The sequence below is a fragment of the Mirounga leonina genome, unplaced genomic scaffold (genome assembly GCF_011800145.1).
Source record: "Mirounga leonina isolate KUSES-001 unplaced genomic scaffold, KU_Mleo_1.0 Mir_115, whole genome shotgun sequence".
In the NCBI taxonomy this organism is placed as follows: domain Eukaryota; kingdom Metazoa; phylum Chordata; class Mammalia; order Carnivora; family Phocidae; genus Mirounga; species Mirounga leonina.
The window spans coordinates 69,879,529-70,023,707 of NW_023270268.1; the positions used below are offsets into that span (position 1 = coordinate 69,879,529).

General features: G+C 37.6%; 2 protein-coding genes, 1 long non-coding RNA gene and 1 other non-coding gene across 4 annotated transcripts in view; 2 read left to right on the forward strand and 2 right to left on the reverse strand.

The window, feature by feature from the left end:
* Positions 1–4,547: 4,547 nt before the first annotated feature.
* PIK3CA (phosphatidylinositol-4,5-bisphosphate 3-kinase catalytic subunit alpha) lies at positions 4,548–94,410 on the forward strand. Its single transcript, XM_034999267.1, has 21 exons — positions 4,548–4,627; positions 52,143–52,570; positions 53,109–53,318; positions 54,670–54,920; positions 55,526–55,771; positions 56,489–56,574; positions 70,393–70,498; positions 71,013–71,165; positions 71,257–71,391; positions 75,286–75,410; positions 76,293–76,374; positions 76,686–76,850; positions 77,073–77,176; positions 78,582–78,753; positions 81,051–81,157; positions 81,678–81,799; positions 82,650–82,728; positions 86,329–86,499; positions 87,058–87,175; positions 87,284–87,435; positions 88,253–94,410. Exons 2-21 carry the CDS (start codon positions 52,219–52,221, stop codon positions 88,521–88,523), a joined length of 3,207 nt encoding a protein of 1,068 aa, XP_034855158.1. The 5' UTR covers positions 4,548–4,627; positions 52,143–52,218; the 3' UTR covers positions 88,524–94,410.
* On the forward strand, positions 38,876–39,071 carry LOC118007223. The gene has a single exon (XR_004678343.1). It is a non-coding gene; the product is annotated as a U2 spliceosomal RNA (small nuclear RNA).
* Positions 94,411–97,391: 2,981 nt separating the features above from the next.
* On the reverse strand, positions 97,392–103,568 carry KCNMB3 (potassium calcium-activated channel subfamily M regulatory beta subunit 3). Its single transcript, XM_034999316.1, is given in 4 exon segments — positions 97,392–97,984; positions 99,162–99,205; positions 99,208–99,359; positions 103,148–103,568. Coding segments are annotated over 4 exon segments (843 nt in total). The 5' UTR covers positions 103,396–103,568; the 3' UTR covers positions 97,392–97,585.
* Positions 103,569–128,910: 25,342 nt separating this feature from the next.
* The window catches only part of LOC118006612, a 43,667-nt gene continuing 28,398 nt past the window's right edge, over positions 128,911–144,179 (reverse strand). Inside the window, exons 2-3 of the long non-coding RNA XR_004678135.1 lie at positions 130,405–130,558; positions 128,911–129,613 (exon numbers count right to left, since the gene is read on the reverse strand). This is a non-coding gene — a long non-coding RNA (uncharacterized LOC118006612). The remainder of the gene's footprint in view (positions 129,614–130,404; positions 130,559–144,179) is intronic.

Genomic DNA, 144,179 nt, shown 5'->3' on the forward strand with positions numbered 1-144,179 from the left:
ATATGAGAGATAGATAAGATTGAAAACAATGGACAGAGCCTTAAAGACAGGTAGGACAATATCAAAATGTCTGACATTCTTGTCTTTGGATTCCCAGAAGAGGAGAAAGAAATTGGGGTAGGAAAATATTTGAAGAAATAATTGCTGAAAACTTCCCAAATTTAGCAAAATATATAAATTTTCAAATTCAAGAACTCAGCAAACCCAGGTAGAATAAACTCAGAAAAAAACACCTAGACACATCATAAATCACTGAAAGAAAAAATGTTAAATATGGAAATAATCTAGAGAAAAATGACAAATTACATATGGGGGAAAACTATTTGAACAACTGCAGGTAGAGCCAAAGGAGAGTAGAAAAGCATCTCTAAAATCATAGGGGGAAAAAACCTGTTAACCCAGAATTCTATAACCAGCTAACATATCCCTTAGGAACAAAAACAAAATAAACATATCCTCAAAGGAAGGGAAGCTAAGAGAATTTGTCACCGGTAGACCTATTCTAAGGGAAACGCTAAAGGAAGTTCTTTAGGCTAAAGGAAAATGATACCAGAAGGAAACATGGAATTTTAGGAATGAAAGAAAAGAAATAGAAATGGGTGAGTAAATATAAAAGACTGTTTTTCTGCTTAAATTCTCTAAAATATGTATAACTGTTGAAAGCAAATATTATAAAATTATCTGGAGGGGTGTCCATATATATAAATATAATTGATATACCAACTATAAAATAAAAGTCAATGATTCAGGGGAGAGGACCTATATGGCTACAAAGTATCTTTCTACAATTTACTTGAAGTGATGGAATACTAACACTCAGTAGACTGTGAAAGTTTATGTACATATATGGTAAGCCATAGAGCAAATACAAAAGAGAGAATGATGTCCAAAAAGACAACATACAAATTAAAATGTAAAATTAAAAATATTCAAATAATTCAGAAGAATGCAGCAAAGTAGAAACAGAAAAAACATAAAGAACAAACAGAAAACAAATAATAAAATGGTAGGCCAAAATCCAACCATATCAACAATTATATTAAATGTAAATCATCTAACCATAGCAATTATAAAAAGATATTTTCAGATTGGAATAAATTAAAAAAAAAAAAGCCCCAACTATGTGTTGTCTACAAGTTACCCATTTTAAATATAACAACATAGATGAATAAAAAGAGAGACCAACATATATCATGGGAACACTAATCAAAAGAAAGCTGGAGTGACTATATTAATATCAGACAAAATAGATTTCAGAACAAGGCTATTATGAGGGACAAAGAGATACAGTACATAATGTTAAAAAGAGTCAATTCATCAAAAACATAATTCTAAATGTGTGTGCACCTAACAGCAGAGCTTCAAAATATACAATATATAGCAAAAATACATAGAAGTGAAAGGAGAAATAGACAAATCCGCAATTATGGCTGGAGACATAATGGTCCTCTCCCAGAAATTGATAGAACTGGTAGAGAAAACCAGTAAGCATATAGAAGACCTAACAGCATTATAAACCAACCTGATATAATTGACATTTATAGAACATTCCACCCAACAATGCACATAAAATGATCTTTTATAAGTGCAAATGGCACATTCAGTAAGATATTTTGGGGCAAAACAAACTTAACAAACTGAAAAGAACTTAAATTTTATGTTTTCTGACCATAACTGAATCGAAAAGTGCTATACAGTAGCTCACTTTGTAATCCCTTGGTGCGTTTTCACTGTTGAACTTGGCAATTTTATACATCCAGAGTACATTGTTACACAACCAAACTGATTCTTGTTTTCAAGTGACTTCAAAGCTCAGCAATGACTTAAGCGCTGTTAGAGAATGTTTTGGTGCACTTCTGAGTATCAGTTATCTTTATTTTCAATGGAAATAAATCCAAAAGGCAAGTAGCTGTTACATTTTCTATATGTTAGAATAAAATAATTGTTTCATCTTGGACATTTCACCTTCTAACTTTGAAAAACTTAGAATGCAATTCTTAAATTCTGAAGTATTCCATTTTTGGTTTGACAGTCTGAGAATTGCTACTTCAACTTTTCCTTTAAAACATTCTTCCTACAGGGACGCCTGGGTGGCTCAATGTTAAGCGTCTGCCTTGGGCTCAGGTCATGGTCCCAGGGTTCTGGGATGGAGCCGGCATTGGGCTCCCTGCTCGGCGGGAAGCCTGCTTTCCCTCTCCCACTCCCCTTGCTTGTGTTCCCTCTCTCGCTGTGTTTCTTTCTGTCAAATCAATCAATCAATCTTTTTAAAAAAATTCTTCCTGGGCGCCTGGGTGGCTCAGTTGGTTAAGCGACTGCCTTCAGCTCAGGTCATGATCCCAGAGTCCTGGGATCGAGTTCCGCATCGGGCTCCCTGCTCTGCGGGGAGCCTGCTTCTCCCTCTCCCACTCCCCTGCTTGTGTTCCCTCTCTCGCTGTGTCTCTCTCTGTCAAATAAATAAAATCTTTAAAAAAAAAAAATTCTTCCTATAGCTACAGGACACATGAGCAATGAGTTTTGTCATATAGATGTCTAACATACCGTATACCTGAATAATAGTGCAAACACATTTGAAAGCAAGATAAAACACATGATAGATCATTGGTCACCAAATAAACCAAATGCATCAACTGAGAATCGGGCAATAAATGGTATTACTGCAAAGTGAATAATCATGCATTCAAGTACCAGGTATGGCATTTTCTGCTATGATACGATTTTGTAAGTGTCTATCATCACATAACAAAAATTATACAATGTAATTAGCATTTTCTTGTTTAAAAATAAATTTTAGAAGGAAAAATATACCTATCAAAGACTACCTATTAATATCTCACAAAACTCTGTGCCTGGAATGGAAACACAGTTTTCGAAATGCTGCCTTAAGGCTTACTTTGACTCCTGATTCAATGTTATTTTCTCCCTCTCCCCCCCTACCCCCCGCCCTTAAATTCCCTGCTCTGGAGTAAGTAACATCGTGTCCTGAAACTGCCGGAAAAAAAACAAACCCCTGTTCAAGGAAAATATTTAGAAACATAGACCCCTGGAATGTGAAATGAAAACCAGAGCTTAAGAAAAGAAAGACAACAAGAAATAGTCAAATGAAACTTTGACAATATAAAGGAATGAATCTCATTTACGATTGCGTACGGACGTGTGGTGTTCGAGCAAAAATTGCTTATTGGTCAGGTTTTTGCTCTTGGATGACAAATGACACTGTAACCTCTCTAGGGTGGATCACTTCCAAGTCCTCTACCTAAAAATTCAAGAACGGATGTTTAGGACTCGTATTGCAGACTTCCAGTCACGCTCCTGTGTCTTTTCAATACAATGAAAAACCACCAGGGGGAGAAACACTCAAAACACTGGACCCTTACTAGCCGGGATCTCAAAAGGCAACAGATCCCATTACTTTCAAAGAAAGGGGTGGAGGAGTGGGCTTCTGCGGCACGCAGCACCAAAACTTGAATCTAATCTATAGCTAAGATGGCTTTTCTGAAGTCTCCGTGCACTTCGGGCACTACACGAAAAAAGCTCTTCTTCTCAAGTCAGAATTGAATCCTACAAGCTGATTCAGATCTGAATTAAAAAGCATTGCAAAAGGTCTCCCCGGAGTGAGTCAAAGGATGGCAGAGGGCAATGGCAGTGTATTCCTCTTCCGATTTGGGCTGTAACTTAACTTTACATCGGCAGAAGGACGCGCAGCAACTATTCCTAAAATGCCTCCTTTCTAGTTCCATAACCAGTTTGCGTTAGCCACTGACAGCGGCGGTGAACCACCGGGGCCCCTTCTCTCTCCCCCAAACAAGAGGAAATCTCATTTCCTCTACGGGAGTGAAAGTGAAGCAACTCACTCGATCCCAATACTCCTATATCTCTACCCTAGCCTGCCTAGTTCCCGTGGAAACAGATACACAACACATATGCCGTCCTAGGATGACACAACAGTCTCACTGCTGCAAAAGACGGGGCATAAACCCAAGCTCCACAGAAAAGCACCCCTCCGCCACCCGAACTTCGGGCGGAAAAGCAAGGCGCAGGCGCACTGGCACACTGTTACCCGATTTGCCCACTTCCCCCTCCCGGTCTCAGCAATTTCACTTCCCCTCCTTTGGACATCTGCTTCCGGGGTATTGTAGGCTCAGCCCCTCCTCAGCTCTAACCCTCCTCTGCCCGAGGAGGGGGGGAGTCGAGGGGGTGGGGAAGAGTTCGTTGTTTGTTTACACGATGTGAGCGGAAAAAGAGACCAATAAAGTTTATTCTGGAAACAAAAGGAAAAAAAAACAGGGTGACAGAGAAAGGAGACGGGGGCGGGGGCGTGTGGCGGGGGCTAGAGAGGAGAGGGAGCTAGAAGGAGAAAGCGGCAGTTCCGGTGCCGCCGCTGCGGCCGCTGAGGTCTTGGGCTGCTGCTGCCGCGGCCGCTGGGGCTGGGGCCGCCGGCGAGGCAGGGCTCGGGCCCGGCCGGGCAGCTCCGGAGCGGCGGGGGAGAGGGGCCGGGAGGCGGGGGCCGTGCCGCCCGCTCTCCTCTCCCTCGGCGCCGCCGCCGCCGCCGCCGCCGCCGCCGCCGCCGCCGCCCGCGGGGCTGGGACCCGATGCGGTTAGAGCCGCGGAGCCTGGAGGAGCCCCGAGCGTGAGTAGAGCGCGGACCTGCCGGGAGCGGGCGCGGCCGGGATGGGAACGGGTCGGTGTGGGGGCCTCTCCGGCGCGCCCGTGGTATTGGGCGGGGGCTACCCACGGGTCGTCTCAGCGTCGGCCCGCGGCGGAGTTCGCCTGTGATCGCCGCTCCCCGTTCCCCGCCTGCCGCTGGCCTCACCCAGATGCAGAGGCGAGGGCTCGCCGCTTACTCTCCTTTCCCCCCTGGCTGCCGCCTCGCTCCAGGTTTCCTTCCTCCCTCGTTTTTTGGGATGGGGCGGCTGGAATCTGAGGAAGTGCACCCAGGGCCGCCGCCCCGGTCGCGGTAGCTCGGTCCCCCTCACCCTTGCACGCCCACCGGGCCCGCGGGTGGCGGGGCTGCCGCGAGCACCGCGGCGTGAGGGACCCTGGCGGAGCCGCGAGCTGTTCCGTAGGGGCTGTCATGCCCCAGGACTCCGGCCCCGCCAGCCCGGCGACCCTGCGTTTGCCTCACGCTGAGTTTAAATCGCCCGGCTGGGGCAGGGAAGGAAAACCGCTCTCCCCACCCCGCAGTTCCCCTCCCACCCTTCCTCTCGAGGTTGTTTTTTTCCTTTTAACCGAGACAATCAGACCTATTGGATCTTCATTCATAGACCTGAGACATTGTCTCGTGATTTGTGTCTTTACTAAGTCTATTATTGATGCCCGTTTCATAGCTCCTAAGTGGTTCAGAAAGGTAGGGTACGCCCAGGATTGGACTATGTAAACACCAGACGTTCAGCCTGTGTTTTGACCGCGGCTTGAGGGGTTTATTTTAGGATGCTAAAGGAATAGTGGTGATGGTGGCTAGTTCCCAGACTTAGGAATTGAAAGCCATTTTCTTAGATGTCAATAACTAGGGAACTGTTTACATAGCTATACGAAGGATAAGGGAGCGCAACAAGGGGGGCTTTGAGGAAAACAGCCCGCATATTCTTTAATGATAAGAGTTGTGATTTCGTTTTAGAAAAGCTTCCTCATTCCAGCGCCTTTGTGCACATTCGGTACATGGGTTTTCGAGATGATGTTTTCAATCTAGTTTGTGGGGCCTGGGAGAACCCCTCGAAAACTTGGGTAGATAAACTCCTGGTAACTCAAGTCGGATGATTTCAGTGGCCACATTTGAACCACTGCAGGCAGTATTGGTCGCATGCTTTCCTCCTTAGATAATAGATTCTCGGAGGTATTTGTTTACAAATTTGCTTTTATGCTGGATTGTGTGATGATGTTGAGAAAAGACCTGAAAAACACTTAAGATACCATGTTGCTAATTTAATTTAGATAAATCAGAATACTTTGTCTTTATTAAGAGGCCCTTGAAGCAACTGCAGTGTAAGAATTTGTTAGTATGTCTGTGTATTCAAGTTTTAAGATTTTTTAACTGAAGTGTTGAATTCTGGTTGACAGCATAGATCTCTAGCTAAACATCACATGTTATGGAAAATTTCAATTATCAGATTAACTGTTCTGCAGTGTCATCAACCAAAATTATCTGAAGAGGGCCCAGTAGAGAGAGAGAGAGAGAGGGAGAGAGAGAGAGAGAGTGTGTGTGTGTGTGTGTTGGTGCTTGTTTTTTAAGTTTTCTTGTCTCGTGTTTTGCGATGAAATCAAAATGTCATCCATAACTTTTTTCAAAAGTTTCTTGTGCATTTTTTATCTTTATAAAATTTCTTCACAAGATAGGTGATTGAAAGAAATGATAGCACATCATAATAGTAATAGCTCCGTGGAGGAAATAGCAAGAAAGTAAATGAATATTAACTTAATATCCAATTGACTGCAAGTATAAAGTTTGAAAGGCATTTCTGTCAGTTTTATTTGAAGAATTAAAAATGAACCACATGTAAATGCAGGACAGTGTTTTTATATAAAGTTTTTAAATTTTAAATAAATTGGATATAGCATGAAAGATGTCACTCGATACAATACTGTACTTGAACTGGAAGATTACTGCATGAATGTGTATATTCTCCTGGGGCTGGATATATGTAAAAGGGAGACTGAAAGAACAGTGACTTTGCCTGGCTCTGTGTATGGAACAGTCCTTCTGGAGGCAGAGCTTCCTTCCTGTCAGGATAAGATCCTCTCCATCCCAAATAAGTAGTCCCTTAAAAACAAAACAAAACACCTAGGTTTATAAGTAAAATACTTGCTAAGAAGATAGATCATAGTAACATTTTTCCTAAAACAGTTTGTGTGTAACTTTCCTGATTAGAGCCCTTTACTGAACAAAGAGTTTTAACATTTGTTGTTACCATTAAAGGGCATTTGCTCTGTTGATCTGTTTATTTGAAAAGAGCTAACTTAATCCCAGTTGATCTCTTTAGTAAGTAGAGTAGCATTAAAAGGATCGGTTCTCTATTTTATTATTTTAATATCTTGAATTCCAAGATAGTTGTGATTCTTTAAGTGAAATGCGTTCCTTAAGCATCATAAAAGATCTCATCTTTGGTAAAAATATTTATGATCTTTAAAATTGTGCACTTTGCAGGGAGTCTGCTTCTCCCTCTGACCCTCCCCCCTCTCATGTGCTCTCTCTCATTCTCTCTCTCTCAAATAAATAAATAAATAAAATCTATAAAAAAAATTGTGCACTTTTAGCAGCATAAATCATGGAATATTGTGGTTCATATTTTATTAGCAGTTATCAAGCTGTTTTCTTAAGTGTTGTCTTGAGTTACAGCACTCCTGTAGGCAGGCAGTATTACTATCTCTGAGAAATGACATTTTAATCTAGGGTCACAGGTGTTAGGTGACAGACTCATTGACAAAACCAGTGTTTTCTGACTCATTTTACTATATCAAGCTACCTCTAACCTGCTTCATCCTAAGGGCCAGAGAAGTTAATTACTTAAGATCACCTTTTTCTTTATTTCCAGTAATAAGTATATATTTTAAATTCCCTATATAGCTTAAACAGTAGTTTTCAATCCTGGCTACACATTAGAATCATCTAGTTAGCTTTTTTTTTTTAAATACCAATACCAGGGTCTCATTCCCAGAGATTCTGATGTAATTGGTCTGAGATAGGACCCAGACATCTGTGATTTGTTTGTTTTAAAGTTCCCCAGGTAATAGTAATAGATAAGATTATAAAGCCCTTTCTTTCAAGGACCTGTATGATTTGGTCCTTGCTTGTCTCTCTAGGTTCATTTCTCCTCCCACAACTTCCTTGGCCTTTCCCTGATGTCTTGTGCAAGTGCTCTTCCTGAAATATTTGCGCACTCCATACCTCTTCCTTAACTAGCTGACTCCTACTCGTCTTTCATACTGCCTCCTTCGAAAAGTCTAGTCTGGGTTAGGTATCCCTGCTTCCTGTTCCCATAGCATCTTGTATTCCCACTGTCATAGCATTGACTCACTGCATTGTAATTGCCTATTTATTTGTTTGTATCCTCCATCAGGATATACATTCCATGAGAAGGATAGGGAATCCTTCTATTTTATACACAGTTGTATTCTTATTGCCAAGCACAGTAGCCAGTACATAATAGGCACTTATTAACTGAATAAATAAGTATATTGGCAACAGATTTCTTTACAACATGTAATAATTTACAAATACCAATTAAGTTTTTATTCCTGCCAAATACATTTAATATCTTTGGTCACTAAAAATGTATATCTCTGAACTTGACACGCATATAATTTCATTTGGAGGGTCAAGACATTATAAATTATGTATAAATTATACCAAGCATGACTCAACCCCAAACACACACACAAGCAAAAATAAGGATCATTATTATGCACAGAACTGCACTGAAAATCAGGAGACTTGAATTCAAATCCCAGTTTCACCAGAAGCATTAGGTCCTTAGGCAAGTCTCAATCTTTTGGGGCCTCTGTTTCCTCTTCTGTAACACAGAGAGATTGTACCAGGTGCTCTACATGCTCCTCTGTGGTCTAGCCTTAAAATCTTATGAGTACTGGGGCGTCTGGGTAGCTCAGTCGTTAAGCATCTGTCTTTGGCTCAGGTCATGATCCCAGGGACCTGGGATCGAGCCCTGCATCGGGCTCCCTGCTCCGCGGGAAGCCTGCTTCTCCCTCTCCCAGTCCCCCTGCTTGTGTTCCCTCTCTTGCTGTGTCTCTCTGTGTAAAATAAATAAATAAAATCTTTAAAAAAAATAAATCTTATAAGTACTAAAAATACTGGCTTTGGAATCTGAAGCTCCTTGGTTCAGTACCTGGCTCTTACAGTTACTGGCAGGATTACTTTGGACAGATTTCCTAATCTGCATAATGGGAGTAATTACTATCAGTAGAGTTGTTCTTGTTGAATTAAATGAAATCTAGATCCAAGAGAGTTTTTGTCCTGTATTACTTAATAAATGTTCATTTCCTTTCCCCTTAGGAGGTGTTAGATCTCATGAGTGGACTTACCTGAGATAACAGAAAGGCATAGTTAATGTAATCCTGTTTGCCACTTTGCTAACTGCTAGCATCACACACAGGTGTAACTAGGGACCAAAACCACACTGGCTTTTCGTTTCATTTTTTTAGAACCCCATTGCACTGTCAAACACCAGGTGTTAGCCTACTTGGGAAGTAACTGTGCCTAGAAGTTTCAACCATGACAGAATATCAAGTGCCAAGCTATCAGTACATCTATAGTAAATAAAATGAAGGAGGAGAGAGTCTGGAAACCTTATACCATCTCCAAAGATAAGTGAAATCAGACCTGACCATTCCAAAAGGAGACAAATTAAAACTAAGGGTGATTTATAAAAGAAGACCCAGAAATTTTGGTGAACTCTCTGTTCACCAAAGCTTAAAATTCAGGGATCATTATTTAGTAATTTCTAGGAGATACAGAAAATATACCTCTGGTCAGGACCAAATCCATAAGATAAAATTGCTCTTGATGTCAGATAGCAATTTCAGATATCAACAGACTGAAATTATTGATATTTTTCTCTATTTGGAAGCCATGTTTTTAAATATGTAGTTATCTTAGCCTTTATTTAGTAATAGAGAGTAACCTTACATGCAGTGTAATAATACCTCTTTGCTGAAGTTTCTTTTTTTTTTTTTTTAAGATTTTATTTATTTATTTGACAATGAGAGAGGGAACACAAGCAGGGGGAGTGGGAGAGGGAAAGCAGGTTTCCCGCTGAGCAGGGAGCCTCATGCGGGGCTTGATCCCAGGACCCTAGGATCATGACCTGAGCCCAAGGCAGACGCTTAACGACCAAGCCACCCAGGCGCCCCTCTTTGCTGAAGTTTCTTTCTTTTTTTTTTTTTTTTAAGATTTTATTTATTTATTTGAGAGAGAGAGCATGAGACGGGGGAGGGTCAGAGGGAGAAGCAGACTCCCTGCTGAGCAGGGAGCCTGATGCGGGACTCGATCCCAGGACTCCGGGATCATGACCTGAGCCGAAGGCAGTCGCCTAACCAACTGAGCCACCCAGGCGCCCTTTGCTGAAGTTTCTTGATACCAGTTTTATTTTTATATAAATCAAATTGGTGTGCCTGAGTTTTCCCTTAAGTTTATGTTTAAAGTGAATTTTAAGGCACCTGGGTAGCTCAGTCAGTTAAGCGTCTGCCTTCGGCTTAGGTCATGATCCCAGGATCCTGGGATTGAGTCCCACATGGGGTTCCCTGCTCAACGGGGAGTCTGCTTCTCTCTCTCCCTTTGCCCCTCCCCCTTCCTCATGCTCTCTCTCTCTCAAAGAAATAAATAAAATCTTTAAAAAATTAAAAAAATAAAGTGAATTTTATTACCAACTATACTGGGGAAAAATACTATGATAAAAATTAAAAATTGGAGAGGAGAAACTAAAATGTTAGGGCATAAAAAAGAAATACTAATACTTAATACTTCACAGAGTGAAGTCTGAGGATTCGACTTGAAGGCTTGAGATTTCCATCACTGGGAAAGGTTATTAAACCTTAGATATATCAATAATGTTTTATAGCTCTATCTTATTCACATTTAATACTTTATTAAGTATTACTGTGAACTGATTGATCCTTGTTAAGGAATTTTTAGGTGCTCTTTCTCCCTCTCCCCAAATACATAGTTTGGGGAGTTTAAAGTTAAAATGTGCCAATAAAGAATTTGTAAGTTTATAATAAATATGGTAGCTTAGAGCTTTTTCAAGTTTAATATTTCTTAAGGTGAAGCTGTTTTTAGTGTAAATTATAGACCTCTGATATAGAGGGCTAAGGGACTAAATTCCAGTCCCAAACTGCTACTTTGTGTTTGTGTATGGGGAAGAAGAGGCAGATATATCAAATTTTTGCCTCTTTTCTCTTCATTGATAGGATAGGAATTGTATTATGTTGCTTGCTAAGTAACTTATATAATTAATGAGATAATTTAAGTGATCCCAAATTACATAAAATTAATAAGGAAGAATGTATTCATACTAATCATTATTCTAAGTTTATATCTACTGCAAGAATAACATATTTCATATTTAGCCTAACAATTACTCATTTCTTCTAGATTATTTTAGTAGCTACCTTGATAATTTATCAAAATTGTCATTTATTAGAAATTTTTAGTAACTCTTACCATATACTTGGAATTGTTACGAAGGAGTCTTTGTATCAAAGCCAGCATTACCATTTGAAATAAAGGTGGGATTTAAAAAAATAGAATTCTTACAGATCCTACCTAACTGGTACAGTTCAGATTTTATTTTATTTTATTTTATTTATTTATTTGACAGAGAGAGAGACAGCGAGAGAGGGAACACAAGCAGGGGGAGTGGGAGAAGGAGAAGCAGGCTTCCTGCCGAGCAGGGAGCCCAATGCAGGGCTCCATCCAGGACCCTGGGATCATGGCCTAAGCTGAAGGCAGACGCTTAACAACTGAGCCACCCAGGCGCCCCCAGATTTTAAATATTTGTGTAGTGGAAGTCAAAAATGTCAGTGTTGTGATTTGAAAAAAAGCTGCAACAGGATAGAGTCATATAATCTGATCATAATTTCTCTTGCCAAACTCAATACTAACTCAGGAGTTAGTAAGACTCAATGGAGAGATGCATCTTACAAAGTTCTATAGAAATTTAAAACAATATTATAAAGATAATTTTAAGCATAAATTTTTTAACAGGAAGAAACCATGTTCATTCTTGTTATCTTCAGTACCTAGTATAGTGCCTAAAAGTAAGTGGCCAATATGCGTTGATACTTTTGCAGTAGAACCATAATTGAGAATCAAAATAATTTTCTTATTTTTTATCAGTGTGTAGCTATATACTTTATCTGAAAAGCAAGTAAATTGCTCTGGGCCAATCTTAGTTGATCATTTATTGAGTACAGACCTGAAGTATATCAGAAACACTTTTCTGTAAGTTGTTAACTTGTTAACTAGTTGCATATTTCTATTGCTATTTGGAGATATTTTTAACAAAGATTAATAGGTTAAGGAGAGGCTGTGTGCTATGGTGAAAAGAACATTGGATTAGAAATCTAAAATCTGAATTCCACATTAAACTATTAATTGTTTGGTTTTAGATCTTGACCTTTTAGCACTTGTTCCTTTTACCTACACAATTTCTAATGTTCTTTACAATTCCAAAATTCTGTGAGATTCCTAGTATTTTAAAGTCTATTTTGGGGGGTGCCTGGGTGGCTCAGTTGGTTAAGCATCTTGCCTTAGGCTCAGTAATGATTCCCAGGGTCCTGCTCAGCGGGGAGCCTGCTTCTCTCTCTCTCTCTCCCTCTGCCTCTCCCCCAGCTTGTGCACGCACTCTCTCTCACTCTCTCTCAAATAAATAAAATATAAAATCTTTAAAAAAATAAAATAAAGTCTATTTTTTATTTCAGGGAAAAGTAAGTAAGCCATTCCCTAAAAAGTGAAGACAGTCTGTATCAGTTTGTTGTATTTTCAGAAACTAAAATCTTTTTGTCTGCCTGTTTATAAATTTTTACATATTTGAAGTCCCTTGTGTGAAATTCTGTGGCATAGACAAGCTGCCATCAGAAAAGAATGGACTGGAAAGATTTTTTTTTTCTTTCTGAAACCATCAGTGACTTTGGAGAATCAAACTTACTGCCTGCGTGGCCATTTTGGTTACTGGCACTGAGAACAGTTGAATGACTGACAACATTCAGTGACATTCATGACAACAAGCATTGAGAGTAGGTCATCCATTTGCACACCAGTTGCCAGGGTTATGAAGGCCAGCAAACCTGTCACAGCACCCTTAATAGCCACTGGTCACCATCCTTACTTGTTAAAGACTTCTAGGAAAGTATGTTCCACAATTTCCTTTGGTGACCCATCCCACTAGATGGTTTTCAGAAAATGTGTTCTAATTTTAGGAATATAATTCCAGAGGCACAGTAAGCCTCTTTTTTTTTTTAGATCTATCCTTTTTGTGCAGACAAATATAAGGAAAGATGACAAAAATCATTGTTCTTGATTGGGAAGCATTGGTATTTATGCTACTGATTTGTTGTTTCTGTAAATATTCAAATTACTCACCTATAGGGTTTGAATATTTTTTAACCGGCAAACTGTTCAAGTTATGAGATATTAGTGTTTTGTTTTGTTTTTAAGATTTTTATTTATTTGTTAGAGCACGAGCGGGGCAGAGGGAGAGGGAAAAGCAGACTCTACGCTGGGTAGGGAGCCTGATGCGGGCTTGATCCCAGGACCCCGAGATCACGACCTGAGCCGAAGGCAGACGCTTAACTGACTGAGCCACCCAGGCGCCCCTATTTAGAGTTATTTTGAGTATGTACTCATTTTTCAACAAAGCTAAGCGCATTTCTGTGGCTTATTTTTCTTTAGAGATCGTACTTTTCCAAGTACTTTTCTGATGGACTTATTTCAGGTCTAGATCTGAAAGTACTATTGCATTTTGAAACAATTAATTGCCTCTAGCTTAAAAGTGAGTGAAGAGCGTGTGTGTGTGTTTTCTTTAGGAGGTTAGCTTCTTGGCAGGTGCAAAAATTAAAATCTTGGAGTTTTTTGCTAAGTAAGCTACTATTCTGTGAATATAGATTTGTAGAGCACATCATCAAATATAAATCATCATTAATGGGAAAAATTGTGGGGGAAAAGATTGAAAGTAGGACTACTAAAGGCCAATCTGAAATCAAACCATATATGACAGAACTGTGTTTCATACTGTCATTTTTTACTTATCATAAATATTAATAGTAACATTTTAAAGTTATTTTCCATATGAACATCTTCTTAAAATCTAATAGCTATTATTTGCATTTGAGACTCCAATAGGCAGCATCTTAATATATTTATGAAAGAGATATTTGTATTTTTTCTCTAACTATATAGCAGTTGTAAAAGTTGAACATGACTTTTCCAAAGCAGCTTCTATACTTGATAATTATAATGGTAGTAACACTCAAAGTAGTTTGGAATATTAGTAATATAGTAACACTATAAAATTAGTGTGGAGACTGGTTGGTTGTTTTCTCTTCACTAAAAATGACCAAATTTCAAGTTTCTTAGTGGTATTATGGGGCTCCAGATTTCTTCAAAATCACTTTGAATAATTTTGACTAATTCTTTGCAATAAAAGGCAGCATTTTTTACAGCCATGCTATGTTCACAGGCACTATTAATGTGTAGCTAAATGTATCTACTAATGTACAACTACTAAAGCACAGCTGTGGTCTTTTTTGTTGAGTATAACAATCAGGCATATAAATTAGTACATTTCTCTTGCAAATAATCTTTTTCCCAACCAAAATGAGGGTAAGTAACTTGACAATAGGACAGAGTATTTGAAGTTAGGACAGTCTTAGAATATCCACAAAATATGGTCAGTGTACTTAGGCTTCTTTAATTTTCTTTTCTTTCTCCAAAATATATGTCATAATGGTTAAGAACATGTGCTATGGAGCCATACTATTGAGATTAGTAGTTTTAGGGCAAGTTATTTAACCTGTCTGGGTTAAATATTCTCTGGGTTAATACACATTTCCTTGTTTGTAAAAGAGGGATGATAACAGTACCTACATCATAACATTGTAATGAGGATTAAGTGACTAATATGTTAAAGCATTTAGAACAGTGCCTAGCATGTAGTAAGCACTCAGTAAATATTTATAGGCTCCTTGAGAGCACAAACTATGTCATATTCATCAATTTATTTGGGGGCTTTAACATTTTGTAGTGAATTGAATTTTGTCCATTCTGAGGATTTACTAATGGATCCAGTCTCTGGAGAGTGAACAGTAAGGTTGCCTTCTAACAAACTTCTTGATCACTGCTTGCTTTTTGTTCTGTTACAACTCTTAAAATTTCATTCTAGCTCTAGGAACCTGAATTCTGTTTCATACTTACTCCTAAGAGAAGTCAGCATATGGAGATTTAGCTTGAGACGAATGAGGTTTTGATAGACGGAAGCTACCAAGTAAATGGGTGTACATTTTTCACATCTAGTCTGATCTTCTTATGGATTATTTTTCCCTGTGAATTCCTGGAATCTCAGAATCCCCAGCAGGTATCTTAATAGCACTCTGCCATTGAAGCAGTACTTGTTTCAAGCTACTAGGCATTTCTTTTCCCTGTCCTCCATGTACTAAAGACCATAGTGGTGTCATATTGTCACATATTCCCTATGTTACATGGCTTTTATAGAACTCTCGTCATGTTTTAAAGCTGCTTGTATCTCACCCATTACACTTGTTATGTGTATCAAAATCTACACAAAAAGAGTAAATACTGTATGCAATATACTCTTTTGTATATGATTTTGATACCCAGTTTACACTCATTGGAAATTGTATAAAACTAGAAGTCATTTATGTGAAAATAAGGAAGGCAGCCATGTGTTTTGATTTTTCCATGAGTTCAGTCTCTAATTCTTTGCCTTTAATTACTAAGTTACCTATATAGCATCATTGATACAAGTTTTTGCAGCAGCATCTTGTTGGCACCTTACATAAATGAGACAGACTGGTAGTTCATATTTAAATTTTTGGTAAATATGTGTGTTTGTTTTCTCACCTCCTACTTTTTAGCAATTTAGACTTCTCTTGATGGTCCCGCACCATAACTTATTCTTCTCAATCTGATGACCCCATCACCTGTATCTCTCATACCATGTACTTTTTAAAACTATATATATATCATTATTATTATTAATTTATATGGAGATTGCTTTAGAAAGAATCTATAATTTGGGCACAGTTATTCAAAATTTTCATTTTTACTTTTTAAAGAATCATTAAGCATACTTCTAAACCTTTTTTATACTTGTAAAACTCTATAGAATTTAATCTTTTTTAAGGAATGGTATGTGCAATGAAAAAAACAAAAACTAAATAAAACACGGCAGTGGACTGCTCTAGTACTGACCAAGAGTTTATTGCCGTACTATGTGGTTATGATTAACCTAGGCACTGAAGTTAAGAATTAACTACTTATTTTAAAATGGTATCATGGAGAGTCATAGCTGACAACCTGTGTGAGAAAATTTCCTTGATTTTCTAAATGTATACTTTGAGTTACCTCAAACCCAAACTTTAATATCATGAATCTGGGAAAGAGGAATATTATGGGCTTTGTATATGTTATCTCCCTTAGTCCTCACAATAGCACTTCCGTACACATGTAGTCTCTCCACTACACACAGTAGGAAACTAAAGTTCCACATCTAATCAGTACAGTGGAGTCTCATCACACTTAATTTACGTGAATTCAACTATGTACACTCAGCCAAAAGTAAAATCATGACAAAAGTAATCATTTAAATATGCAGTCACATCCCACTACTGAACTTTTGTTTCAGAATAGACATGAGATTAAAGATGGGAATCTCTGTCACCTCAACTGATCTCAGTGTGTAGTGAACATCTCACAGTGTTGAGTGTGATTCTGTTAGTCATATGTAATGTTCATACAACATGGCTTCTAATGCCAGACCTGTAGTGCTTAACCAAAGAAACAGCAATTTATTCCAGTGCTGGAAGAGAAACTGCTGTTTTAGACTTGCTGAGCAATTGTGTTGATTTGCAAGATGACCTGCAGATATGGCCACCTATACCTGTGCATCCTCTCTGGTACATACATGCACATGCATAAACCCACACCCTTTTAAATACATATTTTATATATTGCACATATAATTTTATTACGTGTTCTAGATTGCTGTAAATATATTTTATCTTTATGCAAAATGTTTCTGTACAAGGTGGTATACAAAAAATGTGTCCATTGTAATTTATGGGTGATTTAAGAGATTTTTCAAGGAAAATTTTGACTCTGTACGTCCAGACTGTATATTGTTTGCCACTAAATACCCAGGGTCTAGCACACGGCTAAGCACAAGTTTATTGCATCACTGGGAAAAAATCTTTAATACTTAGCTACTTATTTTTTATATATAAATATACATGCAGTGATCATATTTTCTCAGCTCAAATTTTGAAGCTTTTGAAAAATCTGCTTCATACCCCAGATGAATTAGTCTTAAGTCATTTTAGAAAAGTATGGAAATAGAATATTAGAAATTACAGCTATCTCACAACATCTGGTCCTGATATGACCACTGGACTTAGCGTTATTTATGTTTCTTTCCTTTCTCCCATCCCTTCTTTTATATGTATATAGATGGATTTGCTAAAGGAAACTCAGCCATACTATGCAGAATTATTTTATGAAAACTCTGAGTAGGTTTCTGCTAACTCTTTTTTTTTTTTTTAAGATTTTATTTATTTATTTGAGAGAGAGAATGAGATAGAGAGAGAGAGCATGAGAGGGGGGAGGGCCAGAGGGAGAAGCAGACTCCCCGCTGAGCAGGGAGCCCGACGTGGGACTCGATCCCAGGACTCCAGGATCACGACCCGAGCCGAAGGCAGTCGCCTAACCAACTGAGCCACCCAGGCGCCCTGGTTTCTGCTAACTCTTGAGCCTAGAGAAATGGAAAAACTAAAAGATAGGACATATAAATAAGGGGACAGGTCTACATGTTACTCTAACCTCCTTATGTAATACTCATTCCCTTTGTACAGACACCCACTTTTTGAATGTCCTATCTGATCTGTGCAGGAAGGTAGAACTTCCCCTAGAGCCTTGGAAAGAGAAAAGTGTAACCTGCACTGCCATGTGCCAATCTTTCTAGCTGGCCAGAAGATAAGACTACTGGGCCAAGAAGACATGATCTCTCTCACACTGGGGGAGAAGAAAGGGTTGGCGCAGTGAAATGGGACATTTGCTTATAATTCTAGATCAGAACCAGAATATCTAACCTGCCTGCCAACCACGTGACCCTGAACAAGCCACTTAGGTTTTATGAGCCTGGAGAGTTGTCACTAGATGGCTAGTGACTAAAAGAGATATTTCCAGGGTGCTGTGTCCCAGAAGTGAGCTTGTGCAAACTTTAAGAATGTAGAACTCAAATAGCAGCTATGAATAAGATAGAAATAAAAATAATTCAACAGTACATTAAGTCTTCTTTACGATTATCAAGCATCTAAGAATGCAAAGATGGCTAAATATGAAATTTTATAATGCATAGGTCAATGAATCTGATAAGGAAAATAAACATATCAGCAAACATGGAAAAGAAATTAATAATTTCCTTTTGTCTCTTTAAAAGCCAGGAATGAAGAGAAATTTCCCTAACAAAACATATCAAACTAAAAGCTAAAATAATAATTGATGGTGAAACACTAGAGAAGCAACGACTATTAAAAACTCAGAAACCCATTATCACTACATTATTATATTAACATTTTTCAGGAAGTTCTGACCAATATAGTAAGACATGAATTAGAACAAAGAGGAATAAATACTGAAAAACTGCACAATCTCATTTTTGGTGTGGTATGATTACATTCCAGGAAAACCAAGAGTCAACTGAGAAGTTATTACAACTAATAAGAATATAGAGTAGCTAGATTTAAGGCAAATACTTTAAATTCAGTAGTTCACCTTTATAATAGCAGTAGTCATTTAGAAAGTATGGTAGAGGGGCGCCTGGGTGGCTCAGAGTCCTGGGGTCAAGTCCCGCATCAGGCTCTTTGCTCCACAGGGAGCCTGGTTCTCCCTCTGCCTGCTGCTCCCCCTGCTTGTGCTCGCTCGCTCTCTCTCTGACAAATAAATAAATAAAATCTTTTAAAAAAGAAGAAATTGAACTACTGGGGTACAGGCGGGGCGGGGGGGCGGTGCAGGGAGAAGAATATCATGTGCCTGAATGGGAAGTCCCAACTATTACAAATACCCATTTTTCTGAAGTTAACTTACAGCTTCAGCAGAATTCTGATTTTTTAAAAATGTGTTTGAGAAATTAATAAGATGATTCTTAGTTTTGTCCAAGAGACTAAAGAGGAAAAAAGTGAGATAAGTGAAAAACCAAGAACAGTGACAGAGAACTAACCACTATAGCCCTAATAGATAACAGAACATACTATAAAACTATAATAAACAAAAGAGTTGGATACTGACATAGCATTGATAGTAAAGTTGGTAAAAGGGAATCGAGATCTCAAAAATAGATATGCTAAATATAATAAAGGAATCCTCGGAAATTAGTAGAAAAAGGAAGACATTCAGTGCATGTTTTTGAGGGTGTTAAATAGTGTTCAAAATAAGTTTGAATCTTTATGTCATCTTATATACCAAAATAAATTCCAGGTAAATTGAAGAGTTAAATGAAATAGAGTAAATATCCTTATGCTAGTCTCATAAGATACTTATGTGGATGGGGGAATACCTTCCAAACTTTAAAGAACTGCCTGCCGCATGAAGGACTCAGGAAGGGAAGTTGATTACATTTGACTCAGAACATTGACATTTATTATGTCCTTTTCTCCCACCCCCCTTCCCCCAGTACTAATGAACAAACTGAAGATGTGCAGAGCAGGATTAGAAATTTGTAAATATGTAGCAGAGAGGTTTTCTCTAGTTTATTTATTTGGATCAAACCATTTTATTGGGGGGCTTCAGGGAAGGAAAGGTTGAAGGGCTGGGAGACCAATGAGATCCCATGCACTGGGCCAGGCTGAGATCTCCCCAGCTTCACAGTTGCAGAAAGCGAAATGTTTATCTTTAAATTTTAAGGTCTTTCTACAAATGCTTTCAAAAGCACCAAGTCATTGTACATGAATGAGCAAAGAACTTGAGAAAACAGGTTCATTTACTAAAGTGAAAATAAAGGCAAATGGGAAAATGTTTCTCCCTGACAGATAATCAAAGAAGGGAAACTTTTAGAAGTAGTGATATATTTTTACTTTTTGAGTTAGCAAGAAATTTTTTCTAATGGTTTTGTTGCTGATCAAGGTACCATGAAATGTGCTTGTTCATATATTTCTGTTGGCAGTCTAAACTGATAGAACCCTTTTGGAAAGCAAGTCAGGAATTTTTGTGCCTTTAAAATTAACATACCTTGTGATCCCATAATTTCATTTGCAGCATTATATATAACAATGAAAAATTTAAAACAGCTTAAGTATTCTATAAGTAAACTGCTATATCTCCCATAGAAATAGGTGGTATAGAACACTATTGTTTATGAAGAATTTACAGTAGTTTGAGGAAATGTTTCTGAAGTGAAAGCAAGATAAAAATCATTATACTATAGGGGCGCCTGGGTGGCTCAGTCATTAAGCATCCTGGGATCGAGCCCCACATCAAGCTCTCTGCTCCGTGGGAAGCCTGCTTCTCCTTCTCCCACTCCCTCTGCTTGTGTTCCCTCTCTCGCTGTGTCTCTCTGTCAAATAAATAAATAAAATCTTTTAAAAAAAAATCATTATACTATATGAGCAAAACTATATAAACCAAAGAAACAAACTAAAATATTCGTAGAAAAAAAGCCGTAAGAGAGAACATCATAAAGGGTAGTAATGGTTGTCTCAGATGCGTTTTTCACTGTTTTGTTTTCTTTGTTCATCCATACACTGTTGCATTTTAAGTAGGCACAGAGCACAGTCCTGGATCTTAATAGACACTTCAGTCAGTATTTAAGTGAATGAATTTCTATAATAAGCATGAGTTACTTTTACATTAAAAGAAATATGAAAACAATCCACATCTAAGTTAAGAAAAGGAGAAGTGTGGGAAGTGCTCTAGAAAGGAACCTGATTAATAATATCTTACACTTAGATTTCCAGTTTTCAAAATGTTTTCACAATTCTATTTCATATGATCCTTTTAATAATATCATTACTTGCTAAGTTAGAAATTTCTGTTAACCTTTATTCTATCCTGCCTGAACTACCAAATCCGACTAATCACCAAATCTTGGGTATTTCTTTATTGGAGAAATGTCTTTTGATTTCATTTTCACCTCTTCTCATAGTCACTGCCTTATTTTAGTTCTTTCGTGTTTCACTGAAGTACCCTGACTAGTCTCTCCACTTTTCTTTTACTTTCCACACTGCTGCCAGAATTATCAGACATGTAAATAACTAGCAGAATTTCATGAATGTGCTATAATAAATAGATTCTGTGGAAGAGAACAGGGGAGAGATTGACACTGCTTCCACACTGTTGCCAAAATATCACTCATCCTAAAATACAAAATTGATCTGCTTAAAGCTTGGTAATTCCTTGTGGCCTACATTGCTGCTTCTCAAGCTTTGGGTGTCATCAGGGGGATTTGTTACAATGTAAATTATCTCAGACTCTAAAAAATCTGATTCAGTGCATTTGTGGGCCTGGGAACATGCATTTTAACAAGGCTTCCTACTCTTGGTCCTTTACATGTGATCCCAGGACAGAATTTTGAGGAACAATGATCTTGGAATAAAGTGCAATCTCATTAATTTACAATCATTATCACAGTTTGGCACCAGCCTACTTTCCTGTATGGAGTTTCTATACTTTCCCTCACTGAACACCTTGCAATCTAGCCATTGTGAACTGCCTCAAACTCACCTAGGCCTTTCTGAACTTCTGTGCTCACCATGCTTGTGCTGTTTCTGCTGCTCAGAGCCCCTATCGCGGTGGCTGCTCCTACCCAATAACTTCGTGACCTGACCCACTGTCTTGAGCTTCTGTGTAATCTGCATTAAGTATTCCTGGACCCACTCTCCTAAACCAGAGTCAATCTCTCCCTCCTCTGTTTTTCATAGCCTCTGTTTCTTACAGCACATACACACTGTACTAAGTTTTTCTTGCTTATTTGCACATCTGTCTTCCTTCATAGGTTATAAGCCTTTTGAAGTCAGGGATGTCATTTTATTTATCTTGTACCTCTAGCATAAGCCTGGTCCATAATAACTGCTTAATAAATGTGTGTCATATAATTAACAATCCAATGAAGAAGACAGGGAAGGAGTGATTAGTCCCATTTTTCAGTGAGGAAAATGAGGTCTTAAAAAGTTAAGTGTTTGCTTACTGTTACCCAGCTTGTAAGTATAGACTTGAGATTCACACACCCAAGATACCTGGCTTCTTTTCTGTTTTGGTCCTTACCGTTAAGGTAGACTGTCACAGTAAAGTTACACACAAACACACCCCCTTTTTAGCTCCCTCCACTCGTTTATCAGTTGATTATGTTTGGGGCAGAAGGCGTTTTAATAAACTTTCTTATCATATTCATTCTTTATAAAATAAAACCTATTCCTCCAGAGCAAGAACTGATTACTAGATATTAAACTGTTTGTCTTTCAGTTTCACATCCAACCTCCTGTGCTCTACTTTGTGATGCTTACTTGTATCCCTTGCAGAAACCATATTATAGTACCTAATGGGGTTTCCACAAATGCTGGTTTAATTAAATTCAGCTGACATTTATGCAGGTAACATTTTATTCTGCAACAGTTAAGACAAAAAGCTATATATGTCTAAGTATTCAAGTAGGTTTCCACCATATTTTTTAAAGCTCCATTTTCATAGTTTAAATGTGTTTAGCCTTACTATAGACTTCAGCCTTAAGGTGTTGATGGAAATCAACCACCAGCTGCAAAGTTCAGATCCAGTATGCCATAGAATACATGTATCTATGGCTTGAACCAAATGTTAGCAATGAAATACTTAGTAGCAACTGTTCTTTTAAAAGAAACATTTTAGATAATTAGAGTCATCTTGTAATATCCTTATACCCAGCTGTCAGCTTTTTACTCTTTCTGCCAATATTTCTGGAACTGAAATCAAGAAAATGGAAATTAGGGTATCATACTTTGAAATACATTAAACACTTCAAAAACTGTTATATCTTATAAAGATTTCCAAATAGAGTTCCTCAGTCAGTGTCTCAAAGATATTTATAAAAAACAAATATCTATAATAACCCCAGTATTAAGCTGAAATATGCATTGGTAAATAATAGCATTTGAGAATTGAAAAATTCCCTCTATGAATAGCCACTGGACTTGAAGATTATTAAAGTAAATTTGAGCATTTTAATTTCACTTTGAAATTTTGTTGTTTCTTAATTTTGTTACCATGTTTAATCAGCATCACACTGTCCTTCCATTCTCCCTTTCTTTAGCTTTTGTCTTTGAACAAAAGTCTTTCTACTTTGAACATACTCAAATCTCCATTTTCTATCACATCAACTTTCAGTAATAGTCCTGATTCCACACAATGTTAGACAATGATACTACTCCATTTTTCCTTTCAAGTCTTCTACCCTTTCACCACATACTATGTAATTTTTACATTGTCAAGTAATGGTAACATTTACATTCTGTATTATAACCATACTTTAACCTGCTTATGTTTTGACTATAGGTAGATTTTAATAGTTGAAACATACTATTTACATGAATATGATTATGTAAAAATGTTTTATTCCACAACTAAGTAGAACACTAGGATTAGATTTCTTTCTCTGTGTTCAACATCATGAACCATACAAAGAATATTTTTAGCATTTCAGTCACATGGTTCCTCTTTTCATACGCTCTACAAATTGCTCAAAATTGTGCTGTTTTGTTTCACATTTTGAGCACGATTTTATTGTATATTTGGGGGGCTTTTCCCTAAAGTTTCCAGTTGCCTTTTTTTCTATTGTGAAAATAATCATATACATTCTTCATATATGTGTCTTTAAGACTACGTAACTTCTCAATTCCTTTATCTGCTGCTTAGAGCCAGTTGTATTCTTTGTCCTGAATATTTTTTACTTGGGCCATATAGATTTCATCTGCTAGCTGGGGTTTATTACTTACAATTGATAAAACTTTACTCTAGAATTGCTTTTTCTTATTATTTATATTGTTTGATCACCGGGTCAGTTCCACCATTTCTGTATAGGATATTTTCCTCTTTCTTGACCTCCATCTTTGGTTGGCTAGAGTAATAAATCAGGTGCCTCGGGATCAGTTCATGGAAGTAAAACCCATGGAAATACCTTTATTTTTTCTTTACACATGATATTTGCTGAGTATAGAAATCCTGGTCAAATTATTTTCCAACAGACTTTAATTACTGCAGAGTTTTTCACTACTGATTATTTTTTAGTTTAATTCCAGTGTAGTTAACATGCAGTGTTATATTAGTTTGAGGTGTACAGTATTCACTACTGTTATTATTGATGAGAAGAGTGTTGCCAGTTCCTTTACATATTACCTATTTTCCCCTGTGAATGCTTTTAGGCTTTTATCTTTATCTTTTTTGTCTAGTATGGAGGGTTTTGGTTGGGGTTTTTTTTGGTTTTTTTTTTTACATTAATCCGCTCAGTTGTCTCTTTTAATCTAAACATGAAAGTCTCTCCAGCTCAGATGCTTTTTATTTCTTTAATTTTCTTTCTCCATTTTTCTCTTATTTCTTCTGGAATAATAAATGTTTGGTTGTTGGACCTCTGACTCATCTTATATATCTGTTTAATTTTCAATATATTTCTTTTTGCTCTGTGTTTTAGCAGTTTTTTTTTTTAGTTAAAATCCGGTAGGTGAAATATATCACTTAATTTACCTTTTATTATGAATAAAGATGTGTAATTATCATATGTTTTTTGGTCACTTATATTTCTTTTTCTATGAACTCTCAGTTCATATGCTTTTGTCCGTTTTTTATTGGGTTGTTCCTATTTATACTGTAGGGATTTCTCCCATCGTCAGTTATATGAGTAGCAGATAATTTTTACTAGTTTATCTTTTGTCTTTGCCTATGGTAGTTTTCCCCTACATGAAGTAATTTTTGTTTCTTGTGTAGTTGGATTTATTCATCTTTTTATGGCATCTTAATTTCACTTAGGAAAGACTTCCTCACATATATGAAAAAAGATCATCTCATGTTTTCTTATAGTACTTTTATGTTTTATCCTTACATTGTGATTATTATTCTAAGGAGAATTTCTTTCAATGTAAGGTGTAAATAGGGAACCCACTCTTTTCTTTAAGTGTCCAGCCAGTTGTTCCAAATGGTCTTTTCCCTATTGATTTGGAATGACACCCTTATTATATAATACATTCTGTGCCTATTTTTAAATTTTCTGTTCTATTGGTGTGACCTGTTATGAGCTATATCTTACTATTGTAATTATTGTGCTTTTATAATATATTTTAATATCTAGTAGGACTAGACCCTTTTCTCTCCTTTCTTTTTCCCCCTCCCCTAATTTCTCCTGGATTTTCTGCTGTTATTTCTGTTTTTATTTTTGAACATTAGAGTCAGCATGATAAATTCTGCACACACAAATCATACTAGTATTAATTGATATCATGTTAAATGTATAAATTATTTAAGGGAGAATGGACATCTTTATGAACTTAAGTCTTCCTATACAAGAATATGATATGTTTTTCCATTCCTTCAAGTTGTTTATGTTATACAGGAACATTTTAAAGTTTTCTTTATCTCAAAGCAGTAAAAATTAAACTTTTCCCCCCCTCCAAGTGGCTAGTCACTTCTACCAGGATCATCTATTAAAGAATACATCCTATTACTTTACTTAGAGATTCTGGTTTTTTTCCCATACAAAATTGCAGCAACTACTTGAGTTCATTTCTGTAGTCAGTTCTGTTCCCTGGATCTGCATCAGCCAATATTATATATACTGTTTTTTGGCTTTAATGTCTGTTAAGGCTAGTGTCCCCTCATTATTCTTCTTTTAAACATTCAGTATATTAAAAGCTATTATGGGGCGCCTGGGTGGCTCAGTCGTTAAGCGTCTGCCTTCAGCTCGGGTCATGATCCCAGGTCCTGGGATCGAGCCCCACATTGGGCTCCCTGCTCGGCAGGAGGCCTGCTTCTCCCTCTCCCACTCCCTCTGCTTGTGTTCCCTCTCTCGCTGTATCTCTCTCTGTCAAATAAAATCTTTAAAAAAAAAAAGCTATTATAAAACTTCTTACACTATATTAAAGGCTCTATCTCATACACACACAAAGAAAACTACAGAACTGCCTCACTTCAGGTATTATTTATCTTAAAGTATTAGCTAATGGATTCAGTAGTTCGTGAAAACATACACATGCACACTCCACAATCAAATGGCATTTATGCTAGAAATACAGTGGATCATTTTAACTTTAGGATTATCAGTAACACACATATACACACACATTCTCTCCCACAAAAACACACAACCTTAGTAAAATATGAATAGAAAGCTATTCCTTGGCATACTAAATAATATATATCCCAAACCAGAAACTTCAGTCGGGCTTAATAATCAAAGATTCACACTCCATTCATGTTATGAATAACAAGGAACAATCAGTAACTCTTCTCATTTGTGTTGGTGTACAATACTAATGGAGTTAAACAAGGGAAAGAAAATGAGTATAATAAAGGAGGAGACAAATCATTATTTGCAAATTTCGGTTTCCATTTTGTATATCCATTTCCATCTCCTAACTTCCCAATCATATCCTACACTCCAAAGTACAGCCAGTGTTAAGAGCATGTGACTAATTCTAGGGGGGGAAATAGAAGAGGATAAAGGAAAGTATATTTACATATATTTTTAATCCATATTTTTATTAGTATAGAATTATAATCAACATTTTCTTTTTAAAAATATATTCTGAGTCTACCATTATATTCCCTTTTTAAATTTGTATTTAATTTTCATCATTAAAATAATTGGATCTTCCATTAATGACAGCATGATGAGGTTGGGTGATTCTCCTCCATAGAAAACAGGCATAAGAATGTTAGAGTGACTATAATAATATCCATGAAGATATATTGTAAAACAAAGAGTGATACTAGACACACAGAAGGACATTTCATAATTATAAAGAAATGAATACAGCAGGAAAGTATAAAAATTCTCTAAGTATAGGGCGCCTGGGTGGCTCAGTTGGTTAAGCGACTGCCTTCAGCTCAGGTCATGATCCTGGAGTCCCGGGATTGAGTCCTGCATCGGGCTCCCTGTTCGGCAGGGAGCCTGCTTCTGCCTCTGACCCTCCCCCCTCTCATGTGCTCTCTCTCTCTCATTCTCTCTGTCTCAAATAAATAAATAAAATCTTTAAAAAAAAAAAAATTCTAAGTATATATAAATGTAAGAGAAACACAAAATACACGAAGCAAAAGCTAACAAAAACTGAAAGGAGCAATAGATAATTCTACATTTAGAGTTGGAGATTTTAGTAACCTTCTCTCAACGGTTGATAGAATAAGTAGGCAGAAAAACAAGATAAAGAAGACTTGAGTAAGGCAAGTCAATGTAATTGACATCTACAGTAAACTATACCCAACAACACATTCAAAGTGGACTTGAAACATTCATCAAGATGAGCCATATACTGACCCACAAACAAAATGTATTAATAAATATGAGGAAATTGAAATTATGCAGTGTGTTCTGCAACCACAAGGAATTAAATTAAAAATCAATGCCAAAAAAAAATCAGGATAGAAAGAAATAAGGAAAATCCCCAAATATGTAGAAAATAAATAACATATTTCTCAGTAACCCATAGGTGAAAGAAGAATTCACAGGGCAAATCAGAAAATACTTTTACTGAATGAAAATAATACAACATGAAAATATTCAGTATATAGCTAAAACAGTGCTAAGACACAGCTTTAAAGATCTATTTCTGAGAAGAAAGGTCTAAAATCAATATCTAACGTGCTGCTTTAAGAAGCTAAAAAAGAAAAAGTAAATTAAACCCAAGGTAAATAGAAGAATGGGAATAATAAATATCATAGCAGAAATCAAGGAAATAGATAATAGAAAGAAAATCAATGAAATTAAAAGCTGGTTCTTTAAAAAATTCAATAAAATTGGTAAACCTTTAAGTAGAATGATCAGGAAAAAAGATGCAAACTAACAATATTAAAAATGAAAAAATGGATAGTATTAAAGATACTATAGATACTTAAAAATAAAAGAATATCATGAACAACTGTATGGTAACCAATATGACAACTTAGATGAAGTGGACAAATTCCGTGAAAAATACAAATGACCAAAATGGACTCAAGAAGAAATAGAAAATCTGGGGTACCTGGGTGGTGCAGTTGGTTAAGCATCCAGCTGTTGGTTTTAGCTCAGCTCGTGATCTGGGGGTCCTGGGATCCAGCCCCACATTGGGCTCTGTGCTTAGCATGGAGTCAGCTTGGGATTCTCTTCTCTCTCTGCCCCTCACTCCAACACTCACTCACATTCTCTCTCTAAAATAAATAAATAAATCTTTTTAAAAAAGAAAGGAAGGAAAAACCAAAATCTAAATAGACTTCTATAAAGAAATTCAATTAGTAATATAACACCTTCCAACAACAACAACAAATCCAGCCCCCAAAGGCATAGCTAGTAATTCTGGCAAACAATGGAGGAATTAAAAATAACAGTCCTACCCAGATTTTCAGAAAATACAGGAGTAGAAAATGTCACAACTCATTTTATGAGGCCAGTATTACCCAGATACCACAGCTAAATAAAGACATTGTGAGAAAAAAAAAAAAAAAAAACGAGCAGACAATATTCCTCATGAACATAGACACAAAAATCCTTAAAAAATATTAGCATATTAAATCTAGTAATGTATAAAAAGGATGATACATCATAGTTACGTGAGATTTATCCTAGCAATGCAAGGTTGGTTTAACTTCCAAAAATCAATTCAATGTAATATACCATGCTACTAAGATAAAGTTGAAAACCTATATGACTATCTCAGTAGATGCAGAAAAGTATTTGACAAAATTCAATACAAACTCAAAAACCCTCAGCAAAGTAGGAATTAAAGGCAATCTCCTTAACCTAATAAAGGATGCTTAAGAAAAAACAATATACTGGGGTGCCTGGGTGGCTTAGTTGGTTAAGCGTCTGACTCTTGATTTCAGGTCAGGTCATGATCTCGGGGTTGTGATATCAAGCCCCGAGTGGGGCTCTGTGCCCAGTAGGCAGCCTGCTTGAGATTCTCTTTCCCTCTGTCCCTCTGTCCCTCTCCGGCGCATGTGCACGCTCGCTTGCTCTCCCTCTAAAATAAATAAATCTTTAAAAAAAAAAAGATCCTCTCTCTCCCTCTCCCCCCCCCCCCCCCCCCCCCGTTTTTTTTCCCCCTCTCTCCCAAAAAAAAAAAAAAAAAAAAAGAAAGGAAAATACTTCATGGTGAATGATTTTATGTATTTCCATTTAAGATCAAGACCAAGGCAAGGACGTTTACTCTCACCACCTTTATTCACCATTACACTGGAGTCCTAGCTAATGCATTAAGACAAGAAAAAGAAATGAAAAGACTTACAGAATAGAAAGGATGAAGTAAAACTATTATTGTCAGGTGACATGTATATAGAAAGTTGTAAGGAATCTGCAAGAAAAATAAAAACTAATAGAACTAATGATGTGAATTTAGCAAGGCTGTAGAATACAAGATAATAAATAAGAACTAATTGTATTTCTATATACTAGAAATGAACTATCCAAAAATGAAATTAAAAAACAAAAACAAAACCACAGTAGCATTATATAATTACCTTGAAATGAATTCAACAAAAGATATGCAAAACCTGTACACTGAAAACTGCAAAGTATTGCTGACAGAAATTAAGACCTAGATTAATTGAGAGATATACCATGTTTTTGAATTGGAAGACTAAATGTTTTAAGGATGGCAATTCTCAAAAAATTTGATCTATAGAGTCAGTACAATCCCAGTCAAAATCTTGCTAGTCTTTTTCATAGAAATTGACAATATGATTCTAAAATTTATGTGGAAATGCAAAGGCATAAAGTAGCAGAAAAAAATTTTAAGCACAAAATCTGAGGACTTACAGTACCTGATGTATAGACTTCCTGTGAAGCGACAGTAGTCAAAATGGTTCAGTATTAGCCTAAGGAGAGACATATAGATGAATGGAAGAAATTTGGAGTCTAGAAATAGAACCATACTTAATAGGATAATTGATTTTTTACAAAGATGCTAATGTAATTCAAGGGGGAAAGAATCTTGTCAAAAAATGGTTCTAGAATGACTAGATGTCCATTTGGAGGAATTTAAAAAAAGATCCTTAACAAGGTCTTCACACCAAACCCCAAAATTGATTCAAAATGGATCCAGACCTAAATATAAATGCTAAAAATGAAAACATCATGCTAAGTGAAAGAAACTAGACACAAAAGATTACATACTGAATGATTTCAGTTGTATAAAATGCCAGAATTAGAAAAATATACAGTGACAAAAACCAGATTAGTAGTTACCTAGGACCTGGGGTAAGAATGGGGATTGAGGATTGACTACAAAGGGAGAAAATTTTTAGGGATAGATAATTGACTGTTTTTAACTTGATTATGGTGTAATTTTCACAACTGTTACACACTTACCAAGACACATTGAACGGAATTTTGAATTACCTCAAATAAACTGGAATAAAAATATAATTATGTGATTTTAAATTACTACTGAAAGATTAATTTAAAAGTTTGCTACTACTCCTTCTTCCCATCCTCTCCCCTGAACTTGTCTTGCCTTATGTAATTCTTCAGGAAAACCACTTTCAACTATTTCAGCTCATATTTTCTAGCTTATAATAATGGGGTATGGCACTATCTCTTGGTCCACCAATATTTGACATTCATTTCTTCTTGTAACATGATTTTAATCCTTTTTATGCCTTATTTTGCCTTATCTCACATCCTAATATATTTAGTTATTACTGGTTAAATACACACTTAGTGTTTTCATTATTATGACCGTATAAATATTATTCAGTAATGAAGCAAATAGTGCATGTGGTTATATCTTTTCTGTTTTTTATTTTTATTAAATAATTACCTCATTTTAAAAAATTTTGCTTACTTACCATTGTTATCTGAGTTTCTTCCCACACACTTCAATCCATCTTTGTAATATCTTTCACCTGTGAGATAATTAGTTTGGTTATTTTCCTAAGATATCCTTCCTAGAGCCTTCAGTTTTTCTGATTTAATCTTGACTGCTCCCTAGGTCTCTTTCACAGCTGTTGTCATAAGACTTCTCTTTGCTCTCATCCTGGAAATTCCCTACACCTGCTTCCTGTGTTGGAGCCTTGATTTCCTGTGCCCCATACCTTCATGGTTTATTCCCTCATTTACAGGAGCATATCCTCTAATGGCTTCCTGAAAAGGGATAACTGAGAGGTAAATTTTTTGAGATTTTACATGCTTGAATATGTCATTTTCTATTCCTACAATTATGTGATATTTTAGGTGAGTGTAGAATTCTAGATTGAAAATCATTTTTACTCAGAATTTTTGCAGTGTTGCTCTACTGCCTTCTAACTTCCAGTTGTGCTGTTTAGTAGTCCAGTGCCATTCTGGCTCCTGACCTTTTAGTTATTTTTCTCTTTGGAAGTATTTATTATCTTCTCTTTGTGCCTAGTGTTCTGAAGTTTTAAGGTATTGTATTTTTCATTTATTGTGCTGTGCGCTAAGTAGGTCCTTGCTTTCTGCAGACTTAACATCCTTCAGTTCTTGGAAATTTTCTTGCCTTACTTTTTTGATATTTTTCTCACCTCTGTTTTCATTGTTCTTTCTGGAATTCCTACAAATCAGGTATTAAACTTCCTGGATTTCTTTTTCTATATTTTTACCTTGCCCTCCTTTTACTCATTTTTTTATTCTGCCTTCTGGAAAATTGCCTTGACTATAACTTCAAACTTTTATTGAACTTTTTTTCAGCTTTTATTGTCTAATTGTTCTTTTCTTACTGGTTCTTCATCTGGTTAGTGATAGACAATAGTTTCTCTTAGACTATTTTAGTTTCCTTGATATTTTTTTCTGTTTCTCAGCACTCCCATGATGTTTTAGTCTCTGTCCTTAATATTGGAGACTTTCCTGAAATGCATAAAAGTCCTTGACGACATGTCATTTATATTTAAACATCATTAAAAGCTGGTGGAAAGTGGAGTTTGAGGGCAGAACTCTTGTCTGTTGGTGGACTGTGCTGCAGGAAATCCCTAAATGTCATGATCTTTCTCTAGGTTAATCAGTTTTGGATCCTTTTCTGGGGAAAATTTACCACCTCCTATGTAGACCTGCTTGTGTTCTAGAGGTATACTGAAGAAAGGGGCTTTGAGTCTCATTAAACTTCATGTAATCTTCTGGTTTTAGTCACAGCTTTACCCTTATCTACTTCTGTGTCTATTTAAATCCAAAGTCGGTTGGGTTTAATTTTTCCAGAAACTACACGTTCTGATTTCTGAAGGATTGGGAAGTCATTGACTGTACTAGGTGGAGTTAGAGACCTGGAATGCTAATAGTTCCAAGTATCTCCTAGTCCCAAACCTTTCTGAGGTTCTGTGACAATTGGCTTCCTTTTTATCTATAGGCACTTAATTTAATATTCTTCATCTCATTTATCATTCTTTTTTTTTTTTTAACCCTGTCTGTATATTATGGTTTAAGGTGACAGTTTTCTAGCTTTATCAAAGAAGGTGTTTTTCTTACTCTCCTTATTTAGGAGTGAGTTGGGGCACAAAGGTCTTTACATTGATATTTTGAAATCAAAAGTCTGTTCCCTCCCTTTTTATAAACACACTGCTCTGTTGCTCTTTCTTGACTCCTTACTGTATTTTGGTGATCATTTCATATCAGTACATACAGTTCTATATCATTCATCTTAATAGCTGCATAGTATTTCATGAAATGCACTACTATAATTTACATAACCATTCCCCTGTTGATAGGTTATTTCTAACTTTTGCTTTCATGAACATTGCCTCCTTAAATATTCTTTAACCTACTTTTTGGTGAATTTTTTACAAACATAGCCATATAACAAATTCCTAGTGGTGGGATTGCCTAGTCTAAGAATACGTACATTTTAAATTTTGAATCATTTTGTCAAAATTGTCTTCTAGAAAGTTTACATTTCCACCAACTTTCTAAGAGTACTATCTTTGTAGTCATGGGTTTCATCAAGCTCCAATGTTTTTCTTTTTTTTTTTTTTTAAGATTTTATTGATTTATTTGCCAAAGAGAAAGGGGTGAGAGAGAGAGAATACAAGCAGGGGGAGCAGCAGGCAGAGGAAGAAGCAGGTCCCCTGCTGAGCAAAGAGCCCAATGTGGGACTCCATCCCTGGACCCTGGAATCATGACCTGAGCTGAAGGCAGACACTTAACACTTAATAAGCTTAATGTTTTTCAATCTGATAAGTAAAAAATGGAAATATATCATTGTTTTATTTGTATTTTTAAATTATTTTCTTAAGCTTATCCCATTTAAATTTCCTTTTCTGCAAACTGTATTTGTACTGTTTTCTTATTCATATTTTTCTAATTGACTTATCTGAGCTATTTGTAAATTACCCAAAAAAATTAGCCTTTTGTCCTATGTATTACAAATATATCATTACCAGTTTGCCAGTGGTCTTTTCATTTGGTTTGTGGTAGTTTTGCCAAACCAGATTTTTTACTTTTAGTCATATTTATCCACCTTTTCCTGTATGTCTTCTTGGTATTATAATGTTAATATATAAATAAACCATAGTTTTCCCTTATATGAACAATAACCAATTATATAATGGAAGAGAAGAACTAATTTATAAAATTAACAAAAAGATCACTTATCTAAGAGATAAACTTAGTAAGGCGTAGCAGAATTTACATGAAGAAATCTTTTAAGACTTAAGAAGGCAAAGATTTCTTGGACAAGACATAAGAAGTGCTGATCATAAAAGAAAATGAGATAAATAAAACTTTATTAAAATTAAAAATTTGTGCTCATTAAAAGACAACATTAAAATGAATAGATATGCCACAGAATGGGAAAAAATATTCTCAGTACTTATAAGTGACAAAAGAAGTTATATCCAGAATATATAAAGAACCTCTGAAGTCAACATTTAAAAAAAATCAACTACCTAATATAAAAATGTGTGAAGACTCAAACAGACATTTCACAGAAGATAAACAAATGGCCAATAAGCACATGAAAAAATTTCAACATCATTAGTCATCAGTAAATGCAAATTAAAACCATAGTGTTTTTATACACCACTACATACCCACTAGAATAGCTAAAATAGAAAAACTGATACCACTAACTAGTTATGAGGATAGAGAGCAACTGGAATTCTCATTTATTGCTGGTGGGAATGCAAAATGGGCAGTCACTTTGGAGAACTGGTAGGCAGTTTCTTACAAAGTTAAACATAACATTTACCTTATGTATTTGGGAGGTCACCAAGACCACCTCCAGGTTTGATGGTTTACTAAGAGGACTCATAGGACTCTGTGTAATCATGCTTATGACCATGGTTTATTACAGCAAAAGGATACAAACCACAGTCAGCAAAAGGAAAAGGTGCATGGGGAGAAATTCAGGGTAGATTAGGTGCAGGGTTCCAAGGGTCCTCTTGCAATGGAGTCACAAGATACACTTAATTTCCCCAGCAAGAAGTTGAGACAACATGTATGAAACATAGACAACCAGGGAAGCTTGTTAGATTTAGTACACAAATACTTGGAGGCTGATCCCTCTGCCCAGCACATACCCAAATTCCAGAAGGCAAGCAGGTATTTAACATAAAACATATTGTTTTCATAAATAATTCAGGCACAGTGAGCCACTTTTATCACATAGGGGGTGGAAAGTCTTTCAAAATCCATGATCCAAGTTCCCAGACACCAACCAGGGGCCAACCTTGCAAGCAGGCCTTCTTAAGGATAAGTAGTCAGTCTGCATACCATATAACCCAGAATTTTACTCCTAAGTATTTACCAAAAGAGATAAAAGTATAGGTCCACTGGGGCGCCTGGGTGGCTCAGTTGGTTAAGCGACTGCCTTCGGCTCAGGTCATGATCCTGGAGTCTCGGGATTGAGTCCCGCATCGGACTCCCTGCTCAGCAGGGAGTCTGCTTCTCCCTCTGATCCTCCCCCTCTCATATTCTCTCTCTCTGTCTCATTCTCTCTCTCAAATAAATAAATAAAATCTTTAAAAAAAAAAAAAAAGTATATGTCCACTAAAACAAAAACAAAAAAACTAATATAAGAATGTTCATGGACAAGGCCAAAACAACCCATATATTCAACAACTGGAGAATGGATAAACAAATTGAAATATATTTTGAACTGCTACATGGCAACTTAAAAGAATTGATTACTGATACATTAACAACGTGGATAAATCTCAGATACAATATGTTAAGCAAGAAGCCAAACACAAAAGAGTATACACTGTGATTCAATTTATATGAAGTCAAGAACCTGTAAAAGTAACCTATGATTACAGAAATCAAAATGCAGTAATCTAGGGGCAGAGAGAGAAATGAATTGGAAAAGAGCATGAGGTAATGTTCCAGGTTAATAGTATGTCCTATATCTTGTTTTGTATGGTGGTTACATGGATATAAAAAGTGCTTGTGCAGTTCACTGTATGTTAATTATAGTACAATTAAAAAGTAACTACTAAGGAACATTGAAAAACAGACTTAGATAAGTGTAAGTACATCCTTGGATAGGAAAGATAGCTTGTAAAAATGTCAGTTCTCCCTAAATTAGTACAAATCATAGTTTCTCAATCAAAATACAAACAAGCTTGCTTTGATCTTTATTTTTGAATTTCACAAAATGATTCTAAAGTTAATCTGGAATTATAAACCAAGTTTAGTGAGACTGTGAAGGGACAGAAGGGAAGGCATTGGGCTGAATTTAAAGGAAAGGTATGATTGAAATGGCAGTGAATGGGAATAGATGTAGAAGAAACATCATGGACCCTTACAAAGGCAAAGAAAACTGTAAAGGAAAAAGATTGATCTAGAAAGATTAGAGCTTGGAGTGTGGGGAAAAAGCATAAGGACAGAGCATAGTTGTAATGGTTGATGAGGCTTTGAGTTTGAAGTATATTCTAGATAACAGAAACTCACCATATTATTTTAATTGAGTAGTGATATGATTAGATACATGTTTTAGGTAGCCAGTTTTAGTGACACTGGATAGGCAATTGGGGGAGGGGATTGAATGCTGTGTTTTCAGGGCTTTTTGCCTCAGCTCTTAGTGTACACTTAACCTGCTCCTCATTTTGTGCCTATCAGAAATCCTACCAGTCATTAAGCTTCTTTCCCTTAAACAAGCACATATGTACACTTTCTCCTGTAATTACTATATTCTGCCTTGTAGATTGTAAGGTAATAAAGGTTTTCATCTTCACTTATATACACATGTGAATGGTTTTTTCCCCTCTTCACTTTGTCAGTGTCTTGTAGATAGCAGTGGCTTTACAAATGCTTGTTGAATTAGAGACCTATCATTGTTCCATATGAGAACTCTTTAGAGTTTAGTAGTGATAGAGATGCTCCCCCCAAAAGTGATGAGTTTGTGGGTGGTTTAATGGGGGAAGTGATATCATGCAAAAGGAGCTGAGATCTCCAAAGTGTCCAACCTTAGAGATTGAGAGAGTGGTGATATCATGAATAAACAAAGTAAGAGGTACCAACAAAAGAAACAATTGAAGGCGGCCAGAAAAATATCCTAGAAAGATTATTTTGACTTGTTTTTGGGAAAATTTGGGGAAAAACTTTAAATCATTTAAAACATCAATAGTTGCTTATCTTTTTTTTAAAGACTTTATTTATTAGAGACAGAGAGTGAGAGAGAGAGAGCACAAGCAGGGGGAGCAGCAGACAGAGGGAGAAGCAGACTCCCCACTGAGCAGGGAGCCCAACATGGGCTCAATCCCAGGACCACAGGACCATGACATGAGCAAAAGGCAGATGCTTAATCAACTGAGCTACCCAAGCACCCCGATAATTCCTTATCTTTTTAACTTTTACCTTTTAATTATGAAGATATTTTAAGGTGAGATATAAAATATGAACCTGAGAAGTTTCTAACATTTAACATTATGGAAATAAATATCCACTTTTAGAATGTTCTCTATATATTTTACAGTGACTTAGTAATAGATTACCCAAATAGTGAGGGAGAGGGGTGTGTGTTTGTGTGTGTGTGTCTGTGTGTCTCTGTATTTTGTCCTGGGAAGATGACATTCTGACAGGACAAAACAAAAGAGCAGTACTGAAAATAGTTAGACTAAAGGTTGTTTTTCTGTCACCACACACCAGATATGTAGAGTAGTAAAAGCAGACAGATGGACAGTTCTGCTAGTTTTGGAGTGTTCAAATAGAGAAAAGAAACATTCTGTTCCATTTATTCAGAAAAGGAATTTCTAGGCTAAATTACTGGTTTCAGTAATAAGTTTCATATTCTGACCAAAGAAACATTATTTTTTTACCCTGGGGATAATGACTCATGCTCTTCTCAGAATTTTGCTTTTGTGTAAACTAAAGTGCAGTCATAAATACAGCACTGTTATTTGGATCTTAGTGCTAATGATACCATTGTGAGTAGACTAGTGATGGGTAAGAACACTAGTATTGTAAAGCCAATTGGAACAAAGGAACCAAGCACAGGTTTTAATTAGCTGATTCCTAGAGATATGAAAGTAGATTTTTTAACCTAGTAAGCTAATTATTTTGGTTTCATTAATTATGCTATAAATATAGAACCCATACTTTTATCTTTGAAAAAAACTTTATCATTTTGAGGTCTTTGTGACAAAAGGTGAATTTCTGACTTGCAGTATTGATAGTGGGAATTCTTTAAAGAATTTTTGCTCTGCCTTTTTTTCTTATTCCCCACCAAATTGGTATGAGATTATCAGATTGTGATTCCTTAGACCATTAGGCAACTATCAAGTAATAGAAATTATTAGTATTGACTAGATGAAGCTAAAAGTTTATAGTCTAGGGGCACCTGGGTGGCTCATTCGGTTAAGCATCTGCCTTTGGCTCAGGTCATGATCCCAGGGTCCTGGGATGGAGTCCCGCATTGGGCTCCCTGCTCCCAGGGAGTCTGCTTCTCTCTCTGCCCCCCCCCCCCCCCCGCTCATGCTCACTTGCTCTCTCTTAAATAAATCAATCTTTTTAAAATAAATAAGTAAATAAAAGTTTATGGTCTAGTTTTAGTTTAACCTTAACCTTGCCATTTAAGAAATAGAGCTTTGAATGTACTCTTTATGTACCATAATAGATGCTTTCCACATTTTCACATCAGCATTCTCCATTATTGAGCACAGACTCAAAAGTCTCCATTATTGTCCTCCACAAGATCTCTCTCCAACTCCAGAGCATTCCCTTCTCTCTTCACTTTAATCTTTACATTCATTCGCTTTCTTGAGTTATTACTCCGTAGTGAAGGTTTAGAACTTTAGCTCCTTTAAGTTCTGTTTCAAACTTTCTTACATCTCACTCTGTGCCTTTATTTTAATTTCAGCAAGATTATGTAATAAACTGTAATGTATGAAGCAATTGTTGGGATAATAGTTTAATGACTTAGGTTAAATAACTGGTTTATAAGTTTTTGTCAGGTGATACATTTTTAAGGAAGCACTTTAATTTATTGAATTATTATAAGGTAATTTATTGTTTAATAATATGCCTTAAGTGGTCAACAGATGACATATTGAACATCAGTGAATAAAATAGAAATATTCTACTTACTGATAACTTATGTTGCTATTTTTACACAGTTACTCCCATTTCGATTTGTCATTCTCATTGCTGTCATTTTAAGGTATATAACCATAGCTTTTCAGATATGGTATATTACACCATGTTAAGTATAAGTGAACAGTAAATGTTTAAAGAGGCAAAGTGAAGACCATCTACTATTTCTCTCTCATCATTAAGTGGATTCTGAAGTACTGTTGCCCATATTGTAGTGGCTTACAAAAATTGATTTTGATTTTTATTTTTTTAAAGATTTTATTTTTTGACAGAGAGAGAGACAGCGAGAGAGGAAACACAAGCAGGGGGAGTGGGAGAGGAAGAAGCAGGTTTCCCACTGAGCAGGGAGCCAGACGTGGGGCTCGATCCCAGGACCCTGGGATCATGACCTGAGCTGAAGGCAGACACTTAACGACTGAGCCACCCAGGCCCCCCCAAAAAATTGATTTTTAAAATATTTGTGTTTTATCGCTTCTCGGCCTTTTGGCTAAGATCAAGTGTAGTATCTGTTCTTATCAGTTTAAAATATTTGTGTTTACATGCCTCCACATTGCTGTTGCTATCACTCATAGAACTCTCCTGTTCACATCTTAGCTAGGTGGTGCTTGTGCTGAAAATAAGCTCCTCTCTCTCTCATTGCACTTCTGGGAGATCTGTGTCCTTGGCTTGCCAAACAGCTGTTCAGCATTACTTCAGATTTTGCTTTAGTGAAGTAGCCCCTTTATCAGAGATCAAATATTGAAGGATGATAAATCACTATTAAAGTTGGTCAATAATTACTTGCATTTTTTTTCACCATTTTTTTTCACCATTACTATTAAATACTAAATATTCTGTTATTGTCAGAAAATGGAGCAGATGGCAGATTTTGAGTTTAGAATGTTGAGTTGGTCAAAAATGAAAATAATAGTCCAAAGCAAAGAGACTTTCTATGAAATATGTCTGGATTCAATTAGGTGAATCTATTGTCTGCTAGTACCGCCAGTCAAAGGTAGCTGTCTTTATGGGACTGGACTAGACTGAACATTTACTATTTTATCATTTTGGGATTCTTTTCTCTTTGTGGACACAAACTACCTATTCTGTACAAGGAAGAGAGAACAACTGGATCTACTGAGAAATCTGTAGCTAACCCAAGTTTCACTTTATAATGGCAGTAGAAGGTTGGTATACAAGACTCATTTTTTCATCATTGTGAAGAAAAACCATAAGGTTAATCAGTAGTGGAATGCAAATAAGTTTTAATGCATCTAGACACTAGAGAGCTACCACCAGAAGGAATAGTACTTGACTAGAAGCCCCGGTAGAAATTAAACTATGTCTTCATTCCATGATATAAGGAAATAAGGTAGCTGTTCATTCTTGATGAATAGAGAAAACAAAAGGGAATAGTGTGATGCAAGTGTTTTCCAGAAGTTCATCCACCCTAACCCATAGTGGCAGGAAGACTTGGAAGAAGATTGTTGAGGTATTCAAAGACATGGAAAGGCTTACAAAGGCATTTGCACTATACAAGAAAAAACATAAAGAAAAAAGAAAAAGTCATTTGATAAACTTAAGAGAAGTAAGTTCTTATTCCTGGTGGCTTATGGAAACATCTTGCCTTCAGTTTGTTACAGGTCTTTAAAAGAATAGCCAAGTGAGCTGGAAGACACATTGCTACGGTTACCTTTTTCTAGATGTTCTTATTTAAGATGTTTAATCTAGATACTCTTAAGCTTCCCAATGAATTTATCTAGCTAGGACCTGGATGATGTACTTTTTGTCTCTTCTTTCTCTATCATTAGCAGCCAGGAAATAACAATTTTACAAATCAACCAAGTCCAGGATGGTGTTAGCTTCTTTAGGGCAAGAAAGAATGAAGTTTTTTTTGGTGAAGCCCCCAGGCTTTTGAAAGAAAAACAGGGAGAGTTAGTTTTCATATTGATTTTAAGCTGGAAAGTAGATCCCTTTTATACTTTTTTTCTTAACCCATAAATCAAGAAAGAAACAATGTGTGGCTGGCACCATCTGTGCAATACCAAATAATAAATTGCTTTTGTTCCTGAAGTATATGGTACATGAGTGTCATTTGTAAAGAGAAATTACAAAGGACTATGAGCCCCATATTTTAGTTATCATCAGTAATAAGTTTGGTTATAAACTTACTTGTAAAAGGTTGAGCTTTCAGGTCCTTTTCTCTTTATGTTCCCCGGGAACTAAGATGTTTGTTTAGCAGAAAATAGTAACATTTCAAGAACCCCCTCCATATTTTGCATTTCCTTCCTTTCTTGCTGGGCTGGTCTCTTCAATGATCTCATATTGGTTAAATTTTCATGGAGACAACCAGATACATAATTGGGGTTCTATTTTCCCTGTTTTGTTGAAATATACTTTTGGCCCCTCAAGATGCAGATACAGCTGTAAAATTTAAATACTTTAGGGTTACTTCTCTCTATATATAAAAGAGAATAGTTTGTAATGATTTATAAAGAAAGTGTTTTTTTCTCTCATTAAAAAGTTACTCTCCACATTATGCCAAATTTCCTTTAAGTATTGCTTCAGTGAACCAGATAGTATATTACTTAATGTAGGAGATGAGCTGTGTTGTTGGTTTTTAGCCCCCCAAAAAATCATTCCTGCTTATTTTCAATCAAACCAAATATGATTAAAAGGCATTTATTTAATATGAAGAGAAAATCAGTGGTATGGTCTATGTAATACCCTTTCACTTCTCTCTTTTCCTAACTGGTCATTTGTTTTCAGTCCAAGAACCAAAAATATTTGTTACTATGACTTTGCATTTTTATCTCTAACATTCATTGCATTTTCCCTCTTTTTCTTTAAATAAAAAAATCAGTATAATCTCATGTGTACATGTAAAGAAGTAGATTTTGCCAATTACGTATAGCATAATTCTAAAATAAGAATTTTTGTATATATTTCTTCTGCTATTTTCTTATGTCTCGTGTTGATTTGTATTTGATTGTTTTTATGTTTTATCATTGAAATATATCAAATGTCCATTTAATGCTTATGCTCTACTGAGAGTGTATAAACTGATTTAAACAGAGACAGGCCTCAGGGGCGCCTGGGTGGCTTAGTCAGGTAAGCATCTGACTTTGGCTCAGGTCATGATCTCAGGGTCCTGGGATCAAGCCCAGAGGGCTCCACGCTCAGCCAGGAGTCTGCTTTCCCTCTCGTCTGCCCCTTCCCCTGCTCATGTGCTCGCTCTCTCTCTCAAATAAATGAATAAAATCTTAAAAAAAAAAAACAGATAAAGGTTTCATCCTTTAGGAATTTTGCAGTTCAATAAGAAGACAGAAACAAATATAAAGATGAGGACAGAGACATTTGTACAGACTTCAAAGACATAAGTAAAATATTCTGCATCAAAATATTTTTTAATAATTATAAAATAATCCTGAAACACTAAAGTTCTGGCTCCTTTCTGGACCCATGGATCTAGATAGCATGGATCCAATAGATAAGAGAGGGAACCTTTATTGACTTTCCATGCTCCAGGCACTGTATGCTAGAATTTTACATGTATTGTTTCACTTAATTCTTTTCAATCATTATGAGGTAATAACTATTTTTATTCACTTTGTGGAAATAAGGAAACTCTTGGAGAAGTCTAAAGAATTGCAGAGTTCCCGGGGCACCTGAGTGGCTCAGTTGTTAAGCGTCTGCCTTCGGCTCAAGTCATAATCCCAGGGTTCTGGGATCAAGCCCCATATTGGGCTCCCTGCTCCATGGGAAACCTTCTTCTCCTTCTCCCTCTGCCCCTGCTTGTGTTCCCTCTCTCGCTGTGTCTCTCTCTCTGTCAAATAAATAAATAAGATCTTAAAAAAAAAAAAAAAGAATTTCAGAGTTCTCTTGGGGCACCTGCATGGGGCAGTCAGGCGATGGACTCTTGCTTTCGGCTCAGGTTGTGGTCTCAGCGTTGTGAGATCCAGCCCCATGTTGGGCTCCACACTTAGGGCGGAGTTGCTTAGGACTCTTTCTCACTATCCTTATGTCCCTTCCACCCCTCACCCTGCTCTCTCTCAGATAAATAAATAAAATTAAAAAAAAAAAAAAGAATTGCAGAGTTCTCCATAGGGTCAGTAGAGCTGAAGATGATGGAGGAGTGATCTGAACAAAAGCAAAAACACTGGTTAAACCATTTCTGCTCTACCCCTAGAACTAGACTGGGTTCATATATGTTGTTTTCTTTGCTACTAAACACTGAATAATACCATAGTTGAAAAAAAATGTAGAGGTTTCTAAAATGTTTTCAGCTCCGTTGATTATTTGTTCCCGGTATTAAGATGTTAAAGCTCAAGTCACTGGTTAGATTTTCCTTATGGAATCATTAGCTTTGTCCTTTTCTTTGGGCAGAAAGAGGCACCCTTAATTCTGTCCACCTGTCTTATCAATACATGCCATCAGTCACAAGGTGGGCTGGTTAATAAGGAGGAATCAAAGAATTAGAGCAAAAGTATTCTACTACTAGAAAAGTAAGGCAAAATATTAATGTATTTTTCATTTGAAGTACTAGTCATTCTTTCAGTTCTATATTTTGAAATCATAACTTACCAAATACTGCCATCTGGATCTAAAAAATCGGGGCACCTGGGTGGCTCAGTCGTTAAGCATCTGCCTTCGGCTCAGGTCATGATCCCACGGTCCTGGGATCGAGCCCCGCATCGGGCTCCCTGCTCCGCAGGACGCCTGCTTCTCCCTCTTCCACTCCCCCTGCTTGTGTTCCCTCTCTTACTATGTCTCTCTCTGTCAAATAAATAAAATCTTTAAAATAAATAAATAAATAAATAAATAAATAAATAAATAAATAAATAAATGGCATTTCTAGAGTTGCCTAATTTACTATTGACTTTTGACTGCCTGCTGCTTGTTTTATGTGAAAATATGATAATCCTGCCTTGACTCCCTCACAAAGAGACAAGAAATATTTTCTGGAAAACTCTATGTCACTGTGGAGTCATTTGTCTTATTAAATTGTTTTATATTATGAAATATCTTTTGTTGTATTTTCTACATTGTTTAACTATGTTTGCTTTTCCTCATAATCCTGTCTATATTTCTATCACCTCTATTAATATTTAGTCTCTTTTTGAGCTTAAATTTTAAGAAATTTTATCACACACTAAAATTTGAATTTTTGAAGTTCAAATTGGGGAAATTAGTGACTACATATTTTGAGATTTGGTAAGGTTTCTTTATATCTATATAAAACATAGAATTTAAATTCATTATTTAATAATCTAAGATCAGGTATTTATTAATCTATACTTCATTAGTGACTCTTATGCTTATTTATCCCATTCAGTTCTGCTAGTCACACTGGATTCTTTTTTTTTTTTTTTTTTAATTTTATTTATTTGACATAGAGACAGAGAGAGAGAGGGAACACAAGCAGGGGGAGTAGGAGAGGGAGAAGCAGGCTTCCTGCTGAGCAGGGAGCCCGATGTGGAGCTCGATCCTAGGACCCTGGGATCATGACCTGAGCTGAAGGCAGACGCTTAACCGTCTGAGCCACCCAGGCGCCCCCACAGTGGATTCTTTTAACCCACCTCAATAAAGCCCTTGTTCACGAATTTATTGATAATCAAAAGTCCACAGGAGCACCTGGGTGGCTTAGTCAATTAAGCGTCTGCCTTCGACTCAGGTCATGATCTCAAGGTCCTGGGATCAGCCCTGCGTTGCGCTCCCTGCTCAGCCAGGAGTCTGCTTCTCCCTCTCCCTCTGCCCCCCCCCCCCCGCCACTCATGTGCGCGCGCTCTCTCTAAATACATAAATACATACATACATACATACATACATAAATAAATAAATAAATAAATAAATAAAGTCAGTCTTTTAAAAAAAAGTCTACATTGACATAGGCATTACTGACTTAGACCTTGTTTGTCATTTTTTTAAAAATTCAGTAGCACAGACCCTTCCTAAGCTCATCTATGGACCTCATATTTGGGAACCCTTGTTTTAAATAAATCATTAAATCTCTGAAATGTATTTTTAAATCTCTGAAGTGTATTTCACAGCACTGTGAATTTAATAGTGAAAATAAATTATATCCCCTTCTAAAGGAATTTTAATTTTCTACATACCAGTCATGAGAACTTGATTTTCCACCCTGAAGTTGTTAAGGTCTCTCTCTGAATAACTAAGAGAATGAGTTAAATCTGTTTTCTCATGGTCAGCTTGTAAAGGTCGGTGAAGGACAGCATTTTGAAAGAAGTGGATAAAATGCATCCTTCCAGCACTAGTGTATATTACAGCTGTCCCTTTGGACTCACTCCAACAACAGCTCAGTGACTCTTGGAGGAAGAGAATTTTAGAGGCCCTAACTGGGGCTCATGAAAAATTGTACCGAAAAACACTTGCTTCCCATGCATTTCCACTGCAGTGAAATTGGTTTAAAATTATGCTTCTTATCCTTCAAACCCAGTTAGTCTCTCAGTGCTTTTGATTTCTCTTTATAAGCTGTCTTCGTCCATCTCTTTCTTCTATTACTATTGCTACTTCTGTTTGTTTCAGGCCCTGGAACTTTCCCTGGGATAACTTTACAATTTAGATTTCCTACTTCTTATGCTGTAGGACTGTAGTGACCCCAAAAAGATCCTATCCGGAAAAAGTTCATAGTCTAGTAGGAAGTCAAATATGGAAATAGATAATTTTAACAAGAATGTATTAAGGTACAATCAAAGACATATATGTTAAGAGGCAACATTAAGAAAGAGTAATTAACTGGAAATATTTAAAATAGCTTTTAAAGAAAGTAACCAGATCATAGAATTATTAATCCAGATTTTTATCCTGTTATTTCTTTAGCAAGTATAGAGGCAAATTTTTTATTTTGTTCTAAATCAGAATAAAGTAAGGGTTCATTTGGTAATTTAAAAAAACAGGAAAGTATATTTTCTAGTTAATGAGCAAATAAAAAGGTGCAACTGATTAGCAACAAAACTACATGTTAATGTTTTCCCATTGACCTCTCTGAGAATGAGGGTGGAAAATACCTTGTCAACATATATCTAAATATACTCCTTTAGTAATGTGTCCATTAACTCAAATAACATTGGTTGAAATGTATCAGTTAAATAAGAAATAAGTATTTGTAAAACTTTTGTTCATTCAGTAAATACTTACGAAGTTTCTATATTTGTGGAACACAGATATCTAGAAAACACAGGCTGCTTATTTTAACAGATTAAGGCTGTCTGAGGTGAGTAAGCTGCCAGTGGAGTCAGTATAGATATCCCCCCTAAATTTCCAGGTGTACACTTCAAAATAGCTTTCTTATTTTAATGACTTTGTGATGCAGATGTAATATTGATTACTTTAAAAACAAATAACTTTTAAATATAATACACTTTTGAAATTGAAACCTGAATTAAAATATCTAAAGTATACATTATATTTTAAAGTAATCAAGTTAGAAAAGGTTTCTGCAGTCTTAGGATGTATTTATAGAGACTCATAATTCATAGGTACACACTAGATTTTGGTTGCTGCATTTTGAGATGAATATTAATGAGCAGAAGAACACTTTAAGTGATGGCAAAGATGATGGTACACTATCGCTTGAATTATGGTTAAAGGAATTGGGGGTAAAAAGACCCAGAGAAAATTCTAATAGCTGACAAGCATGTGAAGAGATAGAAAAGGCAGAAATGATGGAATGAAGAAGTTTAGAAATAATGTTTTGGGATAACTTTAGAAGTGCTCCACAAAAGCTTCTATTTCAGATAGTGATCTCCCAACACTGAAAATATTCAGTATAGTGACTTCTGAGATACTTTCCTATTTCAGGATTTTAACTTCACTGGCTTAAAATTAATGCTTCCTCTCCACCTCAGCCCTGAAGGACTTCGAGTGAAAGTGTAGGATTGTGGTCCAAAAGGCAGGGTTAGGGATGATTTATTAAGTGATGTCCATTTAGAAAATTTTCCAGTGAGGGCACCTCGGTGGCTTAGTTATTAAGCATCCGACTCTTGATTTCAGCTCAGATCATGATCTCAGGGGTCCTGAGATTGAGCCCCACATTGGGCTCCGTGCTCAGCAGGGAATCTGCTTGAGACTCTCTCCGTCTCCCTGTCTCTCCCCTCACGCACATGCTCTTTCTCTCTCAAATAAATAAATAAATCTTAAAAAAAGAAAGAAAATTCTCAGGTTGATTTATTGGGTAATTCTGGTACCTTATCAGAGGCCAGCAAACTTTTTCTGTAAAGGACCAGATATTAAATGTTTTAAGCCCCACGTCTCTATAGCATCTGTTCAACTCTGTTGTTGTAGTGGGAAAGCATCGTTGACAATATATGAACACAATTTATTGGTGGGATTCCCATTTAAATTTATTTAACAAAAGCAGGTGGTGAGCTGGATTTGGCATGTGGGCAAGGAAAGGCTTTGAATTTAGGAGTTAAAAAACAAATTGTCAAAATGTCATTGTCTTCTTGGGCTGAAAGAGCACACATTAGATGTTTAAATTAAATTGTCCAATGAATTAAGAAACCCTCAACTTACAAAAGTCAAGTGACAGTGGCGAGTCTGAGACTGTTTTCTACTGTTCATTTCTGCTGCTTATTTTGTGCTTAAAGTTGTCTTTACTCCAGCTGAGCAATACCATTGCCCTCACTTGGACTGCTAATGCAGATCCAGCCCATACCAAGAAACGAATGGGGGTTCAAGCCTTCTAAGCACTAAAGACTTTCAGTGTCTCCTGCCCAAACACAGTTTTTAACAGTAATGTTAATACCAGAACAAGGAAGTAAACAAAATCTCTGACCAGCAAGCTATCTGTTACATATGTTGTGCTCCTAAGTTCAGTCACCATTTGGTCTGTTGGTCTCTAGTCTAGAGATTTTTATAAAATGGTAGTCAGTGTTGATGCTTATAGAAATGAGTAACTGAAGAAGAGGAGGCTACTATCACAGGCAGGGAGCCACAGCTGAAAAGTGACCATTGACTACTGGAAAACAAAAGATGGGGGGGGGGCCATTTTAAAAAGCATCATCTCCAACCTGGGGTCACTGGGATAGGGCCAAAAATACACTCAGACTCTTCAATAATACTGAAGTGCTTTGCTGTATTGTGTTTCAGAGTAGCAAAGTAATTGGTTTTATAATGAGGACTGTAATACATCAAGAAAAGGGGAAATTGTGAGTTATATATACTTTTTAAGAAAGCAGGAACACCCCAATTGAAATAGCTTATCATTAGATATATAAAAAGTTAGGATAAGTAAAACCGATTTATTTCCTAAGAGTCCTGAATAATTGTGATTTTTCAGTATATGAATATTTAGTCCTGGCATTCTGAACTCAAAAGGCCAGCAGTGTCAAGGCCAGGGTCCCGTGCAGAGCCCCTTGTCCCAGAAAATGAGGCACAGCCAGAAAGGGGGCTGCCCCTCACGGGTCACTGAGTACACATTCATGGGGAACCTGGTGCTAACCAATTGGCAGACCCTGTTTCTGGGTCTGGGTTTCCCACATAGCAGGGGAATATAGCTTGCTGCAGTCTGTGGAAAGTCAGCTCTCAACACAAGGGTTTGTAAAAAGAAAAGAAAAGAAAAAAAACAATAGAGTAGTTCCTTACTCTTAAAGTATTTTATTTTTAGTAAATACATGTTTGTGACTTCAAACTGCCAAATTGCAGAGATTCTTATTTTAAATATTAACTTTATGGTGATCTCTCCCCCTCTATTGCTTTTCAAATAAGTTCCTTTGTAAATAGATTATGCACTTACATTTGGGTAATTCCACCTTCTTTATCAGCATTTAATTTCTTCTATAGTGTAAAGGCCCTTTTATTTAAAATGTTACATGTATATATGCTGATTTCTTAACTTTAGGGATTTTTTCCCCCCAAATTAGAGGAATTGAGAAGATACCATTTTTACACCTTGGTTTAATGCTTATTTGATTATATCCTGTATTTGAAGAGAAATAGTTTTTAATATGAAATTTAAAATCATGAAAAAAATGTCATGTCATTCTTTCGCTCAAAATACTTTAGAAGACTCCCTTTACTTACAGCATACTACATAAAATTCAAACTCCTTAACAAGGAGTCTGCCCACCTTTCTGGCCCCTGCCTACTTCTCCCCTCTCCTTGCCACACACCCTACCTATTCCCATGCACTTCAGACTCAAGTAATAAAAAACAACTTGTATTGCTGGTAACAGGCTGCGTTCTCTCATGGTCTGTGACTTTGCACACATACTCTTGTGGCAATCTAAAACACTTTCCTCATCTAGCTCCCCCATGTCCAAGCTACCCCTTACCTTCCCTGCAAGATCCCTACTAATCTATAATATTCTACTTAAATTTTACTTCTCTGATGCCTTCCCTAACCTCCTCAAGCAGTTGGAGATTTCCTGTGACTTTACTAAAGTTCATATTCTGTCCTACAATCTTCCATTGTCAAAGTTGTTCTTGGCTTTCATTCCCCAATGAACCATGAGTCCCTCAACAACCGAAGAGAAAGCATTTTATTTACCTTAGTTTTCATAGCATATTTAGCTCAGAGCCCAGCACAAGTAGATATTTCTCCAAAAAAAGGTGGAGGGGGTTAGCAAGGGATTCCTTACTTCAGCTGTAGATAGCTATACCATTTAAATAGGAATATTAGGAGTCCAGGGAACTAGAGGCAGCTGTGAGCCTTGCATTACCAGTGCTACCTTCAAAGTTCAGCTTTTAAAACTAGCACTCCTTTATAAGACTCCTTATTTACTTGCCTCCCTCTGTAAAAGAACTCAAACCTCTTTTTCCCATCCCTATCTGGTGCCCGCCCTGGATAATTCATAATAGCTTGAAAAGGTAGTGTGGGTGTACTTTACAGGTTTATTAATATTTAACATTTACTGAATGCTTACTGTATGCCAATCTCTTTGCTTACATGTTTTTCATATATTACCTCATCTAATACAGCAATCTGATGAATTTTCTGCCATTATCCCAACTTAACAAAATGGGATGGGGAGAATGAAGTTCAGTGAGATGAATTAAACTGCTCAAGGCAGCTATTTACTAAGGCAGTGAGAATTTGAATCCAGTGTAACTTTAGAGCCCATTTTCTTATTCACCACCAATGAGTATTACCTGGCCATAACTGAAGCCCAAAGAGCAGCATGGTTACAGTGTGCACTTTGAAATCATCTAGCCCTGGATTCAAAATCCGTTATCTAACATTTACTGGTGGCAAATAACTTCACTTTTCTGACCTTCAGTTTCCTCATATGTAAAATGGTAAATCCTATCCTGAAAGGGTTATTGCCACCTGAGTGCATGATATATACTGACTAGCAATGTTAGTTCCATTCCCCTCTTCTACGCTTCTGTTCATGTGAACTCTGAGGTAATGGTTTGTACAGAGTAGGGCCTGACATAAGAAGACAAATAAGAAAGTTAGCATCCTCTCTCTTCTATTTAGTACGACCACAGTGTCAACCAGTGCCTGCCTTCCAGGATCTCCCAAGTGTTGTATGGCTATGATCACATTTATTCTCTTAATGAGAACGTGTGTCTTGAATATTTAATAATTGTTAACTGACCATAAATATACTATAGTAGGATAAAGATTAGAACCAGTGATCTCTCTACTATACTAGACTTCTCTTTTGCTAATTCTTAGGGGACATATGAGACTCTGAGATGTTATTTATTATATAGTTGCCCCTATGACTCCATAACATGGACCTGTTAGTGCCATTCAACAAAGAAAACTATAAACACAGCTGCTGTTTTGGTGTGGCTTGTGGTTTGGTTTTGTTTTTATTTGAACTTTTTTATGCAGTCAGATCATCATTTAAAAGTAGTCATTTGGCATTTCCCTTGCATTCTTCAAATTTTTGTATGTTTTAAAAAGCTTAGCTTAAGTCACTTCTATAATTATGCACACAGATTGATCCATCTGGTCTTTTTACTAACCAATGAATTTTCATTTAGAAGTGTAGGAAATAGAATAATTATATTTTAAATCCTATAACTTCAGTGGGTCTCTTATAAATTTGAAGAAAGATTTTCAACTATTAAAAATTGTTTTACATTCTCTATTGTCTTCTATATTTCTAGAGATGGGGGAGGGCTTGAAATTTTTGCTATTTCTATTTCTCCCCTCCTTCATGTGTTAGAACTCTGAAGCATACTATAAGTACTTGTTTGCAAGTAAGATAGCAAAAGTGTCTGCTCAAAGTAGACCCTATTGCCCTGTCTAGCTCACACTGGCTATAAAGTGAAAGATGGATCGTAGGGGGCAAACCTAGATCCAGGGAGACCATTTAGGCTTTAGCAGTGGTCCAGACAAGAAATAGTAGTGGCCTGACCCAAGGTACTAAGAGTGGTAGTGGAGTATACAGATTCGGGAGATAGAATTAACAAAGTTTGTTGATGGATTAGATGTTGATGGGTATGACATACAGGAGTCAGAGAAGATAGGTTTCTGGATTTAATTACCTGTGAATTTAATTATCCTATACCCAACAAACCCATAATCTTCACACTCTTGACTTTGCCTTGTAAGGGCAAGGGCCATGCCTGTCTTCTTCATTATCATATTCCCAGGACCTAACATGGTCCTGTGGAAAAGCCCCAGTACATTTTTTTTTTAGCTCCAGTACATTTTTAGTGAATAAAAAAAGTGTCATTTATGACTATTGTCCACAGTGCCCGATAGAATAATCAAATATAGTAAGTTATCTGGGCCCTTTTGATTCATTTCTCTAGCTTAACTTTCATTTCTTTTTTATAATGTCTCTCACCTTACCTTTTTTTATGCCTTTACAGTGTAGCTTGCTGAATAAAAGAAAATATAAATATAAATAGCAAAAAATAAACCTGTGCCTTTGTGGATTTTGCAGTATCTTCTAAAGAATCCTGGAGATTATTGACATCTTTAAAAATGAGGGCTTCGGGCGCCTGGGTGGCTCAGTTGGTTAAGCGACTGCCTTCGGCTCAGGTCATGATCCTGGAGTCCCAGGATCGAGTCCCGCATCGGGCTCCCTGCTCAGCGAGGAGCCTGCTTCTCCCTCTGACCCTCCCCCCTCTCATGTACTCTCTCTCATTCTCGCTCTCTCAAATAAATAAATAAATCTAAAAAAAAAAAAAAATGAGTGCTTCAAATCATAATAATACTTTGTATTTTAAAAAATATTACAAGTACTTAACACTGTTGGAATATTTTACTAACAAAGAGAGTCAGTGGGTCTCATTTGTGTGTAGATCATTTCAATCAATTATTAGGGTTGGGTTATTTGATAAAGTAGATGGATCATTCAAATTCGTCATCATATTTCAAGGATGTATTGATGACACTTTATATTATAGTGAATATATACATAAATTATACTTTAGAAGCAGAATGGTCTAAGATGTCACGTAGACAATAATCAATACAAAGATTAATTTAAGCAAAAGACCAAGCCATGTAATTTCTCATTACCACAGGGTAGTGGTAGGGAGTGAAAAGGAAGATTTGACTTCTCTCACCTTTACTCACCTTTAAAATGAGAGCGATGGACCCATGATCTAAAAGATCCTTTCCAGTCCAAGTGTTTTTCTAATTCCTGCTTTGGAATCAATTCTTTCAGCCTAATTTGGAGCAAGAGTCTCCATCAAAATATTTAAGATAAATTATTAATACCCTAATCAATTCAAACTACAGAAAATGAGTTTTTACATTTAGTAATGCCATAAATATATTCTTCTGTAGTTTTTCTTTTAACATATTTTTTTTCCCCTTTGGTTTAGATTTCTGCTTTGGGACAGCCACACATCTAATTCCTTAAAATAGTTTTATATGTAAAACTTGTAAAGGATCAGAACAATGCCTCCAAGACCATCATCAGGTGAACTGTGGGGCATCCACTTGATGCCCCCAAGAATCCTAGTTGAATGTTTACTACCAAATGGAATGATAGTGACGTTAGAATGCCTCCGTGAGGCTACATTAATAACTATAAAGCATGAATTATTTAAAGAAGCAAGAAAGTACCCTCTCCATCAACTTCTTCAAGATGAATCTTCTTACATTTTCGTAAGTGTTACTCAAGAAGCAGAAAGGGAAGAATTTTTTGATGAAACAAGACGACTTTGTGACCTTCGGCTTTTTCAACCCTTTTTAAAAGTAATTGAGCCAGTAGGCAACCGAGAAGAAAAGATCCTCAATCGAGAAATTGGTATGACTCAGTTTTTGACTAAATGGCATTGTTGTTCTAAAAGCAAATAACCATGAAACTTAACTATTTTCTCATTACTAAAATATTTCTGTCTGAATCAGTTAACTACCTTTGTAACCTTAAATAAATAGATTTTGAAATAAAAACCATTACAAATTGAAAGTATTTTTTGACTACCTGGCTAAGGAACTATTTTTAACACTTTCGTAGTATCCTATAAATTTTTCTTTAAGAAATATCATTTGTAGGGTTGACTTAGATTTGTTATATCCCAGTTTTGTTTTGTTACTCTTTAAAAAAAAAAATTACATGGGTGTTTGCTGCCTTTCCTCCAAGTTGCTGAATATATTATATATTATATGTTAAAAATATTTGAGTCTTTGTCAACTCTTACTTTATGTATTCATCAAAATTTCTTTAAACACAGAGACACTTCTTTATTGTGAACTTCCAAATGTGTCAAGTTCCCCATTTGTAAGAGACATGTTCATACTATATGTTTAATAGAATGTTATATTCTTTATATGATTTTTTTAAGGTTTTGCTATTGGCATGCCAGTGTGTGAATTTGATATGGTTAAAGATCCGGAAGTACAGGACTTCCGACGAAATATTCTGAATGTTTGTAAAGAAGCTGTGGATCTTCGGGATCTTAACTCACCTCATAGTAGAGCAATGTATGTCTATCCTCCAAATGTAGAATCTTCACCAGAACTGCCAAAGCACATATATAATAAATTAGATAAAGGTAAGAAAATTGTCAATCTACCATAATTGGTTACTGTAGTAAAAATTTCTCTCTTTTTATCCCAGCTACATGATAAGCTTCTGGAAGACAGGGACTGCTTATACTGACAAGATATAGCTGAGTGCCAAATATATATGCATGTAATAAATTATTGATTGAATGAATTGTGCACATACAGTGTTGATCCCGGTGAATTGTGTATCTTAAAATAAAACTAAAGAACTTTGAGTTTGAAATTCATTATTATACAGTTATAGCTGATTATCTTTTTACAAATAAAAAAAGTATAAATAGAAATACTTTATGAAATTTTGGGAAAACTTTGCACATTTTTGTTATATATATACAAAGAAAAATAAATTTCTTAGTAAATGGAATAATTAAGTCTTATCATGAGTGATAATATATAGAATGACTTTTGACACTGTATCAATTTCTAGAATTAAGTGAACATGGAAATTTATACACTCTGTTGTTTAGGAAATGAAAATATCATTGTATCAGATGAATATCTGTATTTTTCAACATAACAAAATGAAGGTTTCAATTTAAAGTTTTAGAGTAAGTTAGCTTTCACACACTCTTAAATTTAAAATTCTGTTGATAGAATAAGTTAAGACATCTTGTTACTATTTCACTCATATTATTCACACTAGTTTAATGCAGTATAACATAAAATGTTCATTTGAAATTCTTTTCTACTCTAGCATACCTTTTAAAATGAAAGTCTCTTTTCATTTTCGGCCAACATTCTTTATGAAAATTTCCCTACAGAAAAGTTGAAAGAATTGTACTGTGAACACCTGGACCACTCTACCATAGTTTTAATCTTTCCATTTTCATCATCTTCACCCCTCCTCCCCGCGTAATTGATCTTAAAAGGAAAACATTTAAAAGTTCATATTCTTTCCCTTCTTCCACCATCTTTTCTCTCCTTCTGATTCAGCATTTTCATTAAGTCTCCATGATTCTTTCCCATAGTTACCAAAAACTCTTCTACTTTAGGTATTGTTGAACCTTTGATACCATCATGAGTCACTCTTCACAGGAGTTGTACTCATGAAGTATGTGATGCAGTTTAGAATGGAAATCAGCTTGGCCTCAGGTATTGTGACTCTCGTCACAGTTTTGCGTGCTTGCCATAAAACACGAGATTTGGGCATGGCCTGGCAGCCCTATCATATTTGAAGATTTGTGGTTTCTACATGATACTTACCTGTATTTAATTAGTTTGATTATAAGTCATTTCTGATTATGGTTAGAATAATGGTAGTACATACTTTTTGAAATTTGTCTCTTGAAAAATGAAATATATATGGTGATTGCATCTAATAATGTTTTCCTATTATAGGGCAAATAATAGTGGTGATTTGGGTAATAGTTTCTCCAAATAATGACAAGCAGAAGTATACTCTGAAAATCAACCATGACTGTGTGCCAGAACAAGTAATTGCTGAAGCAATCAGGAAAAAAACTAGAAGCATGTTGCTATCATCTGAACAACTAAAACTCTGTGTTTTAGAATATCAGGGCAAGTATATTTTAAAAGTGTGTGGATGTGATGAATACTTCCTTGAAAAATATCCTCTAAGTCAGTATAAGGTGAGTAACAAGCTTCAAAAATATTAGGAAATGTAAAAGTTGGGGACAAGTATCTGTATTTTTAGGACATAACTTTTTGAAAATTCAGTGATTAATATTAGTGAATAGCTTCATAAGTTTATTTTTAATACTCTGTTTGGGGCACCTAGGTGGTTAAGCATCTGCCTTTGGCTCAGATCATCATCTCAGGGTCCCGGGATCAAGCTCTGCATAGGGCTCCTTGCTCAGTGGGGAGCCTGCTTCTCCCTCTCCTTCTGCTTCTGCTCTCCCTCTCCCGCTCTCTCAAATAAATAAATTTTTTAAAGTTTAAAAAAATATATACTATATTTAATTTGAGAGATTCATGATGAATTGAATTTGAGAGAACAGATGCTTTTTTTCCTTTAGATTTTATATATTTAATATTTGGGGCCTGACTGTAGATATATGGATAAGCTGATTAACACTGTTCAGATATAAACAGTGTTTTCATAATGAGTATCCTCTGGTCATTGTTTTTAATTCCTTTGTTCCTTTTTTTTTTTTTTTGCTTACATGTTTGTTGCTTTTAAAATGAAACACCTTATAAGAAATGGCTTTTTCCCTCCCCTCTTAATCTTTTACAGTACATAAGAAGCTGTATAATGCTTGGGAGGATGCCCAATTTGATGCTGATGGCTAAAGAAAGCCTTTACTCCCAACTGCCAATGGACTGTTTCACAATGCCTTCATATTCCAGACGCATCTCCACAGCTACACCATATATGAATGGAGAAACATCTACAAAATCCCTTTGGGTTATAAATAGTGCACTCAGAATAAAAATCCTTTGTGCGACCTATGTGAATGTAAATATTCGAGACATTGACAAGGTAAAGTCAAGTGTTGACGCTTATTTATATAAATTATTTTACATTGACTTTTTTATTGAACTATGTATAATAATCTGTTGACCTGCACTGTTTTCAGATAGCTAGAAAACCACTCCTCTCCCTCAGATGTTGCACGGCTTACAGTTCTTTGTCTGTAATGCTAATATCCATAATTCTAATATTCTCATAATTCTAATTTCCATATATCTAAGTTCTTAAAACCATGAGTTTTACAGAATTCATGTGGCAGCAAAACCTGACCTAACCTGAAGTGGGAATTTTTATAGTCTCTATATATCCCATTTAGTGTAAATATGCATGTGTTTTATTGCAGAAATATTAATGTCTTTATGGAGTGCTGTTCCAGCAGCTAAGAATATGAAGTAGTATTTAGTATATGTACCAATTTATCTTTCTAAAATATGAAAAACTCTGAATTACATACCTGGCCTAAAGGGATTGTGAGTCTATATTGATTTTTTTATAGTGTGATGTCCCCCTAAAGGCAGCAACACATTTTGTTTGGTGAAGAATCTGCATCACTATTAACTTATTATATATGTGAAGGAAGAACAGAAAAGCTACATCTGAACAGAAACTTTTAATGGATTCTGTCATTCATATCAGTTACATTATTTTAATATTGTTTAATATTGGTTCTGTAGTGTGTGTGTGTATTATGTCTTTATATACACAAACTTTTTTTTCTTTTTTAAGATCTATGTTCGAACAGGTATCTATCATGGAGGAGAACCCTTATGCGATAATGTGAACACTCAAAGAGTACCTTGTTCCAATCCCAGGTAAGGAAGTGTATGGATTTATATTTCCAAAAGCCATGTTAGTATTTAGCAATGTAATCAATAAAAGTATTAAATTTTGTTTGCATCCTTAGTTTTATACAAGTAATTTAAATTACCAAACATTTACATATAGACCCTAAGGACTTTCAGGCAAATGAGTATCTATCACAGGATCATTTTGTTAATTCTTCGTAAAATTTTATCCGAAGGGTTTTTCTGAGTCTCTCTTTCCATTATATCAAGTAGAGAACAGAATATAGTTGCATTCTGTGCTGATGATTCCCCACATTAGATCCATTAACCTAGTATTTTATTCTTACCTCCATTTACACTTACATTAAGGAATGAGAGTTGGCAAACAACTTCAGAGCCAGACTATGAGGCACTCCCATCACTCACAAGAGTAGATCTTTATGACATTCAAATAAAGAGTCTTTGGGAACAAATCAGTTTCTGAGAGGGAGTTTGGGGGAACATTTTAAATTATTACTGCCTAGAAATACAATGAGGAAGAAAAAGGTAATATAATCCAACAGTTTGCCATCCTGCTATTTCTTTGGCTCTTTCTAGAATCATTTGGGAATTAAGAATTTACCCTGAACAGGGTGCCTGGGTGGCTCAGATGGTTAAGCGTCTGCCTTCGGCTCAAGTCATGATCCCAGGGTCCTGGGATCAAGTCCCACATCAGGCTCCCAGCTCAGCGGGGAGCCTGCTTCTCCCTCTGACCCTCTCCCCTCTCATGCTGTTTCTCTCTCGCTCGCTTTCTAAAAAATAAATAAAATCTTTAAAAAAAAAAAAAAAAAGAATTTACCCTGAACATTATAGAAATATTTTAAGAGCACTCGAATTGTTACTAAAAATTAAAGATGGATTTTGTAGACTAGCAATAGAGACAACTAGTAAAACGTCCAGAAGTAAATTTTATAATGAATTTAGACTGAGTTCTGGAAGAGTCAAGAAAAAGTTCTGGTCTTGTAATGAAGTTGCTAGATATGGCCACCATTCTAGAGCCTAGGTGAAGTTCAAAGAGGTGATAGCCTTCTCTACCAGGAGTAAAATAGTAAATAGTAAAATAGTTCTTTACCCTATCTGAACTATTGTCAGTCAGAAGGTACATTATTTAAATTAGAAGTTACACTGTGAAACAAACAACTACAGGATCTTTTTAAATTTTTGTTGTAACAGGAAAAGTTTATTTCCCACCCATACTACATGTCTATCACAGATTAGGTGGGGTGTTTGTGTGAGAAACAGAAAAACAATATTTGAGGAAATACTGGACAAAAATTTGCCAAATTTGTTGAAAACTATAAACATTCTAAGGAGTTCAACAAGCCCCAACCAAAGACCCCAAAATAATATTGGGTAGATATATCCTAGTTGTTTCAAGTACCAAAAGTAAACTAGTTTTATAAAAGCAAAATGTAAATTTGTTTAATAATATAAGGTTAAAAGCTCAAAATTTTAGTAAATTAGCTATTTAGAGAAGACTTAAATTTGATTATATTTTCTTCAAGAATTCTCTAGTTTAGAACTACAGGCCAGTATCTCTGATGAACATGACACAAAAATTCTCAACAAAATATTAGCAAACCAAATCCAGCCATACATTAAAAAAATCATTCACCACAATGAAGTGGGATTTATTCCTGGGATGCAAGGGTGGCAGTAGTTGTAAATCAGTCAACATGATATCCTACATCAATAAGGGAAAGAATAAAACCATATGATCATTTCAATAGGTGCAAAAAATCATTTGACAAAGTACAACATCCATTCATGATAAAAACTCTCAACATAATAAAGGCCATCTATGAAAAACCCACAGCTAACATCATATTCAATGGTGAAAAATTGGAGTCTTTCCCCTTAAGATCAGGAACAGGACAAGGATGTCCACTCTCACCACTTTTATTCAACATAGTACTGGAAGTCCTAGCCACAGCAATCAGACAAGAAAAAAGAATAAAAGCATCCAAATTGGTAAGGAAGAAGTAAAACTTCCACTATTTGCAGATGACATGATACTCTATTAGAAAATCCTAAAGACTCTCTGAAACAAATAATACATTATATGTTAAAAAAAAAAAAAGAAGATAGTAGGAAGGGAAAAATGAAGGTGGGGAATCAGAGGGGGAGACGAATCATGAGACTATGGACTCTGAGAAACAAACTGAGGGTTCTAGAGGGGAGGGGGTGGAGGGATGGGTTAGCCTGGTGATGGGTATTAAAAAGGGCACGTATTGAATGGAGCACTGGGTGTTATACGCAAACAATGAATCATGGAACACTACATCAAAAATTAATGATGTAATGTATGGTGATTAACATAATATAATAAAATAAAAGAAAAAGAAAATCCTAAAGACTCAATGTTGAAAAAGAAAAACAAAGCTGGAAGCATCACAATTCCAGACCTCAAGCTGTAACATCAAGACAGTATGGTACTGGCACAAAAACAGGCACATAGATCAATGGAACAGAATAGAGAACCTAGAAATGGACCCTTAACTCTATGGTCATCTAATCTTCAACAAAACAAGAAAGAATAGACAGTCTCTGCAATAAACAGTTTTGGGAAAATTGGACAGCCACATGCAGAAGAATGAAACTGGACCACTTTTTTTACACCATACACAAAAATAAACTAAAAATGGATGAAGGACCTAAATGTGAGACAGGAATCCATCAAAATCCTGGAAGAGAACACAGGCAGCAACTTCTTGCTAGACATGTTTTCAAAGGCAAGGGAAACAGAAGCAAAAGTGAACTATTGGGACTACATCAAAATAAAAAACTTCTGTATGGAAAAGGAAACAACAAAACTAAAAGACAGCCTACTGAATGACAACAAATGACATACCCAATAAAGGGTTAGTATCCAAAATATATAAAGAACTTAAAAAACTCAACACCCAAAAACCAAATAACCCAATTAAAACATGGGCAGAAGACATGAACAGACATATCCAAAGAAGTCAGACATCCAGATGGCCAATAGACACATGAAAAGATGCTCAACATTGGGGCGGAGCAAGATGGCGGAGGAGTAGGAGACCTGGATTTCGTTTGGTCTCAGGAATTCAGCTGGATAGGGATCAAACCATTCTGAATACCTACAAACTCAACAGGAGATCGAAGAAAAGAATAGCAACAACTCTGAACAGAAAAGCGACCACTTTCTGGAAGATAGGACGTGCGGTGAAGTGAATCTGAGGTGATATTCGGGAGGATAGACGGTGGGGGAGGGGGCCTCCATCACCGGCCCTTCTGGCAAGTGATAGAGCCACAGAGCACAAAGTCGGAACTTTTAGAAGTTGGCTCCGCTGAGGGACATCGCTCCAGTGGTTAAGCGGGGGGTGGAACCCTCGCAGGACAGTGTGGTCTCAGGACCCTTGGGGTCACAGGAAGACCGGGGGTGCCTGAGTGTGGCAGAGCTCCCAGGGATCGGAGCGGGGAAGCCGGATGCAGAGACGGAGCCAAGGAGCGGGCTCTCAGCTTGGGGTTGCCATAAACCATGATCCAGGGCAGAGTTGGGCCACTCCTCCTCCAGCAGGGACCCAACAAGCGGCAGATCCGGGGAGACTCCCCTTCCTCCCTGGGAGGAGCAGCGCGGGAGCGCACTGCAGGGATCTGTTGAGTTTGGAGACTCCACATGGGGTCGGGTGCCAGAGATAGAGACGCTCGGTCACAGGCCGGGTGAGCACGGAGTGCGGCCGGAGACCGGGAAGATGGGAGTGACTTACTGCTTTTCTCTGGGGGCTCACTGAGGAGCGGGGCCCCAAGTTTTCGGCTCCTCCGGGGCGGAGATAGGGAGGCCGCCATTTTCACTCTCTGCCTCCAAAGCTGTACGGAAAGCTTGCAGGGAACAAAAGCTCCCGAGAGCAAACCCGAGCAGATGACTTAGCCCGGACCCGGCAAGGGCGGGGCAATTCCGCCTCTGGCGAAGACATTTGGGAACCATGGCAACAGGCCCCTCCCCCAGAAGATCAGCGAGAACAGCCAGCCAAGACCAAGTTTACCCATCAATGAGAACAGCAGAACTCCAGCGCTAGGGGAATACTGCACATAGAATCCATGGCTTTTTTACCATGATTCTTTAGTCTTTCAAAGTTAATTTTTTTTTTTTAACGGTCTTTTTTTTTTTTGAATTTTTCTTTTCCCCTTTTTCAACCAACATCTTATCAATCCCTTTTTTAAAAAACATTTTTATTTTTCATTTTTAGAGTTATATTCTGTCCCTTCACAGTAGTTACCTGTATTTTTGGCATATATATATATAAGTTGTTCTCTCTTTAAAATTTTGAGATAGTTTTTTCTAAAGATCAAAATATACCCTAAATCTCTAGTGTATGGTTTTTTTCTACTCTCCTGCCTGATCACATTCTCTCCCTTTTTCTTTTTCTTTTTTTAAATCCTCTTCTTTCTTTTTTCAAACAACTTCTTATCAATTCCTTTTAGAAAATTTTTTATAATTTTCATCTTTACAGTCATATTCCATCCCTTCATCATATCAACACTTATTTTTGTACATATATAGGTTTTTCATTCTTTAAAATTTTGAGAGGCACTTTCTTCTAACAGACCAAAATACACCCAAAATCTGGTGTGTGGCACTGATCTATGTACCAGCCTGATCATATTTGATCATATTCTGTTTTTTTTGTTTTCTGTTTTTGTTTGTTTTTATCTTTCTCTTTCTCTTTTTCTTTCTTCTTTCTTTTTCTTTTTTCTCTCTTTCCCTTTCTTTTCCCCCTGCTTCAGGTCTTTTCTGATTTGTTTAGAGTATATTTTCTGGGGACGTTGTTACCCTGTTAGCATTTTGTTCTCTCATTAATCTGTTCTCTTCTGGACAAAATGACAAGATGGAAAAAAATCACCTCAACAAAAAGAACAAGAGGTAGTACCGACTGCCAGGGACCTACTCAATACGGACATTAGTACGATGTCAGATCTAGAGTTCAGAATCATCACTTTAAAGATACTACCTGGGCTTGAAAAAAGCATGGAAGTTATTAGAGAAACCCTTTCTGGAGAAGTAAAAGAACTAAAATCTAACCAAGTCAAAATCAAAAAGGCTATTAATGAGGTGTAATCCAAAATGGGGGCGCTAACTGCTAGGATAAATGAGGCAGAAGAGACAATCAGTGATATAGAAGACCAAATGATGGAAAATAAAAAAGCTGAGAAAAAGATAAACAACTACTGGATCACGAGGGCAGAATTCGAGAGATAAGCGATACCATAAGACGAAACAAAATTAGAATAATTGGGATCCCAGAAGAAGAAGAGAGAGAGGGGCTGAAGGTATATTGGAGCAAATTATAGCAGAGAACTTCCCTAATTTGGGGAAGGAAACAGGCATCAAAATCCAGGAGGCACAGAGAACCCCTTTCAAAATCAATAAAAATAGGTCAACACCCTGACATCTAATAGTAAAACTTACGAGTCTCAGAGACAAAGAGAAAATCCTAAAAGCAGCTCAGGACGAGAGATCTGCAACCTAAAATGGTAGAAACATTAGATTGGCAACAGACCTATCCACAGAGACCTGGCAGGCCAGAAAGGACTGGCATGATATATTCAGAGCACTAAATGAGAAAAATATGCAGCTAAGAATACTATATCCAGCTAGGCTGTCATTGAAAATAGAAGGAGAGATAAAAAGCTTCCAGGACAAACAAACAAACAAACAAACAAAACTAAAGGAATTTGCGAACACAAAACCAGCCATACAAGAAATATTGAAAGGAGTCCTCTAAGCAAAGAGAGAGCCTAAAAGCAACATAGACCAGAAAGGAACACAGACAATATACAGTAACAGTCACCTTACAGGCAATACAATGGCACTGAATTCCTATCTTTCAATAGTTACCCTGAATGTAAATGGACTAAATGCCCCAATCAAAAGACACAGGCTATCAGACTGGATAAAAAACAAGACCCATCAATATGCTGTCTGCAAGAGACTCAGTTTAGACCCAAAGATACCCCCAGATTGAAAGTGAAGGGGTGGAAAACCATTTACCATGCTAATGGACACCGAAAGAAAGCTGGGGTGGCAGTCCTTATATCAGACAAATTAGACTTTAAACCAAAGACTGTAATAAGAGATGAGGAAGGACATTATATCATACTTAAAGGGTCTATCCAACAAGATCTAACGATTGTAAATATCTATGCCCCTAACATGGGAGCAGCCAATTATATAAGCCAATTAATAACAAAAGCAAAGAAACACATCGACAACAATACAGTAATAGTGGGGGACTTTAACACCCCCCTCACTGAAATGGACAGATCATCTAAGCAAAAGATCAACAAGGAAATAAAGACTTTAAATGACACACTGGACCAAATGGACTTCACAGATATATTCAGAACATTCCATCCCAAAGCAACAGAATACACATTCTTCTCTAGTGCCCATGGAACATTCTCCAGAATAGATCACATCCTAGGTCACAAATCAGGTCTCAACCAGTACCAAAAGATTGGGATCATTCCCCGCATATTTTCAGACCACAATGCTTTGAAACTGGAACTCAATCACAAGAGGGAAGTCAGAAAGAACTCAAATACATGGAGGCTAAAGAGCATCCTACTAAAGAATGAATGGGTCAACCAGGAAATTAAAGAAGAATTAAAAAAATTCATGGAAACAAATGAAAATGAAAACACAACTGTTCAAAATCTTTGGGATGCAGCAAAGGCAGTCCTAAGAGGAAAGTATATAGCAATACAAGTCTTTCTCAAGAAACAAGAAAGGTCTCAAATACACAACCTAACCCTACACCTAAAGGAGCTGGAGAGAGAACAGCAAATAAAGCCTAAAGCCAGCAGGAGAAGAGAAATCATAAAGTTCAGAGCAGAAATCAATGAAATAGAAACCAAAAGAACAGTAGAACAGATCAACGAAACTAGGAGCTGGTTCTTTGAAAGAATTAAGATTGATAAACCCCTGGCCAGACTTATCAAAAAGAAAAGAGAAATGACCCAAATGAACAAAATCATGAATGAAAGAGGAAAGATCACAACCAACACCAAAGAAATACAAACTAGTATAAGAACATATTATGAACAACTCTATGCCAGCAAATTAGATAATCTGGAAGAAATGGATGCATTCCTAGAGATGTATCCACTACCAAACCTGAACCAGGAAGAAATAGAAAACCTGAACAGACCTATAACCACTAAGGAAATTGAAGCAGTCATCAAAAATCTCCCAAGAAACAAAAGCCCAGGGCCAGATGGCTTCCCAGGAGAATTCTACCAAACATTTAAAGAAGAATTAATACCTATTCTTCTGAAACTGTTCCAAAAAATAGAAATGGAAGGAAAACTTCCAAACTCATTTTATGAGGCCACCATTACTTTGATCCCAAAACCAGACAAAGACCCCATCAAAAAGGAGAGTTACAGACCAATATCCTTGATGAACATGGATGCAAAAATTCTCACCAAAATACTAGCCAATAGGATCCAACAGTACATTAAAAGGATTATTCACCACGACCAAGTGGGATTTATCCCTGGGCTGCAAGGTTGGTTCAACATCCGCAAATCAATCAACGTGATACAATACATTAATGAAAGAAAGAACAAGAACCATATGATCCTCTCAATAGATGCAGAAAAAGCATTTGACAAGGTACAGCATCCTTTCTTGATCAAAACTCTTCAGAGTATAGGGATAGAGGGTACATACCTCAATATCATAAAAGCCATCTATGAAAAACCTACAGCAAATATCATTCTCAATGGGGAAAAACTGAGAGCTTTCCCTCTAAGGTCAGGAACATGGCAGGGATGTCCACTATCACCACTGCTATTCAACATAGTATTAGTAGTCCTACCCACAGCAATCAGACAACAAAAAGAAATAAAAGGCATCCAAATCAGCAAAGAAGTCAAACTCTCACTCTTTGCAGATGATATGATACTTTATGTGGAAAACCCAAAAGACTCCACCCCAAAACTGCTAGAACTCATACAGGAATTCAGTAAAGTGGCAGGATATAAAATCAATCCACAGAAATCAGTGGCATTCCTATACACCAACAACAAGACAAAAGAAAGAGAAATTAAGGAGTCGATCCCATTTACAATTGCACCCAAAACCATCAGATACCTAGGAATAAATCTAACCAAAGAGGCAAAGGATCTGTACTCAGAAAACTATTAAATGCTCATGAAGGAAATTGAGGAAGACACAAAGAAATGGAAAAACGTTCCATGCTCATGGATTGGAAGAACAAATATGGTGAAGATGTCAATGCTACCTAGAGCATTCTACACATTCAGTGCAATCCCTATCAAAATACCATCCACTTTTTTCAAAGAAATGGAACAAATAATCCTAAAATTTGTGTGGAACCAGAAAAGACCCCGAATAGCCAGAGGAATGTTGAAAAAGAAAAGCAAAGCTGGCGGCATCACAATTCCGGACTTCCAGCTCTATTACAAAGCTGTCATCATCAAGACAGTATGGTACTGGCACAAAAACAGACACATAGATCAATGGAACAGAATACAGAGCCCAGAAATGGACCCTCAACTCTATGGTCAACTAATGTTTGACAAAGCAGGAAAGAATGTCCAATGGAAAAAAGACAGACTTCAACAAATGGTGTTGGGAAAATTGGACAGCCACATGCAGAAGAATGAAACTGGACCATTTCCTTACACCACATACAAAAACAGACTCAAAATGGTTGAAAGACCTCAATGTGAGACAAGAGTCCATCAAAATCCTAAAGGAGAACACAGGCAGCAACCTCTTCGACCTCAGCCGCAGCAACTTCTTCCTAGAAACATCACCAGAGGCAATGGAAGCAAGGGCAAAAATGAACTATTGGGACTTCATCAAGATAAAAAGCTTTTGCACAGCAAAAGAAACAGTCAACAAAACCAAAAGACAACTGACAGAATGGGAGAAGATATTTGCAAATGACATATCAGATAAAGGGCTAGTATCCAAAATCTGTAAAGAACTTATCAAACTCAACACCCAAAGAACAAATGATCCAATCAAGAAATGGGCAGAAGACATGAACAGACATTTTTCCAAAGAAGACATCCAAATGGCCAACAGACACATGAAAAAGTGCTCAACATTGCTTGGCATCAGGGAAATTCAGATCAAAACCTCAATGAGATATCACCTCACACCAGTCAGAATGGCTAAAATTAACAAGTCAGGAAATGACAGATGTTGGCGGGGATGTGGAGAAAGGGGAGCCCTCCTATACTGTTGGTGGGAATGCAAGCTGGTGCAGCCACTCTGGAAAACAGTATGGAGGTTCCTCAAAAAGTTGAAAATAGAGCTACCATACAACCCAGAAATTGCACTACTGGGTATTTACCCCAAAGATACAAATGTAGGGATCCAAAGGGGTACGTGCACCCCAATGTTTATAGCAGCAATGTCCACAATAGCCAAACTGTGGAAAGAGCCAAGGTGTCCATCAACAGATGAGTGGATAAAGAAGATGTGGTATACACACACACACACACACACACACAATGGAATATTATGCAGCCATCAAAAGGAATGAGATCTTGCCATTTGTAACGACGTGGATGGAACTGGAGGGTATTATGCTGAGCAAAATAAGTCAAACAGAAAAAGACATGTATCATATGACCTCACTGATATGAGGAATTCTTAATCTCAGGAAAGAAACTGAGGGTTGCTGGAGTGGGGGATGGGGTGGGAGGGATGGGGGGACTGGGTGATGGACACTGGGGAGGGTATGTGCTCTGGTGAGCACTGTGAATTGTGCAAGACTGTTGAATCTCAGATCTGCACCTCTGAAACAAATAATGCAATATATGTTAAGCAAAAAAAAAAAAAAAAAGATAGGAGGGGAAGAATGAAGGGGGTAAATCAGAGGGAGAGACGAACCATGAGAGACGATGGACTCTGAAAAACAAACTGAGAGTTCTAGAGGGGAGGGGGGTGGGAGGATGGGTTAGCCTGGTGATGGGTATTAAAGAGGGTGTGTACTGCATGGAGCCCTGAGTGTTATGCACAAACAATGAATCATTGAACACTACATGTAAAACTAATGATGTAATGTATGGTGATTAACATAACAATAAAAATTTTAAAAACAAAAAAAGATGCTCAACATCACTCATCATCAGGGAAATGCAAATCAAAACTACAAGGAGATACTACCTCGCACCTGTCAGAGTGACTAAAATCAAAAACACAAGAAACAACAGTATTGGTGAGTTTGTGGAGAAAAAGGAACCCTCGTGCACTGTTGCTGGTAATGTAAACTGGTGCAATCACTATGGAAATCAGTAAGGAGGTTCCTCAAAAAAATTAAAAAAGGACTACCCTATGATCCAGTAATCCTGTACTGGGTATTTACCCAAAGAATACGGAACACTAATTTGAAAAGCTACATGCACTCCTATAGTTTATAGCAGCATTATTTACAATAGCCAAATTATGGAAGCAGCCCAAGTGTCCATTGCTAGATGGATGGCTAAAGAGCTGTGTGCACACACACACACACACACAGAGACGCACACAATGGAATATTATTCAGCCATAAAAAAATCTTGCCATTTGCAGCAACATGGATGAAGCTAGAGAGTTATAATACTAAGCAAAATGAGTAAGAGAAAGACAAATACCATACCATATGATTTCAGTCATGTGGAATTTAAGAAACAAAACACATGAACAAAGGGGGAAAAAATAAACCAAGAAACTCTTAACTATAGAGAACAAACAGAGGGTCATCAGAGGGGAGGTTATGGGGGGACAGGAAAAGTAGGTGATGGGGATTACGAGTACACTTATGATGAGTACTGTATAGAATTGTTGAATCACTGTATTGTACACCTGAAACTAATATAACTAAGTTTATATTGGAATTAAAATTAAAATACTTAATAAAAAAGAAATCTCTAGTTAAAGGGTAAAATCCCTATGGTAATAGTATGAGGATTTAAGTAGATTTTTTAACTTTTCTGTATTCACAAAATTAAAATCAAGGATAAAAGAATATGAAGTTATTAGAAAGGTAGAAAAGTTGATTTAAAAAAAATTCTTACTGAGATTAAGTGATTATTCCATATCCGTACTTCCCATATGCTAGGTAAAGTAGCCACTTAATGATTTCTTCATAGATGTTACCAGTCTTCTCCCAAAATCAGAATACATTTGGAATATATATATCAAACCGTTGCCTAAAAATAATTTAATTGATGTGTGTGCACGCATGTGTCTGTATGGACTTTAGAGGAAGAGAGAAACATGTTTTGGTCAATTAGCATAGTATTAAACAACTACATTTATAGGACATAGCTTTCTTAGAAAGTGTATAGAATATTTCTCATTAATTATAAGCAATTCTAAAGTTTTAGAAGTAATAAAACTCTTGGGTACATGTGAGTATGTGTATCTTTAGTTTTTCTTAAATTATTGTGGCCTTATCTGATCCCACAGTATTTTTTCTACTTGCATTTATTGTTTCTTTCCCCTTTGGAATTTCTTATTCCTAAGTTCTCCCACTTAAATGTAAGCATTGTCTGCATCAAAGGACCATATTTTTTTTTATCTCTGTCCATAAGTAGAACTTATTTTACTGATAAAGTTCATATCTTAGTTTGGCTAATTAAAAATAGAACTTTATGCCATTTTATTGTTAGGTCTTTATTTATAATAAAAAATAGAATTATGAAAAAGCCTTTTGAGGAGATTTTCTAGATTAATATCTAGCACTTGAACTTTTGCTGTGGACCAGTTACTATTCTAATCACTTTACTTGTGTTATTTGACCAAGCCAGACAGGCACCCCTTTACTTGTGTTATCTCATTTAATCTTCACAACAGCCTTATGGAGTAAGTACTATTATTAGTCTTATTTCACAGATGAGAAAACAGACAAAAGCAAGGGTCACACATATTTTTAATTTAAATTTAACATATAGTAGTACATCATTAGTTTTTGATGTAGTATTCAGTGATTCATTAGTTGCAGATAACACCCAGTGCTCATCACATCACAAAGGGTCATACATTTAATAAAATAGTAGGAGCAGGAATCTACTCTAGGTAGTCTAACTTCTGACTTTATACTGGTAACTGTTGCTATAATGTTTCAAAACAAGACAAAACAGTGTGTTGTGGGGCACCTGGGTGGCTCAGTCAGTTAAGCAACTGCCTTCAGCTCAGGTCATGATCTCAGGTTCTGGGATCGAGCCCCACCTTGGGCTCCCTGCTCAGTGGGGAGCCTGCTTCTCCCTCTTCCTCTGCCCCTCCTGCTGCTTGTACTTTCTCTCAAATGAATAAATAAAATCTTTAAAAAAAAACAACAATGTATTGTTAATTGGCTCTTTACAAATATGTCCACCAAATATAGATATAATTTCACATACAATATCCAGTAAATTGAAAGGAATTTATCATAAATATTTGTCATCACTCTCTAGAGCAACTTTTTATTCTTTCCTTATTATAAATGTTAACTGTTATCTCTTGTGAAGTAGTTATTCTCAACTTCAAATACTTTCTGCTTACATATCCTTCATTTTACTTACATACTTAACGGGTTCTTCTGAATAAAACTACACCATATGTAAAAGTAAATATAATTATAATAATAGGAAATCTCACTCTTCTTGTTTAATTTCCTTCTTTCCTGTGCCTTTTCTATAAGCTAGTTTGTTTTTAATTATTTTTTTTTTACTGAAGTATAGCACAAATGCATTAAAACTATATAAATCGTAAGACTGTTGAATTACAGACCTGTACCTCTGAAACAAATAATACGTTATGTGTTAAAAAAAAAAAAAAAGAAGAAGAAGAAGAAGAAGATAGCAGGAAGGGAAGAATGAAGGGGGGGGAATCGGAGGGGAGACGAACCATGAGAGACTATGGACTCTGAGAAACAAACTGAGGGTTCTAGAGGGGAGGGGGATAGGGGGATGGGTTAGCCTGGTGATGGGTATTAAAGAGGGCACGTACTGCATGGAGCCCTGGGTGTTACACGCAAACAATAAATCATGGAATACTACATCAAAAACTAATGATGTGATGTATGGTGATTAACATAACATAATAATAAGAAAAGTATATAAGTTGTAATCATAAAGTTCAGTGAATTACCACAAAGTTAATACCTATATAACCACTATGCTGGTTACGAAATAGAACATTTACCAGAAATATGACATTGCCACTTCCCATTAACCTTCTCACCTCCCCAAAGGCAGCAACTGTCCTGACATCTAACATTATTTTTCAGTTTGAACTGTTCTTGAATTTTATATAAATGTACTCAATAGATACTCTTTTATGTCTAGTTTCTTTCACTCATGTTTGTAAGATTTCATCCATATTGTAAGTAACATGTTTATTTCCATTACTGTATAGTATTCCATTATACAAATATACTGCAATATATTCTACTTTTGGACATTTGGTTTGTTAACACTTGGGGGATATTTGCAAATACTAATCACTAGCAATGTGTGAGATTTCCTGTTACTACAGCTCCTTACCCTCCCTTGGTATCATCATTGGTATCATCAGCCTCTATAGTTTTAGCCAATCTCTTGTATAGTCATATTTCCATGAGATTTTATTTTGCATTTTCTGGATGACAAATAATAATGACTACATTTTTATGTTTATTGGCCATTTGGATATGATCTTGTGAAGTATGTCTATTCCAGTTGATCTCTGGCCTGTTTTTGATTTTTTGTTTTCTTGATGATTTGTAGGAGTTGTTTATATACTCTGGATAAAGCCTTTTTTTGGTAAATTCTTTTTTTCTTTAAAATCTTACATAGGTGGAATGAATGGCTAAATTATGATATATACATTCCTGATCTTCCTCGTGCTGCTCGACTTTGCCTTTCCATTTGTTCTGTTAAAGGCCGAAAGGGTGCTAAAGAGGTGAAGTATTTCAGAAGGAATAATTATATTTACTTCTAAAAAACCCCTAATTATACTGCTGATTTGAATTTTTATCAAGAAATGGATTTTTTCTTTATCTAAAAAAATTAGTCAAATATTTTTAAATTTTTAATAAATAAATGTGTCATAGAAGAATACCTCAGGAGAGCTTCCTGAGTTTATTTACAATGAGTATCTCCTGAGTTTGCATTGACACAATTTTTTAAACATGCAGAGTGACTACCCACAAATATCTGTTAGGTGACTACATGCCAATATCTGCCTGGCTTGCTTTGGTTCATATTTCCTATTTATAATTAAAGACAAATTCATGTAATTTCAGATAGGAAAACAGAAAGTGCTTGTATCTTAAAAAAAAAAATTGATGTGGCTTATTATAGATAATCATTGTAGTGACAGTTATTGAATTCTTTCTGGGGAAGAAAAGTGTTTTGAAATGCATTTTGTAATTTAATCCACAGAGTAGTGAATATTTTTCTGTTCGTTTTTGAAGGAACACTGTCCATTGGCCTGGGGAAATATAAACTTGTTTGATTACACAGATACTCTAGTATCTGGAAAAATGGCTCTGAATCTTTGGCCAGTACCTCATGGATTAGAAGATTTGCTGAACCCTATTGGTGTTACTGGGTCAAATCCAAATAAAGTAAGCTTTTTATTATCATAAATTAGAATTTTTTCCTTTTTTTATGACAGTTAAACACAATATATATGATAACTTTTATTCTATCTCTTAGGAAACCCCATGCTTAGAGTTGGAGTTTGACTGGTTCAGCAGTGTGGTAAAGTTCCCAGATATGTCAGTGATTGAAGAGCATGCCAACTGGTCGGTGTCTCGGGAAGCAGGATTTAGTTATTCCCATGCAGGACTGGTAAGGCAGATCACTGAGTTTTCTTAAGTATCAGTCATAATCGGTGGATTTGGGTTTATCCTCTTTGTTTGAAGAAGGGTTCATGTGTTTTAGTTACACTGGCATAGCTCCTATGGGCTCTGGACAGAGTTGCGATAGAATCACATTCTCCATATGCTAATATTGTTACTGCAGTTCTGCCTCTTCTTAGTTTATTCAGAGCCCTAGCCTGCCTTCATTTAACAAATGTTTATTGAATGTCAGCTATGTTTGTATTTATTGTATGAGAGGTACTGGGTAATAAAGTTGTGACCTAAAGAGACCTCCATTGCGTATATAGTCTAATGTGAAAATAGACATTAAAGTGGTAAAAGAAATGTAAGATTATAAATCACAGTAGGTGCTAGGATGGAAAAACCAGTAGTGTGCCAAGAATGATTACAGACGGTTGGGGTGAAAAGCTGATATATACTGGGTTCAAGAAAGAACTTTTTAATTCTCTGAGATAGTAACCTTAAAGTTGAAACGAAAGTATGAGTATGTTGTTAGTTGAGCTTGGAAGTAGAGGAGAGCTTTGTTACCACCATACTCCAAATCCCCTAGAAAAGATTACATATAAAATGGGAGTTTAAATATGGATCAAGTTGTCTGATCTTGGCCATTACTTTGGACCCACAGTATAACTGGGTTCAAGGACAATTAACTCTCTTATTTCTCAAGGGCAATGGCGTCAGTGCTAAGAGAAGAAGGTATTTTTGTTCTTTGTTGTCTCTTTCCCTAGTTTCCAATTTATCACTTTTTCTTTGGCTTGGTGATACATTATAGCTAGACCAACCAATGAGTATGGGGCCAGGAGGTCTGAAATATGCCTCCCTGGGGCAGCTGGAATCCTGCACTGAGGAACTTTATTAGTTTATAGCTGTGTTCTCAGTAAGGAGTTTACAAATCAAATCCCTTTTGTAAACTGATTAGTAATAATCATAACCTTGCTGCCAGTATACTTTCAGAGATATGTAGCAGGTATTTGAATAAGTATGAACTAATTTAAAATCATTACTTTAAGACTCATTTATCTCCTGTTTTTATTCATACATTCACTTTACCATCAGAGTCCGTCTCAATTAGCTTTGAATTTCTTTTTTAAGCAGTTCTAACTCTTTGTAAGGATTGATATTTTATGACTTTTTTTCTTAGAATTTTTTCTTTAAAGAAAAAAAATTATTTATTTTTATAAACTTTTATAAATCTAAGATACAAACAATATAAAAGGTCCTAGGAGGTAGAGGGGACAAAATTACACCACTTGAGAATCATTACTCCAGACTCTAATGATGATAGTCAAATTGATCGTATAGGGAAAACATCAAATAATATCTTAGATGAATTTTCTCAAACTCAAGATATAATGAATGAACAATGTATTTCCAAGGACAAAAAGGAATATGGTATTCACATTCAGTTAGTCATTCAACAGGAATAACTTCATCACACATTTTTTGATGAGAACTTGGACCATACCTCATCTTTCTTTCCAGTTTTAATGCTGCTCTTACACCAAAATTTACTTGATATATTTTTTAAGTGGATAAACATCACAGGCAGGTGTGTATGAAAAGATGAGTGGAAGGAAAAAGGTGATGTAGAAATACAAAATTGCTTGGATTACTATAAAAGTTCTCAAAAGTATTACATTTTGACAGTTCAGGTACAAGAAGAAAAACCAGGAGTAATGATAAGCTAGAACTTATTAGATATGCATTTGAAGTCAGGAATCAGTATCTATAAGATGTGTATGTTCCAGGCTCATGCATGGCAGTTGATGAGCAAGCAGTTAATGGCATTCAAAGGATGTTGCCCATTTTGGATTATGAATTTGGTTCTGCTGTGTTTAAATTCTTTTTTTTTTTTTTTTTAAGATTTTATTTATTTATTTGACAGAGAGAGATAGCGAGAGCAGGGATACAAGCAGGGGGAGTGGGAGAGGGAGAAGCAGGCTTCCTGCCGAGCAGGGAGCCCGATGTGGGACTTGATCCCAGGAACCTGGGATCATGACCTGAGCCGAAGGCAGACGCTTAACGACTGAGCCACCCAGGCGCCCGTGTTTAAATTCTTAATAAGGGGGCGCCTGGATGGCTCAGTTGGTTAAGCGACTGCCTTCGGCTCAGGTCATGATCCTGGAGTCCCTGGATCGAGTCCTGCATCGGGCTCCCTGCTCGGCAGGGAGCCTACTCTTCCCTCTGACTCTCCCCCCTCTCATGTGCTCTCTGTCTCTTTCATTCTCTCTGTCTCAAATAAATAAATAAAATCTTTAAATAAATAAATAAATAAATTCTTAATAAGATGTCTAATAAAGTTGTTTTTCACAATTGTTTTTCACAAAATTTTTTCACATTTATTTTGTGTTAAAAATGAAAACAACTAAAAATAAGCCAATAATATTAAGAGTCACTTGGACCAAGATGATAAATAATAATGACTGCTTTTCCTGGTGAATCAAGGGTTAAGTATTTGTTATCTCTTACCTGGAGTATTACAATAGCCTCCTAAATGGTCTTCCTCAGTCTACAAAACAGCTAGAATAATCTTTGTAAAACATAAATCAAATCATCCCTTAAATAGCTTTCACTAAAAATAAAATCCAAACCTTTTACCCTGACTTGCAAATTTTACGTGCTCTGACCTCCCATCACTGCTCCCCTCATCCACTGGGCTTCAGGCTCACAGGTCTTCTTCCTGTTCCGCCCTCACTCCAAACTCATTCTCTCCTTGGGTCACTTTCACTGTTTCCTCCATCTGCAGTGGTCTTTTTCCTGATCTTAGTGTGGGTGGTTCTGTCTTGTCATTTGGATCACTGATTAAATATTCCCTTCTCAGAGGCCATTTCCAAACACCCAGTGTAAAGTATAGCCACTCAGTCATTCTCCATTACATCACCCAAAGTATTTGTATCAACTTGCCAATTTTTTTATTTGTTCATTTAATTTTTCACTATAATGGGGACCCTGTTAGTGCAGGTTCTTTTACTATTTAAGACCCCCAGCAGTAGGAACAAAACAAGGCACACGCTATGTGTTTTAATAAATATTTGTTGATGGACATGTGCCAATAATATTTATTTATATTATTGGATAAATTAATATTTAAATGTTAATAAAATGTTTAAAAATATTAATAAAAACCAAGTGGCATGGATACCTGCTTTCATTTTTAGCCATTGGGAATATGTGTAACCCATTCCAAGGGATGTATACTTGTTTTCATAATATATTAATATACATTGATAATTACTCATTATGCAGTTAATATGTCTGTATTTAAAGGGAATAAATATGTTACTTGGAATCTTGGAATTATACCAAAGGTTATGGTATTTTCATTTTAGTTTCCAAACATTTAATGTCCAGTGTTTTAACGGGGGTATTTCTTTTCCTTTTTTCTCTTACTTTTACTTTTTAAGTTTGAAAGCCTTGCAGTGATTATAAGGATGTATTCGAGCAAAGATTATGAAAGAATTTACATTTTTATTTTATTATTTTACTATTTCATATTATTCCAGAAACATGAGCAGATTAGTTAATAGAATACTAGGTAGGGGCCTCATCAGGAAGAGAAATCAGTTACTCACTTCTACCCCCAAGTATCCCAGTCGGGTCTTATCCCTGACTCACTTTGGTAGTTACTGTTCTATGGCTGGTGGTAATGTTAACTAAGATACTGGATTTGTTCTGCAAATACTGCCTTAAGGTGATTCTCCCCTATCCCTGAAAATAAAGGCTTATGATGAGAATAAACTGTTTCACAACAGTTAATAAGCAATATAGAGTTGTTGGCCATTGTCTTTTTTTATAGATCACTCATGAATCCAGGAAAAAATATGGCAAAGGAAATCATATAAGATATTACTTTATTTTGCAGAGTAACAGACTAGCTAGAGACAATGAATTAAGAGAAAATGATAAAGAACAGCTCCGAGCAATTTGTACCCGAGATCCTCTATCTGAAATCACTGAGCAAGAGAAAGATTTTCTGTGGAGCCACAGGTAAATATTAAGATGGAGATTCCCTGTTTCTTCTGTTACAGAAGGAACAACGGATCTTGGCTTATCTTGCAGGTTCTACCATACTATTAAAGTACATAAAGCATAATTTACGTGACTTTTTATTATAAACATTATTCTTTTTTAAACTGTGGATAAAGATCAGTATTTCTAGAAAATCATGCTGCATTGGTGCTAACCTTCCACCTTCAAGCCTTGAAGGCTTTTTTAAAATTCTAAATCCCTGATAGGACTTTTTTTAATATTTTATTTTGGGGGCTTTTTAAAATGAAATTCAAGATCTGAAAAAAAAAAAGTACCCTACAGCTTTAGATCAATTTAGTTGTGATGTAGTTGGTCTAGATATTTCAATTTTTAGGCGTTCCTTCCATTTTTTTCTTAACTCTTCCTCAAAGTGATAGTGCAGTGCTTTATTTTCACTTACGAAGAAATTACCCCACTACTTGGGAATTATATACTGATTTATTTAAATAAAGCAGTTGCAGTGCATTTCTACAGAAAGTCCATTGAAACATAAATTTAGTGACTACAGTAGAAGTGGCGACTCTTCTCATGGTTTCTATGGGGTAAGTAGGTACATAAAAGGAGCTCTACAGTGTTATGAAATAAGTTCATAACTTGTTCAAAGTATCTGTCTTCCATTTGGATTTTTCTTTTGTCTTTCTTGACATTATAACTAAGTGTATATGTGCATAAATATGCAACTATAGTGTTAAATGCTGATTTCTTTTGATTTTAAAGAAGGCTAGTAATGGTAAGTTTTGGAAGTGTTTGGAAAGATTACATAGTTGAAAATTTAGATATCTAGGCCTTTTGAATAACATGCAAAAATGTTTTTTGTTTTGTTTTGTCTTTTCCATACAGACACTATTGTGTAACTATCCCTGAAATTCTACCCAAACTGCTTCTGTCCGTTAAATGGAATTCTAGAGATGAAGTAGCGCAGGTAAATGCATGTTTGAGATTACAGAATAACTGTTGTATACAATTGGTGTGTAGCTCAAATTGTTTTCTCTCAGAAAGTCTGCATAAGAGGTGAAAGAGACTATGTTTTATATTAGTAATGATAATATAGTGGAGAAAAATATCATTCACAACACTTCCACTGAAAAATTAATTAGAATTGAACATTTTAAACACCAAATTCATAAGGAGAGCTCTTAACTAATTTTAAAATAATAAATTAAGACAATGTCTTAGAGAATTCACTCACAATTGCCTTTCCTTTTTAAATATGATTTGTCTTTCGCATAACAGATGTACTGCTTAGTAAAAGACTGGCCTCCAATCAAACCTGAACAGGCTATGGAGCTTCTGGACTGTAATTACCCAGATCCTATGGTTCGAGGTTTTGCTGTTCGGTGCTTGGAAAAATACTTAACAGATGACAAGCTTTCTCAGTACCTAATTCAGCTAGTACAGGTAAAATAATGTAAAATAGAAAAATAATGTTCTATTCTAAATCCATGCAACTTTATCCAAACTGTGGATCTTTATCTACACTGGTTTTATGCCTTTTTTAAAATCAGTTTTATTACCAGTAGTACCTACTTACTTTCTAAAAAATTTTCTTTAAATCCAACCATACAAAAATTGACCCTGATTGATGCAACGTTGTTTTTATCTTTGTGTTTAATCACATAGGTCCTAAAATATGAACAGTATTTGGATAACCTGCTTGTGAGATTTTTACTCAAGAAAGCATTGACTAATCAAAGGATTGGGCACTTTTTCTTTTGGCATTTAAAGTAAGTCACATTATTTTCCCAGTAAATTCTTTAGATATATATTACTTGCTTTCTTAACAGATCTATAAATATTATATACTGTTGTTTTTGTTTGAAAGAGTTTGCCATAATGAAAGTATATTGTACCAGTGGTAAGCTTCCCTTCAACTTTTTCTCTTTAATATTAAATAAGCAGTAAAATTCAAAGCTGAATTTTATACAGAAATGAGAGCTGAAATATTTTTAAAGACTTTGATTTTACTTTAAGCAAAGCAAAATATGCTAGATTAATATTGGTTAATATTGCAGTTGGTTTCACTTATATGTGGATTAAAATACCCAGAATAAAGGGGAAGAAAAAAATCCTGCCTTGGAATTCAGAACAATAATGACAAAAATCTCAAGTTTCAGAAAACAAGCTAATTAAGAATTAAAAGTATTTGGGCACCTGGGTGGCTCAGTTGGTTAAGCAACTGCCTTCAGCTCAGGTCATGATCCCTGAGTCCCGCATCGGGCTCCCTGCTCAGCGGGGAGTCTGCTTCTCCCTCACCCTCCCCCCTTTCCCCTCTTTTGCTCTCTCTTTCTCTCTCAAATAAATAAATAAAAGAATTAAAAGTATTTTGTAGAATATGATCTATCTAATACTCAAAGTGAGATCATAAGCCATACACTGTTTCCTAAATTTAGAAAGATTTATAATTAATTTGACTTTTTTAATAATTAACTTGATTTTTTAAATGTTAAAATGAATCAAAATGGAATCTCGAAGCTAGGTTTAAAATAACATAAATTCAAAGACAATATAGAAAAGGGACATGTATGCCACAAGAGTCAAATAGTACTCACTCGCTCTTCACTCCCTCCCTATTCATTTTATTACTTTTGTCCTGAATTTACTTGTTTCATGTTTATATATCTTTCCTTTTAAGTTCTTATTTAAATTCCAGTTAGTTAACATGCAGTATAATATTAGTATTACATATTAGTATTACAATATGTACGATATAATGATTAAACACTTCCATACAACACCCAGTGCTCATCATTAAAGCAAGTGCACGCCTTAATCCCCATCACCTATTTCACCCAGCCCCCAACCACCTCCCCTCCAGTAACCATCATTTTGTTCTCTATAGTTAATATATCTTGTGCTAAGATTAGTAAATGAAAAGTAGTTGAAATAGGCCTATAGGCTAGTTTATTAAATTTACACTTCCAGGAACTATCTTAAATTCTTGATTATTTTGCTTCCAAATGATAGATTTTAAATCATTTTATTGTTAGTATGATTATAACATTAGAAAAAAAGACTATATACGTATACTTATTTAAGACCATATATGTAATGCAGTGTGTGCGTGCGTGTGTGTATGTGGGTCTTTTTTTTTTTTTTTTTTTTTTTTTTAATCTTATGCTGCTCTTTTAGGTCTGAGATGCACAATAAAACTGTTAGTCAGAGGTTTGGCCTTCTTTTGGAGTCCTATTGTCGTGCATGTGGGATGTATTTGAAGCACCTAAACAGGCAAGTTGAGGCTATGGAAAAGCTCATTAACTTAACTGACATTCTCAAACAAGAGAAGAAGGATGAAACACAAAAGGTATGTGAATCTTTAGTTTGTTTTTGAAACCCTTCATTGCGGTGGGGCAGGGTAATTTGAGAGCCCGGTGTAGACGCAGATTGTGGGCATTAGAATCAAGCATATCAGGATTTGGATCCAAGTGCCACCGCCTCTCAACTGTGTAATGTTAGACACATTATTTAGTCTTTGAGATCCATTTTCCTCCTTTATAAATGGCAGTGATACTTTCTACATAGTGTAGTTGTGAGAATTAAATTACATGAGATGCACTGAAGTACACATATCACAGTCCCCAGAACGCAGGCGGTGCCCAGTAAATGTTAGTCCTTTCTTCTTTCCCTTCCTTCTCTTTACACAACCCTGACTTTTAAAATTATTTTTCCTTATTTTGTGTCATTATCTTTCAGTAATGACCCTGAAAATAAGTGTAAAGAAATTAATTTGTACATTTCTAAGTTTAAAATGGACTCTCAGTCATGCGGTGAACATTATCACACACTGGTGATCTGTAATCTAGCCTAGTGTAACTGAGGAATATGTTTTCATGACCTCTTCCTCCTCTGTCCTTTTTTCAATCTACCACATCCTGTAGTAAAAAGTGAGATCATTCCTCACCTCTAATGAAATGGGAAAAAAAAAATCCCAATATATTAGTCCCCAAGCACAAAGAATGTAAATTAACAGTACTGAATGAATTTTTCCAACATCTTCATTGATACTGCATGAAAAAAATTTTAAAGGAAGTTACTGTATTAATCTAAGTGTCATAGAGTGAGTAACTGAGTTGATTTTATTGAACTTGGGGAATATAAGTTCAAATAATGATATTAGAAAACAATTGTGGGGGCGCCTGGGTGGCTCAGTTGGTTAAGCATCTAACTCTTGATTTTGGCTCAGGTCATGATCTCGGGGTAATGAGATCAAGCCTGGCACTGGGCTCCGTGCTGGGCGTGGAGCCTGCTTAAGATTCTCTCTTTCCCTCTGCCCCCGCCCCTGCTCACACGTGCTGTCTAAAAAAAAATTTTTAAATAATAATTATTATTACACCGTTTCTGATGCTGGAATCATGAGCCAGAGGGGACTAGACTGCTTTGAAAGAATAAAACTTACCATATTTATATTGTAACAGATAAGAAAAAAGAAACTAGATATCAGTTATTTTGCAAATATAGGCATTTCTTTTAGCTGGAATTTTCATATCACAGCTTGGCTCTGATACAGTGGATTAATTGGGAATGTGAAAGTCATTATTCACATTACTATTGGTTTAAATGGGATTGTGATAGGAAACTGAAAATGCCATAGGAACAAGAACAGTTTCTTTGGGTGGTTTCATGCTTTATCATAATAGTGATAAAGCATTGGAAGCAGTGTGCTAACATTAGGGTTGATAGTGATAGAAAAAGAAATGCCTTTACATGAGCAAGAGCTGCTCTAGTCAGTGATAACTAGATTTTCCAGCTACTCACTTAGCCACAGTGAAAAAGGAAAAAAAGAAAACTTTATTACTAAAATTACAGCATGAAAATTAATTTATTATGAATTCCTAGCTTCTAAGCTCTTTTGTCCCCCACTTTACCTTTTATATCTTAGATAGATGAAGATTTCCTAAAATGAAATGGCAGTTATTGCATGATATAGCTCAGCAGTCTGGGCTCTGGTTTCAGTTGATTAAAGAGATGTTTCTGCATATATACCGGAACCTGAGTATAGTGTGCGACTTGGTGTGACAAATGTTTTTAGAAGTCCTTTTCCAAACAATTGCCTTTAGCCTCGCTAGACCTTTTTTACCCAACAGAGAGGAAATGAAATGGTGTTTTCAAAGCAAAGCTTAAAAGTAAAGTTACTAAGCTAACCTGATATCTCCATAGTTTTTTCTCTGTAACAAAGGTCAGCAAACTTTTTCTTGAAAGGCCAGATAGTAAATATTTTAGACTTCACAGGCCATGCAGTCTCTGTTGTAATGACTCAACTCTGCTATTCTAGTGTGAAAGCAGCCAGTATCTAAATGAATGGGCCTGGCTGTATCCAGTACAGTTTGATTTACAGAAACTGCCGTAGTTGCCCAAGCCCTGCTCTAGAGCCAAAACAATGCCTGTGTCAGCGTGCAGAGTTCTTACAGGACAGGACACAGCTGCCCCTCCTGCCGCTGCCTGTGGTGTGTTGCTCTGTGTCCGAGAAACCTTTCTCATCAGAATACACGATACGGATTCCTACACTATACAATACTGAGGTTCCAGCATGTAAAAGAGATTAGCAGCTAGTTTCACCTTTCACGAAATCAGTTTTGAAACGTGATTATGCTCATTTATCAGGTACAGATGAAGTTTTTAGTTGAGCAGATGCGGCGACCAGATTTCATGGATGCTCTACAAGGTTTCCTATCTCCTCTAAATCCTGCTCATCAACTAGGAAATCTCAGGTAATGTACCTTATTGGAAGTTTTATTGCTATATTTAAACAAGCACCCTTCCTGGAGAAAATCTTAAGAAAAGTTAAAATGGTCCATTATAATTAGAATGTTCAATTATATATACTTCCCCCTGCCATTGTCCTACCTTGCAAAATAAGTTGTTCAGATTTCTTAAGTTCAGAACTGCATTTAGTCAGAATGAGTTTTTATTACTTTAATAACAGAGTTTAAAACTTTTCTCTGGCCAGAATTTCTGGTTTCATTTCAAAAATGAAATGTAATGTATGTAAAACGAATGGCATATCCCTATATTTGCTGAAAATTCATATGCTATTATATAAGAAAGTTTTAAGCTTAATATTTATTTTTTTATACTCCCTTAGAAATGAATTCATAAATGAAATTGAGAAGGTTTTAAGTTTTTATAACACTTCAAAAAACTATATTGTCTTTGTATTTTAAAATAAATTTGAAGGTAAAAAGAATTTAAAAAGTAAGGTGCCTAGTAAAGTTTTTAACTATTTTAAAGGCTTGAAGAGTGTCGAATTATGTCCTCTGCAAAAAGGCCACTGTGGTTGAATTGGGAGAACCCAGACATCATGTCAGAGTTACTCTTTCAGAACAATGAGATCATCTTTAAAAATGGGGATGGTAAGGAAGAGTATTAATGAACTTATGATGCATGAATTTAGCTATCTTTTTATACACAGGATATTTATGAATCACGAAGACTTATCGAAAGCTGTTTAAGGAATATGCATGTGGTAAAATATATAATATTAAACAGATGTCTTAACTTCTAGAAAATGTATTGTAATTATTAAAAAGAAAAGAAGTACTAAATTTAGAATCGAAAGGCCTGAAATAAGTTTCTAACTATTATTTACTTAGCTGTGTGAATATCCATTCATTCCATAAATACTTGATGTGCTAGGCCATCAAATTGTAAGAATAAACAAAACAGAGTCCCTGCTCTCTTAAAGTTTACAGTCTAGCAGGGAGAAGAGAGACATTAAACAAATAATTACAAAAATAAAATTACAATACGGTAAAAAGAAATGTGTAGTCTGCTAAGAAATATAAAAGAAGGTCCTAATGTACTTGGAAAACAGGCTGTGGCAGGAAGCAATGGGAGGATCAGGGATGGGTTTCCATTGAGAAATGACATTTCAGCACTGAATTCTGTTAACCCCAATATTTATAAACAGGTTCAAATTTAAGGATTCAAAAAAATAAGTACTTTAAATGTTTAAATATAAACATATATTTATATATATATAAAATTTTTATGAAATACATGCTAGCTTATCTACATTGTTATACAGATGGGGTTATGCAGATACCTTAGAAATGGGCTAGAGAATCAAAATACTGCTTCTTTACAGATTAATTTGAAAGTAAATTTAGCTGTATGTATTTTCTTTTGAAAGTAACATGATGACCTAACACCCAGGTTTGCATTTATGGCATTAAGTGGTGATACATATTATTTGAATTGCAGATTTACGGCAAGATATGCTAACACTTCAAATAATTCGCATTATGGAAAATATCTGGCAAAACCAAGGTCTTGATCTTCGGTAGGTAACCAGTAAGGCAACATATATGTTGAAAGTTATCCTGAAAAAGTAAACTATTAGTAAACATCAGCTATAAAGCATAAAGGGGCATGTATCTATGAAGAAATGTAGGGAGTAGTAATTAATACTAGTTGATTACACTACTTTCATTTGTCTTCCTCTTCCTTGGCATAGAATAGCTAAGAGATGCCGCTAGGCAAGAAGAGCTATCTCTCATAAGTTGGCAAAGACTGCAGCTGTATCTGGAGTGTCAATTTTTAGGACAGGACATAGGAGGCACAAAAGCCCCCTATTTTCATTCAGAAGTGATTAAAAGAAAGTTTCTTTCATAATATAAATTTTCTAATTTTAAAACTTTATATAGCCTCTTAATCTTGAATCAGTTTGACAGCAAAATTTATGAAAAGAACTCATCTTAAAGCTTTTGCCATTCTGTTGGTTTCTGCCCGACCTTCTGCAGTTATGTCTTAAGTTTTCAGTCATGCTTCATCTTGTCCTTGTCATTTCTGCTCTCACAGTGTTCCCTTCTCTTTCTCGTCTCTTTGCAAATCTAGAGTCATTCCAGCAAAGGCCACTCTCTCCAAAAGAATTTTTGTCCATAAGTAGGCATAGGAGTCAACTCTAGCTGCACCAGCAGAGCAGATTAGGGCTTATTTGTATGCCTATTAAAGATTGAGGGTAACTAGTATGTAAAAATATATCAGTGACACATAGTAGAATCATCTTGTTGCAAAGAAAAAAAATGGACATGTCAAGTAATTTGCTAAAGCACAAAATTAGGTCATCAACTTCGAATTTTTAACTCCTGATTCTTTGCTTTGTCCCTTCTGCTTTCCTGTTTAAAAACAGTGTTACATGAATCAAGTTTCCTCTTTTGGTATAATTGTCTGTGTCTGAGAGATATACATTCCATTACTACCACTGCCTCCAGGGAAGTATAAAACAAAAGAGAATGCAGAACTAGACAGAGTAAAGGATTTAACTATATAACTCTGGTAATTGCAGTATTTAATTTTAAATGAGTGACTGTGTTAAAAAGCATTTAAAGTTAAGCTAGATCACTGGAAAGTAAGTTGGATCTTCAAGAAGTTTTTAAGTCTTAGAATATTTTCTAAATTTTTTTAACTTAAGTAATTTAAGCAAAAATTTTTATTTAAAGTTTGATTTTAAATAAAAAATTTATTTTAAAAAAGTCAGGGCATTTTTATTTATTGTCAAAACTTGGATTTTCTGCTTGTTTTGGTTTGGTTTCGTTTGGTTTTTTTATGTCACAAGCCTTATAGGACTGCATGACTCTCTAAACTATGAGCATGTTCAACATTAATAAAATTAAAATGTAAAGTAAGAGAGAATGAGCAGGAGTACAACCTTAAGAAATTCCTACATTTACCAGGGCAGGTAGAAGGAAAGATTCCGTAAAAGAAATGGTCAAAGGGATAGGTAGACCAGAATAAGTAATTCACAGGACCCAAAAAAGGGAAGAGATTCACAGTTTATAGTAGCAGGTGCTTCATGGGTTGTAAGAGCATGAGGACTATGAAAAAACCTTTAGATTTGATGATTCATGGTTAACTGTAAGAAGAGTTGAGTCAGTAGAGTGGTAGGCAATAGAAGTTAATGCTACATGGAATTGAGAAAATGAAAATAAGTGAAGACTGTTACTCTTTTAGTGGCTTAAGAAGTAAAAGAGGGTGGCTCAGTCAGTTAAGTGGCTACCTTCAGCTCAGGTCATGATCCCAGGGTCCTGGGATCAAGCCCCACATCGGGCTCCCTGCTCAGTGGGAGCCTGCTTCTCCCTCTCCTCCCGGCTTGTGCTCTATCTTGCTGTCTCTGTCACTCTCTCTCTCTCAAATAAATAAATAAAATCTTTTAAAAAAAGAAGTAAAAGAAAGATGGAAAGCATAGACAGTAGCTTAGGAGAGCATCAGAGCAAGAAAAACCATACTTTAGTACTTATGTGCCAGTTGGGATGTTTTTCTCATTGTGTGTTTAACTGCTTACACCTCCCTTGACTATATGTCCTTTTTACTACCCTGTGATGAATAGGAGGTACCCATATAGCACTTCTGCTGCATACCCAAGTATGGTTTTATCAAGAAAAGGCATTTATGGGTTATTAAAGAGTTGCAAGCCATACTAACTGCTTTTTTCATGGAACCATTTTTACTTAAAGAATAACTAATAGATAAGCTTTCATTATTGAGACATGGGTATTTGGCAGACATTTTCTTGAAAATGAATGATACAAGCCTATCTCTTCAAGGTGAACAACTGATGGTATTTGTTGTCAAAGATCAAATTTGAGCTTTCAAGCAAAAATTAGAATTTGGAAAAAATTGTATGTACCACCATAAGAGCTCCCCCAAAGTAAAGACTTTTCTGATGAGATCAGTGGTAATATTAACAGTTGTGATTTTTTTTTTTTAGTTGGTACAATGAAAAGTATCACCATCTGAAAGATCTTTGTAACTCAGTGAACTAATATCTTCCAAATGACCAGTGCAGGATATGATCAAGTCACATGTGGGTAAAAGTCCCATTCAGAGGCAAGATAGACAGATTTTAATGTAACATAGTATGACGAGTTGATTGATACGGTTTCACATTCCGTATTGCAACTTGAGAAACTACGTTTTGTCAAGTTTTGGAATAGTATCAAAGAAAAATATTTACAATTATCTGAAAAGGGTATTACAGTACTCCTCCTTTTTCTACCTACATAATGGAATGAGGCCAGATTTTCTTCATATGCTTCAATTAAAACATTGCATTCAATTGAATACAGAAGTATATGTGAGAATCCAGTTCAGTACTATGAAGCCAGACATTAAAGAAATTTGAAAATATGGGAAAGTGTCACTCTTCTTACTAAGAATTTCTTTTTTAAAGATTTTATTTATTTATTTATTTGAGAGAGAGTGCAGAGCAGAGGAAGAGGAAGAGAGAATCTGAAGCAGACTCAGTGCTGAGCACAGAGCCCCACAACCCCAATCATGACCTGACCTGAAACCAGGAGTCAGATGCTTAACCGACTGAGCCACCCAGGAACCCCAAGAATATTTTTTAATATAAGGTTCTTTGTTTCATAAAAGATGTTATTTAGATTACCACATAATAGTTGGTTATTTTCAAATGAATACTTTAATTTTTTCTCTCTTTTAATTGCTAATATCAGTAGATATAACCCACATAAATAAAAGCTCTTTGGGATCTCAGTAATTTTTAAGAGTATAGAGGAGTCCTGAGACCAAAAATTTGAGAACTGCTGCCCTAAAGTATTATTTAGATGTCAGCTAAACAAGCTGAAATTCACCCATATTTTTTAAGTCATAAATGTTGATAAAATTTAAATGCCACAATAATCTTAGTGCTTTTCTCTCATACAGTTAGGTGCTTTCTCAGTTGAAGGTTATAACAAATGATGGCAGATAATTTTAGGATTTTTCTAGTATTTTTCTAATTTTAAAAGAAAACCAAAGTTAAAGGAATAAAGGTTATGCATGACAACTTTGCATAAAGAATATTCCGGTATTTGCCTATTAAAATATTTGTTGTTTCAAAATTCCGTCACTTAATTGCAAATGTCTTGATCCTTTTCAGAATGTTACCTTATGGTTGTCTGTCAATTGGTGACTGTGTGGGACTTATTGAGGTGGTGCGAAATTCTCACACGATTATGCAGATTCAGTGCAAAGGTGGTCTGAAAGGCGCTCTGCAGTTCAACAGCCACACACTCCATCAGTGGCTCAAAGACAAGAACAAAGGAGAAATGTGAGTCTGTTAGTCTTTTTTCCCTATGTCAATCAAAGGTTTTGTTAGACGGGTCTTTGAATGGTTGCGTACATTTCTCTTGAGACCATAGAAAACATTTGTACTTACTTTGGGAAAAAAATATGCTTACCTTTTGAAATATTTGAGATTTTGTGTTTGAATGATCAGAATTACTTATAATTTTGGTGAATCCCTATTTACCCAACTTATACATTCAATTTTAGGTATCGAAAATGTGTTTTTCTGCTTATTCTTTTTTTTCAAGGTCAACATTGAACATTTCAAAATTTACTTCTGATTCATTGTTAAAATGATTAGAAGAAAATTTTTTTCATGACACCTGCAGTATTTTTTCACCATAATAAGACTTATGCTTTAGTCAGAGGATATCCAGAAATGTCCTTTCTACCTCAAATCTTTGGACATAATTACTTCCTCTTCTTAATGTCAGTGATTGTTTTCACTCTTCAGTACAGACTTTGACCATCTTTTCCCCATTTGGACTGGATTACTCTATATGACCACACTACTCATTAAGTGTTTATTTCTTCTTTATAGATATGATGCAGCCATTGACCTGTTCACACGTTCATGTGCTGGTTATTGTGTTGCTACCTTCATTCTGGGCATTGGAGATCGTCACAATAGTAACATCATGGTTAAAGATGATGGACAAGTAATAGCCTTCTCTTTTTAAGATGTTTTCACATTCTTAAATTTATTAATTCAGGATATTGTACTTCTGCATTTGTCAAGCTATAATATAATTCTTTATTTTTGAAAGCTGTTTCATATAGATTTTGGACACTTTTTGGATCACAAGAAGAAAAAATTTGGTTATAAACGGGAACGTGTGCCATTTGTTTTGACACAAGATTTCTTAATAGTGATTAGTAAAGGAGCCCAAGAATGCACAAAGACAAGAGAATTTGAGAGGTAAGTTCAAGAAATCAAAAATACAAAGTACAAAATTCTTGCTGCTCTATCAAAAGTAATTGGTATTTTTCAAGCAATTTAAAATATGTTTTATTAACATTCTGGCCTGAGCATTTTAATGTATTTGTTTATTCTTGTTTTATTGTATTTATTTTTAATGCTATGAAGAAAAATGGAAAGAAAAACCAATTTATTAATGAAGGCCTGAAATGATTTAAGGCCTAAGAAAGTGATTCTTAAACTTCTTAATATATTAAAGGTTTTTATTTACTACTGTTTAAATATTGGACTACACCTTCTGTATACTGATAAATAATGTATAGTGCTTAAGACAATATTTTTTAGTCCTACAATTTGAGGAAATCAGTCAGCTATAATTACCACATTTATTTATAATTTTTCCGACCGCTTTCTGGTATATAATCAGTCTATCTTAAACCTTAAAGTACGTTCAGAAACCCTGTATAAAATTCCATTTTATCTGCAACTCTGTCCTGGCCCTAGCCTAAATCCTAAAGGCTTTAGTATGGACCAGTTCTTACATTTAATAAATCCTTAGTAAACTGCTGATGTACCAGGCATTATCCTAAGGTGCTGGTGATAAAGCAGTAAACGGAATCCTTATGGACTAATGGAGTTTACATTCTAGTGTGGGGTAAAGAAAACAGAAAGTGTTGGTAAGGGGAATGGGAGAGCAAGGCTGTTTCTTATACGTTTGCCCAAGAAGACCTCTCTAATGATGTGACATTTGAGCAGAGACCTCAAGGTATGAACCCCATTTGCTCCATACTGATCAAACTATTCTTATTACTTATAGGTTTCAGGAGATGTGTTACAAGGCTTATCTAGCTATTCGGCAGCATGCCAATCTCTTCATAAATCTTTTCTCAATGATGCTTGGCTCTGGAATGCCAGAACTACAATCTTTTGATGATATTGCATACATTCGAAAGACCCTAGCTTTAGATAAAACTGAACAAGAGGCTTTGGAATATTTCATGAAACAAATGAATGATGCACATCATGGTGGCTGGACAACAAAAATGGATTGGATCTTCCACACAATTAAGCAGCATGCTTTGAACTGAAATGATAACTGAGAAACCGAAAGCTCATTATCTGGATTCTATACTGCACTGTTAATAACTGTCAACAGGCAAAGACTGATTGCATAGGAATTGCACAATCCGTGAACAGCATTAGAATTTACACAAGAACAGAAATAAAATACTATATAATTTAAATAATGTAAACGCAAACAGGGTTTGAGAGCACTAAACTAGTTCATTTCAAAATTAAGCTTTAGAATAATGCGCAATTTCATGTTATGCCTTAAGTCCAAAAAGGTAAACTTTGAAGATTGTTTGTATCTTTTTTTAAAAAAGAAAACAAAACAAAAAAACCCCAAAATATATAGAAATGATGGAGAAGGAAAAAGAATGATGTTCTTTTTTTGTCTTGCAAATGTTCTATGTTTTGAAATTGTGGACACAACAAAGTCTATTATGGCATTAGGTCCAAGGAAACTGAAGTTTGGTGTTAAATTACATTGAGATTAGAAAATAATGAAGATTTCTTATTTTTCCATTGCTGTTCAATTTATAGTTTGAAGTGGGTTTTTTGACTCCTTGTTTAATGAAGAAAAAATGTTTGGGGTGGAAGGGACTCTTGAGATTTCACCAGAGACTTTTCCTTTTTAATAAATCAAACTTTTGATGATTTGGGGTCTTATCTGCAAAGTTTTGGAAGCAGTCACAAATGAGACCTGTTATAAGGTGGTGTTTTTGGGTTTTTTTCTGGACAGTATTTACAAGAATCTGATTCTTATTTCCCAGGGAAATTCTGGGCTCCCACAAAGTACAATAATCATCAGAGAGAAAGAATGAGCAGGACTAGTTCTTGCTCCAGAATTGTACAGTATTCACCGTAGGATGATTTTTTTTTCTCCTTTTGCAATTGAATTGAATACATTTTTCATGCATGTTTCCAGAAAATAGAAGTGAGTATTAATGTTATTAAAAAAGATTATTTTTTTTATTAAAGGCTATTTATATTATAGAAACTATCATTAATATATATTCTTTATTTACATGATCTGTCCCATAGTCATGCATTGTTTGCACCCCAAATTTTTTATTGTTCGTAGCAGCATGGTCAGCTTTCCTCTTGGTCTGTGGGTGAGGCTCAGGCACTATCCCATTTATACCAGTGACAAGTGTATAACTGCATAAGGAAAACAGATTAAAGTTCATCCTCTTTAGTTTTATTTCTTTCTGTTTTCATATGACTCCCCCATTTTCCATCTTCTTTTATAGTCGATAATGCCTCAGTCAGGAAACTAGTTACCAAAATTAACACAATATAGAGTATCTTCCTGATTGCTTCAACCCCTCTACCAAGGTATGCTCATGAATAATACTTTATAATATGGGGGAATAGAAACCATGAACTTTTTACCTTTTTAGGCTATTTATGCAATATCTGGATAATAAAAGTAGGACCTTAAACCATTTTAAGATCATGTCCCATTTCCAAGCTATTAGGGCTCACTGTCCAACTTTATTAAATTGCATTTGAGTGCAGGATACATTCTTAAACACTTTGGAAAACATTAACTGAAGGTGTAGGGGCTAATGCTAATCACCACTCTAGAATCTCATATTTTATTCAGTATTTGAAATGGATGATTAATGCCCTAGGAAATAGCTTTAGCAAATGTCCAGGTGCCACACCAGAAAAAGTGCAATAATTTACTGACAGTTTTCTAGATTAGGCATATTATTGGAATACAAAACTCTATAAAAAGTGCACATTATATACTCTAGTAAAACAGCATCACTTAAACTATATTCATTTATGAAATCAGTTACCTATAATAGAAGTCTTGAATAGTAAACAAGGGACTCTAATACAAATACTCTTAATATTTGGCTATTTTAGAGCCCTTAAAGGGCCTAATTATTGGAGACTTAGGTACTAAAGCATGTATATAGTATTGCCAACAAAAAAAATAAATTCGAAGATTAGGGGAACTTATTTCTGTAAACTGTCTTGGAATAGTTAAGAAGAATTTAAACTCCCATTTTAAGCAGGAAGCCAAATAGATTCTTTTGCAGATGTAGATTTCATAACTTATTAAAACTTCTTTAACATTTTGTGCCTTTTAGATATATTCAGTTAATACATACTAACATCCCAGTCTTTTCTATATCAGGGATTAATTACAGGAAAACTTAATGAAATGGTACAAATCTGAAACTCTGATGGTGGAAACTGAAGAATTTAAGAGAGAACAGCATTTACCCAAGTGCCAAAAAAGCTTTGAGCTTCCTTGCACAAAATTTACATGATTTTTGCATGTCTCACATCAGTCCAGCTAGTCCTCTTCCCCTGGGACCTCTCCACGATTAAAACACAGCCCCATAGCTTATTTCTTCTTTTACATTTATTTTCAACAGTTATTACAACCAAGTTAATTCTATTTGAAGAGGTGTAGACAAATTTTACAAAGAATGTAGATTAAGTGATATAGCTAAAAGCAAAGCAAATTTTAAATGAATCCAAGCAGAGTTTAAGCAAACAACATTAAAAATAAGAAAAAAGGCTCAGGTAGTGCTCAGAAGGCAAAGAATCAAAAATTGAATGCTACATGGGGTGACTAGGCTGTCAAGTCAGTGGTAAGCTGTTTCCAGGTACTTCAGTGTCCTTTCACTTCCATGGATTGGTCAGTTCCTGTGGCCAACCATCTTTATCATTGAATGTGGTATAACTAACTTGACTTTACGGTTTCATTTGGTCACTTGAGAAATAGTTCCTTCAATGACTATTTTGGAGGAAAAAAAGAAAAACCAAGCAGGTTTAAAGAAAATAAAACCTAATTTTAAACACATTCTACTAAGGTATAATCTGAAAATCATGTTTTAACTTTTTATCATATTCTCAGTATACAAAATCATTTCTTTTGAAGATTTTTAGACTGCTGTTAATTTGAAATCTGTTAATCATATTGTAGAATTTGGTTTTTAAAAAAGATGTTTCTAATTGGATTTTTTAAAGAAGAATGGAATTTGGTCACTATTTTATGATAGAACCTAAGCTTTCTGTGGTTCTTAGTGTCCTCTGTAAAACTCAGTGTCAAAGGAATCAACTTTGAGGTTTTCCCTTCTAATCTGCTTTATATTAAGCCCTTTAGGAAATGGGAACCTGGTGAATATACAATGAATTGTAAAATATTTTAATGTGTAATTTTTTCAACTGTGAAACTGAATATTGGTTTTTTTGATGAAAACAGCTGCTGATAAAGTATTTTGTGTAAAGTGTAGTTCTTATTAATCAGGAAAATAATCAATGACTTGATTAGAATGTATATACCCTCTTGGATTTTATTTTCAGTGGATTGGTGATTTTCACATAGGTAAAACACAGTCCATCTGTATTCTTTTTCCATCAAAAATTGAGAGATTTAACATAAAAAAAATTACGAGCAGCCTATCTATTTTAAAGGAACCATGGAAATTTCACAGCACATAAACTTGGATTTGTTTCTTAATGATTTTGTAAATCCATGTAATTCATATTCTGACCAATAGCCCATGCTTGCCAACTCTTTGAAAAAATTGGATTTCCATCATTATTTTAAAGCCAGCTAACAGGTTAACTTTTTCTGAATGTTTTAACTTTCTTTTGTTTCTGTGTCTGCACAAACTGCAGACCTGGGCTGGACCCACACACTCAGAATCCACCTTAAAAATCAATTTTGATGTCCAAGACATCCCTAAAATATTTCAGTTTAAAGACCATATGTGGTGTTAATGGATTGTGGTGCTTCTACTATTTAAAAACAACTTCATACTTCAGATGTTTTTGAGAAGAGGGGAATGTTGAAGGAGGGAACAGAACAGGGAGGAGTTGTTTGAATGAATCACATTCTTCATATCCATCCTGCTCAGAAGGGGCACTTCTAAAGGAAGCCTTAGATGGAGCCTTCTAAGAGAAGGCCGAATGTTGTGAGTATATTGTGCATACCATGAGGGAACTAACTCTTCATCAGGGATGGGATTGTGAAGGCTGAACTATAAAACTCAGCACTGACGGGATCTTTAGATAACAATTCTTGGTGACAGAGTAATACAGCTGGGCTGTTTTTTAAAATATAAACACAAACCATTTTTATTTTTTAATTATTACATTAAAATTATAAGTGTATTTTATGTGCCATGGCCTGGGAAGCCTTTTTTTCTTTTCTCTCAAAAGCTACTTTCACTTTCTGAAAAGATTATGGGGTTTAGCTCAAGATAACTACAGTCCTGATAAAATTGGATTGGTAACTCTACCTCAGAAGGTTAATAAGAAAAAATAAATAAATGAGTCACAATTCAGTGCTTCAGGCTCTTACGTTACAGAAATTTCCAGAGCACTGTAGTTGAGACGTATAAAAAGTCAGAGTTGGCATGCCTTATTTTTAATGGCATTGGAGACTTGAGAAAAATTTTCAGTTAAAATTTAATCCTTGCTCCAGCCACGGAAAAGGCTGTAGCTCCAGGAGGCTTATGGTACTAGGTTCTTGAATTCGGCATTCGAAATTAGTTGTGTTCTCTTTTCTTTATTATTAGTGAAATTAGTGTGTGTATATTTGCGAACATTTCTATTTGTGTACACACTGCTTGCTAGCCCTGGTCAAGAGGCATCTTTTATAAAAGGTGTAAACATCAGGTTCTAAAGTTCAAAAGTGTTTAGAATTTATTAGGAGTTTCCCAAGTTGGGATGTTAGTTTTTAAATAAGCTTATTTCATCCGAGTATTCCACTTGATTAAGGTTTCACACTTCCTTTTTATTCATGAAGCGCCATTCTTTTTCCTTAGTTTTAGACATGTTAATATTACAGCCATGCTAGTTAGCATAAAGTGACAGTTATGAGCCATAAGGAAATTTTCTGACTTAATTTTTACACAACTACATATGAGTTTTAGTAGAGGGTTGGGGGCGGTTGGGGGGGGGTGGGAATCAGTCCATTGTACGTTTAGTGTAGTTTAGGTAACTGATTTTCACTACCAGCAGTAGACTCCATTCTTCACGTTGGTAAGTATGGAAAGGTTTTTTTTTAATGCATTTTGTAAGCCAGTTAAGTCTATAAATCTATCTGAAACCTTATTTAATCTGTCACTACAATAATTTTGTGGTTATGCTAAGAGCCATGTATATTTTTAGGTGATTCTTACTTTTGTTCCTCCTTCTGAGTAAGCAAGGAGGCAGAAAACTTTCATTGTTTTATATTTTCTCAAAATATCTTTAATAAGACTAAACTTCTTAATTCTAGTATGAATTTCCAAATGTGTCATGATCTATCAATTTCATAAGAAAAAGCCCCTTATCTGTTTTAATTTTTGTTCCAAAGAGTGGTTGGAGGGCTTGGACTTCATGTGGTTTCTAGAAATGTTTTTGGCTATGGAACTTAAGTTTCAAATACAATTAATAATTTCAATGTGACTTAGTCCTCGGGCTTAATTGGGTTGAATAAAATCTAAAAGAATATATCCTTTTGGAACCTAACACTTTTAATATCTTGGAGAATGTGGCCCTACCAAAAGAAGACTACTAACACATCAAATGTTGACTTTGGAAGCTTCCAGAAGAAGCCCCCACCACCCTTTTTTGGCCCCTTTTATTGTAGCAAATCTGTTTCTCTATATTTTGTCATTCTATGAATTGAAGTCCTATGGTATAATGCATTCGTTAGGAGAAAAATGTTTTTAAAAATGTTCTTTTAATGATGGCCCCGAAAGTATTTGACACAGCAAGATGCATGTGTTATTGTACTGAGAATATAGAATAATACAGTGTCACTAAATTTAAGACCGCTTCCCAGTCTTGCTGTTCCTAGCAAGAAGTTTGGCCTGTGACTGCACTTACTGTTTGTGCTCATCAGAAACTGTCAATGTCTGCTTTTCTTTTAACTTTGCAGTCTGTAACCTCACGCTGTTTATTAAAAAAAGAAAAAGAAAAAAATGACTTGTGTCCAAACAATCCTTAGTGTACTATGTATTTTAAACAACAACAACAAAAAAGTGATAATTATATTTTGCCTTTTTTTGAATACTTAAAAGCAAACCGGTGTTGCTAATAATCAGAATTTAGCTGAACTTGAGTTCTTACCAATAATGACTAAGAATAGTTGATTAAAAACCTGAAACTATTATGCCTTAAAAGCCAATTTTTCTGCCCCAGTAAAGTGATGAATATTGAGAGAAATATCTGTTTGAATTTTAACTTCCTTTAAGTATAAGGAATTACGTGTTTGTATTTCAAGCAAAAATACATGTATACACATAAACGTATGAATGTGTTTGTCTATATGCAGACAGAAGTCAGTTAAAGACCAGAACCTATAAGTGAGGTTAGGCTAGAAGCAAACTGGTTTTGCTTTCAGTTATCATAAACTTTGCAAAAGGGGAGTCTGGGCTTTTCTTGAACCAGTAACACATGTGGACATTGATACTTTGTACTTCTAAGCAATTAACAGCAAGTAATAGCTTAAATTTTGTTTCTTTGCCAAATGGTTTGCATGACTTTGAATTAACATTGTTCTAAATTGACTTTGTTCTCCAAGCATAATGTCTCTCTTTCCTGAGATGAGATTAGGAGATGAACCAAGTAGCCGCACTCTGTGAGTGGAAAACTGTAGTAATTGAAACATTTCAGGTTTCACACTTCCACTTTTTAGGTTTTAAATCAGTGATTTTGAATTTGTTAGGAGAAAAATCCCAAGAATTGCACGTTGTTAGATGCGTATCAAACTAAGAAATGGACTAAGACGTGCCCTTAAGTAATCTATAGACTCTCAATTTGCAAAATGATTTAAAATATGTATGCATACATCTATTTTATTTCAGGAAAGTCTTTGGTATACAAAATAATTTACCACAACCTCTTAAACAGCATGTTCTGGACCTTAAATGTATATTATATTTAGTCAAGAGAAGGTGGGAAGGAATCCTCTTCTCCAGCTCCCTACACTAGCCATTTTAACCAGCTGTTCAATGAAAGGTACCAAGGCTGACTGAATTTTATTTTTTAATAAGAATTGTATATATTTAAGGTGTACAGTATGATTTGATATTCATGTATAGTGAATAATTATAGTCAAGCTAATCAATGTATCATCTCCTCACCTAGTTACCTTTTGTGTGTGTATATCTGTGTGATGAGACCACCTGAAATCTACTTTTGTAGCAAAGTTCCAGTACTCAAGATAGTATTCTTGCCATCGTCTTCATGCTGTACATGAGATCTCTAGACTTACTCATCTTATAACAGAGTTTGTACACTTTAATTAACATCTCCCCATTTCCCCAACGCCCAGTAATCACCATCCTATTCTATGTGTATCCTACTCTGCTTCTATGTATTTGACATTTTTGGATTCCACATATAAGGGAAATGCAGGTTTTTTCCCTTTCTGTGTCTGACTTAACATAATGCCCTCTGGGTTTGTCCATGTCATTGCAAATGGCAGGATCTCCTTTTTTAAGTCTGAATAATATTCCATTGTATGTAAATACATACCTCATGTATATGTGTGTTCAGTGTGTGTGTGTAAGATCACAATTTATTCATCTGTTGATGGACACATATCTTGGCTATTGTCAATGATGCTCCACTGAACTGGGGAGCACAGATTATCTCTTGGAGGTACTGATTTCATTTCCTTTGGGTATATACCCAAAAGAGGGATAAGGCTGGCTGAATATTGAAACTTAGCAAACAATTTTTTATCTACTAACATTTTTGAGCACTTTCACTAGATGCCAGAAATTGAGCGAGGTGTTTTACATACTCTACCTTGTTTATTCCTTAACCCCATGAAGGAAGAGATTATCCTCATTTTCTAAATGAGAAGAGAAAGGCGTGAACCTTCATTTCGGTTCAGCTGAATTGCCCAAGGATACATACCTGAAAAGGTGTAATTATGGCCTACAAATTCACATAAAATTCTCTGAGACACATGTTTTTTTCTACCATTCCACACTCGAAAGAGGAGAAAGCACCAAAATTGTTCATTACTTGTCAAGTCAATATTGCTCTAATTATCCAGTCTATTTAGTCATTTGTGACTTGAAATTCACTGCGGAAAGGCATAATAATTGACTTAGAAGCAAAATTTCTGTTTTGATTACATCTGCATATAAAAGTTGCTTCAAAAGTCTCATTCTTTCTATTGTCCGTGATGTATGACTTTGTAGTAAAATTTAAAGATACTTTAAGGCACATAGGTTTTCAGAACAAACTCTGTTTTCAGCTCCTATTCAGCTTACTCTGGAAAGCACTTGTTGGGAGAGCCTTGTGACATTCATTAGTTAATAACCACGTTGAGTCATTAATTAAAGTATGGACATTTGCTGACTATCCACGTGGGACTTGTCTACAATGCGGATCATCTGACATGAATGTTAAATTCCATCCAGTACAGCCTCTCCCCGCTTCACATTTCTGGCCGTCTCTCCCACTCCCACCAGAATGTGCACAAAGAATAAAATGAGCTTATGGAAAGCGTAATTAACTAGAAAAATGTGGCTGAAAGCAAAATTACATGGTACATGGCAAGGTTAAGTATGAATAGCTCTAAACTTAGCGAATTTGCTAGGCAGCTGCTTTCTTCCTTTATCATGAATGGGGAGGTAGAATGGTAGGCCCACATTTTTTTGAAGTTATCAGATTATTCTCTTCCGAACAGTGAATGACTTGCTCTTCACCAAGATTGTTTTGAGAAATACTTTGATGTGAACTCTGTTGCCGACAGCGAGGCTGGTTGTTCAGTGGTCAGTAGTAGGTAGATGCCCTCATCATGTACTCCACACCGACGGGTTCCACGAGAGCCGAAATTAGATCAAGCACAGCTACCTGGAGCCCATGTTGCCATGAAGGAACAAAAGTGCTGCTTTGGCTCACGTGGAAAGAAATGTGGGGTAGAGGAAAAGTTTGTGTGTATTTATAGAATAGATGGAATACATAATGAGGCTTTTTAAAAATGTTGTTTCCCATGTGAAATATCATACTTAATTTGAATTGCCTCTACATGGTTAGTCTGCAAGCAGGCACCATTAGGTCCTCAGGCGCAAAAATTGCCAAGCATCCGAAGGCCAAAAGTGCTCAATTAATCTGGCCACCATCGTGAGATTTCTCTGCCCCTTTCTTGGCTCCTCCCCACACTCCACAGTTTGAATCGATGCTGTTCCATATAAGGTACTTTGCCACCTACCTCATCTCTGTGTGCAGTGCTATATTTCTCACACAGTAGAGACAGGTACTGTGTTAATCTCACCATGCCAACAATCAGGGCACCACCTAGCAGAGTCAGCGCTGGCCAGAATAAACAGTAGAAGATAAACATTTGGTCGTACTTTTTTATGAGAATGACATCTTCAAATTGGCTCTCTGGACTGTAGAAACATGAAAAGGGTGTCCCATTTTTGTGATCGAAGAATTCCTTTATGTCCAGAGCACTGTTGAGCAAGTCACTCCTGTCTTGGTGGCCTTTGGGTGTGTAAAAGCACTAGGAATATGGAGGAGGAAGAAAGATGAGGACACTGTCCCCAAACCAAGCATTTAAACAACAGTTTTAATTCTCAAAGAGCTTCAAACTGAAGCTATTCGTGGAGAGTTTCAATCTCAGAAGGTGATGAAACCTGTTGCAGAGCTCATAGGGAAGGGTGGGCAGGAGGGCACCAAGTGAAATGGCCATTTCCAGGCACTAAGCAGAAATGTGGGAAGGAATTCTTTAAAATACAGACATTGCTGAAGAGGCAGTGACCAGCTTCATAAGGACCATGCTCCCTCCACATACAGGCACTCGGTCTTTGTCCATTCAACAAATATCTATTGAACTCACCATGTGCTTTCAACACCTATGAATGCCTCTAGCCTAGTTGTCTTGATTTCCCATAGTAAAATCTTTCCCTAAAGGGTAGCATGTTGTGACTTCTGCCCTAGGCCCACAGAGAGGGGTCCTACATAGGTTTTGGTTCCTGGAAGGCAGAACCAGTGAAGGGATCTGTCAGCTGGTGATTTTTTTTTTTTTTTTTCCAAAAAAGCTTGAGGTTTTTCAGCATATCCACTAGGCATCCATAACACTGGGCTTAGGGCCTACAGAAATGTTTGAGACCTTAAAAATTATTGCATCCAAAACAGAAAAGAGAAATCATCAGATGGATTAGTGCCTAAGTAAAGACAACAAAGTATAGCATGTCAACTAATCTAATACAACCTAATTTTCATAGTTAGGTGTAAATATACACTAAAAACATATGAACCAATTTAATAACCTATTAAAATCAAAATTATAATAATTCTTTAAATTTCTTTGATAAGAAAAATTGTTTACTTGATTTAAGGTGGGTTGTGAGTACATTTTAACATTTTTGATACGATGGAGAGTGGGACCTCCAAAAGTAAGACTGCCCACAAATGACTCTGTTCACTGGCTCAGCCTGTAAATTCTAGACACCAGTTTGTGAAATTGGAATAATTCCTTTCCATTCTATATACCCCATTTTTTCCTCAAGAATGCTTTTAGCTTCCTTTATCCTGATTAGACCACCATAGAAGCGTTCACTGGAGGGAAACAGCTTTATCCCCAGAGATGGTCCTGGGGACTGCACTCCGCTGGGGACAGTCTGGCATGGAAGGAAGGCTATAATTAGAACTCTTTAATTACATGAACTTTACATTACCTTGGAGTTTATCTGGACAGCTTCTTCATTATAATGTAGGAGAGTTTCTGACCTGAATGCGTGAGGTTCACAAACACCTGAAGACATGGGTACTTGCCCTGGCCTCGGCAGTCCACACCACAGGTGAAAGCACAGTCTATCCAGTCATCCATGATATGAGTGTGGATGATAGTGCAGTTTGATTCTTCTCTCTGAGTGCTTCAGTTGGAAAAAAAAATTATCTTCACCCTCTATAAATTTAGTTTTATATTTCTCTCTTTTTTTAAGAGAGAGAGAGAGCAAGTGGAGAGAGGGGCAAAGGGAGAGGGGGAGAGAGAATCTCAAGCCGACTCCATGCCCAGAGCAGAACTTAATACAGGGGTCCATCTCAAGACCCCAAGATCATGATCTGAGCCGAATCCAAAGTCAAATGCTCAACCAACTGAGCCACTCAGGGGCCCCTAGTTTTATATTTCTAATGTGATAACCCAAGGCATTTGTCTATTTCAAGGTAATGTAGAACCATTACAGAAGGTACATAAGGGTTAGGGAACATGGAGAACATTGAGAAAGGGGATAAACAGCAAATTGCTAAATTTCATCTCAATTATGACCCTCTTGGCATATTTCTCAATGCACCAACCTTTGGATCAATGGTTTTCAAACTTCAGAATCACCTGAGCAAGTTTGTTAGAGTGAAGAATTTGTGGATTCTATGGCTTCACTCCTAGGGATTTGGGTTCAGTTGATTTGAGTTGAAGCCCAAGAATCTATATTTAGCTGTATTTAAGATGCAGGTATTTGGCAAGCCATGCTTTGACAGATATTACTGTAACCACATACTCAGAAATCTCATCCTCTTTCATGCCTCATCATCTCAAGATTGTCCTGATAGAAATGTGCCTTTGGAAGGGGTCCAACCACAGTCATTGTGGCCCTTGGTCAATATAGCTTAGTAACAATGTACAATTCCATATACTCTCTCTACTTCCAAAGAGCAAATAGAAATCATAGAAGGAATGTCTCATTCAAAAGTTTACTATGTTTTGGGGCACCTGGGTGGCTCAGTCGTTAAGTGACTGCCTTCAGCTCAGGTCATGATCCCAGGGTCCCGGGATTGAGCCCCACATCGGACTCCCTGCTCAGTGGGAAGCCTGCTTCTCCCTCTCCCACTCCCTCTGCTTGTGTTCCCTCTCTCACTGGGTCTCTCTCTGTCAAATAAATAAAATCTTAAAAAAAAAAAAGCTTACTATGTTTTTACTATCAGTAAGTTCCTTGAGGTTAGGGGATACATCCTATTCATCTTTATGTTGCTCAAAGCATGAAGCACCATGCCTCCCACATAGTAGAGGCTCAATAAGTTACACTGAATTAAGTTTTACTTGGAAAACGTTCCTTTGAGAATTTGCACATGTACTACACACACGGAATGTTCTAGGTGCTATGAGAAGTGGTAGACAAAATTCCTGCCCATGACGATTTTGTGGTGGTGTTGAAAAGACAGATATGTATGAAATGATTAGAGGACAAATCTAAGAGTAAATGAACGTGAGAGGAAATGCTTGATTGAATGTACAGGACCAGCCCCTCATGCACCCTCATACATGTAGGTGGGTCCCTGTGTTTATTTCCTGGTGACTTAAACACAAGAAGTGAGATTAGCAAATTCTAAAGTCAATGTTTGAAAACCCTCATTGAAACTAGGTTCACACTGCACTCCCATTGAGATCTTTGGTCATGAGTAAGGATTTTCTTTAATAAACTTGGGAGACGGTGCTGTTTAAAATAATCTCAGGGCCGGGGCATAAAAAAACCACTGGATGGAGCCTAAGAAGAACAAAATATTGGGCGAGTGAGAATACAAATATGGAAAATAAGGTTCTTTTCACAGGTTTAACACTAGCTTGCTTTTTCACAAAATTAAATTCTTTACTTATTTAGACTAAGTATCTTAAAATCATACTTCAGAGTTGCCTGTTTATCTGTGTTAGAACTTAAGCTCTCTGAATTTCCATGCACAAGGACCAGGCCAGGTCTCTCCAGTAGAACCAGGGATGTATTTAGAGCTGAAAACATGAGCGTGTTCTTTCAATAACACTGTGTGTCTGCGTCTACAAGCAGGCAAAGTCCATCATTGGATTGAGAGATGAGAGTCTAAGGGAGTGGGGAAAGGTACGAGCTATCCAGGTCATCTTCTGTGGAGCAAAACCAGTCTGTGAGGTGCCACAAGATCACAAGGCAAGAGACAGAGGAGAACGCATCACTCTTAAGCATCCGCTTAATTACTTTAAGCAAACAATTTCCAGAAATGCTTAGGAAAGTAAAATGTAAATATAAGCCACAGTTTGGCATCAGGTTGTGGAAGGTATCCTTGAACCATCTCCCAAATTATCACATTTTAAAAATAATCTGACCTGGACCTGCACACAAGTGTGTGTGTGTGTGTGTGCGCGCACACTTTATTCAGTTTACATAGATATGTGTAATGTAGCTAGACAGATAGGTAGATATAGATACAGATCTCCCCTCATATATATATATGATGGAGTAATAGGAAAGGGAAGTAGAAAGCTAGAAATCAAGAGTGAGGTACAATCATGTATCCTGCAGACCATAAGTTATGAGAACTGGGCCACAAATTTGGCTCTGAGCTTCCTAGCAGCCAAAGCAATGAAGGAAATACAACTACATAGAAGATTCCTGGTGTCCACTGAATAAAAGCTGGTTGATCAGAAGAACATATTCTCCCAGTGCTAATAGCAGAGGGAAAAATCTCCTGGGCACTTCTAATAGTGGCGCTATGTGCTCTAGCGATGGAGACCTACACATTATTGCCCTAATAATGTAACTTAGGAATGGCAGGAGATGAATCAGATAAGTAACAAAAGCAGGCCACCCACTTCCTATCCTATGACCCTTTTTCTTCACTGAACTCCTAGGCCTCCCTCTCCCCATTCTCCAAACTTTCTATCATTCTTTGGCTAACCAAAGGGAAAGTGTCCCTTGCTTTACCCCTATGCAGTACTGCCCTCCCTCAAAGTACCCCATGTTGTGTAAGCCATCCTCCAAAATTATACAGCTCCTCCCCTGCCCTAATGAAATCTCCCATCTTCCCTATTGCTGCAAACTTCATTTAAGTATTAGGAGGCTAGGAGTCTTATATCAAAATGACAGGCAAGTTCTTTACTGGCTAGGTGAACTTGGGCAAGTTACTTGGCCTTTCTGAGTCTCAGCTTTCTTATTTATAAAAGGAAAATTAAAATGATAATGGTACCATCATAGGTTTGCTATAGACTTAAATAGGATAAAATATAGTATATTTTGGCATATAGTATATGATTGATAAATGATAATTGTTATTAGATGTATTTAATAAGGAAACCAATTAAAACAAAAGGAAGGAAACTAATATTTATTGAGCAACTACTATGTGCTAGACATTGTCAAACTCAAAAAACTCAAATAACTTTTGTTGTGCTCATGTAAAAGACTTAAATTAACTATTCCCTGTGATATCTGCTTGTTTGGGTTTTTTAAAGATTTTATTTATTTATTTGATGGAGAGACAAAGCATGAGCACAAGCAGGGGAGTGGCAGGCAGAGGGAGAGGGAGAAGCAGACTCCCCACTGAGCAGGGAGCCCAATGTGGGGCTTGATCCCAGGACTCTGGGATCATGACCTGAGCCGAAGGTAGACGCTCAACCGACTGAGCCATCCAGGCGCCCCTGATATCTGCTTGTTAAAGGAAGAATTTATTACCTACACGCATATCGAATGTATGGATTAGTTGTTGAAAGTATTTTTCAGATTGAAGAGGGGGAGTGGCCAAGGAATATCTTCGCTTTCTTACCCCGCTTCCTGCCCGCACTGAGAGACAAACAGGTGATTCTATTTTCCCTTAGACAATGATCAGGACGGCTGAAGAAGCCAAAGCCAGCCTCTTCTCTACCTTTGTGCTTGGTCTGATCTGAACTGAAAATTCTGGGTCTCCTTTCTCTGCTTCTTACCTGAGCAAGAAAGGCTTTAGGATGGTGATTCCAAACAAGAAGAACATGAGGACAGAGAAGCCCATCATTGCAAACCCTAGCAGCATGGCTCGGTCCTCTCCAGCGCTGGAGGGCAGCTTCTTGTGCACATCTGGGAGGTCTCCATCATTGTGGTCTATATTTCTATTCCTCCCTGAGGCAAAAAAGGCTGTCCTTTGGAGGAAGTAGGAAGAAGAGATTTCAATAAGCTCATAGAGAAATGGGAACATTTACCAACTCCTGGTGGGTGGAAGGATGATCCCATTTGCCGTCCACCTGAGGGTTGTGATCAGGTTCAGAACAACACAATGAAATCCCATGTTCAGAGCTTGATTAAAAGCCCACCTAAACAAGCTAAAATTATGTGTTATAAAATATAATTAACATAATATTTTTACATATAACGCAACAGTAAGGAAGTCTTTATTTTTTTTTAAGATTTTATGTATTTATTTGACAGAGAGAGAGCACAAGCAGGGGGAGCAGCAGGGCAGAGGGAGATGGAGAAGCAGGCTCCCCACTGAGCAGGGAGCCCGAGCAAGTCTTTAGAGATCTGTTTAATCAAGGGCTAGAAAAGAATTACCTATAAGTAGTTTTCATTTGTGTTATGTAAATAAGTGCTATGAACTTGCTTATCTGTCAGGGATTCTGCACGTTCCCCCTGAAAATAATTTTTACATTCTTTTATGAGTTCCATATGTAAAGAATGACTCAAAAAGTTCAGATTCAGAATTAACAACATCCAGAAATAGTAGGATTTGACTTGTCCTTTTATATTGTTCTTTTTTATGGAAAGGCAGCTTATCTACCATGGGGCTTGGTGGCCCATGGCCAGTCCATTCAGAATAATGAAGGTTTCACTTCTGTCTTCTCTCCCCTCACCCCTCTTCTCCTCCTCTCTGTTCCCTCACAGCTCTGTGTGAATGACCCTACATGTCTCCTCTCCCTCTTTCTGCTCTGTACCAACAAAGGATGTGATTAGTTATTTCACAGTGGGGGTCCAGTGAACAGTCAAGTCCAAAACAAAGGTTGCTAACTGGTGATCCATGGACAGCATCCAGCCCACAGATGTGTTTTGTTGGCCTTCTCGTGTGTTTTTTTAATGTGGGATTAGTTGCTAACACTTTAAAAATTGTGAAATTTCTCATAAAAATGCTGATCACTTTTGGAAAAAAATCATAAGGTCCACGCTCCTGCCTAGGAACAGCTGGCCAAGCTAAGCAGAGGCTGTCCTTATGGACTGGCATGCCTTCTCCTAGTTACCATAGTCCCACCACTTCCTGTGGTCAATGTCATTGATTTGCAGTTCCTTGCTCAGTAGGCATATGAGTCCCAGAGGTATTTCCACTTTAAGAGTCTTAACAAAATCTTAAGCCAAACAAATGCAGTTATAATGGTAGAAACTCAGACACCATCAAACTGCATAAAAAGCTTACTAAAATTTAAAGCCAAGCAAAAACCTTGTAAAGGAAATTGCTAGTTGTTTTCTTCCAAAAGTATATTTTATACTTTATCCCACATCCTTCCCCTTCCTTTCCCTAGCTCCTTTTCTCCCTGGCAACATCTTCAGAATTCAAAGACAGTGAGGGGAATGTCAAGAAATCCACGATGTTCTAGGAGGCTGCAGTGGGAAGCACCAGCCTCAGAGGATGGCAGCACTCCCGGGTTAATATTACTTTGGGAATCAAGGATGTGGTTTGAGGATTTTTAATCTCCTTTGATATTTTATTCACCCTCTATCTTTCCACCCTCAGAGAATGGGCAAGGAAAACAACTTTTTTAATGAAATTTGAGGCAGTACATTTTATAATTCATAAACAAATATGATAAAGAGAAGAGTTTTACCCATGGAGTAAGATTTGGATATTTTGTAGGTTTCCAGTACCCAATTCCCTGTCTTTTCCTTCATGTTCTGAAACTGAACTTCAGTTGCTTCATATTGTAAGTCATCCTGGAGGTTGGTTGTAAGATACTCATGTAATCCATGCATGAAGAGGCTTATTATGAGGTCTCTCTGGCACTTGCAATATATTGATTTAATAAACCCAAGTATAATTGTTGATATGCAAAACTGGCATAATTTCAGTGTGCATGGACAGCATCCACACAGGGGATAACCTTTGATCACCTGACCCTGGTGGCCAAGACACTGGTGTTCCTGAGTTCCACAAGAATGTAACAATTAGAAAGAGTTCTTGGCAGGCCACCTCCCACCCCCACCCCAGGGCAATGCACAGATAGCAGACAAAAACACACAATCTTCCTGTAAAAAAGGCCTATTTACTTAGCCTGGAGCTTCAGGCTGAAGTACAGGCTTCAGGTTTCCCATACATCTAGAGGCTAAGAGGCACTCCCAGGGAACATCGGCAGGCAGACACAATCCTTGCACACCCTCTTGGTCTTGCTATAGCTCAATGAGACCTCCCAGAAAGGAGCTTATACACTTGTCTGGAGCCCTAGTTTTTGCAACTCTCATCTAGGAGACACCTCTAAATCACCCAGTCTAAAGGTCAGCTAGTTTTCCAATTGCCCCCAAGGGACTGTATATATTTGCATACTTTTACAGCTGCTGCCTGAGAGTCTGAGGGTCTTCCAATCAGCCTTAAGCTAAGTACTAAATGAAATTCCTCCCCTTGGAACACTAACAGGTCTTGACATACCCTCAACAGCTGGGACACGTAAAGAATAAATCAGGCAGTTTAGACAACCACAAAGAGACAACCAAGAGCTAGGGAAAGGGTGAACAAGAAGATTCATCACCTACCCAAGGCCATTCCTTCAAGACTGAGAGAAGGAGCTATTTTGCCCAATACATAGAATCCAACACAGAGTCAAGCAAAATGAGGAAACAAAGAAATACCTTCCAAAAAAAAAAAAAAAAAAAAAACAAGATGAGACCTCAGAAAAAGAGATGAGTAATCTACCTGATAAAGAATTCAAAGTAATGGTCATAAAGATGCTCACCAAATTCAGGAGAAGAATGAGTGAACACAGTGAGAACTTCAACAAAGAGAGAGAAATTATAAGAAAGTACCAAACAGGGGGCGCCTGGGTGGCTCAGTTGGTTAAGCGACTGCCTTCGGCTCAGGTCATGATCCTGGAATCCCGGGATCAAGTCCCACATCAGGCTCCCTGCTCAGCAGGGAGTCTGCTTCTCCCTCTGACCCTCACCCCTCTCATTCTCTCTCTCTCAAAAATAAATAAAATTTAAAAAAAAAATTAAAAAAAAAGAAAGTACCAAACAGAAGTCACAGAACTGAAGAACATAATAGAACTGAAGAATATACTTAAGGGGATCAACAGCAAACTGGATGAAACAGAACACATCAGCAAGCTGGAAGACAAAGCAATAAAACTCACCCTGACAGAGCAGCAAAAAGAAGAAAAGAATTTTAAAAAATGAAGACAACTTAAGAGACCAACATCAAGTAGAGTAACATTCAGATTATAGGGGGGTCCCAAAAGGAGAAAAAAGAGAAAATGGGGCAGAAAAGTTATTTGAAGAAATAACAGCTAAAAACCTCCCTAGGGAAGGAAACAGACATCCAGCTCTAGGAAGTCCAGAGAGTTCCAAGTAAGATGAACCCAAAGAGATCCACACCAAGACACATTATAATTAAAATGTCCAAAGTTCAAAGTAAAGAGAAAATCTTAAAGCAGCAAGAGAAAAGCAAATTGTTATGTACATGGGGAAACCCCATAAGGCTATCAGTAGATTTCGCAGCAGAAACTGCAAGCCAGGAGGGAGTCAAAATGTTGAAAGAAAAAAAATTCCAACCAAGAATATACTATCCAGCAAGGTTATCATTCAGAATTGAAGGCGAGATAAAAACTTTGCCACATATGCAAAAGCTAAAGAAGTACATCACTCCTAAACTGGTCTTACAAGAAATGTTACAGGGATTTCTTTAAGCTTAAAAGAAATGGCACAAATTAATAACAAGAAAACATACAAAATAAAAAAATCTCACTGGAACAGGTAAATATATAGTAAAGGTAGTGAATTAACCACTTATAAAGTTGTAAAATTAACTAAAACTATAATAATTAGTTAAGAGATACTTAAAATAAAAACATGTAAAATGTGACATCAAAAACATAAACTAGCTCTGGAGAGGGGAGTAAAAAAGTAGTTCTGGAATGTGTTCAAATTTAATTAAAGTTGCAATCAGCTTAAAATCAACTGTTATAGGGGTGCCCAGGTGGCTCAGTCAGTTAAGCCTCTACCTTTGGCCACGGTCGTGATCCCAGTGTCCTGGGATGGAGCCCCACATTGGGCTCTCTGCTTAGCAGAGAGCCTGCTTCTCCCTTGCCCTCTGCCTGCCACTCCCCTTGTTTGTGCGCTCTCTCTCAGTCTGTCAAATGAATAAATAAAATCTTTTTAAAAATTGACTTATATACATAAGATGTTATATGTGAACCTCATAGTAACCACAAAGCAAAAACTGATAGTAAACACACACACACACACACAAAAGAGAAGGAATCTAAACACAACACTAAAGAAAATCATCAAAATACAAAGGAAGAGAAAAAAAAGAAGAAAGGAACAGAGAAAAACTACAAAAACAGCCAGAAAACAATTACCAGCATGGCAGTAAGTACACACTTATCAATAATTAATTTAAGTGTAAACATACTAAATTCTCCAATCAATACAGAGTGTCTGTATGGATTAAAAAAAAAAAAGCAAGGCACATCTATATACTGCCTACAAGAGACTCACTTCAAAAGTAAGGACACACACAGACTGAAAGTGGGGAGCAGAAAAAGATATTCCATGCAAATGGAAATAAAAAGAAAGCTGTTGTAGCTATACTCATATCAGACAAAGTAAACTTTAAAACAAAGACTTAAATGAAAGACAGAAAGGAGCACTACATAATGACAAGGGGGTCAATCAAGTAAGAAGATACAACATTTATAAATGCATATGCTAAACCAAGGCAAATATTAATAGACCTAAAAAGGGGAAATTGGCAGCAATGATATAACAGTAGAAGCCTTTAACTTTACAAGGCAAATATTAATAGACCTAAAAAGGGGAAATTGGCAGCAATGATATAACAGTAGAAGCCTTTAACTTTAACTTAACTTAAAGAAGATTTTAATACCCCACTTACATTGATGGCTAGATCATCCAGACAGAAGATCAGTAGGGAAACACTGGCCTTACACCACACATTAGACCACATGGACTTAATAGATACATATATAGAACATTCCATCCAAAAGCAGTAGAATATACATTCTTCTCAAGTGCACATGGAACATTCTCTAGGATAGATCACATGTTAAGCCACAAAACAAGTCTCAATAAATTCAAGAAGATTGAAATCATATCAAGAATCTTTTCTGACCACAATGGTATGAAATTAGAATTTAATAAAAGAAGAAAACAAATAACTACAAATACTTGGAGATAAAACAACATGTTATTGAATAACTACTAGATCGTAGAATAAATGAAAGGAAAAATAAAAAAAATACCTAGAGACAAATGAAAACAGAAATAAGACATACCCAAAATCAACAGGATGCAGCCAAAGCAGTTCTAAGATGGAAGTTCATAGCAAATACAGCCTACCTCAAGAAACAAGAAACAAACAATTTAATTTTATACCTAAAGGAAATAGAAAAAGAAGGACAAACGAAGCCCAGAGTTGTAAAAGGAGGGAAATAATAAAGATCAGAGTGGAAATGAATAAAATTGAGACAAAAAAGACAATAAAGTAGGGGCGCCTGGGTGGCTCAGTCAGTTGAGCGGCAGACTCTTGGTTTTGGCTTGGGTCATGATCTCAGGGTCCTGGGATCCATCCCCGCATTGGGCTCTGTGCTCAGCTGGGAATCTACTTGTAGATTATTTCTTTCCCTCTGCCTCTGACCCTTCCCTACTACGTGTGCTCTCTCTTTCTAAAATAAATTAAATAGGGGCACCTGGGTGGCTCAGTCATTAAAAGTCTGCCTTCAGCTCAGGTCATGATCCCAGGGTCCTGGGATCAAGCCCTGCATCATGCTCAGCGGGAGGCCTGCTTCTCCCTCTCCCACTCCCTCTGCTTGTGTCCCCTCTCTCGCTGTGTCTCTCTCTGTCAAATAAATAAATAAAATCTTTAAAAATAAATAAATAAAATACATCAATCAATCAATCAATCATTTTTTAAAAGATAATAAAAAAGATAAATGAAAATAAGAGCTGGCTCTTTGAAAATATAAACAAAATTGACGAACTTTTAGCTACAAAAAAAAAAAAAAAAGAAGGCTCCAATACATGAAATCAGAAATGGAAGAAAAGTTACAACTGTTTCTACAGAAATACAAAGGATCATAAGAGACTACTATGAGCAATTAGAGGCCATCAAATTGGACAACCTAGAAGAAATGGATTAATTTTTAAACACTGACAATCTTCCAAGACTGAATCATAAAGAAATAAAATATCTGAATAGACCAATTACTAATAAAGAGATTGAAACAGCAATCAAAACCCTCCCAGCAAACAAAAGTCTGGGGCCAGAGGGCTTCACTGGTGAATTCTACGACACATTCAAGGATCTAATACCTATCCTCCTCAAATTCTTCCAAAACATTGAAGAGAAGGGAATACTTTCAAACTCATTTTATGAGGCCAACAATACCCTGATTCCAAAACCAGACAAGGATGGCACAAAAAAAGAAAATTATAGGCCAATATTCCTGATGAACATAGAAGCAAAAATTCTCAACAAAACATTAGCAAACTGAATTCAACAAAACACTAAAAGGATGATGCACCATGATTGAGTGGGATTTATTCCACGGATTCAAGGACGGTTTTACATCTGCAAATCAATCAATATGATACAGCACGTTAAATAACGAAGGGTAAAAACCATATGATCATCTCAATAGATGCAGAAAAAGCATTCAGCAAAATTTAAAATCCATTTATGATAAAAACTCTCAACAAAGTAGATATGGAGGGAAAGTACCTCAACATAATTAAGGCTATATACAACAAGCCCACAGCCAACATCACACTCAATGGCGAAAAGCTGAAAGCTTTTTCTCTAAGATCAGGAACAAAACAAGGATGCCCACTTCTACTCAACATAATATTAGAAGTCCTAGCTACAGCGACTAGGCAAGAAAGAGAAATAAGAGGCATACAAATTGGAGAGGAAGAAGTAAATCTGTCACTGTTTGCAGATGACATGATAGTATATATAGAAAACCCTAAAGACCATCAAAAAAAAACTCTTAGATCTATTAAATGTATTCAATAAAGTTGTAGGATACAAATTAATATACAAAAATTTGTTGTGTTTCTATACACTAGTAACAAACTATCAGAAAGAGAAATCAAGAAAACAATCCCATTTACAATCACAACAAAAAGAATAAAATACCTAGGAATAAATTTAACCAAGGAGATGAAAGACCTGTACTCTGAAAACTATAAGACATTGACGAAAGAACTTGAAGAAGAAACAAATAAATGGAAAGATATTTTGTGCTCATGGATTAGAAGAATTAGTATGGTTAAAATGTCCACAAAAACCCAAAGCAATGAGATTCAGGACAACCCCTATCAAAATTCCAATGACATATTTCACAGAAATAGGACAAATAATTCTAAAATTTGTGTGGAACCACAAATGATCCAGAATAACTAAAACAATCTTGAGAAAGAAGAACAAAACTAGAGTTATCACACTGTTTGCTTTCAAACTATGCTGCAAACCTAAAGTTATTAGCATAAAAACAGACACATAAATAAATGGAACAGAATAGAGGGCCCAAAAATAAACCCAGGCTTATATGGTCAATTAATTTATTACAAAGGAGACAAGAATATATAGTGGGGAAAGGACAGTCTCCCCAGTAAATGGTGTTGGGAAACAGGACAAATACATGCAAAAGAATGAACCTGGACCACTATTTTACACCATATACAAAAAATTAACTTAAAATGGATTAAAAACTTCAATGTAAGACCTGAAACCATAAGACTCCTAAAAGAAACCATAGGTGGAAAGCTCTTTAGTATTGGTCTTAATGATATTTTTCTAGATCTAACTCCAAAAGCCAGGAAAACAAAAGCAAAAATAAACAAACATGACTACATCAAACTAAAAGCTTTCTGCACAGAAAAGGGAACCTTCAATAAAATGAGAAGGCAATCTACTGAATCTAGGCCCAAAGGAATCCTATGAAGTTTCAAGGAGCATGTGTTCTCATTCAAAAGTCATGAAACACAGTAAAGGACCTTTGAGTGAGAAAAAACAGTTCAGATCCACAAAAAACTTCAGGTATTTGGACAGTATATAAAAGTGTATCTGTGATAATGTTTAAAGAAATAAAGAAAGGATTAGAAGTATCAAAAAGAGCAAGACTTGCAATATGACCAGGCCAATATTTAAAAGAATCAAATATAATTTCTAGAAATGAAAAATATAATAATTTAAATAAAAACTCCATGGACAGATTTAACAGTGGATTAGAAACATCCAAAAAGATAATTAGTAAACAGAGAGATGGACCTGCAATATAGCCAGAGTATAAGACACAGAATTTCTGTAATGGAAAATACTAAAGAGAAGTGAAGAAACATGGAAAATAAATAGGAAAGATCTAACGTAAGGTCTATTCAGAATTCCAGAAATAAGAGAAATAAGTCAGAGGCAATATTTTAAAAAGATAATAAAATCTCAGAATTGATGAAAACCCAGTCCTCAGATTCCAGAAGCCCAGTGGGATAAAATAAAAAGAAACCCACACCTAGACCCATCACAGAGATATTGAACAGACCCCACAACAGAAAATCTTAAAAGCAACCACGATCAACCTCAAAGGAATGACCAGCTGAGATCTCACTTCTCCATAACATGAATGGAAACCAGAAGACAGGAATATTGTCAATATGCTGAGAGAAATCACGTAAGACACGCAGATGTAGAAAGGCTGAAGTCTGTCAGGCAAAGTCTAATGAAAAGCAAGCTGATGTGAACCTTCAAGTTAAAAAGCCTCTTAGAAGTAAAGAAGGTAATGCTATTGATTAAAGAGTCACCTGGAAGAGCTAACAATACTAATTTATACGTACCTAATAGCATTGCTTCACTGAAGAACTATAGGAAGAAATAGACAAAATCCACTGACAAATGAGAAATTTTTGCATACTCCCTCAGTAATTGATAGCTCAACCCGATAAATCAGTGAGGAAAAGATTTGAGCAAAATAAGTAATGGGCTTTATCTAAATGGTAATATAAAATACTGTCCCCTACAGAATATATATTCTTCTCAAACATATAAGGAACAGTTATGAGACCTAACCACAAACCGAGCTGTAAGGAAAGCCTCAAGAAACATCAAAGGATTCGGGAGGGTAACGTACTTTTTATATGCTCATGTTATGAAACTTGAAAGATGTGGAAAAGTCGAGAGAAGAGAACAAAAATCACCCACAATTCTACCACTTAGAGATAATTTCTATTCACTTACTGACTTATCCCCTTCTTCTCTATTGTTTTAAATAGGAGAGATCATTCTGGATATAGTGGGGTTTTTTTTAATCTTCTCCTTTCACTTAACATAATAAGCCCTTTCTTATGAGCAATTCTTTGTGACCCTTCTATTGGCTGCATAATATTCCATCAATTGGATATGACATAAATTCCTTACCTATTTCTTTATTGTTGAATATTGGGGTTTTTCCAGTTTTCTGAGACCATAAACATCCCTGTAATTAACTTTGTGGTATTTACAAGCGCCTTTCATCCAGGACCTCAAAGTGTTTCAGAATGATCTAATTTTGCTCTCTAGCCAGTGAGATGAGTGAATAGCATTTTTATTCCTTATTGCCAGCAATATATTTCCACTTCCAACCAATGTGTTACCTGGAGATGTTTTATTCACAGTCTAGTCAGTACCCACCCCCTTCGGCGGCTTCCCTGCAGACAGAACTGACTTTCCCACCAGCCCTTTCGCACACATCGCTCCAGGCACCTTCTGGCTTAGTCTCAGGCAAATGATTTCAAAAGCTTGAACATGCTTCTCTGGCTGTGATCCCTGCCGAAACCAGCAGCCTATCCCTCCAACACTGTAACTTGTCAAGGAGTGTTCCTTAGAAAGACACTGCCGTTCATCAAAGCTTGGTAATTCGTCTGGCACTCCTTTCACACGTGCAAGTAACTTCTAAGCACTGGGATGTTAAATTCATATTTCCCTGTAATTTGTTTGTGTTACAGAGGAGAGGTGGGTAATTATTTTTATCCTCCTATTTTTTAATTACAAAATTGTTTAACAACTTCTTTTGAAATAGCAAACGAGGTTGAGTAAAGTCAGCATGGTTCATTGAGTTCAGCAAGAGGCAAGGGCAATAATCCAAATTGTGCATCTCACCAGTCAAAGTGGGAGACTGTATTGCTTTGGGGAGAACACAACTGCTCTTATATCTAGTTAATTGTGTTATGAACAGGGCATTAAAACTTGTTCCCTTGCCTGTTCGTCATTTGATCTTCTGCCATATAGTAATTCGCTTTAATTGTCTTTTCAGAAAAGCATTTAGTGCCTTTCAAGGAGAGAAGTATTTTTGCCTCTCTTTCCCCCTTGATCTGTCTGTGTCTTCATCCTCCGACCCTCACCTCTGCCCAAACCCCTCTATCTCACTTTCCTTCGTTTCTCGAATACCCATGCATGTCATCACAGGATGATGGAAGTGGGTACTGTGATGACCACTGTGGTCTTTACTCTTTCCACAACTCAGCTCCCAACTCCACCTGAGCCACTAACAAACCATCCACATTTCCAGGTAGAGTGTGTGAACTTGGCTGAGAAATGTACCCCCCTGGCAAGCTTTTAATATTCTATTCCTCAAACACCCTCAGGCAAGGCTCCTCTCTCAGTTTTGGCATCCAGTTCTGACAACTCCACCGGCTCAAACCCAGAAGCAGACAGAAGGACCTTAGCTTTGTTTAAGGCTCACAGTCCCCTTGTTTTGCATTCCTCTGGGGAGGTCCTTAAGGTCCTTAAGATAGCCTATCTCACTTCCTTAAGGAGTAGACATGGATGGTTAATAACAATGGTTAAAATAGAGAGGGTAATGGAATAGTGTAGAGAGTAGTACATAGAAAGTATGTAGAGACTATTACTATCCCCACTTTATGGACAAGGGGATGAGGCAGACAGAGATTATATGACTTGCCCACAGTCATATAGCTAGTTAAGGGGTGAAACTGAGATTTGAATCCAGGCTTGTGATTCCAGGGCCCAAGCATGCTTCACCAGGGGAACCAAATGTTGGTGGTAATGTCCTCGACCCTTCATTCAACCAAGAGATATTTACTGAGCACCAAACATGTTCTGGGCCATGTTCTAGTGCCAGGGAACCATGAGTGAGTTAAAAAAAGGTCCCTGGCCTTCAGGAACTTGCAAGCCAAATGGAGAAGGAAACCAACAAGAAAGGTTGCAGCCCCCTGATGTCAGGACTTCTGGGGAAGATGCCCCCAGGGTCCCCTGGGAGGCATGGCCAGTGGGCACCCTCAGAGGATGAAGACCAAACCTAACCGCCAACTCGTCATCTCCACCCTTCAGCCACTTACTCAGCAAGAGAGATTCTAGTGGTGACTTACCTCCCCTGACGCCACCGGCCACCCTGGAGTGTAATTTGAAAGGGGATGCTGAACAGCTACATGAGACCAGGGGGCTGGGCAAAATGGACTCCCTTCACCTGAGTCATCGCCTCTGAGGGCGCAGGAAGGGTGAAGCTGACGCATCAACGGAAGTGGGGTCCCACCGGGAGCCACCAGTCCCAGTGCAGGCAGGCATCAGAAGCGCCCTCGCCTCCAGGGCGCCACGGGGTGGTGTGCGGAGCCCGCTTACCAGGAGAGGAGGGAAGTCGAGGCAGGCGGGCCCAGGATTTCTGCAGGTTCTTGGCAAGGCAGAGCAGTCGAGCCTAGACGCTCAGGAAGACCCTGCACAGCCTTGCGCAGCCAGACTTCCCCATGGTTGCCCAGCGCCTGCCTCCGCCTTGTCCCCTGCGTTCCGCTTCGGCAGCCCGGTGCATTGCCATTGACACCCAACTGCTTGCAGAAAGTTGAGGCCCAAGGGACCCTATGTAATTGGTGAGGGACATACCCAGTTCAAGGTTTATAATAAGAGGAAATGTTTTACCCTGACCACCTTTCCTTTTTCACAAATTGTCTCTTAGAGTGCAAGCTTAGGGAAAGTTAATTGCATGTTCTGATTAAGAGAATTCGTTTTTATGCCATATGTGATTTCCCAAATTTTCAAGGGCCATACAATAACTCACCATTAAAACTATATCAAAGTTTTAAAGAACTGTATGAAATAACATTTTATCTTTCTTTAATAACCCAGAAGACATTTGGATTTGGAAATCTTTCAATACCCTCATATCATGAACATCAATTACCATTATAATGTAGCTTACTAAAACTGGATAATAGATTGTCAGATAGACCTTTTTTGCTGTATGGTTTTAGTAAAGATAATATCATCTTACCATTTTCCAAAACATCAGTGTGAGCAAGAATGTAAGCATAATCTTGTCTGTAAATATCCATGTTTATATAGCCAGATTAACTGCTGCTTATAGCTATTTTAATATCATTTACTGAAATATATATAGATAGATATACTTCTGATTTGTATTATTTTTCTATTAGAGTTATGGACTAAGCCCTTTATAAACTATTTGTTTCTGAGGAACTGATGCAATTTGGAATAAAAACTAATAGCAACTAATTTTTTTCCCTTCTGCTCCCTACTTGCAACTTAGCCTTGTAAATCTATATAACCTTTCTTTTTCAGATTTAGATGTTTTAATAAATTCCCCTGCAAATTGGTATGTAACTCTCTTTGAAGAGGTAAATAATTTGCTACTATTTTTGCAGATTTGATTCAGTCTCAGAAACATAATACTCTTTGAGCCTGTGAGATTCCTACTTGGCTCCCAGCACTTGCATCTGCCTTTCCTGGGGCTTTCTGGTCATCCCCCTTTTCTGATGCTTATTCCATTTATGTGAAAATACTCCTGCATGATCTTTAAACATTCATCTCGAGAGGGTAGAGAGAGAGAAAGTGAGTTATTTCAAATTATTTTTAGTCTCCATTCAAGAGTTCTAATAGACCCAGACATTTATTTTAGGTCCTGGACAAGTCAGGGCCTGAATGTGTCTGAGGTGTAGCTGTCATACCTGGCCATCTGAGACTGATCTCAGACCTAGCCTGTGCTTTGTTTTCTCTTCCTTTTTAAAGAGGGCCAAGATGACAAGTGAGAGGGAGTAACATAACCTGTTGCCCTTTGATTTCCCTCCTACTGCGGCTTCACTTGGTAAGTGACTCACCTCTGCCCACCAATACCAGGCCACTCCCCCCTGGCACACATATACTTCCCTCAAGGCTCACAGTCTCAAAAATCTAGAGTAGTCAGTATGAACTGCAATCCCACTGTGTCTATTCAGGATCATGGCAAGTAAGGCAGAAGGAGTGTGGTGGTAAGAGGCATCAGTGCATGTGCCTTTGCTGTACATCAGGATCTCTGGTCCCCTCTCTTGGTCCCCGAGACCATCCCAGAGCTCCAAGCTTTTTCCTTCCTCTCAGAATTGCCAGAGATCACTTCCTGCTCCACAAAATATCAGCTATGAATCAACTGTCAAACCCACCATGTGGGTCCCCTTCCTCTCTGGGCCAGAAGCTTTGGATACTGGGTTCAAATCCCAGCTTTGTAACTTCACATAACCCTTTAAACATTCACTGCCTTGGTTTTCCTCAGTAAAAAGGAAGTAAAGAAAACTCGGTGTGAAGTGTGTGAGTACAGTGAGACTTAATTAGTGTCTATAAACTGTTGTGAGATCTATAGATGAAAGAGGATGTCGTTGCAAAATGCTGGCATCATGGATTCCGGGTTCCAGAGTCCATAGTAATTTTCTTTTGCATTTAACAAATGCTTTGCTCAAGGAAAAAAGAACCACCTTCCTCTTTCATCATGCTGGAGAAACTACTTCTTCATCTTTTCACATTCTCTCAATTACATACTACCTATGACAGCTAAGAATTCTTTTATGGCTAAAATTCTCCGTGTTCATGAACACTGTATCTCTCTTTTTAAATTGAGACACGCACAAATAATTTACAACAACCTAAAAAGTATACAACAGCCTATGTACTTGTGTGTTCTCTGTGTATTTGTGTGTAGGAGAATAAATAAATCCCTAACTGAACCATCATTCCAACATGAGTAGTTTCTGCTGATGCGTACAACAATTTAAACTGTCAAAAGTAAAGTCATATCTGATCTTACATTCTCTTCACAGGTAAAAACAACAAGGTGGTATGATCTGTACCATGCACTTAGAGAGTCTTGATGGGATCTTCCATTTCCTTTATCTTAATGACTGTCTCCAACCATCTTTGCTAGTCAAATGGACACTGATCCTATGATCTAAGTTCATGTCTGAGAAACCAGCATCACCTCTCTGCAGATGCTCTTCCTGCTCTAATGAGAAATAATACTAATGATTAACATTTACTGAGCACTTAGTGTGAGCCCCTCACAGTTCTAAGGCTTTACATGTATTGAGTCATTTCTTGGGCTTTTGCAAGAGCAGAGAGCCACACTGAGTTATGCGATTTCAAGGAGCCTCAGAACTGAGCGTATCCTGGCATAGAGACAACTCACTGGATAATTGAAGCAGAAACTAATAGAAATAATAGCTGAAATTGTTAGATAGTTCAACAGCCCTAGGTTTAGGTTCCTATTTCGAATCCACTGTGACCAAGTCTTCAGGTGGCACTGGGTATGGGCATACTTTATAATATCATAAATGACCAATATTGATCATTACATGAGTGGTACTTGACTTCAAGTGTGGCCTGCTATGAAATGCAGGTTACCAGGTGCCATCTCTAGAGATTCTGATAAAATAGTTTGGGTGTAGGACCCAGGAACTGCATATTAAAAAGCTCCTCGTATGATTCTTTTTTTTAAAAGATTTTTAAAAATTTATTTATATGAGAGAGAGAGAGAGAGCACAAACAGGGGGAGGGGCAGAGGGAGAAGCAGACTCCCTGCTGAGCAGGGACCCCAACATGGGGCTGGATCCCAGGACCCGGGGATCATGACCCAAGCCAAAGGCAGATGCCCAACCACCTGGGCCACCCAGGAGCCCCTCCTCATATGATTCTAATACAGGTGGTCCTACATTCATACTCTGGAAAACCCCACATCACATTATGGGTTAATTAGGTCTTGGAGGCCTGACCTTAGAAAACTAAACACTATGTCTAGTCCGAGATCACACAACCTCCCTGGATCTCAGCTTATTCCTCAGTACAGTGTGGGGGTTGGAGCAGATGAGTTAATGTACTTTCTACTTTTAAGACTCAATGAAATCTATGAAACCATAGTTTGTTTGCAAGAAAATGTGATCTCCTCTCCTGGAGTTACAAGAATGTAAGAAGTCCCCACATGAGCTGATGAGCAGCCCCACTCACCTAGAAAGAAGAGAACCAACCACCCATCCTCACCCCGCATCTGCCGGGAGTAATGATCACCCTGCACTAGGCATCATGCTCAGGGCTTTGGGAACATTATTTGCTCAGTCACATGACCCGAAGAGGTAGTACTTCACATATCCCTGTAGGTGAGGCCACAGAGCTCAGAGAGGACGAGTAACTCCCAAATCACAAAACCACACCAATATGGGGCGGGTCCTCACCCAGTGGCTGGGGATATGTGTCTTATTCTTAAGGTTTGCCCAAGAATGTTGGTGGCCAGGTCTTCACACAGAGAGGACATTCACAAATTTTGCTAGGTATTGGGGGTGTCCTAGTTACTTTCAAATCAATTCTTGTTCCCAACCTGACCAAATCTCCATTTCTTGGCAAGTGATATTTCTTCATTAATTCTAATACAACCTTACAAATTATAGAATAACTGTGTTCACGAGAACTCAATCAGAATTATCAATTAACTAGAAGTTGTTTGGGTTGTTTTGTTCTGTTTCTATTTCTCTTTCTGAGAAGAAAAAGACAAATGACAGGAAAATGAACGAGTATTAGAAACTGAATTTTTTAAAAATAAAATTCCAGGAGAGTTCCTGGATTAGTAGTGATTCCAGTAACTCTTCTGTTTCAAGTAAGACACACTTGTGGCTAGTGGGTTCCTGATCTCATGGCAGACACCTTTAATGTCAGCTCTTCCTGAGCTCAAAATGTTAGCTCCATGAGGGCCCAAATCTGTGTCTGTTTTATTCATTACTGTATCTCTAGCTCCTAGAACAGTGCCTAGCATAGATGCCCAGTAAATAGTGCTGAAACGATTGAATAAGCTGGACACTACCCCCAAAATTATTCTGTATATGATATTGAGGGCAACTACTTCCAACCCATTGGGGTAGGCTTGAAAGATGAGAACATTTGGCTCTCCTTGTCTAGATCTTCCATGTATAGCTACAGCCTCTCCACATTGTGACTTAAAGTTCAAAATGATGGTTGTCGGGGCACCTGGGTGGCTCAGTCATTAAGTGTCTGCCTTCGGCTCAGGTTATGATCCCAGGGTCCTGGGATCGAGCCCCGCATCGGGCTCCCTGCTCGACAGGAAGCCTGCTTCTCCCTCTCCCACTCCCCCTGCTTATGTTCCCTCTCTCGCTGTGTCTCTCTCTGTCAAATAAATAAATAAAATCTTTAAAAAAAAAAAAAAGGAAAAACGAAAAACAAAATGATGGTTGTGAGGATCTGCAAGGTTCGTAATCATTCTATTCAACAAACACTTAGTGAGCCTCTCCTAAGTGCAGAGTTCAACTACATTCACGTATTCCACCACAGTGGTTCGGTGCCACCCCCTGGTGGGCATTTTGGAAATCTGTAGCGTGTTTCTTGGTTGTCCCCATGATTGGAGTGAACAGCCAGATGTGGCCAATGTCCTGTAGTCTGCAGGACAGTCCCACACAACAAAGAATTGCCCTGAGTGCCATGGAACTTTCCATGTCCCACTAGACATTCATGTAGATGAAAAGCCTGTTTATAATGATCTGAGCTAAAACCTAACTTCATTTTACATATAAACACACAGTATCTGTGTTTGAGTATATCTGCATTTTTTTCAATATCCACTGAATTTTCCAAAAATGCATCTACTCTATAAATTAAGAGAAATATGTACTTGCTTTGTTCAGAACATCATCAAACATTCTTCACCTCTTAGGGGTGCCTGGGTGGCTCAGTGGATGGAGCTTCTGACTCTTGATTTCAGCTCAGGTCATGATCTCAGGGTCATGATCTCAGGGCCTTGATCTCAGGGTCCTGATACTGAGCCCTGCATCAGGGTCTGCACTCAGTGGGGAGTCTGCTCAAGATTCTCTCTCTCCCTCTCCCTCTGCCCCTCCCCCAGTTCTCTCTCTCTATCTCAAATAAATAAATAAATCTTTTTTAAAAAAAATAGTTCTTCACAGTCTAGAAAATCACATCACCATCAGCAAAGCTGTTTGAGTTGGTATTTGAGTTACCAATACAATAAAATCCCCCAATTGGCCTATGTCTGCAGCTGCCACGTCCACAGTGGTTGTCCATATAGATGTCACTCTCTGTGGCCTTCATTGTACTATGATGTAACCATGCTCAGTATTTACATGGAGAATCACATATTTAATGGTAACTTACTTAACTTTAATTTTCCTGTATAATAAAGTTTGGGCATTATGTTATTTTTTAAATGTATTGGCAGGTTATGTCCTCTATGAATCTCATTTCAGAATAGGAAAGTTATCTGCTATGAAGGAGGCATTGGGTCTGAAGGGACTGAACATTACGGTTGTCCTTGTTAAGAAGGTGGACAATTAGGTGGCAGAAATTATTTTTTAAGCTTGATTCAGCATACTCTTTTCCACAGTTTTTGGTACAGTGTGCCAGCATCTTTCTTGGGCCACATGGAACATGTCTACTCAAGTGGATTTATACCCTATGTCAATTGGCTCATTTGGGGAAATAAGTCCGTTTCAATGTGCTATATGAAGAGAAACCCACCTAATTCCTGCACTGCAAACACGCAGCCTTCTCTGAGTTTCTAAGTTCACACACCAGACATAAGAATAGCTAAGCTGTGCTTTTCTTCCCCACCCCTCCTCATCCCTACCACCCTGCGCTATCCTTGTTGTGTGGACCTCCCTGGTCTTCCAGGTCCTGCCACACAGTAGGCTCAAAATAAAAGGTTTGAATGAATAAATGGCCTCTTGAAGGTATTTGTGCTGGAGGTAACACATTGAAAAAGAAGAAGCAGAGAGATGACGTAGTAGGGAGGCTGCCTATATTTTCATCAGATACGCAGACTGGCGCCAATTTATTTTAACCAAAAAACCATGGCTTTTGTGCATCAAATATTGTGAGTATTTGAAACATTTTATGAAACTTCCACCATGCCTCTTTCTTTGCAGAGATGAAGAGTAAGATTTTTTTGCCTCATCTCCTTCAGCTTCCCTCCTCCCTCCTGAAAATTCTGTTGCCACCTCTTTACCTGCCCACCTTCTCCTTCCTTTCCCTCCCAGAGGAAAAGGGTTCTCCTCCTTTCCAAGAAACCTTCTCAGCCTGCACTTTCGCTCGCCTCCCTCTCTATCCCCTGCAAGATCTTGATCTGTCTCCACTTTTATAACTTCCATCTTCCATTCTCCTTACAAAAATGTCCAGGTCTACCCTCTCTTCTCACTTTGCACCAGGCACTATGCTAAATGCTGTGTGTGTGTGTGTGTGTGTGTGTAAAACCTTCATTCATTGTTTCCTTTGATTTTCCAAGCACCCTGTAAGGCAGCTAATATTATTCCTATGTTACAGTGAGGAATGAGGGGGCGGGGACTGAGTCCCCAAGTCCCCCAAGTCCCACAGCTCATCAGTTAGTGAGTAGAAGGGTCAGAGTTCTGACAGCCCACCTGTTTCTGCCCACCAGAGAATTTTAGTCTTTGGCCTCCACTCCCCCTTTTTCTGTCTCCTTAACCCCTCATGTTCTGACTTCCCTTCCCCAGTCATAGAAAGTTGCTTTCTTTAGTCATTTAAGGTTAATGATCAAACCTATCTAGCACATCTTACTTGTAATAGGAAATTTTAATCACTTGTTTCACATCATTTTGTTTTGAATTCACTAATTAATTCCACCAGTGGTTCTCCATCCTGTCTACATCTGGATCACCCATAAAGATTTTTTTAATTCACACATTTATTCTGTAACGGTATTATGTAACCATGGCTCACCACTTTACAATAAGGAGTCTTCCTCCTGTCCCTGTCATGCAGCCGCCCAGACCTCTCCCCAGAGGCAACAAATGTTACCAGTTTCCTGTGTACCCAGGAGCCTTTACAAAATACAGACTGCTTTAGGAAACTCAGACTTAATAGGTCAGTATTTTGAAAAGTGAAGGTAATTCTGTTTTACTGGCAAGTTTGACAATTCCTAAACTTTTTTCTAAAATTTCTGCCGCCTTCCAAGTCACCAAGATCACAAAGTAAATGTTTTCTGCCATTTGGAAAATGAAACCTGACCATATCTCTCCATGGTTGAGAACACCTCAATGGCTCCCCGTGCCAAATCTGCCGTAGAATTGAAAGGCTGTTCTATGAAAAAAACATCTCATGGTCAAATCTGCTTGGGAAATGCCCTATTACTAGTCCAGCATTAGGAAATGCAAAACACACATTAGCATATTGTCCCAATTAGCTTCGTTTAAATGTAATAATGCTTGTGAAGCCTTTAACCCAATGTCTGGGTCATGGCATGGGCTAAAAGAGTGTTAATTCTTGTTCTTATTAACCATTCTATCTGTATCCTATAACACATTCTTCTTTCTGGGACTTCTCTCACTTGTAAATACTTAACATATCATTTGTAGCTATTTGTTTAATTCCTACTTTCCTCGTTGGCCTGCAAGCCCCATGAGCATGGGACAGTATGTCTTGTTCTCCCCGTGTCCCCCCCTGCCTATCACAGGATGATGCACAGAGCTCAGGAAAAATGGGTACCAACTGGACAGTATTAATACTGCCTTTTAAGTCAGTGTTCCCCCAAAGTGGCTAATCATAAAACCCTTTTACTATGCAAAAGTCATTATCATCACACAAAACAAGTATCCTTTAAAATGTATTTTGGAGGGGTGCCTGGTTGGCTCAGTCAGTTGAGCATCTGACCCTTGATTTCAGCTCAGGTCATGATCTCAGGGTCATGAGATCAAGCCCCGCGTCAGGCTCCATAGCTGAGCATGGAACCTGCTTGGGATTCTCTCTCTCTCTCTCTGTTTCTCCCCCTCTGCCCCTCCCCCCCCCCAGCTCATGCATGCTCTCGCTCTCTCTCTAAAAATTAATAAATAAAATATTTTTTTAATAAATAAATAAAATATATTTCGGAAAACACTCAGTCTGTAGGTTAAAATTCAAGAGCCTTACATGGCCCAGAGACTGCTTTGCTTTGGTCCCATGCCACTCCGTGTCCATGCCTTCCTGTTTTTTGTTCTTGCTGTTCCCTCTCTGCCCCTATCCTTTGTCTGACCAGCTTGTGTTCATCCCCCAAGACTTTACCCTACTATGGCCCTCACAAATCAGATTGAAATCATCTGCCCTCTTATCTTGAATTGCCCTTTAGACTGTCAGCTCCTCAAAGACAAGGACTTGATCTTACACATCCCTGTCCTCAGCCCCTAGCACAAGGCCTGCTATGTAATCCACAACTTACAAATGGTTAGTGAATAAACAACTAATTTTTTTTCACAATTAAAATTTCACCCCAGGGATGGCATTACATAAAATTACCAACTGAATTATGGTTGTGGATCTCAAATCTGTGATAACACAGCAGACCAAAGGATGCAATGAATCAAAAGTGAATACAATGAGCCTGAGCTAACCCTCATGTTGTACGTCATTGAGTCTCCCTGTGGAGGGGCGGGGGATGAAGTAGTCATCCTCCCCAGCACAGATACTATTATGATTAATGAGGCTGGTCTCACAAGAGCTAGTGACTGTAACTCAGGTTAGGTGAAAATAGAGTCATTCAAGAGCTAAGAACGTCAGAACCATGACTCTGGAGTTATCCCAAGAGGGCCTCTTGTATCCCAGGCTTGTGAATAGGAGCATGTGAACAGGATGTGAATGCGAGGATGGCTCAGATAAACTTAACTTGACACAATAAGGATGATCTGAACTCTTTTGCAACTGACTGGCTCAAGTGTCAAAGACTTTTTTCTTTAGTGGCATGGTTTTTGGATAAATGGCTGTTAAATTGGTTAATTTAATGATTGCGTCACTAACCCTGACTTCACTCCTGCATATCAGATTCACACATCCAGTTTCCCAATGCACCCACCAACTTGTCTATTCCACACAAATAATTGTGGGATTGAATTCTAAGTCTTTGTCAGACACTAGGGATCCAAAGACAAACCCTGCAGAATTCCTGCTGGCAAAATGCTCACGGCCTAACTGGGGAGAAAGATAGGTACGCAAACAAGGACACAATGCTGTGTGAAGGTGTGTAATTAAAGATTGAAACGAGGTACTAAGAGAGCAAGGAAGAGGAACGACTAGTGCTTGGAGGTCAGGGCAAGGGAGGGTTTTCGAGAGGACAATTCTGAACTGAATCTAAGAGTCTGCTTGGCAGACCAGGTGGGCAGTTTGGGCTGAGGGAGTTGGACAGCTCCAAGGGGCCAGCCCTCCAACTCAGCCCGCACAAAATCCATCAAGTCTTCTTCCCCAGCATAGACCAGACCAGATGTGGTCTCAACAATCAAGAATCAATAACACTCCATGAATCATTTATGGAGCACCTCTGTGTAGAAGGCGCTGTTCCAGACCCTCTAATATAACAGTGAGCGTAGGAGGGGAGGTCCCTGCCTTCCAGGAGCTTTCATTCTAGTGAGGAAACAGATAGGAAACAATTCCAAATATGTGATGAGGAAAGAGAAATGGGGATGATGATGTAGAAAGAGACGGGTAGAGGGGCAGGCCACATTGAATGGGAACATGGCAGGTCAGCTGGGGCCCGAGGCAGAGAGAAGCCAAGGAGACCAGGGAGCCGAGCATGGCAGGCAGGGGCACAGCCAGGGGAAAGGCTCCGGGGTGGGAGGAAGTTGGGTCAGCAGAAGGAACAAGAATAAACCTGGCGACTATGGCCGGGACACCCAAGTGGGGGAAGCAGGATCTCAGAGTTGGAAGAGGCAAGCCTACTGGCTCCTGGCCATGCAAATAGTCAAGCAAAGCAACACTCTGGGGCATCCCCTCTGTGGCCGATATCCAGGAGTCAAGCTCGTCACAGAGGGATTTTGTCCATGTGAGGTGCGGCCCTGACCAACATGCCAGAAAGGCAGACAGAAGGGGCTTGCAAAAGTTGAGCAGGACACCAGGGCCCAGCCATTCGACCAGTTCTCAGGGCAGCACTAGAGTATGAGGACTAGGGAGGAGAAGGTGAGGCAGCTTACTGTGTTCTGAAACTCAGGCCACCCAAGCCCCAGGACTCACTCCCAGGGTCATCAAGCCCTAGGTCCGAACCTGAGTCCTGGAGGCACACAAAGGCTAGACCACCCGACCCTCATAAAAGCTAGATCCAGCCAGACCACTGGATCCCGGGGCTAGCAGAAGGAGCCCCACCAGATAGGGGCAGGCATTGGAGAAAGGGGGAGGGTTACTCCCGGGTCTCATCAGTGGAGGCTCAAGAACTGACACGAGAAGAGGGATGTACCTGAGAGGCTGGGAACCATCTCCGCCTGTGAGCTCAATCTGAATTAATGGCAGCAACATCCCCCCCATCGGTCACCCAAGCTGGAAGGCTGAGTCATCTCCTTTACCTCACCCCCCATCCGTGAGTCACTACAGCCTGCTGCTAACTCCTCTGAACCATCTCTTGAATCTGTGCCCTGCTCCCACTCACACCGGACCTGCTTTCGTTGAGTCTTCTTTCTCTCTCACGGGGCAGAGAGGAAAAGGCAGAGGTAGAGTCAGACAGCCTGAGTCTGAGCGCTGGCCTCTCTGGTTACTGGGGCATAGTGTGCGGTTAGTTGCTTAACCTCTCTGTACCTTTCTTTCCTCACCTGTGGAATGAGACCAGTTACAAGCTTCATGGGGTTGTTATAAGGATTAGTGGAAGAACTGTGTAAAAAACAAAAACAAAAAAACAAAAAAAACCAACTCTATTAATATAGGTATTTGTAGTCAGGGCAAACTTACATTTCCTTAGGTCTCAAGATAGTGTTGCAAAGAAAAGAAAACAAATCCAACCTCAAAAGTTTTAAATGGTAAGTGCAAGCTTCTGGGGCACCTGGCTGGCATGTGACTCCTGATCTCAGGGCCGTGAGTTCAAGCCCCACATTGGGTGTAGAGCTTCCTTTTATTTATTTATTTTTATTTTATTTTTATTTTTTTTGTAGAGCTTCCTTTTAAAAAATGCAAGCTTTGGGGCACTTGGGTGGCTCAGTCGTTAAGCGTCTGCCTTTGGCTCAGGTTATGATCCGAGGGTCCTGGGATGGAGCCCCGCATCAGGCTCCCTGCTTAGCAGGGAATCTGCTATTCCCTCTCCCACTCCCCCTGCTTGTGTTCCCTCTCTCGCTGTGTCTGTCAAATAAATAAATAAAATCTTTCAAAATAATTTAGTTAATTAAAAAGGCAAGCTTTTATTGAAGTCTCTTAATATTTGTTGTTTCAGCTAGCTAACTTCTATTCTCCCTTCTGCCAGTGCCCCAATTTTCTTATGGCACCACACCTCCTTCACTCTCAGTTCTTGTCCTATGTCTCTGTCTCCCCTGACACAGGTGACTCAGGCTTGGCCAATCAGAACATCACACTCTTGGGGCGCCTGGGTGGCTCGGTTGAGCGTCTGCCTTCAGCTCAGGTCACGATTCCAAGGTCCTGGGATCAAGTCCCACGTCACTGGGCTCCCTACTCAGCGGGAAGCCTGCTTCTCTCTCTGCCCCTCTCCCCCTTGTGCATGCTTTCTCTCACGTGTGCTCTCTCTCTCCCTCTCTCTCTCTCTCTCTCTGATAAGTAAGTAAATAAAATCTTTAAAAAAAATAAATAACATCACACTCTTTGGTCAGTTGTGTGACTAGGGGTGGGCTTGTGACTAAGTTAGAGCCAATTAGACAAAAGGAACGTTTTCTGGGATTAGTGCCCATCATTTCCACCACAGCGATGAGTACTTGGTCCAGACTGTCCAGCTCACATGTACCATCCCTCTGGTCGCAGGGATGAATTCAAAGATGAATGCAAAGCCTAACCTGAGCAAATGAGTGTTTTCTCTGAGAATAATGTCAGGGCAATGGAAGAGAAACGTTCTATATTCACTCAGGGTTGCTAAGCTGGAGAATATGGGCCCTGGGCTATTGTCACCCATCTTACCTGCCTGTAAAACAGACAAGGCAAAGCGATAGAGGAACGTTGCCTGGATGATAGGGTTTGAACCCCCAGATCCAGCTGTGCCTGAAGCTATCCACTCCTGGCTACATTTCCCCGGATCTGAGTAAATAGATTCACTTTTTGCTGATGCTAGAGAGTTGAGTTTCTGCCGATCTCTAAGCCACTTAGAAAGCCATTTAAAGTAAGCATTCCTATTTTCTGCTTTCCTTTACGGAAGACCTGACCCATTCACAAACTGGTAAAGATGATGAAGAGAGCATGTCAGCTTAACCCACTTTAAATGCCTAATGATCCACAAAGGAGCAAATAAGCTTCTAGAAAAACAAATTTGCTCTTTGTGCCAATTATTAATCATAAACTGAAGCCCATAACTATCTACCAATATTGGCAAAGTTAAATTATCATACATCCGTGATTTGGGCAATAAGGAAGCAGGCCCCCCTGTAAGGACATATTACACCATGATTATTTCCAGAGCACACAATTAGGTGCCCAGCTTTGCAGCCACAGGGGCAAAGACAATCAGCAACTTCATGGATCACCCTATCTCATTCACCCAAGCTGAGAGATCTAGGCCCTATTTCTCCACCAAGTTAAAAACAAAGTGGGGGGGAGCTGCAAAGGAAACCCCACAAGTCGTAATCCTGGCCTGGATGGCAAGCTCCAAATGCGAAGATCTACTTACCCTTTTGCAAACTGTGTTTTGTAGCAGGGCCTGTCAATCTTACTAACACTTTATTAATAAACTAAATGAATTTCCATTTCTCTTCCTCAGGAAGAGAACTACAGAAGCTGGATTTCACAAACCTGGTATGCGCCCGGCTATGCTTCCATTTCGGGTGAGGTAACTGAGATGCTTCGGGTAAGGGGTCAGGGGTAGGACAACAGCACAAACTGCCTGAGAAATTTGAAGGAAAACCATATTCTCGCATCCTGACACTCGGTACTGGGTCTCTTTCCTTTTCCTTCATTTAATGTTTTCTGTCCTCTAAGAAGCCGAGGATTTGTTGAGCCCCTTGCCTTGACATGGATTCTGTTATTACAAGAAACGTTTTGAAAACCCAATAATGGAAGCTCCTCTTTTGCTTCTTCACCTGCGTGATCTCTCTACAGGCATTCCGGGGCGCCTCGGCAGAGAGCAAGAGGCATAGGGTTTTTGTTTTTTTATTTTTATTCTTATGTTAATCCCCATACATTACATCATTAGTTTTAGATGAAGTGTTCCATGATTCATTGTTTGTGCACAACACCCAGTGCTCCATGCAGAACGTGCCCTCCTCAATACCCACCACCAGGCTAACCCATCCTCCCACCCCCCTCCCCTCTAGAACCCTGTTTGTTTTTCAGAGTCCATCGTCTCTCATGGTTCGTCTACCCCTCCGATTTCCCCCGCTTCATTCTTCCCTTCCCGCTACCTTCTTCTTCTTCTTTTTTACAACAGGAATGGCATGAGGAAGGACTCAGTGTTCAGTCTCTGACATCCAATTATGTGATTTGGGATGGACACAGTAGATTTGGAAAGCCAGGCTTTGTGAGGACAAAAGGATTTGCTAAATGTCTTTATGTTCCTTTTCAACAAAAATGAAGCAGGTCAGGTGAACTCAGAAGCTTAATTTCTTGAAAACCATAGGAGGATGTGGCTGATTTTCCCCTACAACACAAGACTGGCAGTGTGAGGTGAGAGGAGCAGAGGAAGTGAAAATCCCGCAGGCCACCCGAAGCCTGGGCCCCGGGGGAGGGCTCTGTAACTTCTTACCCACCTGAACGGGAGCACTCAGGGGTGAGGGCACAATCCGAGGGCTTTCCCGTCCTGGTGCCATTAGCATTCTGGGCTGCATTTCACCTCACTGAAGTATGAATCCAGGAAGTCAGAAGAATCCAAAACAGATCATCCACCCACAATCTCACTCTTCAGCTCCAAACTCCAAATTTGGAAAACGGACGGAATTCGTTCCCACTTTGTTTACATCCTGTGTGTCTGTTCCGGGCTGATTTTGCTGCAGCTGTGACCCAACTCGGCGCTATTATATTCTGAAGATATAAACTTGGTCCTTCTCCAGGGCCACATCTGTGACATTGAAAATGAGGCCAGAAGGTCACTGAGTTGTTTCTCAGCATCAAAAGTGTGTCAAGCCTGGACCAAACTAGCCCCGAGGTCTACCCACACCCCCTCCAGCAGGAGAGACCCCAAGGGCATCAAGCAGCCTGAATACCCCCAGCTCCCTCCAGGCATGAGCTCACCTCTCTATGCACAAAAAAACACCAGTAACATCAATCCTTTAGGATGGGGAGAAGCGGGGGCTCATAATAATAGGATCATAGGATCAGGAAAATGGGTCACATCAACTTAAAATAAATGGTAGGGCCAGTGTCATTCCTTCAAAAAATGTTTGGTGAGCAAATATTTGTCATGTACCAGATGCCAGGATAAAAGATGTACAAGGCCAGGCTACTAACTAAGCACTCCAACTCATCGCCAGGCAGAGCCGCCAAAGGCCTGCCCAGGCTGTGCCCTGCACACCTCCAGGAGGCGCCATTCACACCAGCTACCATGCGAATGGTGCCCCTGGGAGTTTACATTACCAGAGGCATTCATCTTCCTGCTGAGGACAAAGCTATAAAAAAATAATCACGTATGACAAGCGTAGAAATAAAGGTATGTGCGAGGGCTCGTGGGAACCTGCTCAAGTAATGAAATGGCTCAATCCATCCTGCTCGACATCCACCACGCGCCCCAAGTTAAGGAACAGCAGACCCAGGGTTGGGATGGGCAAAGACCTCCCTGCATGGTACATTCCTGTGCATCTAGGAAGAGCTTTTAGAAAGCAATTCAGACCAGAGGAAAGGAAGATTTTGTACCTTCTAGATCCACTCCCAAAGCACAGATCCTGGGCAGTAGTGATGTGTGGGGCTGACTTTAGATGCTCCATAGCCCACAGAGCAGGTGACTCAAGAATCCGAAACACTGATTCCTCCTTTTGCCTTTTCTTCCCAGGATTCTGCCACTGATCGGCTGGTGTTAAAGAGTAAAACCAACAGGTGGTTAAATGTTTTTTTAAATTTAATCCCTTTGGTGATTTCTCCCCATTTTCTAGAAGGGAAACCTGAGTGCCAAGTTCATCAGAGCCTTTTGAGTCTCTCTACTGCTGGGGCCGTGGGGAGCAGGCTGAGGACATCAGATAATGTCAGATGCCTTAGCTGACTCAGGGGACACACAAAAGAATCCCACTTCAACCACCCACGGGGGCAACGTAGCTAAAACAAGCACCCTCTGAGACAAGGTAATATTTAGAGTCACAAGTCACAAGTGAGAATATTTTCTTTCCTGATTTATACTATAATTCTTTGCTTTACACATCAAAGTAAATAGATTACACAGAAAAACAAAGAAGCAAAGTAACCCTAACGGAAATCAGGCAAGAGATGAAAACCTGCTCCAAAAAAGACTAGTTTTATGTGTTTGTTAAATAATAATTAAATCATAATCTTAAATATTACAAGATCAAAATAATAATAGCTACCATTTCTCAAGCCCTCATCATCACATAAGGAAATTGAGACTCAGAGAAGGGAGGTCACTTACTACTTACAGTAGTAAGTATTGTGACTACATCCAAATCCAGGTTTTTCTGTCCCCAGAGCTTGTTTTCCTCATCACTATGAATAATCAATATTGACAAAATAAAATTAAAACTTGTGATGAATAAATATTGATGAAATAAAACGAGAGTGCGCCATAAATCTATTATCCTTAACATTTCAGATTGCCCCATTTCCTAAAGTGTGTAGACTCTTTGCCTTTTTTTCTTTTTCATCATTCTGCTTGGGGAACGCTGTTGGTGATTAGGGTTGTGGAGAGACACGAGGGGCCCCTGCAAAGATGCCCCTGGCACCTGCTACAGTGTTTTTTCTCACCTGCTTCCTAGGGAACCTCCATGGTCTACAGCTATACCCAGGAAAGGAGGGGACATGTCTTCTTTCCAGAACAGTCTTATTATGTCTTTCAACATTCCTACATCCTGAGCGCAGGAAGCTTCAAAAGCCTGGACTACAACTAACTAGAAAGACCATCAGGGCAAGAGTAAAGGGGGAGAGACATGAGTGTGCACGGCTCTAGAAAGTGAGCACCTGGATCACATGAAGGATCAAACCTGAGGATAGCAGACTTGCATTTCCAAAACCACCCACTTCCTGTGACCGCCTAAACTTCTTTGCACCTTGGTTCTTTTTAAGAGCTAGAGCTTGGGCGCCTGGGTGGCTCAGTCGGTTAAGCGACTGCCTTCGGCTCAGGTCATGATCCTGGAGTCATAGGATCGAGTCCCGCATCAGGCTCCCTGCTCAGCAAGGAACCTGCTTCTCCCTCTGACCCTCCCCCCTCTCATGTACTCGCTCTCTCTCATTCTCTCTCTCTCAAATAAATAAATAAAATCTTAAAAAAAAAAAAAAAGAGCTAGAGCTTGTGCTAAAACCCTCATGTCCTGGTTTCCTCACAATCAGAGAGAAGATTGGGGAAAATTTATTTCAACAGGGTCACGGGCGCTTGGTTTGGCACCTTACATGTACTATTTCATTTAACCCTTACAACCCTATAGGAGATAGATGTGTTTATTCCTCACATGAGGACACGGAGGCCCAGTGAGGTTTCATAGCTGCCCCAAATCACACAGCTAGCAAGTGGGGCTTATAACTCACACTCTCTTTTTTTTTTTTTTTAAGATTTTATTTATTTATTTGAGAGAGAGAATGAGATAGAGAGAGCATGAGAGGGAAGAGGGTCAGAGGGAGAAGCAGACTCCCTGCCGAGCAGGGAGCCTGATGCGGGACTCGATCCCGGGACTCCAGGATCATGACCTGAGCCGAAGGCAGTCGCTTAACCAACTGAGCCACCCAGGCGCCCAAAATATTATTCTTAAAAATTTTTTTTTTAAAGATTTTATTTATTTATTTGACAGAGAGAGACACAGCGAGAGAGGGAACACAAGCAGGGGGAGTGGGAGAGGGAGAAGCAGGCTTCCCGCGGAGCAGGGAGCCCGATGTAGGGCTCGATCCCAGGACCCTGGGATCACGACCTGAGCTGAAGGCAGACGTTTAACGACTGAGCCACCCAGGCGCCCAACTCACACTCTCTTATTAAAAGTCTTTGAAATTCGTGATTGAAGGCACTTAGAGCTGAACTTTCACAATAGCAACCTAGAACAATAGGCTATATTTCTGAAATCATCTAACCCATCACTATCCAGCTGAACACAGTATGAGCCACCGTGATTCACTCTGTAAACCCCAACCCCTGAGTGCCCCCAAGCCAGGTCCCATGTAGCCCTGTTGGTAAAGAAAGTCAGAAGTACGAATATAGGGTTGTTTTTTTTTAATATATGACTTAATGACTTCAAAGTTAGTCATTTTATCACTATGTTCAGGGGCAATTTAATATTACATGTCAAGAATTTTTTAAGCATACTTCCATCTTTCAACAGGAAGAATATAGTAAATGTCTCCTATTAACATTACTATATGGATAGAAGAATGTGATGCTAATAAGTTGGGCAATTTACCTAAGATTATATAAGGATTCAGAGCAGACTTCAGGTTGGCACACTCTCTATTTCTTCTCTGGGTCTCTCTCTCTAAGTCATAGCATTTCTTTTATACTACTTGTATTTTTCAAACGAGGAATGAGGTCTGAATTTAAGGCAGAAGAGATTGATGTGTAATAGCCCAGTAATTGAGACTCTTATCAGCCCAACAAAAATCCAGGTAAAACTAGTGTATTTAATTCAAGATGCCATGCATATTAATAACAAAGTAATGCACAAATAATACCAAGAACAACAGACAGCGCTGTCTACAGAGACTAATTTTTCATGTTGATTTAAGAGGAGTCCTTAGCAAGTATGATACTCATCAGGAGCAATCTGGAGGTCTAGTCAGTCCTGAAATTGATTTATACCTCACCACATGTCTTAGATCTCTATTTTTCTAGGCAAAGGAAGAACTGCATTGTTCTTAGCTGATTGTAGCCATGGAATCCTAAGCCTTGAAACCTGGATGTAATGACCCTGAGAGAATCATCTTTCTCCAGGAAGCAGATATGCTGGGTGAGAGCTGGAATTGTCCTGCAGAATCAAGGAACCCATACAGTGAACCTCAGAGAAAATAAGGGAATGAGTAATAGGGGGAAATGAGGTGCCTCATAAAAATGCCTTGGAAATTCCTCCAGGAAAAATAAATGCAATTGTTTTCGTTCACATTTGGTTTGAAGATCAAGCTGTTCCTCTGCGGATATGCTACAAACAAAAATCTGCCTATGCGAAGCTTCCACATAGTGTCCTCATTTGCTCTCCTTCTGCCACAGGTTGGGCTTTCGGATATCCAAAGATAGCGATCTTGTCTCCTGCCGGAGACTTCTCCTTCTCCAAGTTAATCACCCTCTGTTCCTCAACTCCTCTCTATAGGATTGGTGCATGCATTCATCCAACGTGATTGAGTCCTATTATATACCTGGCCATATACACTAAGAACACAGAGATGAAGATGCTGCTGCCCCACCCATTCACTTCCTGCCTCAGGGCTTACTTCCAACAGGCAAAAAAATGCTGCAAAAAGTGTGCTGATTGGCAGTAAATTAAATTACAATTCCAGGTAAGTTGTGTTGAAACAATGTTTACCCTTTGCACACTTTTTTGACAACCTCCTATGCACAGAGCCTATGGTAGGCATTTCTAAGTCAGAGGATCCTTAGAAATAGAAGAGAGGAAAGCAGTTTTTGCCCTCAAGAACCAAAACCTTATCTTTAAGTCTATTGCTTGTGTTTTATGACGATAAAACTATTTTCATGGACATTAGTTATTTATATACACTATCCTCAAAGGAGCGGCGGCTGTGCATCTCTTTCCCTGGAAAGTCATAAACCTGGTCAGATCAAAGCAGTGAGTGTGTGTGCCTGCATATGTTCACATAGTGACAAGCATCATCTTTGTTTCCTTCTGTTACGGGGCTATTAGCTTTCAATACATCTCTAGTGCCAGAAAATCATTCGTTCATTCATTCATTCAATGAATACTTGAGTGCCTGTCCATGGCAGGTTTAGGTCTGGAAAAATCATGGTAAATACAAAAGAGCCAAATCCCTGCCCTTGTGGAGCTTATCAAAAGCTGTAATTCCATTTTTGTCGGAGAAAAAAGGATTTGCAAGATTCCAACCAGCTCAAGCATTATTTAAAAACAAACAAATAACTCTTCATAAGATTGATCCCCTGGAAAGACAAAAATGTTCACGTGTAGAAACTACCAGTCATTATATTGCAGAATCAGCCCATCGACGCTGTTAAAACAACTTGGAAAGACATGCAGAAATGTTCCAGCAACTTATTGGTTAGAAACTGCAGTTAACTCTCTCCTGCTTTCTTCTCTATCCTTCACTTTACCTTTATGTAAGGAGAGGGGAGACACATTCCTCCAGGAAATCATTTCAAAGAATCCCCTTCATTTGGCTCATTTCCAAGTAAACATTAGTTTCCAGATGAACTAATTAGTCTGATGGGAATTTAAATGTTTTCAAAACACTGATTAAAGGGGACTCGCCAGTTTAGGGGATTGAGCGGACCATGTTCTGCTCTCAGCTTCTAGGTAATAATTAACTGGAGGCCTTCCCCAAGCAATGGACACCCTCTGATGTCCTCCATTAAATGATCTCCTGATAGCAGTGAGTAGGAAAGTTTCCTTCCTGAGTCCTCCCTTGATGGCACTTACTCAAATCTTACTGAGAGTCACTTGCCCAGGCTCAAGGACAGAGAAGCTCATGTACCACCTGGAGATAACATCTAAAAAGGAGAACTGATTACAACCTCTTCCCCAATAACTTAAACTGCTTTTGGCAGTTTTCGAAAAGGTTGTCTATGACCACAAAACTCCACTCTGTCAACACCCACCTACATTACTCATGAAAGTAAGGACAGGCCAAATCTACTGAGAAAAAGGTATGTAATTCAATAAAGAAAATGAATAAAACTTAAACAAATGCTTCACAAAACAGGAAATCCAAATTGCCAATGAAAAGGTACTAAATTTCATTAGTCATCATGGAAATGCAAATTCCAACCACAATGATATACACTATACTGACACTGGAATTGCTACAAAAAGAAGGAAAGGAAAAGAAAGGGAAAAGGGTAAAGAAATACCAAATGTTGATAAAGATGCAGAACCCATGGAACTCTATTCATACGTTGCTAGTGAGATTGTAAATTGGTACAATCACTGTGGGAAACAACTTGGTAGTATCTAGTAAAGTTGAAGATCTACCTACCCAGGGATGTAGCAATTATGTTCCTGGGTATATATCCTAGAAAAAGTATGTACATATAGACCAGAATACATATGAAATGTACATATACATGAAAATGTACATAGGAAGGAATCTATTTTCAGTAGAATGCATTATATATATGTATAGAATATTCATGCAGGAATATCACTGAGCAACAAAATTAATGAATTTCAACTACATTCAATAATATGGGTGACTTACAACAAAATGTTGAGCGAAAAGCAAGACACAGAAGAATATATACAGTATGATTTATACACCGTTTTAAAACAGGCAAAAACTGCACAATATTGTTTAAGGGATACCATTTCTCACCTGGGAAGTGCTTTCTTTGAGAAGAAATAAGAACTTTAGAGATGATTTTTATCTAATAGATTATCTATACATAACAGAAAAGCAGAAGAAAAGAGAGTTTAGCGGAATAAAAAAAAGAATTAATTCCATGTCTTTGAAGCCTAAGTATTCTAGTGTTAATTTCACTGTGAAGTCTGTGATATAAATCCCTGCATTCTCTAAATCTCCATCACTCCTCAGTAAGGGAAAATAGTGGGGGAAGAACACTTGCAAGTGAAGCATTCAGAGCATATAAAACCTCATTCAAAAAAAAAAAAAAGACTTCAATCAAATCTTCTATGAAAACAAACAAGCAGGAACTCCTGGCTGGCTCAATTGGAAGAGCATGAAACTCTTAATGTCACAGGGTCTGAGTTCAAGCCCCATACTGGGTGTAGAGATTACTTAAAAAAAAAAAAAAGAAAGAAAGAAAAGAAAAGAAAAAGCAAGCAGACTGACTTCAGAAAAAAGAAAACCATGCAGGAGAAAAAAAAATTGCAAAACAAAAACTCACTACTGAAAGTTTTACTGCTTATTTATATCAAGGACTCCAATAAAGATCACTCCACTCACTCATTCACTCACTCATTCATTCATTCAACAAACTTTATTGAGTCTCAACTCTGTTAGGCATTGTGGGAATAAAACCTGGTTGCTATCCTGAAAGGGCTTATAACTGAGTAAAAAAGAACATTTGTATGCACTTCTCTAGTTGGCTCCCAATTATTGAGACTTAACCAAGTGCCAAACACTATATGCTAAATCATAATTATCTCATTTAATCCTCATAAACCATCCTTTCAGGAGGCTGGCAGATATAGAAACAGACTCAGAGAGATTAAGCAATTTACCTCAGGGAAAACATCCAGTAGCCTAGAGCTTAGCCTTGCCTGACCCCACAGCCCATGCTTTTTACACATGGTATGGTGCCTCTCCATTTACAGAACACAAGAGAGGATAAGTTAAATGCTATACATACAAACCAGTTACTGAACTATGTTTGCTTCCTTAGGGATGGAATTTCTTACTACACCATGTATTACTTAAGCAATTTTTTAAAAAGATTTTATTTATTTATTTGACAGAAAGAGCAAGAGAGCATAAGCAGGGGGAGGGGTAGAGGGAGAGGGAGAAGCAGAATTCCTGCTGAGCAGGGAGCCCAATGCAGGGCTCTATCCCAGGACCCAGAGATCATGACCCAAGCTGAAGGCAGATGCCCAACTGACTGAGCCACCCAGGCACCCCTTGAGTAATTTTTAATGAGAAAAAAAGCATAATACTATGGAATGTAGGGCAAACTTCAGTTTAGATTATCTTAACCTGAGATTATAACTTTCCAAAATCTTAATTTAGGAACATTTAGAATGGAAAGAGAAATTCAACCAAAGCAACTCTTGAATTCTCAAGTTTCTGTAAAAATTTGGGGTCTTAAATTGCCCAACTTGACATACTTCAAATTTTCTTTCTGATTCCTGAGCAGGGTTTTGTGTTCCTGCTTCCGCTCTTCAATTTCTAATTTCACAGCTAACATGTGATTAAAGACAAATAATTAGGTCCCTCTTGTACTTTATTAACACCACCTGGAAAAGTACCTCTCGTATCCTGAGTAAAGGAAGAAGAGGACACTGTAGGCAAGCAATCGAGGGGCAGTCCTCCTCTTGTGTCTGGGAGCTGCCTACGGACTCCTGTGACCAGGAGCAGCAGATGGTGTGGGAGGACTCCTCGCTGAGGAACGGTCTCTGTGTGCCTGCCATCTCACTCCCTTCAGAAAGAGGGGACTTGTTATAAGCTGACACCTGGAATCTTGACTCATGCCCAGGTTTCTCTCCCCACAGTTATGTTCTGGTTGGAGCAACCTGACCTTGACGGTCAGTTTCTAGATGCACACTAACCAACGTATGAACATTTTCACAAACAACTTACCCAAAATGAAAGTGTACTTTGAACTCTCCCCCTCTTACCAAGGGAATTTGGACTGTATTTCTCACATATTTTGCAATAATTAAGAAGAGAGAGTGAAAGAAATTAAATAGACATACCCTGGGGAATAAGAAGGTGGAAGAGGCAAGGTTTCCCATCTTTTGCCATAACTAAGCACTTAGAAGATTGAGCAAAACTCACATGGGAATTGAGATGGGCAGAGATGGAGGAGAAGGTGTTTCCTGTGGACTTTGGAAGATACAGTATGGCAGGCAGAAGGGGGCAGGCGGGACATTACAAGAGGAAAGCGAGTGCAAGACCTGTTGGAGAAACTTGGAGAGGACCAGTTTGGCTGTCACCTAGCACAGGGAGGAGGATAAAAGGAGATAAAACTAAAAGTTAGAACAGAGTAGAAGCCCTAACCGTAGATAATAGTGAAAACCAGGCTAAGGCATTCAAAAAACTCAGAAGGTAATTTCTTTAAATGTACAATCCAGCAGCTTGTTGTGTATTCATACAGTTGGGTATTTATCATTACAGTCAATTTTAGAACATTTCGTTGCCCTAAAAAGAAGCCCCACACCCCTAACCATAACCCCCTCACTACCCCCTCTCCCTGCAACCCTAGATAATCACTAATATACTTTCTATCTCTATAGATGTGCCTCTTTGGGACAGTTCATAAATGGAATTAAACAACATATGGTCATTTGGAACTGGCTTCTTTCACTTACCATGTTTTCAAAGTTCATCCATGTTGTGGCATGTATCAGTACGTCATTTCTCTTTTTTTGCTAACATTCCATTGTGTGGATATATCACATTTTATTTACCCATTCATCAGTTGATGGACATGTGGATTGTTTCCACATGTTGGCTATTAAAAATAATGCTGCTCTGGGGATCGAGCCCTGCATCAGGCTCCTTGCTCAGCAGGGAAGCCTGCTTCTCCCTCTCCCACTCCCCCTGCTTGTGTTCGTTCCCTCTCTCGCTGTACCTCTGTCAAATAAATGAATAAAAAATCTTTAAAAAAAATATAATGCTGCTCTGAACATTTGGGTACAAGTTTTTGTGTGGATGCTGGTCTTCAATTCTCTTGGGTATAAATACCTAGGAGTGGAATTGCTGGGTTATGGTTCCATGTTTAAATTGTTGAGGAACTGCCAAATCATTTTCTAAAGCAATTGCACAATTTTATAATCCCACCAGCAATGTATGGGGTTCCAATTTCTCCATATTATCACCAACACCTGTCATTATCTTATTTTATTATCGCCATCCTAGTGGGTTAAAGTGATATTTCATTGTGATTTTGATTTTCATTTCCCTGATGTTGAGCACCTTTTCATGTGCTTATTGGCCATGGTCTATGTTCTTAGAGGAAATGCCTCTTCCTTTGCCTATTTTAAATTGAGTTATCTTTTTATTAAGTTGTAATAGCTCTTTATATATCCAGATGCAAGTCTCTCTTTTTTTAAAAGATTTTATTTATTTATTTGACAGAGAGAGACACAGAGAGCAAGGGAACACAAGCAGGCGGAGTGGGAGAGGGAGAAGCAGACTTCTCGCGGAGCAGGGAGCCCGATGAGGGGCTCGATCCCAGGACCCTGGAATCATGACCTGAGCTGAAGGCAGACGCTTAATAACTGAGCCACCCAGGCGCCCCCAGGTGCAAGTCTCTTATCAGATGTATATTTGCAAAATGTTTCTTCCAGTCTTTGAGACATGGGAGTTTTTTATTTTAATGGTGCCCAGTTTATCCATTTTTTCTTTTATTCCTTGTGCTTTTGGTGTCCTATCTAAGAAATCATTGTCTAGGTGCCTGGGTGGCTCAGTCGGTTAAGCGTCAGACTCTTGATTTTGGCTCAAGGTCATGATCTCTGGGTTGTGAGATCCAGCTCCACGTAGGGCTCTGCTTAAGATTCTCTCTCTTCCTCTCTCCCTCTCCCCCTATTCCTCCCTACCCCTCTTAAAAAAAAAAAAGAAATCATTGTCTAATCCAAGGTCACAAAGTTTATACATAGGTTTTCCTCCAAGAATTTTATAGCTTTAGCTCCTACATTTAAGTCTTTGATCTATTTTGAGTTAACTTTTGTGCATGGTGAGGAGAGGCAGAAGATCTTTTTTTATCTTTAATCTTTTAAATGCACCAAGTTGGGTTTTAGAAAGATTCACTTGTCAGGAATATGTAGGATGGATTAGTTAGCTAAAAGACTAAAGGTGGGGAGGTTACTGTACAAGTCCAAACACAGGGTAATAGAGACAGCAGTTGAGGAAATTAAACTCCTGGAGGTAGGGGCGTAGGCATCAATTTTTTTAAAACTCACAGGTGATTCTAATGTGCAGAAAACCCTTAGAGGAAGACGTGGGAATAGACATTGCAGAATAATGAATGAAAGGCAAAGGCAAAAGGGTCCTTCTAAGGTGCCATGTCTAAGCAGGATTGGTCCCGAGGTTGCTCTAGTGTAGACTGACTACTCCAGGAAAAAGAAGAGGTACAGCAGGACCTCTTACAGAAGGGCTGGAAATGCCCAGTGAGCATAGGTTGCTAAAATTTTTTTTAAAGTAGCTCAGAATGTAATCAATTTGAGTCCTTGTTTTAAATTACCTATAAAAAAATAAAAATAAATTACCTTTAAAACACATTTTTCTCTTTTGTAATAGGTAAAAAACTCATGTTTTGGACACCATTCTTATTTCATAAACTTAGGTAGTTATCTCTGCACATGCCCTTCAGTTGTATTTTTTATACCAAATGATTCTTAACTTGGGGGACCTGGTCATGGAAATTCACCTGATGAGACAACTAAGTTTAATGTGGAAGTTCAATTTCAAAGGAAAGAACCATCTTTTGGGAAATGCTTTCTCCACTCAGGAGCAGGAGACTAATTAGAAGAAAACACCTTAGGAGATTGAACTGACGCGTTAACATGTTGGGTTAATTAGCATTTCCACCCTGAGGAAACTCAAAGACGGTTCAGCTGTGCTTTGTGAACTAGGTTACCCAAACCCTGCATAGACTTTAATCCTAGGAAGTCTAATTGAAAGGTTGCTCAGAACACGGAACATCCTCAACCCTTGCCTCTCATTAAAACTTCTCATTGGATTGATTTCTTTTCGTTTTAATGCTCATTCCCCAGCCCTTATCCCGGAGTTCCTTGTTGAGGCCTTTCTGTGGTAGGTTTGGAGTATCTGCATTTTTAGAAAGTTCAACAGGTGATTCCTATGCCAACCAGGATTTAGAATCAGAAAACGGAGCTGGAATGAGGAAATCTGGTTCTCACCCAGGTCTGCCATAACCAGCTACTTTAAGCTTGAACAATTCCCTGAAATCTGAGCCTAGGTTCCTCATTAAGAAAAAAAAGATAATAATGACCATAATGACCTCCCGATGACTCATGTGAGAAAAACCTGACATTCCAGTTTTCATAAAAGTTCTCCAAAATGTATTACATAAACACTGAGTCATTGTTATTATTAAATCCAATGGTCACCTTATTTTACTGAACAGTTTACCAGCATTAGACTCATGTGGCCTCTCCCTTCTTGAAACAGTTGTACTCTGGTGGCTTCTGTGACATGACACTCCCCTCACTCTCTCTTACCTCAGGGACCACTCCTCTTCTGTGTTCTTTTCTGGTTTCACTCACTCTGTTGGAGCTTTAAATGTTGGACCACTCAGGGCTCAATCATTGTTCCTCTCATTTTTTCTCTATATACTCTCTCCTTGGGTGATCCCAACCAATTTAGTGAAATCTATGGTTTAAAATAAGCATCTCTATAATCATGATTCCCAAAACTTATGTTTCCAGCTCAATCCTTTGTTTCTCTCTCTCTCTCTCTCTCTCTCTGTGTGTGTGTGTGTGTGTGTGTGTGATTCATCACAAAGAATTAGCTTATTTGATTATGAGGGCTGTCTAAGCAAATTCAAAATCTGTAAGACAGAGAGTATCAGGAAGGGAAGATCTGGCAGGCTCAAACTTTGAACTTCACAGGTGCAGGCTGAAGCCATCATTTTTCTCTCTTTCTTTCTCTCTCTCTCTCCCTCAGGCCATCTGACAATGGGCCACTAATCGAATTATTCAGTGGACATTCCATGATGGCATTTGGTATCCCTGGCATTTGGTATTGTCAAGCACTATAATAGCCTTCTCAAAAATTCTACTCAGACATTTCTCTTTTTTTTTTAAGATTTGTTTATTAATTTGAGAGAGCACGCACACAGAGCAGAGGGGAGGGGCAGAGGCAGAGGGAAAGAGAGTCTTAAGCAGACTTGCCACTGATCACAGAGCCCATGGCAGGGATCAATCTCACTACCCTGAGACCACAGCCCTAAGCCAAAATCAAGAGTCAGTTGCTTAACCGACTGCACCACTCAGGCACTCCTCAAAGAAATTTGTAAGTCTATCTCCTTCACTTCCTTCCGATCCACACACTTTAGTAAGGTAGCTTGCTCAATGAATGTGGCTATCCCCAGATAGAGATCATTTCCATTTTTTTTTTCCACATATCATTTGAGTTGCATGGATACAGAGAACCAAAATTTGGATATAGAGCAAAATTTATCCTATTACAATTAATTTGCCTCTCTGGATCATTCACGTGGTAATTAAGTTTACTTGGCTCCAAATTGTGTAAGATATTGTTTTAAAGACAAATCCTTCTTGGGACACCTGGATGACTCAGTCAGTTAAGCACTGGACTCATGATTTCGACTCAGGTCGTGACCTCAAGGGCCTGGGATCAAGCCCCGCCTTGGGCTCTGGGCTAAGCAGGGAGTCCGCTTGGAATTCTCTCTCTCCCTCTCTCTCTGGCCCTTCCTGCTGTATCTCTCCTCTTTCCCTAAAATAAATAAATAAATCTTAAAAAAAATAAAATAAAGACAAATCCTTCTTTTTTCTTTATAATCTATAAGTTGTGGGATTTTTTTCCTTGTAAGGTTCTTCGAAGTCTTATCCTAAAATACTTTCTTGAGTTAAAAGAAGAAAAGAAAATCTCTCTTGAAATTTTTCTCTCTTGGACCACAATTAATTTATGATACAGGATGTTTAACAGATATCTCTAAGGAAAGATTTTTTTTCTTTTAAGAAATAATTGACATGTATTATATCAGTTTCAGGTGTACCACATAATGATTTGACATTTGTATAAATTGCAAAATGATTACCTCAGTAAATTTAGTTAACATCCATCACCACACAAAGTCACAAATTTTTTCCTGTGATAAGAACTTTTAAGATCTACTCTCTTAGCAGTTTTCAAATATACAATACAATATGATTAACTATAGTCACCATGCTGTACAATACATCCCCAGAACTTATTTCATAAAAGGAAGTTTATACCTTTTTACCACATCTACCCATTTCACCCATCCCTCAGCCTTCTCATATGTAAAGAGAGAGTCATAATATACACCCCACAGGGTTGTTAAAAAGTTTAAATGAGTATAATGCCTAGCATCTCATAGGTGAATAATGATACTGTCACTAATAAATGATTTTTACAGAATTTACAGCTTTCTAAAACTTAATTTGGTTTTAAGTTCCAAATTAGGCTTCAGAAATCTTTGATGCACATGAAATTCTCTGGGAAACTTTTTAAAAATTGATTCCTGGGTTTCACCATGGAGATCCTGATTTAGTCTGCAGCCTGGGCTTTTTTTTTTTTTTTAAACACACTTTTTGTACATGATTGTTCATAGTAGATTGCTTTGTAATAGTCCCAAAATGGAAACCAACAAAATGTCCAGTAATGCATGAATGGTTAAACAAACTGTGGTACCTCCATACCATGGAATACCACTCTGCAATAAAAAGGAACAATCTATTGATACCAGCAACAACTTAAATGGATCTCAAGGGCATTATGCTGAGTGGGAGGAAAAAAAGTCAATCTGAAAAGGTTACAGGTACATGATTCTATTTATATGACATTCTTAAAAATGACAGAATTATAGGGATGGAGAACAGATAAATGGTTGCCAGGGGTTAGAGATGGGGTAGAAGAGGGAAGAGGGATGGGTGTGGCTATAAGAGGGTAACACAGGGATCTGT

Excerpts from the sequence above, each read along its gene's own strand:
- PIK3CA (XM_034999267.1), top strand. The coding sequence starts at position 52,219 with ATGCCTCCAAGACCATCATCAGGTGAACTGTGGGGCATCCACTTGATG. Across the intron at positions 76,375-76,685 it reads CTAGAGATGAAGTAGCGCAG|ATGTACTGCTTAGTAAAAGA; the intron begins GTAAATGCATGT and ends TTCGCATAACAG. Across the intron at positions 81,158-81,677 it reads CATCAACTAGGAAATCTCAG|GCTTGAAGAGTGTCGAATTA; the intron begins GTAATGTACCTT and ends ACTATTTTAAAG.